The sequence below is a fragment of the Papio anubis genome, chromosome 4 (assembly GCF_008728515.1).
Source record: "Papio anubis isolate 15944 chromosome 4, Panubis1.0, whole genome shotgun sequence".
NCBI classification, from domain to species: Eukaryota; Metazoa; Chordata; class Mammalia; order Primates; family Cercopithecidae; genus Papio; species Papio anubis.
In genome coordinates this window covers 95,835,939-95,980,117 of record NC_044979.1, presented here as the reverse complement: position 1 = coordinate 95,980,117, position 144,179 = coordinate 95,835,939, and the positions used below count along the sequence as shown (strand labels likewise).

The following is a 144,179-nucleotide window of genomic DNA, read 5'->3' as shown; positions in this document are numbered from 1 at the left end:
TTTTTCAAAAAACCAACTCCTGGATTTGTTGATCTTTTAAATGGTGTTTTTTAAATGTCTCAGTCTCCTTCACTTCAGCTCTGTTTTTGGTTATTTCATTTCTGCTAGCTCTGGTATTGGTTTGCTCTTGGCTCTCTAGTTCTTTTAGTTGTGATGTTAGAAAAAAATTGAGATTTTTTTCTAATTTTTTATGTGGGTGTTTAGTGCTATAAATTTTCCCCTTGACACTGCTTTAGCTGTGTCCCAGAGATTCTGGTATGTTGTCTGGTATGTTCTCGTTAGTTTCAAAGAACTTCTTGATTATATCTTAATTTCATTATTTACCTAAAAGTCATTCAAGAGAAGGTTATCCAATTTCTATATAATTGTATGGTTTTGAGTGATTTTCTCAGTCTTGATTTCTGATTTTATTGTGCTGTAGTCTGAGAGAGTGGTTGTTATGATTTCAGTTCTTTTTCATTTGCTGAGGTGTGTTTTATGTTGGATTATGTGGTTGATTTTAGAGTATGTGCCATGTGGCAATGCAAAGAATGTATATGATGTTGTTTTTGGGTGGAGAGTTCTGTAGATGTCTATCCAGTTCCTTTGATCCAGTGCTGAGTTTATGTTCTGAATATCTTTGTTTATTTTCTGCCTCTGAGATCTGTCTAATACTGTCAGTGGGATGTTAAAGTCTCCCACTATTATTGTGTGGGAGTCTAAGTTTCTTTGAAGGTCTCTAAGAACTTGATTTATGAATGTGGGTGCTCCTGTGTTGGATGCATATATATTTAGGATAGTTAAGTCTTCTTGTTAAACCCTTTACCATTACATAATGCCCTTCTTTGTGTTTTTTGATTTTTTGTTGGTTTAGTCTGTTTTGTCAGAAGCTATGATTGTAACCCCTGCTTTTTTCTGTTTTCCATTTACTTGTTGGATTTTTCTCCATTCCTTTATTTTGAGCCCAGGGGTGTCATTGCATGTGTGATGGGTCTCTTGAAGACAGCATATCATTGGGTCTTGGTTCTCTATCCAGCTTGCCACTCTGTGCCTTTTAATTGGGGCATTTAGCCCATTTACATTCAAGATTAATATTGATATGTGTAGATTTGACCCTGTCATCATGATATTAGCTGGTTATTATGTAGACTTGTTTGTGTGGTTGCTTTATAGTGTCAATGGTCTGTGTACATGTGAAGCTTAGTTTCGCTGGATATGAAATTCTTGGCTGGAGTTTTTTTCTTCAAGAATATTGAATACTGGCCCCCAATCTCTTCTGGCTTGTAAGGTTTCTGTTGAGACATCCACTGTTAGTCTGATGGGCTTCCCTCTGTAGGTGACCCTGACCTTTTTGTCTAGCTGCCTTTAACATTTTTTCTTTCATTTTGACCTTGGAGACTCTGATGATTATATGTCTTAGGGATGATCTTCTTGTGAAGTATCTTACTGGGGTTCTCTGCATTTCCTGAATGTTGACCTCTCTAGCTAGGGTTGGAATTTCTCACAGATGATATGCTGAATTATATTTTCCAAGTTGGTTATACTCTCCCCATCTCTTTGAGGGACAGCAGTGGGTTGTAGATTTGGTTTCTTTACATAATCCCATGTTTCTGAGAGATTTTGTTCATTCCTTTTCATTCTTTTTTTCTCTATTCTTGTCTGACTCTCTTATTTCAGAAAGCCAGTCTTCAAGCTCTTAGATTCTTTTCTCAGTCTGGTCTATTCTGCTATTAATACTTATGATTGCATTATGAAATTCTTATAGTGTGTTTTTCAGCTGTATCAAGTCAGTTATATTCTTTTGCATACTGGCTATTTTGTCTGTCAGCTGCTGTATCATTTTATTGTGATTCTTTACTTCCTTGGATTGGGTTTCAATGTACTCCTGAATCTCAATGATCTTTGTTCCTATCTTTATTCTGAATTCTATTTCTGACACTTCAGCCAAATTGGCCTGGTTCAGAACCCTTGCTTGAGTGGTAGTGTGGTCATTTGGAGGAAAGAGGCACTCTGGTTTTTTGAGTTGTCAGAGTTCTTGCACTGGTTCTTTCCTCATCTTTGTGGCCTGGTGTTCCTTCAGTCTTTGAAGTTGCTGTCTCTTGGGTGGGTTTTAATTTTTTTTGGCCTTGCTCCACTACAGACACTCCCCCACCAAACCCTCTGGGCTTTCATCAACTGGTGTGCTTCCCCTACCACTACTCTAAGAAGCTCTTCCTGCCAACTCAATTGTCTGTAGTGGATGAGGGTTCTCCTCCTGCTGGGATTCTAGAGGCCCAGAGTGAGAGTGAGTTGCTCCTCACCTATTCAACTCAGCCATTCCCCTGGAGTCACTGGGGGCCAGGGATGAGTCAAGTGCACAGCAGCCCCATGCAGGGTTCCCAGCTCCCTTACCTTCAGCCCAACTTCTGTTCAATGTTTTCAATTACCAGAAATAATATCCTTTACAACTATTTAGACTTATGAAAAATATTAAGTATCTACTTAAGTATGTGCTGGGGGCACATAGTTTTTCACAGTTCTTATGGGAAAAGGGAGTAGCTATGTAAACAAACAGTTGAAATCCAAACTACACATTAGATTTCAAAGGAAGGCGATAGATGGTGTGACATAATAAATATATGACAATATTGCCTGGCTGTAACTGACATTCAGCAGAATCATACTGAAGCTTTTTCTGGAGAGATAGAAAAAAAAAAGTGTGAAGATCATTTATGAAATATTGACTAAATAATCACTGCTTTTTAAATGATCAATATGTAAATATTAATGTGATAATGAAAATTTGCAATTATTTTGGATTGTCAACAATAGAGGCCAGGAAGTCATGCTACCATAATAAGATACAGTTACAGGTTTATGAACCACTCTGTAGCTGTAATCCTGAAACAATTCATACTCAGGCACTAGCATAGATAACTGTGACAGCTTCATCATAGGGAGTTTGTAGGAACACAGCTAAAGTTTGGTAGAACCTTGCTCTAGGAACAGCCTAGAGCACCACATATACTGCATCCTAAGTTATGCAACATGGCAGCCCTGTTGTACTTCATGTCTGCAACAAATATTTGTTGAGCACCTACTATATGCCAGCTGGGTTTGGGCAAAATTCTGAAAGACACAATCCCAAATGCCATCATCCTGAATGTTGAAATCTTGAAAAATCAAATCCCAAAAATATAGTTCTGGAAAAAATATTTTTAAATCATTTAAAATATATTTATTTACATTTTAAAAGGAGATTTGTTTGAGTAGCATAAAAACATGACAGAACACTTCATAAGCCACTTTCCACAATGAAATAGGCAATAATAACATATATATTTTTACAAGAGTAGACACTCAGCTGTACCAAGACAGGTATAACAGTTATGGGCAGACAAACGATATTCATAAAAAAGTAGGTCAAAAAGCAAAATGTATTGATGCACAACACTATGGTTGGTAATTGTGTGCACTCATTTTTATAACTGTGGTCACCTGAAATATTGTGACAGACAACCTAAGTTTTGACAAGATTGAGCAAAAACTGTGAGGGGTCACCAACACCCACGTAGCCACCCAAAGAGCTAAGATCTCAAGAAATTTTATCTTTCACAAATGCAGATGTACAAAAAGGACATCTTGTCATTTATTGAGGAAGTTTTTACACTTTTATGTGCACACATAATACTTCCACATAAAGTCAATGTTGTGATAATGCCCTTTCATGGTGTCAAATTTGCAAAAAATGCATAAAATGAACTAGAACTCTCTCGACAATTCCAGTGTTGAAAATAATGTGAAGATGAAATACATAGCTTATCAAATTTGAAAAAATAATGCTGACAATTGTGGGAAAAAAATGAAAAAAAATCATAAAAAGTCAAAAAAAATTTGACATGTGAAAAGGTATATTACAGGGCTAGGTTATGGGCAATTGCAAAGAGGTAGTCCATAAAAGCTGGCCAGTTTTCATGATCATTCACTATATTTTTGAAGTCTTGAGTCATAAATGAATCGCTGCTTCTTTTCTTGAAGGACATGGCTCTCCTCAAAGAATATTTTCATCTTCGTTTTCTATGCGACACTGCTCTTCAAATTCTATGATTTGATATACACTGACATGAGCATTCCCTATTACATTTTCTCATTTTCTGTGCAATGCTTCTGTGTTGCTTTGGGTAGATGGAAATCCATTCTGCATGCACTCATATGTAAACCACACATTTGGCAGAAACAATACTGGTGATCAAAGGCAACACTGTTGCATGTCTTCTTACCTTGCTTTGCACATAATTATTTTCAAACCAGTCAAAAATTGCTGGCTTCTTCAGACAAATGAAGCTTTAATTTATTCAAAGCTCAGAATTTCATCGACTGGAAGTAATGCCAATGCAGGCAAATTACACATTTTTAAACTGAAGTTTTCCCTAATGCCTTATTGAATGGCCCATCCACTCATCTGAATTTTCTGCCAAATGCAAATACAGACAATACCAAGGTAATAGTTCCACCCAACACGATGCAACTAACATGATGCAACTATCCTGCATATGACTAAAGATGCACTAATCCCTTCCCCAGAATTCTGCTTTTGGGATTTCAATATTTGGGATTTAAATTTTTCAGGATTGTGATTGTTTTGGGATTTTAGATGTTAGGGATTTTGATTTTTTTAGATTTCGATATTATGGACTGTGTTTTTTGGGATTATGACCAGCCTGATGCTAAGCATTGTGTGAAAGGATATATACACACTACTAAATCAAAAGACATGACCAGCCCTTGGCTGGGTCCAGTGTCAGCCTCATGGGGAAAATCAGGTGAGCTTTGTGGGAGTCGGGGAGGGAGACAGGTAAGGAGAAGCTTCCACATATGCTTGTGTGCGGCATAGAATATGCATGCAATATATGGAAGCCATTACTAATTGATAAAGTGATGCTGCTGCTTACTAGTACTATTAGTATTAACTCTAACCCTAGTTACTGCTGCCACTATATCTGCCAACATACCCAGATCCTGTATATCTTATTCAAAGACACATTGGAAAGTGCACCGATCAGGAGGCTCCCTTTTTAAATGTGCCAGGTACTGTTGTAAGCACTTTATATACCTCATCTCAGTTGTTCCTCACAATAACCTAGTATTAGCTTTGTTTTATAGATGAGGTAACTGGGGCATTGAGAAACTAAATAATTTGTTCAAGGACACACAGCTGGGAAATGATGGAGCCAGGATTCAATCCCAGGGAGTCTGGGTCCATAATACTGACTCTTTTCTTAATCACAATAGAATTAATCTTTAACATTTATGGAGCACTTAATTGAGATCGGGCTTTGTGTTAGCCACTTTACATAAATTATCTAATTTAATTTTCACAATCAAGTAACTGGGGTACTTCTCCAATTTACAAGGAAATGGAGGCATAAAGCAGCCAGGTGACTCTTCAAGCATTACAAAGCTGGCAGATGGCAAAACCAGGACGTGGAACTAGGATCCCAATCTGGATCCCTCCCCGACACCCAACTGCCCCAGCAAAGACCATTTTGCAGAGTTCTGCAGCAAGCTTGGGAGCCGGGCCCCACCTGATGGTGTTATCACAAGCAGGGACCCTTTTTTAGGGTCTCCTGGGCCACCTTTTATTCCGTGGTTCACTTGCCATCAGAAGCTGCCACAGCATCTCAATTCACTATTTAAGTTACTTCAAACTGCCTTGTGCTAAAAATCTCTAGCGTAACGGTCACTGAATGGATTAAAAAAGTGCCAAAGATGCTTTAATGAGTGGGGTAGAGGTTGCAGAATCTGCATAGAATCTGAATCTTAACAACAGACAGTGCAAACTTTGGTGGGTTGATGTCTTCACAATGGTGCATTTTAGGATATGGTCACCATCAAAGTATACTGTAAAAATTAAGACTGGTTCTGTCATCCACAAGGATCTTAATTTGACTTTGAAATATTTGATACACAATGGTGGCTTTTGGCCTGCTTGTTTTACAAACACTCACTCACAAGTACATGGACGTGCCTCCAAACAGCTGTGACTGGAATGGCCCCTGGCCAAGTGGTGCATAGCACAGTTCACAGTTGAGATTCTGGCCAGTGACACCAGCCACTGCCACTGAAGAGCGAAGGGACATGCAACTGTGGACATGCCAATGTGCTGTAAGAGCTCCAAGCTCAGACAGCATCTCCCCGTCAGCAAAGGTTCTGTTTATTTAATGAACATTTACTAGGGACCTGTTTCTCAACAGATACTGTTGAGTATTAGTTATACAAAGATGAGTAAGATGCAGTTTTTATCTTGCAGAAACTCAGAACTCGATATGATAAATAAGTGTGTAAATAAATTACTGCACCATATTGTGGCCAGTGGGTATATATAAGGCTTGGGGGTTGGCACCCAGGAAGCAGTACGTGTCTGGTGCCAGGAGTGGGGATCAATGAATACTTCCCAAAGATGGATAAGCTAGGCCTGAGGGAGACCCAGAAATCCCTGGATGGAAAGATCAGAGAAGACCATTCCAAATAACACAGCATGCACACATGGATGGAGTCTTTAAATTGCATGGAGGGTTTGAGATCTTGTAGGGCTGTTATAGTATGTGCAGGAGTCAGAGGATGAAGTGAGAGAGACAGATGGGGACCACACATCATGGAGGGTCTCATATGCAATGCCAGTGGATTTGAATTTTAAGTCGAAGGCCACGAGGCACCCCTGCAGGACTCTAGGCAGGAAGAAACATGCCTATGTTTTGACTGGGAATAGGAATCGGAATGGTCCGGTGAGCATTCTGAAAGTGGCTCCTGCTGTAGAGCACAACATGATCTGGAATGGGTGTGGGGGTATCAGGCAGGGTGAAGGGGCAGTAAGTCTGGAGGATGGTGAACCAGTTAGGAGGTGACAGCAAGACCCTCTTGTGAAATTGCTCAAAAGAGCCTTGGAAGTCGAAAAGTCAGACTTCGTTTTGACCTGAGTGTAGAGAGAGAGAAAAAGTGAAGTTTAAGGGCAGATTTCTGATTTGAAGACTGTCTAGCCAACCACTCTTGGAGGTGTTGGGGGTGGCATCAAAGAGAAGAGAATATAGAAGGGAAGGGATGGAAACTCAAAACAGAATGCTGTGACAGGGACCATTAGTTGTCTCCCAAATTCAATCATAAGATTCTTTGATTTTTAGTTGAGCTATATAACAAATATGTTTTTCAAGTATTTTTTGCATCTAAGTATGACCATGTGACTAAGTTCTGGCTAATGGGAGAAAACTAAAATGTCATGTGATAATTCTGGGAACCACAAAAGACGCTGGTATATGCCTTTTACTCTCTTATCCTTTGTTTCTTCCTCCATCCTGTTGCCTGGAACGTAATTGCCTCCATCTTGGATCATGGGGACCAAAAGAGAATCTGGGGGGGCTTGGCCCCAACTCATAGGAGCCTGGATCCCTGAGGACTTAGTGGAACAGAATGCTATACCTACCCTTGACTGCCTGCTTCCAGACTTTATTTACATGAAAAAGACAACGATTTATATGGTTTTAGCCACTGTTACAAATTTGATTTTCAGTCACATGTAGCTGAAACTAACTCTAATTGACGACATTACTTACGGGCTTGATACATATTCTAAGTTGAGGACTTCCTAGTATTATCAGCTTGAAAAACTGGTTTTATGGTTATTCAATGAAAAGTCTTAGAAAACCTATTTCCATAACTCAAATTTGTATTGCTACCACATTCTCAGAAAGAGTCTTCCTGAGAAAACTCCTGGTCAGAAGTGAGGGGTGTGGTAAAGTGCATGTTTGGATCTAATCCCTGACTTCCTGTATCATTTCAGAGAGTTACAGTGGGTATGTCTATTAATCATGTCTTTTCATTCTGTATTTCAGATGTTTTGACATCTTGGGGCCTTGATAACCCTGGAGAGACTGCCCTTCCAGAGATAGCTCATTCCTGGAGACAGCAAACAACTCACCTCCAAGCACACCTTTCATATGCAAACCAACCAATCCAGAGCCCCTACTCCCAACCACAACCTCTACTGGGTTATTGCACTGTGGGCCACTATTTACCTTCCCTAATCATCCCAGGGCTAAACACCAGACAGCTAGGGATAACCCTTAAGCCCCAGAGCCTGATGAAATTATTCAAACTAACCTAAGCCTGCTTACTCTGCCTTGCCCATTTCTTCCTGTGGAAACCACAGTGAAGGCTCTTACTCATGTTTCCCCTTCACTCTGTCTATCTCCTGACCAGCCCTGGTGCTTCCCGGTGTGGCCCTGCACAGCATGCCATGCCTCCAGTTTCCAGGGACCTGTAAGTACAAAATAGACTTTTTTCATTATGACAGTCATTTCTACATTTGCATACCTTAACATCTCTGATTAAAACAATCCCAGGTACTCTTAAAACAGTGTGTTCCTCAATTTTTCTGGCTGAAAGACCAGTGTACAACTCATTAGCAAGACATGCTGAGAAAGTATTCTGGAAGAGAGAAAGATGCAAGAGGGAGAGGACCCAACGATATTCATTCATATTCATGGCATTTGAATTACCAAAGTGATGACTCAGGATTGCTGAGATTCCTGTTTTAGGTTCGATGCATGATTAGTTATTAAAAAAGGAATGTTATTTAATCCTTAGAGTAAGTACCTAATCCTCTAGGTGCTTACTGTTTCTTTTCTCTGAATATTTGTTTTATTAATTCATGTTTAGGTAGCACTTACAAACTGCATGTGGTACTTTTACACAGGTAAATTATATGCTTAATAAGAAATAAAATATCTGCCCCTAGGAGCTTGTAGTTAAGAAAACTATATTGTCGAGAGTTAATACAATATGCTAGCTAGTTATGACTAAGACTGCCTTTCATTGAGAAGAGGAGAAATCCTCTTCCTGAATGCCACAATAGCGTGCGTTTGAGTTCTGAATGAGTCATCCCCACGCACGGTGCTGGAGACCTGATCCATCACCTTCTTTCTTGTTTCCCAGTGCTGCTGCTGAAGCAATCATGCACTGAGAACAGCAATTTGTTAGTTGAAGTTGAGAAATAAATGACTCCTGGGGCCCATTCAGCTCAAGTGTATATATAGTTCAAGCAAACCCAGGATATAAAAATCTGTATTTATACAGCAGATAGATTGAGAATAATTCACGTTTCAATGGATTCACCACTGCATGCCCTTTCAAAGTGAACTAACCTCATATATTTAAAATACAATTTGATTTTAAAAACATCCCCTTCATAGGCATTTTTAAGGGAGGGGGAATCTATGGTAAAAATGAAATCAGAAGAGATAAAGTTCATAGACATGGAATGTGGCAGTTTATTTTTTAGTTCATTTGTGATTTTACCTCCACATTCTCTCAACTTCTAAGTCCAGACGTTCTTTAGAAGGTGTCATGGTGTACAGGGATGGAGGGTTGATTGCAAGAGATTAAAGGATTAATTGAATATATAAAGCTCTAGTATTCCTTAATGTAATTTAAATGCTAACAGCCTTTGCAAGGGTCTAAATAACTTTGCCTTTGATAGAGAAGTTTATGGCTTTCTGAGCACATTAAATGCATTACTGCATTTGCTTTTCATAACAATTGTATGGAGTAGGAGGCAAGGCAACGTTTTCATTTCTGTTTTACTGATCAGAGTCAAAGCTACATGGATTAGAAGAGGTAGAGCTAGGGTTAGAACACAAGCCCCCTCTCCCAGGCCTTCACATGTGACATTACCTTGAGAGTGCCCATTCTAGCTGCAGCTGGTTTTAGAGTGTACCAGTGACCCCAGATTTATAATTTTGACTCCCTAAATTTCATGTATTATTCATATCTCTACAAGAAACCAGTCTTCCTTACAACTTGATTGGTGTGTTTTAATCAGCTTTGGCATGAGGATTTAGCGATTCCTGGATTTCAGCTGTGACTGTAGATCTTGACATTGGAAAATATTTACACTTGAAGCCCTAAGGGACAGTAACATGAGTTGTGTTGCATCCCTGCCAAGTACACATTAACTTATTCAGAATAAGTAGGAGAAAATATTGAAGGATGCATTTATTTATTTGTGGTGATGAATGTTTACATAGAAAGGGAATTTTAAAAATACTTGGATAATAATTTAAAACTTTACAGAAATTGTATTAATAGTGCCCTCTTTAGTAGTACATAACAAATACTGTTTTAGGAATTGAAAATACAATGAAGCATTATAAAATAATTCTGCCATAATAAAACATATCTTTAAAAGAAATACTTGAAAAAGACAGGTACAGTTTTTGTCCAACAAACACAAGTTAGGATAGATACTTTGGGATAGTCAACTTTTGCCTAGAGTGAGACCTCAGGGAGGAACCATTTTCATGTTCTCCACCCAGAGCGGAATTCTCCCCTGAGTAATGTACAGGCACTGAACCCAAATCAAGTTGATTCAAGTATAGGTAATAGCAATTACCCTTGGGTAGCAAGAGCCTTCTGTGGTTTCTCTTTTTAGACAAGAGGTCCTGTGGGATGAACTGAAATGCTGTTGAATGCCTAATGCTAGAAAAAGCATCATGTCCTACTTGCCCGGTACAGAGGGAAAAAAAATGTGGAAAATGGCGAATGCCTGATTCTTAGAGCAAGATAACTTTTCTGAACCTATCTTAAGCTTTCAAGACCAATGATTAAGTGTCGTGTGAGACCTTCATACTGACTAAACTTTGTTCAGTTTTATGCATAGTTTTCTTAGAATTTGTGGCCAATATCCCTTTGACCTTTATTTTTTGACTTAGTGAATATTCTTCATTTTTGAGTAATTTCTTGACTTCTCAACAATATCCATGCTAAATTGCAAAATGTGACAATAAAAATAATACCTAAAATGTAATTAATTAGCACAATATGGTGGCAATGTGGTACAGTTGGTCATAGGTGTTCAAATCTTCACTTTGCTTCTTTCTAATCTTGTTTTCTTAGATAGATTACTTAGATATTTGTGTCACACTTTTCTCATCTTCAACAGGAATAAAGATGCCTGATTTGCTAGGCTGCTGTGAATAGTCCATGTGATAAAATACATATGGTATGTACTAGGTCCTTGGCACAGGGAAGATATGAGTTTGCAAAAGCTGGAAGTAAGCTTCAGCATGAGAAGATTCCTCCTTGATCTATCCATGTATTCTAACTTTCAACCATAAATTCCTTACTGCTGACAAGTGGTCAAGGTTTTGTTTGTTGTATATTCAACATGGGTCAGCCAAAGCATGCTACTCCTTGGGATATGGATGTTAAACAGGTTTTATCTCCTGTGCCATCCTGATTCATTGGTTCTGCCTGCCTGAGCTCTGTGTTGAGGTTACAAGACTGTGTGTAGCCTTGAAGAGAAAGAGCACAATTATTTATTAGTCATGTCTGCTGTGGAGTTGGGAGATAAGTCATTACTCGTGCCTGCTGTGGAATTGGGAGAAGGGAGTGGCGGTGGCATGTGTGCAGGCATTTGCCTTCCTTGACCTAAGATACTCATCCTTGCTTTTTTCCCCAGGACCACAGAGACTTACAGATACCTAATTCTGCTACCATTGGAACTCTTTGGAGGTAACTCTTTATGATTGGAAAGGCAGCTTATGTGAAAAGAAGGCAGGGCAGAGCTGGAAACTTGTTCTCCCTGGCTTCATGCCTCCACTCATGCCTTCTTGTCTCCCATTTCCTAGGATGGACCTTCCCCTTTCACAATTACATGCCTTTGCACATGCCCTTTCAGCTTCTGAGAATGCAGTTCCCTATGTTTTGCCACTTGGCAAATTCTATTTATCCTGCAAGATCTAGCTCAAGTGTAGATTCTCAACATAAGGAGGCCTGACAGATTCAAGCCCAGGACTTCCTAGTATTCTTGGTGCCTAGCTCACAGTAGGCCCTCAATAAATGTTGGTTGAACAAAGTACATAGATATAAAGAGGGAGATATTGATGAGTTGAAGGTGAAAATTTTCCTGAGAAAATAATCCAGATGTGAATACTATATTGCTTCTCTGTGGAGTTTGTAAAACATCTTGTTTGCGGTTCTTTATATCTTAAAGGGGTGGCAGCCCTGATTACATGTTAAGATAAAAATCAAAGTTTTAATACTATATTTGAAATGGACTTCTTGAGTTATGATGATTGAGTCTCATGGGCACTAAGACAAGCAAGAATTGAACTTTTAAAAAATTGTGGTAAAATACGTGTGACACAAAATTTACTGTTTTCACCATTTTAAAGTGTATAATTTAGTAGCATTAAGTATATTCACATTGTTGTGCAATCATGACTACACCATCCATCTACAGAACTCTTTTTATCTTGCAGAACTGAAGCTCTGTACCTATTAAACAGTAACTCCCTGATCTCTCACCCTGCTGCCTTGGACAACCACCATTCCACTTTCTGTCTCTGTGAATTTGACTACTCTAAGAACCTCATATATGTGGGATCATATAGCATCCTTTCTGGCTGCTTTATTTCTCTTAACATCATAGTGTCCTCAAGGTTCATTCATGTTGTAGCATGAATCAGAATTTCCTTATTTTTAAGACTGAATAATATGCCATTATTTACATACAGCACAATTTGTTTATCCATTCATCTGCTGATGAACATAGGTTGCTTCCACCCTTTGGCTATTGTGAATAATGCTGCTATGAACATGGGTATACACATATCTCTTCAAGTCCCAGCTTTTGATTCTTTTGGGTATATAACCAGATATGGAATTGCTGGGTTATATGGTAATTCTATTTTTAATTTTTTTGAGAAACTACCATAATGTTCCATAGTGGCTGCATCATTTTACATTCCCACCAACAGTGCACAAGGGTTCCAATTTCTCCATATTTTTTGCCACTTGTTATTTTCTTATCTTTTGATAGTAGCCACTTGAATGGGTGTGAGGTGGTATTTTATTGTGGTTTTGATTTGCATATTTCCTAATGATTAGTGTCTTAGTCCATTTGGGCTACTATAACAAAATACTGTACACTGGGTAGCTTATAACCCAGAGAAATTTGTTTCTCACAGTTCTGGAGGCTGGGAAGTCCAAGATCAAGCAGCCATGTTTGGTATCGGATGAAGGCACACTTTCTCATGGATAGCGCCTTTCACTGTGTCCTCACATGATGGGAGGGATTTAAGAGCTGCCTTGGGCCTATTTTATAAGGGGCACTGATTTTATTCATGAGGGCTCTGCCTTTATGACCTAATCAACTCCCCCAAAAGGCCCACCTCCTAATATAATTACCATGGGGATTCAAATTTTAACATATGAATTTTGGGAAGACACAAACATCACTAGCAATTAGTGACGTTGAGCATCTTTTCATTGTTTATTGGCCATTTGTATATCTTCTTTGGAGAAATATCTATTCAAGTCCTTCACTCATTTTTAAATCAGGTTGTTGGGCTTTTTGTTGTTGAGTTGTGAGTTGTAGGAATTCTTTATGTATTCAGAATATTAGCCCTTTATTAGATGTATGATTTGCAAATATTTTTTCCCATTCCCTGTGGTGTCTTTTCACTCTTTTGATTCTTTCCTTTAATACACAGAAGTTTTTTAATTTGATGAAGTTTGATTTGTCTATTATTTTCTTTTCTTTGCCTGTCTTTTTTGCATCATATTCAAGAAATCATTGACAAATCCAATGTCATGATGCTTCTTCCCTGTGTTTTATTCTAAGAGTTTTATAGTTTTAGTTCTTACATTTAGATATTTGATCCATTTTTAGTTAATTTTTGTTTATGGTGTAAGGTAAGAGTCCAACTTCATTCTTTTGCATGTGATTATCCAGTTTTACCAACACTGTTTGTTGAAAAGACTTTCCTTTTCCCATTGAATGATCTTAGGGCCCTTGTCAAAAATTATTCAACTATATATGTGAAGGTTTATTTCTGGTCCATTTGTCCTGTTCCATTGGTCTATATGTCTGTTGCTATGCCGGTACCTCACTCATAATATAGTTGTTATTACTGTAATTCTGTATTACATTTTGAAATCAGGAAGTGTGAGAACTCCAGCTTTGTTCTTCATTTTCAAAATTGTTTTGGCTATTTGGTGTCCCTTGAAATTCCATATAAATTTTAGGAGGGATTTTTCTATTTCTAAAAAGAAAGTCATTAGGATTTTGATAGGGATTGTATTGAATCTATAGATTACTTTTAATAGTACTTATATCTTAATAGTATTAACTCTTCTAATCTGTGAACCCAGGATGCCTTTCCATTTATTTGTGTCTTCTTTTCAGCAATGTTTTGTAGTTTTCAGTGTACAAGTATTTTGCCTCTTGGATAAGCTTATTCCTAAGTATTTTATTCTTTTTAATACTATCATAAATTGAATTATTTTCTTAATTTCCTTTTCTAATTGTTCATTGTTAGTGTATAGAAATCTAGCTGAGTTTTGTTTGTTGATTTTGTATCCTAAAACTTCACTTTTCTAACTGACATTTTTGGTGGAATCTTTAGGGTTTTCTAAATATCAGAGTATGTCATCTATAAACAGAGATAACTTCACTTCTTCCTTTCTAATTTAGATGCTTTTTATTTGTTTTTTCTTGCTTAATTTATCTGGTTAAGGCTTCCAGTATAGAATAGAAGTGGCAATAGTGGGCATCCTTGTCTTCTTTCTGATCTTAAAGAAAGAGCTTTAGTCTTTTACCATTGAGTACAATTTTAGCTGTGTGATTTTCATATGTAGTTTTTATTATGTTGCAGTAGTTATTTTTTATTTGTAGTTGGTTGACTGTTTCTATCATTAAAAAGTATTGAAATGTGCCAAATGCTTTTACTGCATCAGTTGAGATAATGAGGTTTTTTTTTTTTTTTACTTTTATTCTGTTAATGCAATATATTATATTGATTGACTTTTATACATTGAGCCATCCTTGCATTGCAGGAATAAATCCCACATAGTCATGTTAGTATAAACGTTTTATGTGCTATTGAATTCTGTTTGCTGGTATTTTGTTGAAGATTTTTTTGTACCAGTGTTTATTAGGGGTAATGGTTTGCAGTTTTTGTTTGGTTTTGTTTTGTTTTTGGAGTGTCTTTGTTTAGCTTTGGTGTCAAGGTAATACTGGCCTCACAGAATGAGTTTGGATGTTTTCTCTCCTATTCAATTTTTTTGGAAGAGTTTAGAATGACCAGTGTTACTTCTTTTTGAAATATTTGGTAGAAATTCCCCAGTGAAGCCATCTGGGCCTGGACTTTTCTTTGTTGGGAGGTTTTTGATTACTCATTCAATTGCCTTAGTAGTTATGGGTTTATTGAGATTTTCTGTTTCTTCATGATTCAGTACAATAAGTTGTGTACTTCTGGGAATTTATTCATTTAATATAAGTTATCCAACTTGTTGCTGCACAATTGTTTGTAATACTCCCTTATAATCCTTTTTATTTCTGTAAAATCAGCTATAATGTTCCCTCTTTCATTTCTGATTTTGGTTATGAATATTACTTCCTTTTTTTCTTAGTCAAACTAGCTAAAGCTTTGTCAGTTTCGTTGAATTTTTCAAAGCACCAACTTGGTTTTGTTGATTTTCTATACTGGCTTTCTATTGTTTATTTTGTTTATCTCTGCTCTAATCTTTATTATTATCTTCCTTCTGCTAACTTTGAGGTTAGTCCTTTATCTAGTTCCTTAGGGTATAAATTTGGGTTGTTGATTTGAGATTGTTCTTCGTTGTTAATGTAAGTGCTTTAGACATTTCTAAATAGGGCCATCTACATGCATTTATCCTGGTAACTTTATAGGAAGAATCAGAGAGCAGTTGGCAACATTCTACCCCAGGTAAGGGACCCTAATTAGATACTTGCCCACTGCTCATATTTCAGTTTCAGAGTTCCATGCAGTTCCCACCTCTGAGATTTTGGGGAGGCTTTTCCTGTTTATATAACCACATCAAGTTTGCACTGACTGTATTTTGGACTCAAATAATTTTGTTTTATTGTGATGAGGTCTATATCCAAGGATGGACTCATTTTGTTTGAAACACAGTGCTTAAAGGAAATCAGTCTACTCTTGCTTCTAAAATATTTAATATAAAGTACTGCCTTAACTTTGTTAAGAATAGATCCACTGCCACAGGATTTAAACAAAAGTGAAGATAGTAGTAACTGTTCAAGGAAATAGGAGACTTAGAGTTTCACTAGTTCTCTCAATTTGTAGCCTGGTTGAAAAACGTGTTTGACTGATGTCTGCTTATTTGATAGGACAAGAAAACTCATCACAAGGGCTAGATATACTCCTTTATACAATATGGATGGGAGGGATATGTAGATTAGCATATTTTCTGATGCATTTAACAGAAAGTCAGACTCAAAATGGCTTAAACTATAGAGAAATGAATCATGTCTTATCACTGGGAGTTCAGAGGCAGGCAGACTCTGGAGTAGCAAAGCTTAGTTATGTGATCAAGGACACAGGATCCAGTCTGGATCACTTCATGGTCATAAGATGGCTGCAAGAAGCCATAGGCAATATGCTTCCTCATTCATAGCTTAAAAAAACAGGGGAAAGAGAATGAATGCTCTTTTCCTCACTCTACTCTAAAATATAGAATTAAAGTCCTACACTGTCAGTTATGGCTATATGTGGTTATCAAGCACTTGAAATGTGCCTATTTCAAATAGAGGTGTTCTGTAAGTATAAACAACACACTAAATTTTGAAGACTTGGTATGAAAAAAGGAATGTGAAATATCTCGATAATTTTTATATTGATTCTGTATTTACATAATGTTTTGGGTATATGGTATTGAGTTACATAAATATATTTCTAAAAATAATTTTACCTGTTTCTTTGTACTTTTTAAAATGTGGTTACTAGAAAAGTTTAAATTGCATATGTGGCTTGCATTATATTTCTACTGGGGCCGGGCGTTGGACACAGTTTGGACAGTGACCAGACAGGTCCCATGTGCTGATTGGCCTCAGCCAATCATGGGGGTGAGTGAATGTTGGAGGGTCAATTACAACATTCATCACAAAGCAAGAGGAGTGGAGGAGAGCTGTGCATCACTGGACTCATTCAGGAATGATTGAGATAAAAAACAATTTCAGTACATTTAATCTACTCTGGGATTTGAAATAACGCAAATCCTCCCAAACCCACTCCTTTTTTCCTTCTCTCAGGCCTGTTTTCTAAAGCCCATTCCTTACTCTAGGAGTGGACAAGATAGATTGAAGAGTGCCAGGAAGAGGAGGGTGAGGTGAGGGTGTGGCAGTGGAGGGCTAGTGGCACAAATAGCTAAGGTTCTATCACAAGGTGAAAAGACGTATAGAAATGCCAGGTCCGAGCTGCTTGGTATTAAACTGGTTATTTCCCCCTTCACAGGATGGAGCATCCCAATAGATACTACTTTTCTGCTTGCCGTATTTGGGCAGCTTGGTGAATTAAGAACATGGTGAATGGGAAAAGGTAACTGGTGGATTCTTTCCTGGAGCCCCTATCTTTGGGTGGAAAGAGGCTAAGAGGACTGGTGTAGTGTTAATTTCCTGTGCAGTCCCTAGGTTGTGATTCCTCACCAGGGTTGCTATTCTAATGTTTTACATGCTATTCCTATTCTCTTAGCCACCTATGTACTAGCCATTTTTTACTGGCCACGTTTTTTATTATGGAGTTTCCCCAAATGTTCGCTGGCTCCTCTCTTTACAAAACCGAATGTGTGTTTCTCCTCATCGTGTGGTCTTTTCCCACTTTTCTCAAGGTGTCATCCAGACTACCTGCTTCAGAATCATCTGAGGAACTTGTTTCAAAGCAGATTCCCTGGCCCCTCATCAGAGCTGCTGAATCAGGATCTCTAGGGGTGGGATGTAGGGATCTCCTTTTCTAACGAACTCCCAGGCCACTCCCATCCTCACTAAAGTCCCAGGGCTTCAGAGACTTGTATAGAGATAGTGGGTGCAGGAAGATGTGGAAGGGGTCATTTCTCAATGTGGATCCTTGCAAGGGGTAAGTCCTAAGTGGGAGAAGCGGACATCTCTTGGTTTCTGCAAGGAAAGCAGGGATAGTATTTCAGCGTCTGGTGGACTGAAGAGTGATGGTGGTGCCCACCATGCCTGATAGCATGGCAGAGAGAGTGTTCTTATCAGGGCCACAGCAGCTGAGGCCAAGACGTGGCACCTCTCTCCAGGAGCTCACAGTCTCCCACAAGGAGGCCACACCTAGGAGAATGCAGTTGGATTTGTTCTAGCAAATGTGGCACTCATAAGAGATTTCCAGAAATAACCATGGAGACGGGAGGATACGAGGTCCTTTGGTGGGCAGGTGAAACCTAGTAGGTCTCCTGGGCTCAGTATTAATGTTAACCTGCAGTTAAGCTGCTGAGGTTTGAGGGCAGTTAAATTCCAAAAAAATTGCAAAACCCAAGAAAGCATCACTTCTGACTAAGCAACTTGAAGGCATCAGGCCTCTACCCCAGCACTTCTGTGGCTTTGATTGACACATTTGGAGCCACATCTGTCTGGTAGACATGGGTAGAGACATTCTTGCTTGTTTTTCTAATGCAGTCCAGATTTGTGTGTCTCCACTGTACATTCAAGAACCCACCCTTTTCCCTTTATGGAAGAGCCAGAGCTTCTTCAGACTGGCAGAGTAGTTGGTGTTGACCCAAAGTAGGGATGCCCTGGTGTTTTCTACCACCCAGGTAGTGCTGAAGATGTGGAGTGGGCATCTGAGTCAACTCCGTGTCACAGGCCAAATAACTCTCCTCTTCTCCACTGCAGCATTGCAGAATGGGGAGGGTGGGTATGTGTTTGAAGGAGACCCAGAAGGAGTGGGGAGCCATAGGCCACATTGTGAAACTTCCACCATTTCCAGAGAGCCCAAGATCTGAGTCTGTTTCTTGGGGTGGAATTGAACAGTGAAAGACTGGACCAACAATTTCCTCTCCATGTACAGAAAGCAACCTCTTCCACTTCAGCAGGATTCTGCTTCTTTCCTGCAGGTTTCCTCCCTCCAGTTCCCTCCACTGAAGAATCCTTTGAGATTGGCCATAGTACCTTGCAGAAAACTGGAGTGTTAAAGCTTCAGACTTCTAGAAAGGTGGAAGTTCCTGATGGCGGTGGAAGTCCACAGATGGCAGGGAGAAGGGCGAATGGAAGGTGTTTGTGGAGCAGGGAGCACCATGAGCTCTGGAGCTCTGAATGACCCAGAACAGGTCTTCTCCTTTGAAGAAACATCTCTCTCTAATCTAGATGGTCAGCTCTCTCTGGATACATACACTTATTTTGGCCTGTGACAACATGAATTGTTAGACATATCCCTGCGTACCCTTTTTTGTTGTTACCTATGAATAACACTTTTTTATTATACTAACATTCAATTGTCAGGGAACACCTTGCTATTCTCTAAATATAAATGCAGGAGCAGCTTCTGTTAGGGCATTTAAGGCAGTTTGGGGTTTCCATTATATGCAGGCTGTGTCCGATGGAAGGGATTTATTCTGCAGCTGAAATGTCTAAGAGTTATTATTTTTCCCAAGGAGCATATTTATTTCTTTTTGACAGTGTTTGAGGTTATGGACTCTATTTCTAGCTGACAAAAGAAAACAGCATACAATACAATCTGTGACATTAGACTGGGTAAAACCAGATGCACTCATTTGCTTTCAGACAAGGACACCCATTTCAATAACTGAAAGAATTGAGAATGTTTAATGTTCTGAGAACATGCTAAGCTGAATTTAAGTGAAAGATGATCCCTGGTTCTTTCATTCTTGCTTTAAAAATAAACTACGTAATTAAATGGCTACAGATACTTCTTTTGTGGGAAGGAAAACAGCAGTCGGATTCTTTGCAATTGTGCCAACAGGGCAGTAGGTTTCCTAACCCTTTGGCAAAATTGAGAATCAATACCAATCAGAAAAAAAAAAAAAAAAAAAAAAAACGGTAACAAAAGGAGAAATCTCACAGGAGTCACAGGCGATAAAAGATTTACAATGTGAATAAAACATTACAGGTCAGCATTAAAACAGATGATACGTTTCTGTGACAAGACAAAGCGGCCAGCCCCTAACCAGAGGTGCAAAGCCGCACCCAGGGGCCAATGAGAAAGCCCCAGACCAGCCACTTCCCTTCCCCTCAAGGAAAGGAGCCTCCTTCCTGGGGAGACATTCACTCCACAAGCTACATTCACAGTTTGACAGTTCACCTTGTTTGAAAGTAAAATTCTCTGGAAATACAAATCTTGCCTATGCATAATTTCTAGGATTAGTATATTTGGAATTTGTGAACAGAGACCAGACTTGCTTTCGAAAAGGAAAAGATGATTATCTGTTGGTTCATTTTGTAGGTAAATAAGACTCTTTAAAATACAACCTGAGGCCGGGCGCGGTGGCTCAAGCCTGTAATCCCAGCACTTTGGGAGGCCGAGGCAGGCGGATCACAAGGTCAGGAGTTCGAGACCAGCCTGGCCAATACGGTGAAACCCTGTCTCTACTAAAAATATAAAAATTAGCCGGGAGTGGTGGTGGACGCCTGTAGTCCCAGCTGCTCGGGAGGCTGAGGCAGGAGAATCGCTTGAACCTGGGAGACAGAGGTTGTAGTGAGCCGAGATTGCGCCACTGCACTCCAGCCTTGGCGACAGAGCGAGACTCGGTCTCAAAAAAAAAAAATAAAAAAATAAAAATAATAATAATAAAATAAAATACAACCTGGAGAAATTATGAAGTCAAAAAATTTCCATAAAGACAGACTGAATTCTGACTAAAAGGCAGTGGAACCCATCGCCAATTGGAGGGGTTTTACGGACATGGTGGAGGGGAATTCTTGGAGGGTGATCATTATTCAGGGCTCATTAGTTCTTGCTGAGTGGACTCTCAATCATGGGAATTTCCATATTCCAAAGCCAAATTCTTGAAAAGAAAACTCAGAAAACGATATTTTGGCACTAAGCCATTATCAAGGGAATGCATTTGACAAATATAAATCAATTTTATTATTTTTTGCCAAATCATGTAGAGTAGGTCTACACGCTCACCACTCGAAAGAATGCAGTTCACCTCCAATCAGAGACAGCATAACTGGGTGCCCAGGCAACCTAATCTCACACCCCTTAAAGTTGCCGGTGGACACACAGCCATGGCCAATAGTCTCAGCTTGGCAATACGTCTTGTCATGATAAATTAAATATCTGTTTTAGTAACTAGACTCTATACTGGAAACTTGCACACTGATTTTATAACATTTTACATTTAAAATTTAGAGCATTATATCTTATTTATTATTATTATTATTTTGAGACAAAGTCTCACTCTGTCACCCAGGCTGGCATGCAGTGGCATAATCACAGCTCACTGTAGCCTAGACCTCCTGGGCTCAGGTGATTCTCTCACCTCAGCCTCCCAAGTAGCTGAGACTACAGGTGCACACCACCATGCCCGGCTAATTTTTGTATTTTTTGTAGATGGGATTTCACCATGTTGCCCAGACTGGTCTTGAACTCCTGGGCTCAAGTCATCTGCCTGCCTCAGCCTCCCAAAGTGCTGGGATTTTAGGCATGAGCAACCACGCCTGGCCTAGAGCCTTTTAAAAATGGTTCATAGAAGCAAATTTTTGTTTTTGTGTTAACATGAACTACAGAGTTTATCACAGGGGATTAGTAACAATATCTAGTTCCTGTTCCTGTTTCTCAACTGGCCGTCTGGCTTTTCTTAATCTTTTGAAGTTTATGTACTGTTGCTAACACTTAATGAGCATATGCAAATGTACTAGACACTGGGCTCAGCCCTTTATTTACACTTTTTTTTTTGCATTTCATCCTCATAGCATCCTTATGGGATAGAAGCTATCTACCTTAGAGATAAGAAAATCAGGGCTTGGAAAATTTCACCAGGCCACCCACTGCTACCACCAAAATCCAGCCAAGGCAGTTTGAAGCCAGTCAGAGCTCTTAACAGGCACTCCCTGTGGCCTACCTCAGAGTGCAGACAATGTAGACTTGTGTCAATTTCTCTCACCTTATTGCTCAGCTAATACCTCTACCCTGAAACCGCCAATATTTTTAGTCCTGATGAATTTCATCCAATTTTCTTCCTTTTAGTTTGCCTCACCCATTTATTTCCCGTTTCTAGAATTGTTTGTCCTGCACGATATGTAGTTATCTAGAAACACTTGTTTTCTCAGTGTTAAATGAACTCATTTCATTGTTTGATTTATAATCTGTGTTGTTCTAGCTTGCCTGGCTGTGGTAATAAAGTTTTTACTTCAATTTTGAGGCAACCTGCGGAGGAACTAGCTTGGCCTCTGTTATTTACATATTGATGTGTGAGATCGACAGATTATAATGGTGGCATCTGATAATGCAGGATCTGTGCTGCCCTTTCCTTTATTCTTTTTGAAATGGTGGCACAAACCTTTATCACCTGCTTTAGTCTTTTCCTGGAGCAACCTGCTATTTGTAGGAAGATCTAAAATGCAGGGTTTCTTCTTATTTTTTTTCTCCTTTTATGCCTCTTCTTCCTTTAGAATGAAGTGTTGTGCAACTGTTTTCCAATTGGGAACATTCCAATTAAGAAACAACTTAATGGTGTAAAATACATTTGTGTACAATGAAGTAAAAATATTAATGTTTCTTTCTTTTTTTTTTTTTGAGATGGAGTCTTGCTCTTGTCGCCCAGGCTGCAGTGCAGTGGTGTGATCTTGGCTCATTGCAACCTCCACCTCCCAGGTTCAAGTGATTCTCCTGCCTCGGCTGCCTGAGTAGCTGGGATTACAGGCGTGTGCCACCACGCCTGGCTAATTTTTGTACTTTTGGTAGAAACGGGGTTTCATCATGTTGACCAGGCTGGTCTGGAACTCCTGACCTCAGGTGATCCATCTGCCTTGGCCCCCGAGAGTGCTGGGATTACAGGCGTGAGCCACCGTGCCTGGCCCGTATCATTTATTCTTTACACAGCTTCTGGCTGCTTAATCACTCAGATTTTTTGAGAAGCATATTAGAATCTCCCAGTCCTGCTGTAGATTTGTCAATTTCTCCTGGTAAATCTATTTTCATTTTATATGTTTCAAATACATTTACTAAGTAAATGAAGGTAATTGTTGGTAGAATTTTTTTGATGGGTTGCTCCTTTCAGTGATGTCTCTTCATTCCTATTTATTTTCACCTTGAATTATATTTTTATTAATATTAATATTCCACACTAGTTTTCTATTGGTTATTATTTGCCTAGAATTTCTTTTCTTTTTTTTTTTTTTTAACCTTTCTGGGTCATTTTAGGAGTATCTTTCTTATAAATAGCACATGGCCAAATTTTGGGTTTAAATGAAATCTGAGAATCTTTGTGTTCTAATAGTGAACAAATATAGTTATTTAATCTATCCTTCATGTCGTTTAATTTTTGTTTTATATTTTCCACGTCTTCATCTCTCTGGGCTGCACTCAAGGTAATTTCTTCAGATTTCTCTCCCAATTCAGTAAGTTTATCTTTAATATGATCTAACCTGCTATTTTAACTCATCTATTGAAATTTCTTATTTCAATGACCATTGTTAAATGGTAGAATCTTTGTTTTTCAAATATCCCTATTCTGATTTCATAATACCATGTTATTTTTATAATATAGGTTTTTTTAATCTCTGTAAACACTTTAAAATGCTTAATTTTTTTTTTTTTTTTTTTTTTTTTGAGACGGAGTCTTGCTCTGTGCCCCAGGCTGGAGTGCAGTAGCGCGATCTCGGCTCACTGCAAGCTCCGCCCCCCTGGGTTCACGCCATTCTCCTGCCTCAGCCTCCAGAGTAGCTGGGACTACAGGCGCCCGCCACCTCGCCCGGCTAATTTTCTTGTATTTTTAGTAGAGACGGGGTTTCACCGTGTTAGCCAGGATGGTCTCGATCTGCTGACCTCATGATCCGCCCGTCTCGGCCTCCCAAAGTGCTGGGATTACAGGCTTGAGCCACCGCGCCCGGCCTAATTTTTTTTAAAGTTATAAACATTGTTCTTTTAGCTTTAGTTCCTTAGATTTGAATTTTCCTATTTGTTGAGGCTATAGAGTGTCTTTCGTGGCATTGCCTACCTCAGATGTTTTAAAAATGCAGTCTTATCTTGCATAGGACTTAGCCTCTGTAGAACCTCCATGTGTGCTCTGTGCTGGGGAGCTCTCCCTGTGGTAAAGTTCCAGAAGTGTCTCTGTTCAGGCCTTAGGGGGCAGCCAATTTTTATACCGGTATAAATTGGGATACCAGCTTGGTATCCCAATCTTTGTCAGAAATCTCTCAACTTAAGGTATGTGGTATTAGTCTTAGTGCAAAATTCTCTTCTGGATTTTGGAATGTAAAGAACACATCTTTGGCTAGTTCTAGTATGCAGTTTAGTATCAGATACTATGGGATTAACCATTTTTCTTTTATTAATTTGATGTTTTATGATGTAAATATCAATAAACAAATGATGATCTATTGGTGGACCTTGTCTGTATAGATCAGGATTTCTCAAGATTACCACCACTGGCATTTTGAGCTGGATACTTTTTTGTTGGGGTTGGGTAGGAGAGCTGTCCTGGACATTGTAGAATGTTTAGCAGCATCCTTGGCTTTTACTGACTAGATGCCAGTAGCAAAAACTCCCCAAGTTGTCATAATGAAAAATGACTCTAGAGATTGCCAAATGTCTTGCAGGGAGCTGGTGGTGGGTAAAATTACCCCCAGTTCTGCTATATAGGGAAATGGCATATCTTCTTTTAAAACGAGTGAATAAATGTGAGTTTCACTGAGTCAATAAGCACATTTATTTAGCCTTTAATGTGTATAAGACACCATTCTTTTGTGGAAGCAGTTTTATTTAGGCACAGGGAAAGAAAGTTGTAGTCTACTGCATTCTCATGAAGCCATTTGTGGCACATGACAACATTATAATGTAGTGTAAGCATTTTAACAATCAAACAACAGTGGGCTTCAATCTGTAAAATAGAGACAATCACTCTGTCCTTTTAGAGCTCTTGGGAGAATGTGTGCAAAAAGGTCAAACACTGCTGAAACGTAGCTGGCGCTCAATACATTGTAGCTTTTACTATTATTATCCAATCAGAGCTCATGCATATAAACCAGAGCCCACCAACCAGCTTGACTTGTCTGCCTCTGGCTACATGATACATGTCACACCCACACATCTCCCTGAAATGTTTTTATCAGAACAACCTCAGAGTCCATGACCAAACAAGCCAACAAATGAGTTAAAGAAAATCACATACAGCAAACCAGTGCTTGGCCAATGGTTAAAGTTCATGTTCTATGGTCTCTCCATGTGTCTGGGGAGCAGTGACCTCTGCATCTGTGTATGGCCCACACATGCTATTTATATCTTGGGTGGCACATAGATTCTACTGCTAGAGGAATGAATGATTGTTCGATTTCTTCAGCCTGGTTCATAATCTGTTTTAACATACCAGGGCTCCATCTGAGCAGGCCAACAGGAAGCCTGCTTTTGATTTAACAGTGCTCTGAACAAGCTCCTTCTATGACTTTCCAAGAATTAATTACAGAGCTTAGTAAAGGCGCCTGCCACAAAGTCCCATGGATAGCTTTATGAGCAATAACAGCAGCCACATTGATGCCAGCAGAATTAGAATTTCCTTGGAGGACTGCTTAGAAAGAGAGGACTGGCTTGTGGAAGTGTAGGGCACATGGGTCTCCTATCTATACTTACAGGGGAATTTAAAGTCCGGAAGCAAGAAGAGATTGGTTCACTGTCACACAACATCTGTATTATTGAGTCTCACACACCTAGGCTTGTGTGATTTGGCTGCAAAAGGAGAGATCATTCTGATACGAAGCAACTGAAGCACTCTGGAGGGAAGGAAGCAACCGAGTGCCCGCTGGGGAAGGGTGCAAAGCCGAAGATCATAGGGATCTAATTGCCCGGCCGTGCAGCGTAGCATCCTTCACACTGCAGTGCCTGTGACTTGGGGGGATGAAGCAAATGCAGACAGTAGCTGTCCCCAACTGCAGCAACAGAGAGAGTTCCTGAGTGCACGTTTCATGTCTTGCCAGAAAGTTTCAATTGGTTGTGTGGGCAGGATGCAGAGGTGGCCAGTGGGAGGCAAAAAAGAGAAGGTGACTCCCTGCTGAGCAAAGATGCGGGAGCCTTCCCGGAAACAGACAACCACTGCCTCTTGCAGGGCAGGCTCTCTACCCACTTTGTGTGTGGATGGAGCTGCAATGGCTTTCCATAGCTACTCACTGAAAGAATAAAGTAATCAATGACACAGCACTGGTAACCTCACAATCCAAACATTTTTACAATTTTGAGATTGTAGTAGCAGGAGGGCCTCTGCCTCCCAATTCCTGATGGTAAAGATGGTAGATTCCAAAAGGATAGCCGTTTTTATGTAAATATCTGCCAGTGCAATTGAGCTTACACAAGGATTACCTGGGAGTCTCTTTCACCAAGGAGCCCTGTAACTCCCTCTGTCCTTGTGTCCAGGGCTGCTGGAGGCTGGGCCAGCTCTGTGGGCATGAACTACTCTTCCAGGGGTTGGAATAAGGAGCATGGCCTCTGGGTTTCTGCTGCACCTTCTGGTTTTGTCTGTGTGCATATTTTCATGCACATGAGAAATTCCATTCTTGCTTTTTACCCAAACATTTGTGAGTTTTCTGTACAGAGGTCTGGGGCCGCTGGTCAAAAGCTGTAACTATGGTAGAGAAAAATTAATTTAAAAATGGAAGTTTCTACCCTGATTTTTTTTTCTTTCTGGGGTCCTTCAAAAATAAATATGGTTGTCCCTCTGTATCCGTGGTTCTGCATCTGTGAACTCAACGAAATCCACAATCTGTGGATTGAAAATATTCAGAATAGGATTCCATAGAATTCCAAAAAGCAAAATGTGTATTTGGCCCACACCGAGTACTACCTTTAATCTACGTGAATGAAGTGAAATCTAGGCCTTGTATTAGGTAATATAAGTAATCCAGAATTTATTTAAAGTGTACATGAGTGTGTGTGTAGGTGACATGCAAATACTACACCATTTACATCAGGGACTTGAGCATCCATGGATCTTGATATCACTGGGCATCCTGGAACCCCTACAGGTTCTGAGGGATGACTATAATTGTCACACAGTCTTTTGCTCTTAGTCATTTCATGTGTTTGGGAAAATGAAATTCTCCAACTGAATGAGCAGTTGGTTTTCACCAGCTTTTGCCAGACATCATGAGCTCCATTGTGGTTTCGTTCAGCCTCATGGCTTTCAGAGGGAGCTAACTCCCAAATTCACACCTCCAGTTCAGGCCCTCCTCCTAGCCTCCAGGCCCACATCTCTACCTACTCAACCCCTCCACTTGAAGGGCTAATTAGACATCTCAAATTAAATCTGACCGCACCCGAACTCCTGAATACAGCACTGCAAATTAGCTGCAACCACATTCTCCCTGTCTCAGTAACTGGCAACTTCAGCCTTCTAGCTGCTCTGACTAAAAACCTTGGCATCCTCCAGGCCTTTTCTCTTTTGTTGTGTTTCCCCCATTCAATCTGCCAGGAAAACCCATGGTATCCAGAATCCAGTCATTTTCCTACCCCCTTGCTCCCACACTGGTCTGGGTTAGCATGGTCTCTCAACTGGATGACTTCAGTCAGATGCTTTAATGTCTCCTACTTGGTCTCTCGGCCTCTACTCTTGCCCCCTGAAGTATGTTCTCAACACAGCAACCTGAGGGCTCCTTTGAAAATCCAAGCCTCATTATATCACTTCTCTGTGCACAAGCCTCCAGGCACTCTCCATTTCACACTGAGTAAAGCCAGAGTTTTTACAGTGGACTCCCAGGCCCTACGTGATCTGCACACCCTGCCCCTACTTCCCTGCTTCTCTCTCTGACTCGTTTCCTCCTGTTTTCCCTTTTGTTCACTCTGCTCAGCAACAGTGGCCTCCTTTCTGCTCCCAACTTAGGGCTGTACACCAGCTGTCCACTCTGCTGAAAGGTTCTTCTACCTGAAAAAATGCTCACAGATCCTCAGTGAGGCCTGCTCTGCCCATCCTATTTAAAATGACAACCTGTCCCTCTTCCCTTCTGAACTCCAAATCCCACTTACCCTTGGCTATTTCATTTTTCTCTAACCCATATTACCTTTTAACATAATATGTAATTTACTAGCTGATTATGGTTATTGTTTACTGCCTGCCTCCACCAGTTAAGAATGTAATCTCCATGAAGGTAGAAATTTTTGTCCATTTTGTTCAGAGATGCATACCATGTGCCCAGAAGCTTCCTTGTACATAGTTGCTGTGCAACAAGAATTTGCAATGAATAAAACACTTTCCCTCAGCATAACAAAAAGGGTTTTGGGTATTACGGAAATGGGTAAAAGATTTGAATATAGAAAGGATACTATTGAAAGAATCATTTTGGATCACCTTCACTTTTTTTTTTTTCCTCTTGACGGGTGGCATATGCTAGAAGAGTCAATTTCTTCCTTTTTTTTTTTTTTTGAGACGGAGTTTCACTCTTGTCACCCAGGCTAGAGTGTAAGGGTGTGAACTTGGCTCACGGCAACCTCAGCTTCCTGGGTTCAAGCGATTCTGCTGCCTTAGCTTCCAGAGAAGCTGGGATTACAGGTGCCTGCCACCATGCCTGGCTAATTTTTTGTATTTTTAGTAGAAACGGATTTTCACCATGTTGGTCAGGCTGGTCTGGAACTCCTGACTTCAGGTGATCCACCTGCCACGGCCTCTCAAAGTCCTGGGATTACAGGCGTGTGCTACCGTGCCTGACCAAGAGTCAGTTTCATTAAACCATTAGATTAATTTGTCTGGAAACTCCTCAATGCAGGGAGAGACCAATCAGACAATTTGGACACTATATGCTGACCCTTGACACAGAGCCCTGCACAAGGTAGATACTCTGAAATGTTAGTTGAAGGAACAATGAAGAAATTTAAGGGTTGGTCTTACCATTCATACAGACTGCTATTCTAGGCCACTAAAACAATTGAAATTATTTACATATTCTTAATACGATGTAAATTCACTCGCAGAAGTTATTTTAAAAATTAGGGGTGGAGGTAGGTGGGAGGTCTATGGTGGAAAGAGTATATATGGGAGTTGGAAATCTTGGATGCTGATTCTGGACCCAACATACTGTGTAGAAATCTGGGATTTTTTTGTTTGTTTCTTTGTTTTTTCTCTAAAAACCATAGAAATAGCTGGAAAATCTGCAATTGTTTCCAGTTCTAAGCATTCTTTCTAAGAAAAAAAGCCACAGTAACCTTTGTTTCCTTCTCTTCCCTTCCCTTCCTTGCCCCATCTTCCCCATTCCCTTCCTCAAACATGTGGGGCTCAGGCTACGTGAAAAGGCACGTTAGTGTTGAGGTTAATAGCTCAGACTGGGGAGGCAGCTAGCCTGGGTTTGAATTCAGGGTCTACATCTTACTAGCTGTATGACTTAAGATAAATTACTGAACTTCACTGTGTATCATTTCCTCATCTGATAAATGGGTTAAAAAAATTCCTACCCTACAGGACTATGGTATGAACTACCTAAGATCATGTTAATTGCATGTTAAAAGTCTGGCATAAGGTAAGCATTAGGTAAATGGGAGCTATTATGAGAAGATGAGTGGGAAGGGGAGAGGCCACATCTAACATCTGAGAGATGGAATAATTCAGAGGTGGAACATCTATGTGAATAGAGTTGTCTCTATTCATATTTCCAAGAGGTTTGCAAATGGACCAGTAGGGTGGAACTTCTCAACTCATTGATATTTAGGATACACATAGAAAATAATACATGATTATATAACTGCATTTTTGAAACAGAAAAAAATCAAAGACCATTACCTCCAAAGAATTGTCCCTGCCTGTTCCCTTCTTATTCTTTATAGAGAAGAATGGGGCCTCTTCATGGATACCATTGACCAAATGCTCTCATTCATGCTCTAGAGAATAAAATGCCCACGTTCATTAGAAAGTAAATGTCTGCCTCTTGAGACTGATTTGGGCTCTGTATAATATAAGGCTATGATTTTCTAAAAAGAGTAAATTAAGAAAAAAAAAGGCCAACTGAGTGTTTTCATTCAGAGCAGAATTAATGAACAAAACTGACGGCCTTAAGACTGTATCATTCATGGCAGCCGACAAGCTCCCCTCTCTTTATATGGACCATCATTAGCCTACTCTGAGATCTGAGTCTTGCATGTGTTTAATTAGGTAATTTTTGGAGATGAAGGAAAAATGATTAAATTATCTGGACTCCAGAAAAAAGCAAAAGATCCTTATTTCAACCATCCATCAGGCCTTGACATCTAGAGTATTACATGCTATAACTCAAATGAAAATATTTCACTTAAAAGTACAGTGCCCCTGTCCATGATATCATTAAAGGAAATCATTAAGCATTTATGCAGCACTTTGTGCCGGAAAAGTGCTTTATCGTTATTTTTATTGCTCACCAAAACCCTGTGAAGCAGGTCCTTCTCTACATCTTAAAACCAAAACAGAGAAGAGAGATGAAATTACTTAGAATCTCAGAGAAAATAAATGACTGGATCAGAATGAGAACTTTGAGTGCCAAAGCCAACTGTTTTAATCCACTGAGCCATTAGGTTAGATGTTTATTCACTGTATACGGTGTTATCTGATTTGGAATTGACTTTTTAAAACTACCTAGATTATTGATTATATAGACCTGGTACAGAAGCTGCACCATTTACAATCACTTCCATTCATCGTGAGCATCTCCAAAGAGCACTAAGTTCCTAAAGAAATTTAATTAAAAAGAAAAAGTCAATGTACTTTAAAGATAGGCTTTATTGCGCTATGGTATTCAATAAACACTGAAATCTCTGTTTTGTGCCTTCATATTGCGCTTTCCATTCTAAGTAGGAGGGCACTTCTCCATCCAGTGACCCAGGAATGCAGGTTCCTGCCATCTCAGTATGTGGTTTCCAGGATCACTGAAGCAGAAGTGAGCAAGTGTGGAGGGCCCATTCCTGTTACTGCATACTCTGGACCAAAGTGATACATAGTCCATCAGCCCTTTTTCTCATGGTCTTTTGGCCAGAGGTAGTCACATGGCCCCCAGCCCAACTGTAACCAAGGCTGGAAATGTTGCCAAGCATAGGGCCCAGTTGGAGAATATTTTTGCCTCTTCCACAGACTGATTTTAGCTTGATTTCGATTTGAACTTTTTTTTTTTTTGATGGAGACTCACTCTGTCACCCAGACCAGAGTGCAGTGGCGCAATCTCGGCTCGCTGCAACCTCTGCCTCCCAGGTTCCAGGGATTTTCCTGTCTCAGCCTCCCAAGTAGCTGGGACTACAGGCATGTGCCACCACGCTGGACTAATTTGTGTATTTTTTAGTAGAGACAGGGTTTCACCATGTTGGCCAGGCTGGTTTCAAACTCCTGGCCTCAAGTGATCTGCCCACCTTGGCCTCCCAAAATGTTTGGATTACAGGCATGAGCCACTATGCCCAGCCTCAGATTTGAACTTTGAATTCAAAATGGTAACGAGAGTATTTATTCAACTTCTGCCTGAAATAGGTGACATGATATCCCTTATAATATTTCTTTTATGGGCTCCCATTTCCTTAGTGCTTTATTATTTTCAGCACCCTTCCACATGGCTCATCTCATCTGATACTAGCAGAAAGAGAAATTCTGATAGTCCAGAAGACTGCTGTAGTTCCCTTTTGTTCCCTCTGGTTCAGCAGCTGTGGTACCTATGAAGCAAGGTCTACAGCTTATAGAAGGTATATCTTACTAGCTCAACCCCTGGAACTGGTCTTTTACAAAAGAATAAAATCAGAAGTAGTATTTATTTCATCATTGGAACTAAATCTTGGTAGACTATGACCACATCTTTTGTTCACAATTAACAACATCAGTGACAGGCTCAGCTTCATTGTGATTGAGTTTGTGGAAGCTGAGAAGATTCTAGGTTGAAAGGAGATAGGTAGAAGAGGCCTGGAATGACTGAGTTTGGGGTCCAGGGCAAAGCTAGATCATTCCCGAAACTGCTGGAAGACTGGTGTTGGAGGCTTTACCTGCTAGCTTTTTAAAATTAGCTGTGAGATGATTCTAAAATTAAAAAGAAGCTAAGATGGAAGTGAAATGTGAAATGGCATGGAAAGAAATGGGTGGTTCAAAGTTCTGGATCATGGAATCATTTCCTTTGGTAGTGGTGAGCACAAACTTAGATTTCAACTTTCCCCCCTAGTATATGTTCTTAAAACATGATTGCCAATAGGGCAGATAAATCCCATGGAGTGGTTTCCAAAGGAGGCCAATGATGAATTTGTTTACAGATTAATTGGTCAGGGCTCTGACTTTAGCCTTGATGTCCTCAGCAACTGCTGACAACTTTGGCCTAATTTTGGGAGGAGATTGTATTTGGCTGGGTTGCTGAGCTCTTTCTCAGAACCTCTTCTCAGGACAGTTGCCAAATGCTCTTTTTGAAACTGTGTTCTGAAATCCGAGGAAAGTTGTTTTGGGTCATCGCCTGGGGCCTGATGCCCCAATTGGAGACACACATGTTACAATCTTTATATTCCATTAGAGTTGAAAGCAGATATCATCAACCTTTTTCCGCAGCACCCAATAACTAGAAAGGTTCTCTGAACCTTACTAGCTGCCTGATGAGAAGCAAGGAATTTTACCTCTCTATTGTTGTAGCAATTTCTTAGTCCAACACAGTCCTTCTCAATGCTTTTAAAACCAGGGCTCCCTTTGAGAAATCATGAAATATCTCAAGCCTAGTGTGCTGGAAAGACTGGTATACCTCCCTGAAGCTTGATTCTATTCCTTGACTTGAATAATTTGGGTAGGTTTCTGTTTCTTGCAATCACACACGCCCTGATTAAGCCTCTAGAAATGGGAACATATCTAGAATGGTCACTAAAATATAGCTGAGTTTCAGCCCTCCAAAATGTCAATAAGACATTGTTGCCCTCATAACTTTAATGTTTCTCTAGGAATCATAATGATGATACGAAAATACAACCTCGTCATTTTGTTTTAAAAAACAGTGCCGTTTATAAGAAAAAAGATATATATCTAGCCAAGGAGTGGGAGGGTGACACAAAAGGAGTAGGGTGAGGAAATAAAAGGAGAAAATAACAAAATTGTCCACGTCAGCCTTTGCCGCTGGCTTTTGAGCTATTCTTAATCCTGTCAGCACAATTAATGAGGGGAAAATAATTCCCAGAAGAAATGTAGCTGGAGGCACTGACCTGCCCTCCAAACCCCTCACGCCAAGAGGGGCAAAGTCTAGAGAAAGTTTCCCCAGTGAGAGTTACTGGGAAAATGACTCTTGGTCCTGGGTAAAACTTTCTTTCTTTGTCAACCTCAGGCAAGTTAGTTTATGGCCAAGAATATACACGGTGCTTCAAATGCAAAGGAAGAAACTGTCTCTTCAAATGGTTTACGACTTAGATGGGGAAGAAATGTCTACACTCTAGAAATGAAATGATGAAAGGACCTTACAGAGCAGGGGTACTCTGGAGCAAGCCAGGGGATTCATAGGTAAGCATTCTTGGAAAGTAAAGCTTTCACACTGGAGTAGTTGGGAAAGATTTCAGGAGAAGGTGGATCCTGGTAAACCTTAGAGGAAATATGGCTCCATGTGGATGAGGAGAAGCAGGAAAAAATGTGGATAGAGTATCCTGTGTTGGAATGGCAGGAACAGAGTGGCCTGATTCTAAGGAAGCCTTTGTATTCAGTTGCAACAGTTAAAATAGAAAAATGTCTTGAGTTAATGTTGCCTCCATCTAAATGCCAATTACACTCAAATCCACCCTTCATAAGCGTGTTAATGACTGAGTGCAGTGGCTCATGCCTGTTATCCCAGCACTTTGTGAGATCAAGGTGGGAGGATCGCTTGAGCCTAGGAGTTGTAGACCAGCTGGGGCAACATAATAAGATCCTGTCTCTACAAAAAATAAAAGATTAGCCAGATTTTGTGGTGCCTGCTTGTAGTCCCAGCTATTCGGGAGGCTGAGGCAGAAGGATGATGCTAGCCCAGGAGGTTGAGGCAGCAGTGAGTCATGATCATGCAGCTGCACTCCAGCCTGAGTGACAGAGCAAGACCCTGTCTCTAAAAAACAAAAATAAAAAAAACCACTTTTCATTACCAGCTTAGTTTGCATAATCCAAGACAATATACAACTTTATTTCACACATTAAAGTTAGGCAGGCTCACCTGGGATTCAGATACTACAGAATTTTTTTTGGGTGAGCTCAGAAAGAGATGGGAGAAAGTGTGCTAGTAAGAAAGTCACCTATCTCTTATTTTTAAAAAAGAAACCTTAAATCAATATTTCCATAAAATTTTATTTTTGTTTCTAATTTACATTATAAACCCAGTTTCTAATTTTAGCACTGAAATTTAGGTACCAGCAGCAACAGATAGGTGCCTTGCCATAATAAGGCCTCACATTTTGCATTCACAGAGCATTTTCACATTCATTACCTTATTTGGGTAGTCTGTTCCCAATTTTTATTCTTGCTGCTAAGGGTTTTCTACAACGTCACAGAGCTATGTAATAGGAGAATCCAAATTGAAGGCCAGGTCTCCTGACCTGAGTCTAAGCCCTTCCCAAACCTGGGCCACACCACCTGTTTCAGTGGAGGTGTCTATTGTGTAGGCCCAGAGGCAAACACAGCAATCCTCGATGTGGATGAGGGCACAGCAAGCCAGCCAGTCTCACTGTGGTGGGAGCACAAATTGATATGCATCCTTTGGAAAAAGCAATTTGGCAAAATGTATTGAGAACATTCATACTGTTTGTACACTTTGACCCAGATACTTATAGGAATCTGTCCTAAGAAATTAATGTGATATGTGGCTGAAGATTTTCATAGAAATATGTTTACTGGAACGCTACTTATAATTCCAACAATAAAAGGTTAGTTAAAAACATATGGTGCTGGGTGCAGTGGCTCACACCTGTAATCCCAGCACTTTGGGAGGCTGAGATGGGTGGATTGCTTGAGCCCAGGAGTTTGAGAACAACCTGGGCAACATGGCAAAACCCTGTCTCTACCAAATAATACAAAAATTAGCTGCCGTGGTGGCGCGCATCTCTGGTCTCAGCTACTCAGCAGGCTGAGGTGAGAGGATCACCTCAAGGGTATAGTGAGCCATGATCATGCCACCGCACTCTAGCCTGGGTGATAGAGTGAGACCCTGTCTAAAAAAAAAAAACAAACATTATGGAAAGAATGTGAAAATATTTATAATATAAGACCAAGTGAAAAAAGTCGTCATCCAGATAGAATAACTAGCAGAGAAACAAGATGTATACCAAAATGTTAACAAGGCTTAACTGTGAGTAATGAGACTACAAATAAAATTTTTTACATTTAATACCCATTTCCCATGTTTTCTATAAATAAGATGTTGTAATTTTATTATCAGAAAAAAGATTATATTTAACAACTTTTAAATTGTAAAAGCAGCCAGTGAGAATAAACGCTAAAAATAAGGAGTGATTTGGGGATTAAAAGTGATCATTTTATCTAGATTGGTTCATAAACTATACGGCTCATGTTCAGGAAAAACTAACAAACAAAAATATAGTGCTAATTTGTTACATTTCCAAGGAGAAGATTAAGGATGTATGATTTAAAGATGAAAACCACAATTGCAATAGAGCATGTGGCAAATATTTCAAGCTAGCAAAGTTTGACTAGGTAGTGGAATCACTTTCATGACTCAAGAAAGCTATACTGAATCTGCAGGAGTGAGGCTCTAGGAAGCCTAACTAGGAGAAGCTCTCGCAAGATCCCTGCACCATGTGGTCAGCTGGTTTCTTCCTCCGTGGTCTTTGGCCCTGGCTTGTTTTGCGTGATAAAAAGGAAGAGTCATCGGAGAGCTTCACATACAGCAAACACAACCTCAGAGATATTTTGGAGCTTTCCGGGTGGGAAAGAAAGACGTGGCAAAAGCAGCCGAAGGATTCAGGGTTAACACTTTGCCTTTTGAAGATATTTCAGTTCTTGGAGGGCTTCCAGTCTGAATTTGGGGAATTCATCAACAGGAAAACAAATAGCTGGCAGGCTCTGTATTTACTCTGCCCTTCTCAAGGTTGCAACATAAATCTCCCAACTTGGAAAGCATTAAGGCCGAGGAGACATTTTGTGAGTTCAGGGACTCTCCTCCAGTCTGCAGGAACCACATCTACCCTCATTTCGGGAAAACACAGGCACCAGCCCTCAAGGTGCTGCTGGAGACAGTACTGACACTGTTTGACTCGCTTGGGGCAGACTGGGGAAATGAGAGCTGGAAAACTTGAGTTCTCCAAGTGAGAGCTGTTGGTCTGCTTTGGAAAAAACCCACTTACGCCAGGAGAATGAAAGCCCTGAGAAGTTCTCATTGGGTGAGTTTATAGCAGGCTTGCCACGAAAAATACCCAATGGTTCTTTTATGGTGTCCGAATTGTAATATAGCTAGATCAATTCTGGAAGCAACCTTCTTCAACACCACTGGAATATATATGCTCCCATTCCCAACGTTTCCAATTAGCAGAGAAGCTAATGCTGGAAACCATTACATATAATCCAGAAAAACTATCTATGTAACATTATAAAAATTGAATATGTGTCAGAAGTGGATTTAGATTCTTTAGGTTAATATTATTTTTGCAATTAAGTAAGGAACTGACATTAATTTACTTGTGATATGTGATTAGGTTAATTTACTCCAGAATAATCTTGCATTTTAAAAATTAAAAATGGTAGCTGTATCTTCTCATTATCAATCAAACTAGCAGTGGCACTACAGAAACATCGTCATTTTGTACTCAATTTTGCTCTTATAGACAGTCAAATAAGCACTAAAAATGACAAATTACCATGCTCTGATAGATCTTCATGTTTAAGTACCTACAAATAACTGTCCATTTGTGAATGGTTAAGCTTAATCCATTATTTTTCCTATAAGCAAGATAACCTCTTTCATAAATAGAAATCTACAAATAATACTTAGAGCAGTTTGACTCTTAGATGTAATAATGCCACAGTATCTAGAAAACAAAATAGGCTTACAAAAATAAAGCTAAATAGTTTATCCTTTTTTTGACCTTCACAAATGTAAGTGTTCTATCTATGGCTCTATAAATTGTTTAAATCCTTTAATGATGCAAATGTGCTGATAATGTTCTTATACTTGCTGGAACTATGGTTCTGTTAATATTTTGAAAATTACTTTAATTAACCTTATTTCATTTTGTAGTAGTCATAGAACACTTTCATATTTTTAAACTGTGCATTAATTTGTTTCATCATTAACCTTGGGTTTTACTCTTGGTAATTATGGTAATTCACAATTTGGGTTGTGTCAGGTGCTAGTGGATTCAAACAATACATATTGTGGGAACCATCAATAGCTTTGGTGGTTAGTTTGCAGGGGACAGAAAAAGGGCTTGGCAGGCTGGAGGGTAGAGGGGCAGGGTTCCGCAGAAGATTCCCAGGAATGGTTTTTAGTTGGCCAAGGACTCTGGTGGAGGAAGGGGGATGCTGAGTGGCCTAGATCAGGCACTCACCGACCTCCCTAACTCCTCCTTCTGAAATCAGAGAGAGAGGAATCTGTGATAGAAGAAGGAGGGGAAGGAATGGATAGCCCCAAACACTGTGCACTATAATAGTTAATCATATTGATAGTGAGCGCGCGCTCTCTCTCTCTCTGTCTCTCTCTCTCTCTTTCTCTCCAGGCAGGCAAAGACTGCCACCATATGCAACTGACTCCTGCATTTTTCATCTGCGTCCCCAATTTGTCACTCGAAAACCCAGGTCTCAATCCTCCCTGATTTTTCTAGAAACACCACTAGTATCCAATTCAGTAGGTCCCTATCATGGGCAGTGCGGGGGCACCGGGCATGGGCGATGCTCGTGTGTGACTCGCAGCTGGGCAGCCATCCCCGCGGGCGTCCTGGTTTCCCTTCCCTCTGAAAGCGCCGCGGCGGGCCAGCAGGGGGCGAGTTTCACTTCCTCACGGGAGACCCAGCCGGAATCACAAATGCCGCGAACGACACCCTCCTTTCCTGATCTGGCTAGGAGTCTGTGTCATTAAAACTCTCAGTTCTGCTTTTCCTTACATTAACATTATCTTCATTTTGAGCCTATCACATTCAGTGACAGAAAAGGAGATCCCGTGAGTCACTGGAGGTAGACTTACAAGAGATTAAGTATGGTATTTCATAGATGTTAGTGACATCACTCGAAGAAGCAGTGCTTTCAAAGAGCAGGATTCCTCATATTCACTCTTCGGATACCTAGCAGTTTTCAAGGTCTGGGTCTATACTCAGCCCTTTTCTTGGAGGAAGGTGCTCATCTTCCCACACAGGCTACACAGGGAGCACAGAAGGTTGTGACAGGTGGTGCCGGGCCATGTGAAGCCCTCCCCCTCGTCCTCCTGCCGGGGGCATCTTACATATTGCTGCCACTGCCGAGGGGCATATCTGTGTATAGCTGCCCAGCAGAGTGGAGGGAAGGTGTTATGTAGGAGGGAAGACTCCTGGATGGGTAAGAGTTTGGGCTAAGTCCCTCCTGGTCCAGGTAACTTAGCTGGCACCTGCAGATATGAGTGGTGGGAGATGGGCTCCCGCGGGTGAAAGAGGGGCACCACAGAACCACAGGCTTTTCTCAGGTCGGGGAAAGACCTTAGAGATCACCTAACTCAATGTCTTCTTTCCTGATGCCCAGGGAAATTGTGAACAAATCACTACCACAGAACTAGGCACGTCCCCTGGTGAGCAAATGGACACCTTCAGAGAAGCCATTATCTTTCCTTGTGTATTATGTATCAAAAGCTAACTGTTTAACAAGCAACCCCGTGTCACAGTGGCTTAACACAAAACACGTTATCTCTTGCTCCTGGAACCACTGAAAGTCAGTGTTTCTTGGGCAGCTTCCATGCAGTGATTCAGTGACCCAGGCACCTTTCATTCTGTGGCCCCACCGTCCCTAGGGGCCTTAATGTTTGCTGCTGAGTACTCTACATCTGGCTGTGACAGGTAGAGAGGGAAAATGAAGGACTGTGCAGGAGGTGGGCAGGCCTCACTGCCACTCACATTCCACTAGCTAGACGCCACTCACAGGGCCAACCTTCCCCCAAGGCGAACTGGGAAATGTACTCCAGCTGTGTGCACAGGAAGAAGATGGCATGGCTCAGGGCAAGCACACAGCAGTGTCTGCCCCATCTATCTTCAAAAGAAACAGTATTTGAGTTCTTTTGGGTTATTTATACTGGGTAGCAGAAGGCACATAATCTTTGGAGGTGGACAGACTTGGGTTTGGGTAGTGGCTGTGTGACCTTGGGCAAATAATTAACCTTTAGCCTCAGTTTGCTCAGCTGGGAAATGGGGCTATCTTGTGGGTATTACTTGAGGTAAGGAATGTAACTTGTCTATGTTAGCACGTGGTCTCACATACTTGTTTGTACAAACCAATGGGGCTGGGAGTATTGTTGGGGGAGGAGGAAACAGGCTTCCTGTGTCCCATTTCCCCAACCCTGGATGGTAGCACTGCTTAACAGCTCTGTTAGACACCAAGAGTGGTGGCACTTTCTTCTGTCACTTGTGAAATTTCAGTGTAATTCATTCTAATCAATATGGGACTTTGGAAGGAAAGAAAGCATTCCCCAAACCCACAAGCAACCATTTTATTTGATTCATAAAAATTCAGTCACTGAGAAGGCAGTTCCAACAAGAGAGTTTTGATCCTTCTTGCTCAGGCTGAGATGGTCACATCTAGAAAGTAGTGATTTTACTATTTTCTTCTGAAAAAAAAAAATTCTGAAGAGCAGTGAAAAGAGAAATAATCTAAGCTGAAGTGTCACTTTTCACTTATGGATATTGATGCTCTAAGACTAAATCTGGCTCACAGGAGTAAAGAGAACTGCCTTTTCATCATGGGTGAGACACCGCGGGGTGGGATGTGACTCAGGTATCATGGTGTGCCCAGGACCTGGCACATGAGTACTGGCACATTAGAGGCTTCAATAAATATTTGCTGATCGAATTAATAGATGATTGAAGACAGTTACACAAGCAATAACAATGAAAACAATTTTTTGACCTGAAACATCACTTTTTTTTTGCGGGGACTGGGAGGCAGTGGAATCCTGCATTTTAGTTTTTGGATTCCCTGAATGGTTTCTTCAATCATAAATGTTTGCTAACCACCCCTCCCCCCCAACACACACGCTCACCCACATGCCGACATTCTATAGGAAGGTAAAATAAAGAGAAAGCCGAATAGTGTCTGCCTTTTTAGAGCATTGTCCTTTAAAATAACCTTCCAAGCCTAGCTAATTAAGCTTAGTGGCGATAAGATATTGAAAGCAATAAATAAATCCACATCCAGAGCTCAGAAGGTTAACAGTTTTTTGAGAAATTATTGTTCAAATCCAAGGGTAAAATGGCGTCCGAAATTACAAAACGTGGTCCTGTAGTGCCCTCTGGTGTCTTTTGCCTGGAATTGTCAAAGCCTGCCATTGCGCCCAGCTCTAGTCATTAGCATAATCTTGATTTATTTATACATCCAGGACTTTGGGGCCCTGACTTATTTGGAGGGGAAGTGGGGGACACAGGAAGTGGGGACTCCTTTCTTTCAGGCTCTTTTTCAAAAGGGTTACCAGCACAATGTCAAAATAATTTTATATTAAACCTGGTATAAGATTTAAAAATTGAAACCAATCATTATCTTGAAAAGATGCCTTTACCTCCAAAAAATTATTGACTTTTTTTTCCAGAAGGCATATTATGCAGTTTCTTTTGTCCATTAAGCTATTCTTTGCAAATCAATTGGACAGACGACAGTTTTTAATTTCAGAAAATTAATTATCACCTGTAATAATTGAGCCATTCTTTATTTTTTTCTTGATACCCATTCAGTTAAATAAAAGACATGCAGAGCTAGTCTATGAAATAGAATACAGATTATGAATAAAATTAAAATATTCCAAAAGACAGCATTTTTTATGTTAAAAAAAAAGTGTTGTTGAAATTTATTCCATAAGGATATTCATATTTTGAGGAAAGGGAAACTAGTCAAATTATACATATTAGGCAAGTGAAAATGGTGAAAGGCAATCACTGAGTTTTAGATTGTTAGTATTTGTTGATGAATCTGGCTTAACTCTAAATGCTGCAGCCAACAAGGTAAAGTGCTATGAAAAAAAAAGGGTCTTCTTTCACCACCTTCTATGAAGATGAAAGTCAATTTAATTTTCAATTTGTAGGTATTTAATGGGTGGCTTTGAGCACCAGGGACTGGGCTTAGGCCTGGCCTGGGTGGAATCTCTGACCCTCAGGAGCTCCAGGCCCAGGAGCGGGACATGTTGGCAACACCCGCCATTTGCAGTCCAGGGGATGCAGACTGTGCTGGAAAGACAGCATGCAGGAAGGAGCCTGTGAGATTGAAGGAATCAGGGGAGGCCTCCCTGGAGGACATGACCTTGGAAGATAGGAGTCAGCCAGGTGGGCAAGAGAGGCGGGGCATCACAGACACAGGAAGGGCCAGCAGAGCGCTTCTTTGGAGCAGAGATATGGAGGGGAGGAGAGGTCAACCTAGAGAGGGTCCCCACCATGCTCTACTGAGCCGAACAGTTTTATAACAAGAGCCTGGAGTGCTCTGCAGGGTTTAGACCAGAGAGGGATACGTGCAGCCCAGTAGCCCAGAGAACATAGGTTGGAGGGGAGCCAGCTGAGGTTGACCACAGATTCTCAGTGGAAGGACAGTACACGTCTCAAATTCTTCTCGCTTTGTGATAATAGTCACCAACGTTTTGAAGACCCTTGCAAGGCAGGAGCGCAGAGCAGAGAAGGGTCTGGAGCTTTGGCGCTTGGCAAGACCTCCCTGAAAGCCTGGCTTGCCCACTGCCAACCTTGGGCAGGTTTCCTGAGCTCTTGAAGCCTCGGTGTTTTCCCTGGTGGACTGGGCATGAGGAAACTACCTTCCAGGATTGGAGAAGGTGTATAGGATGTGATTGGCAGAGGGGCTGGCACATTGTAAGTGCCCTGTAAATGATACTTTACTTTTATTAAAGGGAAAATGATTCACATCATAAAAGCTCCAGACCACGCCAGGCCCCTGCATATAATCTCATGGCAACTCCAGACCATCTTATAGCGTCTGGTTATGTATATTTTTGTATGATTATATGATTAATGTCTGCTCCTTCTTCTAGCTCCACAAAGGCGGGACTGTGTCCCGCTGACGGCCCATGTGAACCTTGTCACTATGGGTCATGTGCGTGGAAGGTGCTAGAAAATAGCCATCAAATGAAGGACAAGGAGAATGGCTGGGGACTGCTCTGCCAACATCTTCTTGCTTTGGTGATGATAAAACTAAAAAACGGTAAAGGAGCCCAAATATTTCCCATAATACTGTGATTCTGGGACTGAAAACTTGTTTTGTAATGTACAGTTGAATTAGGGGCATTAGTGTCCTCATTCTAGCCAATTGGGAGGACAAAGTTGTGGTTGAGAGAACTGGCCTCTGAGTCGGAAAGACCTGGATTAGAGTTCCAGATTCATCACCAACTTCTCTGCGCCTCCATTTGCTCATCTGCGAAATAGGGATGAGGTGCTTTGTTTGCAGAGTCCTGAGGACTAAACAAGGCAACCTACTTAACACCCTTAGCACAAACTCAACTCCTGTTTTTAGGTGGTATTGATTGTTGACTTTATGGATGAAAAATGTCTTTCAGATTCTGGTTCGCTGTTCTGTAGGACAGGAAAGACATACAGTGGTTTCCATATTTATTCTCTGCAGTAAAGAAAAATTATCCTGTATTCAGCATTAAAGGTTTAAAAATCTCAAAAACAACAACTTCTCTGCATCTCTAAATTCACATTAAAATTTTTCAGTGTATAGACAGAAATTGTATATAGCTGTAATTAGTTAATACTATGTGCTGTTTTCAGGTTTTAGCACTGTTTGAATATGTGTGTGTGTATGTGTTTATGTATTTTTAGGAAGTAAATTAATTCATTCCTCTTTATATATAAATATAAAAATATTCATTTCTATACAAACATGAAAACAAGGAGAGACTGAATGAGTTTGACTTCATTCCCATGCCAACCTAGTATTATTGGGTGCTGAGACTAAAATCCTGGTCTCTGGAGGGTGTTCTGAGTAAGTTTGGTGTCATTTAATTCTTTGTATGACGTCTTCTTGTTGCTTGTTTGTTCCTTCCCCCACTCATCAGCGTGGGTGGAGGGCTTACCACCTGCAGGCAGAGGACTGCGTCAGGGCTGTAGATACAAAGAGGTCCATGCACCGAAGGAGCTCGTGGCACGGGCAGAGCTTCTCAGAGGGGTGTGGGTGTCAACCCTATGGTGTTTTGGAAATTTGGACTGACGTTTTTGTCATCATAAAATTGAGTGGACAATGAAGATATTCCATGGGCAGAGGCCAGTGTTGGCTGGAGATCCCAGAATGCCTCAAAGTAATGCCTGGAGTAATGCCAGTGTGCTCCTCTCCACACTGTCCTCTGACAGCCAAAGGCTGTCCTGCCTCCTGCACATCTGTTAGATGTCCCACCAGACAGTCACTGATAAGTAAAGAACCTGGTTAAAATTATCTAAGCCTAGTTCCTGAGTCTGTTTTATAATTAAACAAAAAGGCACGTGTACGTGTGTGTTTATATGTTTCATTTTATATTCATATAAATACATAAATGTTTAGTTTTTGGCTCTGAATTCTCCACCATGCAAATCAAGAGAAGATTATACTTCATTGTGTTCAGGGTTTCATTAAGAGTTTTTCTTCCATATGGGATGAATATCACCCATGGTATCTGAGTCACCTGCACAGCATGCTCTGTGGGGCCACACTGTGGGGTCCCCTGCAGCACCCATGGGGTTCCACACAGGGGGCAAATGCTGGCTGTGGCTGTATGCCTTCTGGAAGTCAGCTGGAACATTTACATGTTGAAGTATGTATATATATATATATTTTTTTTATCACAAATTACTTTTGCTTTTCCTTTCTGTTACAGATAGGGCATTGTATTGATTGTGTTGTCATTGTTGAAATTATGTGCTTAGTTAGATTATCTCTGAATTTCATTTCTGGGAAGAAAAAAGAGGCATTTCAGAATATCTGTTATAAGAAGGGGCTGGAGGATAAGGCATAGGGACCACTGATCTAGGGCACAGAGACAGGAAAACAGATGCGTATCGTGCTGGAGAGATGGGTTGGAAGGCCCCTGGCTGGGACTGGAAGCAGAGACCCTGAATACAAGACTAAAGCACATTTAATTTATTATTTTATTTTAGTTTTGAGACAGGATCTTCTGGTGTCACCCAGGCTGGCATATACTGGCATGATCTCAGCCCACCAGTGACTTTCACCTCCTGGGCTCAAGGGATCCTCCTATCTCAGCCTCCCTAGTAGATGGGACTATAAACACATATTGTGACGCCTGGCTAATTTTTACCTTTTTTTTTTTTTTGGTTTCACCACGTTGCCCAGGCTAGTCTCAAACTTCTCAACTCAAGCGATCCTCCTGCCTTGGCCTCACAAAGTGCTGGGATTAAGGTGTGAGCCTCCGTGCCTAGCCAAAAGCACACTTAATTTAAAATGCTATTAGCATACCTATTAACTAGAAAGAAAAATATCATAAGCGTTCAAATAAAAATATCTTCCAGCTTGCATCAGGAAGTGGAAAGAGTCGTGTGTTCTGAACCTGATGGTTCCTTAACTTCTACCCTGACTCTGAACCATAGTTTCCACACCTGTAAAATAACTGGGTTGGGTTCAATCTTCTCTGGTGTCTTTCTTTGCTAAAATTTTATGAGTCATCGACAGCAGCTGTCTGATAGTAAATCTGTCTCATTTTTCTTATCATGAACTTCATAAAGTGGCATGGATTTTTTTATATTATTTTCCAGTAAAAAATTTAAACACTACTTTTAAAATAAAAATTGGGCAGAAGGTGAAACAAAACCCTGTAATTCTATAAATCTGCACATTTGCGGAAATTTTACTCACCGTACAACTGCTAGGTAGAGTTTAATAAAGATGTATGAGTTTCAAATCCATGTCTACCAATCATTAGTTGCATGACCTTGCTTAACTTCTTATCTCAAAATGGGAAAAATAATTATCCCTACCTCTAGTACTATGAGATTTAAATGAGATAATGCTTCCAAAACACTTAAAACCTACCATGCCATTCAGTTTTGCAAGATGAAAAAGTTTTAGAGATCGAATGCGTAACAATGGGAATATACTTAGCACTAGTCAACTGTACACTTAAAAATGCTTAAGATGGTACATTTTATGCTATTTGTGTTTTACTACAATTAAAACAAATGAATTGACCAGTCATGGTGGCTCATGCCTGAAATCCCAGTACTTTGGGAGGCCAAGGCAGGAGGATCGCTTGAACCCAGGAGTCAAATGCCAGTCTGGGCAACATAGTGAGACCTCATCTCTGCAAAAAACTTAAAAGTTAGCTGGGTATGGTGGTGCTTGCCTGTGGTCCCAGCTACTTGGGAAGCTGAGTTAGGAGGATCGCTGAAGCCTGGGAGGCCAAGGCTGCAGTGAGCTGTTATGATGACACTGCACTCCAGGCTGGGTGACAGAGTGAGACCCTGTCTCAAAAATAAATAAATAAAATAAATTTTAAAATGGGATTGCAAAATTTATATACAAATATATGTACTAAGTGCTTCATAAATATACTGCACCTATGATTTTAATATTTATTTTTGTTTTCTGGTGGGCTCTCATGCCGCCCATACATTCCACAGACAAGGGCCAAGTCCTGGGCTAGGCTGTGGAAGTCCAGAGAAGAACATCATTGCTGACCTCAAGAAGCTAAGGCTCTGCAAGGGGAGACAGGGGAGTAAACAGCTGCCATGGAAGGTGCCAAGTGCTATGGCAGGCATGTGACCGGCAGGATATGAGGATTCACCTTCAACTCTGTGTGCTTGTTGTGGGGAGAGCCCAACGTGAAGGGTAAAGACAAAGTGGGGAAACTGCCAGAAGAGGCTTCCTACAGTGCCTGGGGCCTGAGCTCAGGCGTGGAGGACACAGTGGAGCTGGCCAGGCTGAGATGGCACAATCTGGATTCTCTGACTTGATGACTGGGGAATGCTGGTTCCACATCTGCACTGAGATACTTACGATAAGGGTAAACAAAAATCCCCTAAACAGGGCATGAGATGGTACCAGGAGTGAAAAGGCACCACCCTGTTTGCCCAAGAAAGACCAAACCCCAATAATTGGGAAACACCGCCATTCCTTCCCCTAAAGCCAAGGCTCCTCCATGCGAAGGGGAGGATGGTAAGGCCCCCTGTGTGTGCTACACATGGTCCTGGCAGAGAGTGCTGTGTCCATCGCTCACCCATCCCCTGGGCCTGGCCTTCACACTGTCCGGGTTCTGTTTAGCGGGGCAGCCCCATCTACTTGCAGTTCACCAGTCACACGCAGCAGCACAGACCAGTTCCCCTCCACCTGCCTGCCACCCACACCGACAGGAGATGAGATGGGAAATAATGGGCCTTCCTCTCGCCTCCCACATGAGCGTTTGAGTTAATTCGTATCTGGGCCTCATGACTCAACATATTATTTTGTGCATTTGCTTTATCACAGACTAGTGGTTCTAATAAAATTAGTACTAGTCCACATTATCGGTTCAAAATTAGAATTACATGCACAAAACAGATACAATCTCACCCAGTCTTCTAGGGCTAAACCATGGAACTGACTGTAAAATTTATTCTTTTTTTCATCTCTGTAGTTTCATTTTCAGATTGTTTTCAGCCCTTAAAAGAACAAGACCTATTTCAACTGGATTTTCCTACAGTTCTTAGGTAAGGTGAGCATCTAATTCAGTACCCAAACTGGGACACTCATGAAAGTGAAAGGCAGGCTATTAATAGTTAAGCAAGGACAATAGCATATGCCAGAGCTGCCACAGGCAAACTGTGACAGGTGGTCACCCTATTTTTAGGGGCAGGCTGACCCTCTTCAATAGTCATGAATTAGTCTTACTAAGCAATGCTACTTTTTCTGATGGCTTTAAAAAAAACCATTAATTTGGGGCAATCATCTCAACAAATTTGAGAAATTAAAAGGAGAAGCAAAGATATATTTACATCCAGATATATGTGATTGCTTGGGACTTCCTTTGACATGAAACTTGCAAAGTATAAGGGGAAATCTGGGCTGGCATTTCTCTATGCTTGTGACCTGGACCAAAGTATGAAAATGTACTTATTTTAACCCAAGGCACTGGAAACGTTGTACAAGTAGCACTAGAGTCTCTCTTCATTCCACAAAAGTCAGATTTGAGCAAATGGAAAGTTCACCCTTTGGCTTGAAGACGGAGTGTACATCAGTAAATATGAGACTGTTTTTCTAGGAAATAACGCTTATTTAGAAACATCCAGGTGTTATCCAGAGAGCCTGACCTTGACTCCAGGTTGATTCAGGTGAAACTGGCTGTCTAGTATTCCTGCCTTCAACTCTGCCACCTGCCATCCATTCTGCACTCTCCTCTAGCCAAGGAATAATTTTCCATATGAAAGCATGAGATATTTTGCTTTCAGTTTTGCTGGTGATCCTGAAACACGTGAACCTGAGGCAAAAAAAGGAAAGTGCTGTACCTTTGGTCCTTAAAGCAGCAGTGATTTCTCCAAATGCGAGGGCTGCATCTAAAAGCATGCCACGGTCTCCCCGCTACCATGGCACAGGTTTGCGTGAAGACCCACTGTGATAATATACAGGATGGGCTAGACTTTGCTAACTGTAAAACACCACAACAATGTGAGTTATTTTTCTTGTTTGAGTGTTTCCTGGATGGAGTTGAAATATTTTGACAATCACAGATTGAACTGTAGATATCTCGCCCCGTGGATGATGAATTGTGTTTTAACAAGGCGATGCTCCACTGAGTTGTAGGTTACATATTTCTCTGTCAGAAGCAGCCCACACTGAGCAAGGTAGACAGTGGTCTCGAGTTAGGACATGTGTGGAGTCCTGGTGAGCTCTAGAGAATAAATGACTGCTAAGAAGGAAGAAAACGAGATGGTGGGAAGGAAAAAAAGAAGGAGGGAGAGAGTGGTGGGGGAAGAAGGGAGGTACAGGGAGGGAGGGGAAAAAGAAAGGAAGAAAAAGGAAAAAAAAAGAAAAAGAAATGAAAGGTTCGGCAAGAACTCATGATGGTTTCAACAGCACAATTTGCAATTCATCCTAAGGGAGCTGGGGTACACACCCGCCCGTGACCATCCAAGGGAAAATCTCACTAGAATGAGGTCATCTTTCCCCTCCAAACAACCAAGACAGAAAATGGCAGGTGAATTGGAATTGCACTCCCACCTTGCAATGTGTGGATGAGATTTGATTTCTCTCCATCATGTGTGTGGTGGACCTCGGGCACCCAAGGCTGGCGTCCACACTGACGTAGACTGAAGACCCCAATAGGAAGATGGCTGAGACCTGGGAGCTGGGCGCCTCCCGCAAGGAACTGCTGATAAAAAAAAAAAACCTTTGTCAGGGCACAGGTGATCATCTTTTATCAAAATTGTTGTCCCTCCTATCTCATAACAAGGCTGCCCGTGTTGTGTGTGCGTGCGTGTGGAGGGTGCGTGCGTGCTGCTGAGCGGGTGCATGCCTCCGTGTGTGTTTGATGTCTCATCTGGTGTGATTAAGGGAGAAAAGGGGTGGGGGGACTGTTCTTTGTTTATTTTGCAGATAAATCTCATCTTTAATCCGGATGCACAGCAATGTCTTGTGCAAAGGAAAGGAAGCCCCCTACGCCACCCCCTGACATCCATATAAATCACAGGTTTTATTCCTCTGCTGTGAGGGGGCACTGCAGAATGGAGCAACGTTGCAGACTCTCATTGGGTGATGCTTCATTACTTGGTGGAAAATCCCCAGGGCCAAAACGTTATTTAAATGTGCTATGAAAATAAATGTGATTTATATATGTGTCGTCTGCTGAGACGTTCTTCTCTGTTACTGCAGGTGCTGTCGTGCATCAGGATTAGCGCCTCAATTTATCGCCGGTTCAAGCTGCACACATGCTCCATGACAGGGTGTCGTCTGCATCCCCGAAAGTTCCAGGAAGGAGGTGGTGTTTGCTGAGTGGTGGGCTTTAGATATTTAGCAGTGTGGTTGGCTTTTATGGGCTGAGAATGTGTGTGTGTGTGAGCGTGTGCGTGCTCATGCATGCTGGTGTTGAGCCTGGGCCATGGTTTTGTTTGAAAGGTGCAGGGAACAGACACTTTGTACTCAGATGCATCAATTTCCAATGGCAGCAGAATGCTGTTTCTGGTTGAAAGAGAAAGAAGAAAGCGAAATCTTCATTTCAGCTTAGGACTGGGGCCCACATGTTTAGCTCAAAGTGAGTGGAAATCTCTGAAAAGCAGGTTTGGGCTAATGAATGTCAGCAGGCCTTCAATGTAAATGGGATTTGAGTAGCGGAAAGGAGTGTTGTTGCGATGTTTCCAATACCAAAGAAAGATATAGAGGGGCAAGCCTTGTCTTAAGGGGATGAAGAAGGTCCCTCCAGCTGCCCAAGTAGAGCCTTTTCCAGTGGGCTTTCAGACACTTAGAAAACATGGCTCCTACCACATGCCACGGGGCACGAGACCATTGCTCCAGACAAGTAAACCTGAGGCGGGGGGAGGTGGCAAAGCTGCAACCAGACACCACGAATGCGATATTCTACAATACAGAACATGCCACATCAGTCCTCACCACAGACTTGCCTCTGTGCCCCTCATTTTAAGGATGACAAAACTGAGGACCACAGAGGTCAGTATCTCAGAGTCTGGAACTCTTCATCCCTGGAGAATCCAGGCCTTCTGCTTCTGGAATCCTTCTTTGGGCATTCTTTAAACTGGTAGCAACTCGTGTCTTGCCAGTCTTGTCTCTGGCTCCCCTACTCTGTTTTTCTTCAAGATTAAGGGTTTAAATGATATCTAAAGTAGGACCTACCTAGAAAAAAGACCTACATACAATTACTTTCAGATTAATGTGGGGAAGCAAACAAAGGAACTTACGAATATATTCTATTAGGCTGTTATTTTAAATAAGCAACGGTCACTCTGGAGCCCTAATGGGAAACCTTAAGAAAAACCTTTTTATTTTGAAATAATTTCAAATCCATATAAAAATTTCAAAAATAGTGCCAGGAGTTCTAGTACATTTTTCTTCAGCTTCCGTGTTTGCTTTATCATTCTGTGTGTGTGTATGTGTGTGTGTATTTCTTTTCTGAATGGCTTCGGGATACACTATACACATTCTACCCCTTTACCCCTAAATACATCAGTACACATTTCCTAAATTCATTTACACAACCACAGTACAGTTATCAAATCCAAGAAATCAACATTGCTATAGTATTATTATCTAATTTATAGACCTTGTTTGAACTTCAGTAAATGTCCTACTAATGTCCTTTCTAGCAAAAAAAAAAAAAAAAAAAAAAAAAAGAAAAGAAAAAAAAAAGGAGAAAAAGAAAAAGTTTGTTTTCCACTTACTTTGGGATTGTGTGAAACTCGTGTCTCATATATGGGGACTTATGTGAGAGGGTTGAGTGTGCTAAAGTTTTAGGTTGTTAAACTAAAAACTAAACCTTACCTTAAAAATATACATATGTTATATCTATAGTATCTTCACCTTGATAATTCTTCTTTGATAATTATGATTAAATGTCCATAATGGGAAAATTCAGAATCTTTATATCTGTGAACCAAAAAATAAAACCAGATTCTGCATTCCTCGTGCATTTCAATTCGGTGTAAGTCTCTTCAATATCTGCTTGGTTGGGAGCTGTGCCTTTCTACTTGCCTGCTCACAAGATTTCTGAAAGTCTTGGTGATAGCTTTGGCTCTGAATCCAGACTGAGTGAAACAAAAGTCCAAAGCGTGTTTTGGCAAAGGGTGGTGAGCAAGGGTGATTGGTCTATAAATGTGTTTCAGTGATGCTCAGTTCCTGGAGGAACGTGATGCTGGAGGCGCCCCTCGCTATAGCTGCGAGGAGGTCATCGGCTCCTGTGATCACATTGTATGTCCCAAGACCCAGGGAGAGGCAAGTCACGAAATGAGAAGACAACATTGCTGGAGGAGTTGGTGTTTTCCACCGAGGAGGATTAGTGAAACACCTTTATAATGCTGGTGTTGACAGACGGGACTAACGTGGCTTTTATAGGCTATCAACTGAGTTATATCAGACTTCTCGTGTGGGTAGCAGTTATGTTTCAGCCGACATGATTTGACTTGTAGTTTATCCAAATCGGTGTAATAATAAGCTAGGTTATAAGGGCCTTTACTTTGCCATATATGCTCAAATATAGTAAACTTGTTATAAAACCAAGCAAATAAGGGCTTCTGTTTCTCCCACTGGAGCCCACTGAGGGTGTGAGAGTAATCGACTTGTTTCCCTCCAAGACCTATCCATCCAGAAGGTCTGTAAAAGCTCTTTATTCCTCATAGGGAAATAATTTTAGTCTTAGGAAGGAAACACATGGCTTGCTTCTTACAGCTTCAAGCTCCGTCTTGCCAGCTGCATTTATTTCTCTTGGCCTGGCACTAATGAAAGGAGACTTTGATGAGCTGTTTGAGTGGTCACTCCAGAGAGAGGGATGCAGAAAGTCTCGACTTTTTGGAAGGTGCTCCTTTCGAGAACATTTCTGCCTTATCTCTAACACACATCCCAGAGAGATATCCTTGGCTTTTGATGAAAAGCTCACAGGGCCCGATTTACCTTCAGAATCATTTTCTGTGGGTTGGGCTTCTTGGAAAAATGATCTTGGGAAGGTAAAGTAGCTTCCACCTTCGGCCGCCTTGTGTATCTCCCAGTTCCTGCTGGGCCTGGTGTACTTTAAAGAAAATTCCTGCCTTTTTTATTTAAACTTTTTTTTTTGAGGTGTTAGCAATCTGTCTTACGTTCTCCTGCCCCTGCTGGGATTTATGACCCAGTTCGTATTTTACTACACGATCTTGGCAGGCTCCCCTCGTTGAAATTCAAACCGAAGCAACTCGATGGGGGAACAGACATAAAAATATTAATTTGGTAGATATTAAAAAAAATCACACTGGTTATAAATCAGGGGCTGTCCACTGGTTCCTTTCATCATCTAAATGGTCCTTCTAACCAGACTACAAATCTTACTGGAAAGGAGGAGGGGGTTTGGAAGGCGGGGGTCCCCTTCCTGAGGCTTTGGAGACAGCTTACATCCAACACTTCCTCAAACCTGGCTTTGTTTTCTAAAGGTAATAAAAAGTGAGTACTTCTGGTACAGGCAGGCTAATTAGCTGGCCTCACAGAACAGACTTGGGGCTTATAAGAAAGTTGGCTTGGTCTGAAAGAAGTCAGGTTGTGGAAATGTCTAAATGTTGATTTAAAATAAGGCTGGGGAGACATAAGATGTGTGCTCTGCTGTGGAGGAGGACTCATCTGCACTCACCGGCAGTGGAGCACTCAGTGATGCTCTGCAGTGGAGCACTAAAGAGGCAGGGGGCCCACTTTGTTAGGAGGTGGTGTATGGAGAAGGGATGATGCAAGGTTGAGCTGGTAAAGGCCAGGGGTAGCAGACCATGGCTCGTATGTACCCATGACCGAACCTGAGGATGGGACAGCGTGCCTATGTCTCTACTGACACCTCCCATGCCAGCCTCAGATTTTCATAGGGACCCATAACTAGATAGAACCAGGGGAGGGAGGTCAGTTACATTCCTGTTGGGTAGAATTAAGAAAAAGTGGCAGAGAGTTTCTCTTCCTGTAATGATATTTTAATGGACTCTTTCATTTCCATCTTATGGCTGATCTTTACCATTAAAAGACTCTTGATAGGTACTTTAAAATTTCATGAAAACTCCAGGAATTGGTTTTAAAAAACTGTGGATGGTTGGAAGGCTAAATACTTCTATAAAGAGATGCTAATTAAAAATAGAAAGCTGTCCTCATTATATTTTGCATATAGCCTTATATGCAAAAAAGTATGTAGCCATGATGGAAAATTCGTTAGTATTCTAGAAGTCCAAAGCTCTATTTAGCGGCAAACATTTTAATAAAGCAAATGAACCCCAAAGCCAACCCCACTAGGCCTATTGTTAAAGTGCATGATATCATGAAGCTCCAAGCACATCTACATCTTGAGATTTAAGGAGAAAGAAAATTCAGTAACTGGAAAAGGGGCAACAAGTTTTCCATAAAAATCAAAGCAAGTTCTTGATTCAGAATATTAGCTTGACAGCAGGAAGAGAAAAGGTTGTAAACCAATGCTTTTTTTTTAAAGGGAAAATATTTCTAACTAACAATTGGTTCATATTACTTATCTGCCATCTTTATAACAGCATTAAAGCAGGGGTCTCATTTCTGCCTGAACAGTATAATGATGAAAATTATTTCATCTTAAACAGAGATTTTTCTACTTGGTTACCATGCAATCTAATACTGACAGTGCCTTGGACTTGAAAAATGATATTCTCATCTTCAAGAAATAGAAGGCGGAAGAAGGCACAGTTATTCCGAGCTTTACTCTAAAGCAATTATGAGCTCTTCACAACTCTCAGACAAGAATTGATTTCTATTTTTAGATTATTAAGCTGTGGGTGCAAGGAAGTCAGAATATGTGACCTAGTTTTGACCTTCTAGATTGAATTCCTCTTGAATTGATTCAATATTGAAAAGGAAAACTTTTAAAATGCATTTCTGCCTTATATTCTCCCCAAATTCTCTTTATTTATTTCCCATCTTTACCAAAACCTTCATGTTCATAAAGACAGATGAATAGGTAGGATAGTGAGGATAGTGAGTGTGGGGTACTGGAATAGAACACAAACACATCTGAATTAATGAATTAGTTGTCATGTCCTAAAGAAACTCAGAAATAAGGAAAACCTCCAAAAGGTGATGATGTTATGTTTGATGCTTTTGTTGCCATCATCAATGTGCTCCCTCTCATGCATGCAGAGGGGTCTAGCAACTCGCACTGTGGGCAGTCATATCACTAGTCATTTTGGGAAATAGTGTTTACATATACATTTATGTCCTAAACTGGATTGCCCCAGGAAGCCTAGAAGGGTCCTCTGGCTAGATTAAGGGCCCTTCCGAAGAGGCAGAAAGACCACTGCTTCCCTCTCTGACACCTTCAAATAGCTCAGACGTGGTCAGATTGGGCCAGCTTCCAATTTTAGTACTGTCTGGAGTGTAGACTTTGGAGCCCACCAGCTTTCTCCCACCCCAACGTGGGCCATTGATGAGGCCAACACCCTCACTGTTCCTCAAGAACATGTGTTCATCCCTGCCTTCCTTCACCTGGATTCTTCTATAGGATGTTCTCTACTGCTGCTCCAGCTCTCAACTCTTTCCAGAATCTTCCATGTGCTTCCCCTGACCATCCACCTCAGCTTTTGCTCATGCTGCTCTCTTTGCAATCTCTGTTGTGTTTCTGGAAGGGCCTTTCTGGTTTGGCACTCAATAATCATAAGGCACTCTCTTCAAATGTGCCCTTTTCAACCAGAGATAACCTCACTTCTTTGAGTCTCAGGTTTGCCCTTTCAAAATGATCACATATGCAGGGTTGTTGTGAAGATGAAATGGGACAGAGCACAAGGCCTGGCCCACAGGATGTGCTTAATAAACACCCCTGGCTTCTCCTTTCTTCCCAGGGGACCATGTCATGTTTCTCCTGTCTTTCTTTGAATTTAACAGGTTTGTTATTGTTGAGTGGTTAAGCAAAAATTGAGCCACTCTGCGTTATTATACTTTATAATATGCAGATGATACTTTTCATTAGCTTTTTAGAATGGGATGGTCAAAATGCTTGGGTAGGGACAAGCCTGGTCTGATGTAGGCTAAGAGAAGCCATGCCTGAAAGGGAAGTAATGAAAAGTTAGCGACTCATGGCAGAACACTTCACAGTCCTGAATGCCAGGGTTAGAGGAATCTTGGAGATGAGCCGATCCAAACTTCTCCTCTTCCTGGGTACCTCCATTCTCTGGGATGAAATGTGGCAGGGATCCGCCTCAGTAGTTGGAATGAAGCAATCACATACTCAGTAAGTAGAGAAATGAGATTAAGATAAGAACAAGGCCCCCCTGGAGATGTTAATGCCTCCTCCTGGCAAAAATGAGGGGACCCTGGAACAGATTAATTGGAAATACTGAGCTAATTATTAACCCTAAACAAGAGCGGTAACTCCTCCCTGTGCAACGCTGGTCCCGAAGGGGTCTTCTGGGAGAGCAAAGCTTTAGAAAGAGATATCCCTACCAGCCTGTGAAGTGGGCACACAGCCAGCCCTGTGATGACGCAAGAAAGAACCATCTCAGCTAAACAGACCTCTTGCCAAAAGCAAAGACCAGAAACTTCAACTCATATTTAACTTTTGTTGTATTTGGTTTTAAGTGAAAGCAGACTGAAGTACAATGTGTGTGCATACATAAAGCCTAGAACATTAGTACAGACAGCTGGCAAATCGTTAATTAACAGCAGTGATGATCTTCAAATAGCCCTCTGGGGAGGCCAGAAAAAGAGGAAGTTCCCTGGACCTGGTTGCAGTTTTGCCCATGACCTGAATTCATCCTCATTAAAAAGAAAAAAAAAAAAAAAAAAAAAGACGGGATGGAGAAAGGAGAAAAAGCCACAGAGATGCCACCTTAACACCTTCTACCCCCTTCTCTCCTCACCCAGAGAGAACAAACAGTGAACGAGCCATACTACCCCTCTGTCTGCAAGGCGTCCCCCAAACCAGACAGACGCCAAATGAGCTGTGGGCACGTGAGACTGTGCCCAGCACAGGATAATTGTGCCATAAATATAATTAAAGTCAGCAGGAGGACCATTATGGAGAAAACCAAACTTAAAAAAAAAATTAGTACTACTGAAGAAAATATCATACATTCTTTTTATTTCAGTCTAATTTTGTTTACATGATTCATACAGTTTCCAAGAGTATCCCTGGAGAACATTAGGCTGGCACCACATGCATAAACATTCATATATAACATGTAAATTAGAAACAATCTCAGGATTTATATAGAAATTACAGCCACTTCTAGCAAATTAATTCAATGACAGAAAAAGGGTTACTGTCTCTCTTCAAATCAAGAGGGGGAAATATTGGGCAAAGCAGATTTATTTATTCCAGAGGCTTGTTCCTTGCCAGGAGCTGATGTCCCCTTGGCCTGGAGATTTCCATTTTTTTTATTGGATATGTATTGGTGATTGAATTTACTTTGAATACAGGAGCAGTCAATGAGGACCATAATGGGCTGTTTTAAGTTATAGCATAGCTAATACAGTCATAAAGTCAATTAGGCTAGAAGAGTTTGCAATAGGGAAATGATGGAAGAAGGCAAGTTAAAATATTCAAGATTATTGAATCTTAAAGCTGCAAAGCCCCAAGAGTACAAACTTACCATTTCATAGATGAAAAAACTGAGCCCCAGAGAAGATGTAGTCCGCCCAAGAAAACAAAGAAAATGATTTATAAAGTCAAACCAGAAACTGAGTTTTCTCCTCTGTAGTTAGGTGCCCTGAACACTTCATGAAGTCCCTCATCTTCGATATTAAAATAGAATGGGCGAGTGACATTTTCTTGGAGAATTTTGTGCTGAGCTCTTTTGTTGGTGATGTTGCTACTAGGAACTGTGGCAGACTGTCAAAAGGCCCCAATTCTTCAACTTCCCTGTGTGTCCTTCTCAAGGTGACTTTGTAGTCCTTGAATCTGGGCTGGGCAAAGACACAAACTTGCTTTGGCCAACAGAAGGCAATGAAGTGTCAGCTGAGTCTAGACTCCAAAGAACCAAGCAAGTTCCACTGTGCTTTCCCCTGCTGGCCATGGCTCTGTGCCTGGGCTAACCTGCTAGAGGGATGGGAAGACTCACAGGTAGGCTTGCCAGATTTAGTAAATATTTGGGATATACTTACACTAAAAAAGTATTTATTGTTTATCTGTAATTCCAATGTAACTGGGTGTACTGTATTTTATCTGTCAACTATACACATAGAAGATCTCCTGGACACATAGTTCTGTATTAGTCAGCCAAGCCTAACCCCTAAACATATGAGTGAGCTTGGCCAAAATTAGCAATATATCTTCCCAATCCCTGGTTGATGACAAGTGCACAAGTGAGCCCAAATGACATCATCAGAACTGGCCTTAGACTCAGTAACAAAAATCAGTATTGATGGACATATGACACTGAGGTTTGGTGGCTGTTTGTTACACAGTATTATTGTGGCAGTAGCTGACTAATACAAGCACCGTCAGTATAAAAAATGTTCTAGGAAAATAAATTAGATTGGGCTTCAGATGAGGGTGATCTAATTGTTGTGATATCTCCTATGTATTCTATACAGAAATAGCAGGAAAGCAATATCTTGACATGCATTCCAATACTACAAGATCCAGCATAAATACACATTAATAGATGTATCGTGTGCGTATTTCTGCCTTTCTGGGGCCTTGCAATTGTTCTGGCATTTTGTTTTAAATGACCCAGTTTGAGGTTTTACATCTTTGTTAGAGAAGAAAATGCCAGAATGACACAATGTAGCCTTTTCAACTTCCTCTAGCCCTTTGATACATTCTCTCTGGATTAGTGTTTCTTCTACTGTTTCTTTTCTGCTTTTATATATCCCCTTTCTCACCCTTCAGGGAGATGGATGATTTAAGTGAAGGCTGGTTCTCCCTGCCCTGTAATTGTGCTTTATCTCCACTCATGGTTACATTTCCAAAGCTCAGATTCATCTATCAGAGGCCCTGAACTGTGTATCTTGTCGTTGTATTATGTTGGTGCAAAAGTAATAGCAAAAACACAATTTCTTTTGCACCGAGGTTGGTGCAAAGCCAATTATATAAACCTATTATATAGGTTTATAATACTTTGTACTTTTCAAAGCACATTCACATTTATTACTTCACTGATTCCCCAAAATCTCCCCATGAGAACAATCGGGCCAGGCATTGGTATCTCCCTTTGCAGATGAGGAAACTGAGTCTCAGAGAGTTCAAATGATTTTCCCAAGGTCACACAGCCTATCTAATGGAAGAATTAAAACTAGAACCCAGATTCTTGTCTCCTAAACTGGGACTCTATCCGGTATCCTCTGCTGACTCCTTCATTCTGGGGCTTTGGCTAACTGATGTCATCGCCAGGTGTTTGATGAGTACCTGAATAATATTTCTGTCTAGGAGTGATTCGAGTGGAAACAGGGCATTCTTAAAGAGGCCATTAGAAATCCCCAGACCTCCACTAACAGGTTTTGGTGCAGATGACTGACGACTGTATAAATGCCTTCACCTTGTAACAGCCGGTCTCAGCCTCCAGAACAGAGTCCTACATTGTGGATTAATCACTCCATATCTGTTTTAAAATCATGTTATGGTCTTTTAAAGGTATGTTTTAAGATGTAATGTTCTGCACAGAGGCATGGTCCATTTAAAAGCAGTGCTGCTTGAAGGTTGCTGGTTGAGGAGAACAATTGAATGCAGGTGAAGGGAAAAGTACCAGGAAACGTCTTTTTCTCTGAATCTATAAAGCAAAGGCATAAGCCACCCACCAAAATGTTATACTTGCCTTGATTCTTGTTTTTCTTTTTAGAGATGTCATCTTGCTAGGTTGCCCAGGCTGGACTCGAACTCACGGGCTCAAGTGGTCGATCTGTTTCAGCCTCCTAAGTAGCTGGGAGTACAGGTGCATATCACCATGGCTGGCAACTTGCCTTGATTCTTTGCTTCATCTGAATTATGGAAGATTGGCGATATTATCATTGGTCTCAGTGGAACAACTATCCTGATTTGCCTCAGACTGAGAGATTTCTTAGCATGTGGGGCATTGAGTGCTAAAACGGAGTCAGTCCCAGGTAATGCTTGGTCACCCTATCCCATCCTTTGCACAGCCCTTTGAGGCAAGCTGATGAACACGCCTTTCTCCTCCACCAAGAGGCAACTCCTGTCTCCCACCCTATCCATCCTAAACAAAAGGATCCTTGTACAGGGGAAATACACAATATGGATGTGCTGAAGTAATACAAGAAAGAATGACATGCCCTGGTCGCCCAGAACTGGTCTGTAACCAACCAGAAAAGAGGACTGGCTTGGGAATTAGCAGAAAAGCTCAATTATTAACTTTTGTGTTAACTTCTGCCAAGCGACTAATTTACTGCCACTTGCTTTTCCTGTCTGTAAAGAGGAGCAGTAACTAGAGGTCTCTAAGCTTTCTTCTCCATTATACACTCCAAAGCTTCATTGTAGAGGAACCAGTACAGTGCCTCCACCCTGCCCGAACTCATTGTATCCTAAAGTCCCAGGAATTGCTCACCAAGCCATCTTGGAGGCCTCTCTTTTAGCTCAGCCCAAATAACGAACCCCAGCTCAGGGTAAGACGTGGGACAGAGTCTCAGGGCTTTTGTTCAAGGGTAGACCCTTTAGTTTAGTGCTGTCTGATAACATTTTCTGCAGTGATGAAAATGCTCTGCATTTGCACTGTCCAATATGGTAGCCATTACTCACATGACTCTATTTTAAATTTTTTAAAATGAAATTTAAATTTTAGTTCCTGAGTCAGAATAATCACATTTCAAGGGCTAACTAGCTACATATAGCTAATGGCTACAATATTGGACAGTGCCAACTGAGAACACTTCCATCATTGCGAGTTGTTCTATTGAGCACCACAGTTTTAGAGGACCATTTTGAGCATTTTCTCGGTAGCTGGGGAAATATCCAGAGTAGAAAAATGAGGAGAAAGACGGGAAATGGAAGGGAAAGTGGCCATTATCACCAATGAACTTTATCTATTGGCATGGAATTGTGGGAACAATGTAGCCAGCTTATTAGAGATGGGACATCTTAAATCTTATTATAGGCAACAATCTTCCAAAAGTCAATTAAAAAGCATGAAAATGTATCCTTCGGTGACACCAAGGTAGAAGTTCAGACATGGAAACTTCCTTTTCACAAACACCCCTAACTGGGCTAACTCTTTGTTTAACAATAGAAAGCACCAGGCAGTAACATTAATCAGCTAAATGTAAATGTGGAAAATTACTTTTTTTGCAAGAATCATGATAGGAGATTTTTTTCCCCCAACCATTTTGTAGAATTAAAAAAAAAAAAAAACATGGAAAATGTTTTGTTTATTATTGAAATAAAGCAAAAATCAAAATTCATGGTTAAGTGTTCAACTCTTGAAAGCAGCATTACTGTCCTTGCTTAGGGGGTAAATAAAGAATGTTTTGTGGAACTGGAGCCCCAGTAAGGATGTTGGCAACAAAGCATTGAAATTTCAGCAGTAGATTCTTAGTTCCAACTCTGTCACTGGAATCTGTGTGACCTAGGGCAACTGACTTAATCTCCCTGGCCTCAGTTTTCATTTTGAGTTGGAGAAAGATGGCATTGGACTGAGTCCCTGGCATCATTAACATTCTGGGATCACTTTTGTGACCATATTCCTGACTTCTGCCATAGACATAAATGCTTACATCTTTTATCATAGCCATAAATATTGTTTCTTTTAACACTCACAGATGATCAGTGTTGTCAGTTGCCCTCACTGAAGGCTCCCATAATCAAACCTCTAAGCACTGTAGGTCTGGCAAACCTTCAGGTTTTCTGAAACTCTCATACAGGGGGATACTCAGCATTTAACTACTCTGCTCAGAGTGAGGAGTGAAAACCTCTCAGGGAAATAGGAGCCCCAGCAACTGTAGATTTACCCAGAGGTGAGAGCAGAGGCTCCACCCTACTTGTAAATGCAGCTGTAGTGTCACAGACAAGAGAGGACTGGGAGCCATTTCCAACTTGGCCACTCATCAGTGACATGACTTGGAACAAGTCCTTTCACAGAAACCCCAGTTTCCTAATCTGTAAAGGAATCATAATACTGTAGTTGTAGGGAAGGTAAGTTAGGAAGCTAATGAAGCTTAGATTTCAGGGTCTCTCACTTGCATGAGCCCCTTTCAAGGCCCTGTGCATTGTTATTATTACGTTTTTTAGAGACAGAGGTTTGCTCTGTCACCCAGGCTGGAATGCATCCATGCAATCATAGCTCACTGCAGCCTGTTAACTCCTGGGCTCAAGTGATCCTCCTGCTTCAGCCTCCTGAGTAGCCAGGACTACAGGCGTGAGCCACAGTGCCTGGCCTTTTTGGCATTTTTGTAATTTCGTAATCTTTTCCTCAAAGAAGGGCCCCCAAATTATATACGATTCAGGCCCTACAAAACCTTGTAGCAAGACGGCACTTGGATACACTGCTGTCCTCTGAAAGAGATTACTCAACAAACAAGATCTGGCGAAGCCAGCCTGGTCTGCAGCTTTTCTGTTTCTTCCAGATGCCATCCTCTCTCACATCTCAGCACACCTGTGAGCCGTGCTGGCCTGTGCCTCTGGACACCACAGGAAAGGTGACACTTATCAGTCACCAGCCCTTCTTGGGCGCTACAGTGTGTGTTCTTAGAGGCCACAGAATTATGGAATCTGAGAGCCAAAAAGAACCTCTAGGGAGCTTTTACTTTACTCACTTCTTCCAACAGATGTTCTTTCCTCCCCTTTCTCTCAAATTCTCCCCAAATAGAGATTTCACAGTCTCCTTTAAAAGCCTGGTCTGGTATTACATCATCAATATTCTTAGGGATATTTTCCTTAGGACTAACCCTATTTTCTCTTCTAATTCAGATATGACAATGCTTTGAACCTTCTTTTTAGTTCTGTTTTATGCAGATTGCTGGACACTTTCACAGACATACTTATGTGTTTTCCTGAACCTACTGAATTAACATCCTTCTTTTAGAAAGAGGTAACTGAGGTTCAAGGTGATACTAGATTTGGCCAACGTGATAGATGGTGGGGTCAAGACCCCGGGAGGAAAGTTCTATTTATTATCGCCGTTGTCTCCAGAGGGGGATTCTGGACCTTGGAGATGTCACACAATCTTTGAGAGAGCCAAAGCTTATAAACAGCTTGCTTGATTCCCAGGGTTGTTGTTTCTGTTATAGGATGGCTGTCTCCATTTCCGTCAGCTGCCACTGGCTTTGTCACTAAAGTCTCTTTCCTGGGTCACTGGGCTCAGAATTCTGTTTTTCTCCTTGGTGAAAATCCAAACTTTCAGCAGGGTGCTAAAGGAGGTACTTGTGCCTCAACTCTTCACACACACTACCCCCTCTCCCACCACCATCCCCATTCTTTATTTATAATGAAATCACAGTCTATTCTTTCTTCATTCATTCATTCCAAAATTATTTATTGGGTGCCTGTTATGGGCATGACAGTAATCCCATAACTTCCCCCAGAATGCAAGAAAGTAAGCATTTAAAGAGGCCTAGATATGGCAAGCGACATCAGCAAGGTGGCAGAAGAGGAAACCCCAGGCCCTCGTGTCCCTACAGAGACACTGACTTATCTATCAATAACATATGGACCAAATTGCTTTTGTGAGAATGCCTCAAGAGGCCTAAATAGTCCGCTTTCTAGAAAAAAGGATTTTCTAGTTATTTAGTCAAATAGTGCACTTAGTAAAAAAAATTTTGATTGCTTTCTGTGTGTCAGGCACTAAGACCTTTATGAATATTAATGTAATTTTCACCCAATTCCCATGAGGTGGTGGATTCTATAATTATTTATTATTGTCCTGATGAGGGAAGTAGAGACACAGAAAGGTTACAAACTTGCCTCAGGCAACACAGGTGGCCAGTGCCTGCCACAGAAAATCTGGCAGCGCTGTTCCTGGGGCCACGCCCCACACCGTATTTAAAATTGGAAGCTGGCACAGTCTTGGGATGTTTCTGAGCTGTTCAGATGAACAGATGCTTGAGTTATGCTGGTTTTAGGGATCTGTCTTTCAAAATAAAAATGTGTTCCTCAAAGGAGTAATTGAATTCACCCGGTCTCAACTCTTGATTCAATAAACAGAAGATGGAGGAAAGGAGCTGGTTTAGGTTTTAGATCTCTATCTTTGATCCTAACTCTTGATGGATTTTACCAGACAAAAGAAGAGAATGACCAATTAAAGAGTGGAAAAGGCGATGATTGGGTGAGATCTTTAAGAATAAATGTTTATCACAAATGCAACTGAATAGGACTTGAATTTCACCATACTTAACACATGGAAGCAGAAACTACCACTCCAAACATTTCCGTATCAGTAATCCACACACTCTGACACACAAATAAACATTCTATAGATAGACATAGGTATAGATACAATTATAACTTCTTAGATTTCTCTACGGCTCAGAAAAAAGGAAGGTTTGGAAAATATTGTGTTGGTGTGAAACGAATTGCGATTTTTGCTATTATTTTTACAAAAACGGCAAAAACCACAATTACTTTTGCATCAACCTAGTAGTTAACGCATAAAATTGGGGAAGATATTAGAAAACCTGGGTGGCTTTTTGTTGAGAGGAGGGATTTCTCTGATTCAGCACACTGCTGCTCACATTAACCGGAAAGATGACAAATGTCTGCCTTCTCCTGTGCCATGGAGGTAGACCTGGAGAAGAATGCACGTGTGAAGGTTTAGTTTGCTTGGAAATAGTGTGGCATCAATTCTGATGCCAGAGCCTAGAAGTTCTTTTATGGACTTTTTTTTTTCAAATGACTTGATGCCTTTGCAAAAGAGGCTACATAAAGAAGAGTCAGACGTTTTTGAAAGATCAAATGTGTGTCAGCACTTCTAGTAAAGCAATAATAATTAATTTCCCCACTGCAATAAAATCGTATAATTAGAATGGGTTGGGTGTGGTTAAAAATTTCTCAAACATGGGATGAGCCAATGGAAATGTTTTCTTTTTTTCCAGGCTCTTCCTTTATTTTTGGAGTTTGTGTGAAATACAGAAAGGAAGGGAGCCCATCTGTTTCTGATACTCCTGGGTTTGATGTATCAGAATGTTTTGAAGCAGTAATTTGATGTCTACTAAGTATGCTTCTAAAGTATTTTCCATAAGTTTGAAGCCTATTCCTTTATTGACAGGAAGTTTGTTTTTGTGGCATTTTAGGGTTAGTTTGACACTCAGAAATGAAAAAAAAAAAAAAGAGTAACTGATCAATTTCTAAGTTGCACTATGTTTTAGACAGGTTTACTTTTGTGGATTAATCTACTGGGAGAAAATTTGAGAAGAAACAAAAATGAATGGAGTTGTAAATTATTATTTTTTGCATTTTGCAGTTAATCTTCCCCTCTTCTTAATCCTCCATTGCCACAGTCAATCCCCTACAACATCCCTCCTTTATATTAGGAAAGTGTTACCCCTGGGGAGATGGAAAACAGTTCACAATGTTTTCTATATGGAAACATTTCACAATGAAAGGCAGAGAGTTAGAGGCTCATCCCTGGTACAAGGGTCAGGAGGAAGAAGAACCAGATGCCACCAGGATGACACCACTGTCTCCTGTACTATCCTCATGACACATTGCTTCTTGTTGGGAATATATGTGTGGGCAGGGTGAGGGAGTTCTGGGAAGGAGAGGCAGCGCTAAGGGGATCATGCTATACCTGCAAGAAGCACTTCAGCGTGGTAAGCCCTTTTCCCTGAGTGCTTCAACTGCAACTTACCTGCTTCACAAGTCTCACACTCCTGATTCTCTCTGCCATTCCTGAAACTAGGAAAAGGGAGTAGAAAATTTGAAATTCAGTTCTGTCACTTCTTTCTGAGCACTTTGGTACTTTTTGAGGGAATTCTATTCTACTTAGCTGTAAAATTGCTTACCAATACAGAAAAAGCTCCAGCTTGGTGTACATTTTCTACAAATCTTTTGGACATTTCCTAAGGTAATTTTTGAAGGTGCTGAATGGTATACACAACTGCACAGTAGGACTAAGGGGTTTGATTCCAGAAGGAGAAATGACTGCTTGGCAGTCCAGGGGGCTTCTCATCACCTCTGTCTGTGGAATGAACTGTGGGCTGACATCACAGTAGGGTCACGATTTTTGGATCATGATTTTTAATTTTTTTTTTTTAATGCTAAGCAGGCTTCTCCAGGCATGGAAGAAGACATTACCTTCTTTAGCTTAGCTCATATCATCATTTCACTTTATCACGGCTTTAATTTCTCTCTCACTTTCCTTGAGCTCAATTGTATGCCTATCACTGAGAATAAATGGAATTTGAAATATTATAACAGTATTTAAGACTATACAGCCATATGATGTATTTTCTATATATACATGTACGTTACCTGTAAATGGATAGAGAGAGGATTCAAAAGCTATGCAGCAAACTGAGGAGGAGGAAGTGGGAATGTGGGAACTTGAGCCTTTTAAATGTTTTAATATTTTGGCTTCTAAAAGCAAGATTGCACTTTTGGATCACTTTTATTTGGTTAAAAAACAAGCAACCAATCTGAAGACAAAACAAAATAAAACAACACAGACATACCAAAGAAAAGGGGGGGGGGGGGGTGGAAAGCAGAAAGAAAAGAAAAAATGAGGAAAGAAATGAACAAAAAAACCCCATCTCTCATAGACGTTTGTCCTACAAAGATAGTTACAGCTGCTGACAGAGCTGTAAGAATATATGCATTGCAGCACTGTTTCTAATGCTGAAAAATTAGGCACAATTTAAACATCTCATATTATGGAATTTATTGAATGAATCCAGTTATGATCATTGAAAGTAGTCCTGTTGGCCAATCTAAATTACCTTATAGAAGAATCCTGGACCACGGGAAGATTTCCATCATCTACTAAGACTAATAAAACACCCCAACAGTTTACGAAACAGAATGTGTAATATTTAACTTTTTGAAATGCAAATACATACACAGAAAATGATCTCAAGAATATATATCATTAAATATATATCAAATATATATCAAGATCTGAGTAGTGGTTTTCTTTAGTAGGGAGTGAATTTTTCTTCCGTTTTCTTTGTGCTTTTACGTTTTACTACAATGCACATATATTATTTTAATATTTAAAAATATGTATACAGTTTGGAAAATGTACTAGCCCATAGATGACAATTTTTAATATTGATGACTCTTTTGAAAATCAGGACAAGCTGATACCAGATGTGGTGAATTCTCTGACAAATTTATATTAGAATTTGGTCATCAATATATGGTTCATTTACCTCTAATATCCCTTGGAATATTCTCAATAATACTGACATTTTGCATATCCTGTGGAAGGCAAACTAAAAAGGGAGAGAAAAACTATAATTATTAAATATATTTTTTCCAGGAGTGATTTTTTTTTCTTCAAAAATATGTCCCAAACCACCTCTGGAAGTCAGAGTACTATTTCAAATTGGCAATTTTATAAAGAAATGTAATTTTGCGTGGCATACGGTTGCTCACCATCATGGTAAATACAAATAACACTGAGACGCTGAGGTATCAAGGACTCTGGAGCCTGTGAACTTATGTAGTAAATATTTTATAATTTTTTTCTACACAAAATTCATTTTACAATCAAACTTAAATATATAAGATTGTTTAGCTTTTTGGGGGGTTGAATATGACTTTAAAACGTCACTTGAACCTTCTTTATCCGTATGATGTGAAGAGAAAAAATTGAGGCAATTTTCAACATAATCCAAGCTTAAAGAAAAAAAAAAAACCAACTTGTTCATTTTACATTTTGGAGACAGACTGTTTCTTTCTTCCTTTAGATACATTTTTGTGTTTGTATGGGAAGCTGGTATTCTGGCACTATTTTGTTTTTATTTTTGTACATTACGTTTTTATAGCGAATGAAAGTTAAAGTTTTTCATAACTGCTTTGCACCTTTTAGAAACAGCCACAGAATATAACATCCCTAAATATGGTAACTGTTAATAAAGCTGCCACTTATTTTTTCAAGTCTGTTTTCATTACTTGATTATGGCACTCTGGGTACAAAACATCTCTTGTTTTCATGAAAAAAGTTACAGAAGTATAATTATATATATATATATCTGCATATATATATATCTTGAATAGTGAATTCATGGTTTTTTTTTTTCTTTTTTCTTTTTTTTTGAGACAGAGTCTCGCTCTGTCACTAGGCTGGAGTGCAGTCATGCTATTTCTGCTCCCTGCAACCTCCGCCTTCAGGGTTCAAGCGATTCTCTTGCCTCAGCCTCCCGAGTAGTTTAACTTCTGCTACTACAGGCATGCACCACCATGCCCAGCTAATTTTTGCATTTTTAGTAGAGACGGGGTTTCACCATGTTGGCCAGGGTGGTCTCGATCTCTTGACCTCGTGATCTGCCCTCCTTGGCCTCCCAAAGTGTTGGGATTATAGGCGTGAGCCACCACGCCCGGCCCACAGTATTAACTTTTTAAAAAATATCCATAATGAAAGAAACCTGAAACAAACAAAACACCTCTTTCATGTTCTTAATTTCCTTTCTTGCGGCTAGTGTTTGTTCACAAAGGCAAATGCAATCTTTTGAAAAGTATATGGAAACAAACACCTTCCAGCTGTGAGCATGTAATTGGTAATTGGTCAATCAGTTCTTATTCAGAGATGTTTTTAAATGCCATTGTGTATTCTTATTTAATTCTTGGATCCCTGCATCCATAAAAATAGTGGCTAAACTGTTGCTGTTCTACGGAGGATATCAATTTCCATGTCTTTTTCTTATAAAATCATACTGGAAAAATGGATGGAATTACCCATTTCACATAATTCATAAATTTAAATAAAATAACATGGAACACAGATTTTGACTTTCTCACAGTTGGCAATTTAATTTATATATTCGGAACGTGGTTCATTTCTATTATTTGAACCCTCATTTAAATATGTTAGAGTTAGTTATTACTGTAAGCTAAGAGAACTAACATGTAAAAACAGATTTCTTGCCACAACCATTTGCCACCACAAAGAAAACATTTGGTTTAGAAACTTACAGGATATGTGATATATTATAAACAGTGTATTGTTATGAGTTTACAATTTAATGATAAACTGGGCTATTTGTTTTGTTACTGGAACCATAATATCAAGATAGGGAAGAAGTAAATAGAGACTGTAAAATGCAATGGTGAGATATGTACTTTTGCTCAATTTAGAGGCCACAAACATAGCTAATCATACATTTTGTTAAATACTTGTTTGGTGATATTCTTAATTACATGTCCTTTGTGGCTTGCTGGTATTTTCAGGTGCTATTAATAAAAATCAGTATTCCTAAAAGTGCAAATAGATTGGAAGCAGATGCTTTTAGTAAAACATAATTGGGCTAAAGAAAAAATGTTGCAATTTGAAAACAGACCAATGTCTTTTATGTATTGGTTTGTTGTGATTGCGCATTCATGCAGGATTTGAAAGAGGAGCAATCAACAAATGCATCTTAAGAAGAATAGAAAATATAAAGAAGCGTTTTTGTAAAGCTCAGATAAAATGTTTATTTTATGTGAACAACATTGGAATTGCTGGCATAGGTTACAGAAGTTAAGCTACACAAGAAAACTTAAATTAGTCTTTGCTACATTAGAAAGTTAAAATGCAACTTTTAAATCTTTCCAACATATGCAAAAAGGTAAATTCCTTTTGAATATATTGTTTTAACCCACAAGATTTATGATTTATATTTATAAATGATAACACTGTGTTTTTTAAAAATGCAAACTGTAGGATTTTTTATGGACAGATCATTATTATATTTTATTTCTACTTTTCAGTAGTTCTGAGTGGTTACTTTATGAATGTGTATTTCTTATAATAAAAAGAAGTTAAAAACACGAATGTAATAAAGCTGTAAATTCTTACAAAGTCAAATTATAGTCCAAGCAGAAAATAAGAACAAAATAAATCTGAGCTTTGAGAAGTGAGTTCTTAATATAGAACCCAATTGGAATTTTGTACTAAAGCAAAACAAAAAAGTGATCTCACTACTAACACATAGAAAAAGATAGGAAGAAAATATAGGAAACAGATTTATTTACTGATTGTGAGAATACATATGAACATTTTGCGTTTTTCTTCTTATGCCTTTCAGCATTTCTCAGACTTTTTTCAGGAACATATATATACATCATAACCAGAAAAAACTTATTCATAAAAGAAAAATGAAAAATAAAATAATAGTTTGGATTAAATAATAGTTTGGGTTTTTCAGTTATATTACTTAAATTATAATAGTACTTTATTCATTATCCCAAAGCTTGTTAAAACAGCACTAACACAGTCATATAAAGCTAACTCCTAAAATTAACACTAAAATGTAATTATTTGCCATTAGATTGTAAAATTTACTTTTTATAATTACTAAGAACCAAGTGTATAAAAGTGTTAATGTTTTATTACTCTACCTTACCTAGAGTTCAATTTCAAGTAACAATTTGACAAATTATCAACTGACATAAGTTTTTTGGCTTTAAGATGGATATACATTATTGTAATTGCTTGGAATATCATAGGAATTAACATTTCTTTTTAACACTGAATCACTTCTTAGCAATGGAATAATGTCTCTGGATATACTTTCATGGAGGAGGCATAAAATAATGCCTCAAGTTATTTACTATTAAGACTACAAAATTAAATATGAATTGAGTTAAATGTAATCAACATACTGACGTAAATTTAAAAAGACACTAATTAAGCAAATTTTCCTACCTTTGTTACGTGTTGAAAAGTATTTAGAAGAATAAACGTTACACCATACTGACCTAAAAAGAAAACTTTTCCCTTCCCTTTGATCTTATAATTTTCCACAAACCATTATTCTCCATTGAGAGCACTCTTAACTTCTTACTAATACAGAAATTCTTTGGAATCCTCTATCATTTCTGTGCTGGAGGAACAGAAATTGCAGAATCGGAAAGGTGTAAATTGTTTTTCAGTGGAGAGACAGAATTTTGGCTGTGAATTTTAATTTCTGTTTAAATAAGGGACCATAGCCTGCCAAAAGAAGTAATTCTTTCTTGCTTTTTTTTTTTTTTCTCCGTGAAACGGCCTTGTTGACAACTCGATTTTAAAATGTAATTCAAATTAAGGAACAAAAACTCCCAAATTTAATTTGGAGCAAACAAACTACCATAATTACTTTTCTGAAAACTGTAAAAATGTTATCCAGTATAAACGTGCAGATAATATGTTTTAAAACTTAGGTTCCTGAAGATCGTGTTCATCCTTTCATTTTCCAGTTATTTGTCACTTGACATCTTATTTCATAAATCGTGAAAAGGTACGTCTATGTTCAGTTCGACCTAAAACAGAGGTAAAATTTTTGTAAAAAATAAAAAGAGAGAGAGAAAAGATCAAATCAATCACAAGAAGAATTCTCTTATTAAAAAACTGTCAACCGAGTATCCCTGGGGCATTTTACTGTTGGAAACAATTTTAACACTTGCATCATTCATAAGCAATTCATAAATGCTTAGCCTGAAAGAATTTTCCGTCCTTTCTCTGCTTCAGCGCAACTCGGATCTCTCTAGCTCTGCTAGTGGAAAATTAGGAAGACAGGGAACTTATAGTAAAGGAAAAAATGAATTCTAGTGAAGGAATAATTTTTATTGCACAAAAATTTTCCTTCACACACGGCCAGCCAGGAGCAGTGGCCCTTACACAGATTAAAAGAACATTAATTTTGGGGCGGATAGATTGGTAATCTCTACTTATTTCATGATACAATTCTTAACGGCTTGTAAGAACCAACGAAAAAAATGCGTTTAGAAACAGAATTCTCTTTAAAGGGCTAATTAAGACGAATCTTTTCAGAAAACCATTTGTTTCCTTCAGGCCCTTGGCTCAGTCTGGCGAGGCTGGCGGGGACCCACCCCCGACCCACCCCCGACCCGCCCATACCCCCCGGGAGACAGGCGGGACACCCGGTTCTCGAGTTACAAAGCAGCCCTGGGCGCCCGCCCACTATTTATGCAAAATAATCCGCCCTCTTTATTAATCCAGCCAATGATCAAACGGCATCCCGCCCGGCGGGAGGTGGGGCCGAGGAAGGAAGCAAGCCGCAAACCTAGTTCCACGCTCCACGGCACGCTCCGCCTCTTCCTCGTGCCCTTCCTCCTCTGCGCTCCGCCCGCAACCAGGCCCCTCCCACTCAGCTGGAGTCTGTACTCGCCGGGAAGAGGCGGGAAACTGGGCGGAGCCGGGGCCGGGGGAAGAGAAGCTCGCGGTTTCTCATTTACATGCAGCCACCCTATTGGCTTAGGCTGGCTGTGATAGGCGAAATTAGGGGCGGGGAGCTTGTCAAAGTGAGCTTCACGGATTGGCTTAGCCTTACAATGACGTAAAGAAGGCAGTTTAAGCAAATGAGGGCGCAGGGCTAACGCACCTCCTCCCTCTCGCCCCACCTCTGTGTGAGCGACCCAGTGAAAGATGAGCCCTTGAGGCACATTCCCTAGTAGATTTAAATGACAAATCTAGAAAGAAGAGGTTTAAATATTTATGAAGAGGCGGAGAGGTGTAGAGTGTCTTCCGGTAACGCTTCTGATTGGCTGGTGTTTTCAAGCAAGTGTTAGTTTTATGAAATGTGTGAGTACCCACAGATCAATTCAATGATTATATTTCCTGCTTCGGTTTTTCTTCTTCCAAAAGCGGCACACCATATACCTCTATTTATTTTCTCAGTAATTGGTTGCATGTGTGGTCCGAGGGGCTCAGCTTTGTCACATTTTCACTCTCAATGTATTTTCTTTTTTGTAACTCATGTCTTATTTTCATCAATTTTTAAAATGCGAAGATCTGGGACAGATGGAAACAATTAGAACCTCCGCTCTGCTGATGTGTATAATCTTATTAGTTTAATGGGTCACAGGGCGCAGGACCTATTTCCTATGGATCAAAGTGAAAACAAACACGGTTAATATCCCATTTTGTTTTAGAACCACATCGGATCGAGTTCCCTCTCTGGGCCGTGGTTAATGACAATATTAAGAGAGCTTGGGTTGCCTTGAAGTTTAGAGGGAAAATTGAGTCATGAAACATTTTGGTTTAAAAACGCATTGATATTAACACCAGGTAGCCGGTTGCCTTGTCCCTGAGCTCCCTTGAGTTTATCACAATAGCATGGCTTTTTAAAGGATTTCAGTAATGCTCGTTTTGATATATTGCCTTAAAGCAAGTGAAAAATCGTGCCTATTGCGTTGTTAATTACACCAGCTTCTCAGGTTTCCTCTATTCAGGCTCAATGCAAAACTTCCGAGCCCTTGGTGTAATTTTCAACTATGACTTTTTAATGATTTTTTTTTTCTTCATCTGTGGATGGTAGTCACAGAATCTTTTCAGAATTTAATTGAAAAAAAAAAAAAGTTAAGGAACTACATGACCGCCACCCAAAATTCAGCATTTCATTTCGGGGAGTTCCTGACCGCCTAAGGCCAGACCATAGACTCCTAAATATCTGTGAACTCCGGTATCAGAACCCACACCTTCAGGAAACGTCTTTCATATTTTGAGTTGTGTTTGGTTGTGTTATTCCTAGGCCAAAATATAATCTTCTAAGCACCTACGAGGTTGGACCAGAGCCTCCCTCTTCGTGACAAAGACCCCCTTTGGAAACCTCCCGCAGCAACTTCTCACCCCAATAAATTAAATGCAGCCGCAGTGTGGTCCATTACCCTGGAGTGTGAGGTGATGGCCCCTGTCAAAGGTGGCCGGCCCAGTACAGCCCCTTAAATATTCCTACAGATAATAAATATCTGTGCAAGGAACGGATGTAAAAGGTTCCTATTCGTTTGGAAAGCTCGGTACTACAACAATGAATAAACATTACAGACTTGATGAATGCCCCCAAGTCCTTCCACAGAGGAGGCGGAGAGAGAACCAGATCTTTAAAAAATTTTCACTCTGGGACTGGAGGCCGGGTTCAAGGCTCGCAGCTCTGCGAACAGCCGTGCCTCGACGTGTTCCTCCGCAGGGCCTCTAGGAATGTAAATACCACGAGTTGAGACAGGCCTGGGCCCCGGAAAGAGCAGGCAGTGGTTTTAGCAATTCATTTTAATTCCGAAGCGGTCCAATGCATTTGCTTTCACTTGGTTGTGCGGGGCTGGAATTGATATGAGAGAAAACCATGTACTTGTCCTTGTGGGTTGGGAAACAGGGTCACTGAATCCTGGGCTGGCTCTCACAGCTTCCTGGCAGAGTTCACACACGCACTCAGAGGCTGCACCAGCCCTGTACCGCAGGACTGCGGGCGCTTCCTTCCCGGCACTTCTCCTTCGGTTCAGAAACCAAAGTGGAAACGCGTGGATTAAGTTGCAGGGAAGTCTGACATCTGGGACAAGATGTGGCTCCTCTGCCCGTGGCGGTTCTTCAGATAAATCCTCATTGCTTTCTTTTAATTTGCCTTTGAATTTCATTATTTTTTGCCTCAATGCAACACATAGTCTTTTCTTTGTTGTTGTTCTGCTGTATTTAATTCTCAAGGTCCTCTGCGCTATTTTTACCAATGGTATAACTTTATTTTGGGAAAGGGATTATTTCCCCTTCAGAAATGGGGGAAAATAATCAAATTCCCAGTCAATTGTGTCTTGATTTAACTCTTCTTTTAACTGGTCCATCATAAAATATTTAAACCGTTAAGAACATGTCCATCACCGATCAACTTTAGTTGTTTTGTGTTTTAAAACGTGGAAATATAACCCCAGGGTGTGTGTGTCATATTACGGATAGACCATATTAATCTCTTTTTCACGGAAAAAACATCTGCGTGTGTGAGTCTTAGTAATTATTCATCTAGGGTAACAAATTCTAGAAGACTTGACCTCTTTCTCTCTTTCTCTCTCTCTCTTTCTTTTTCTTTTTCTTTTTTTGTGCTTCTTTGTACCTAATACCCAGGGGCATTAACATCTCTCCCTCATCTTCCCGTGTGTGGAGGGACCCGACTGACGTCCAACAATAGATACCCCCTTTTATTATATATTTTTTCTTTTGTTTTTCTTGACCAACAATTTCCCTTCAGTTATTCATTTTAGCCGGGTGGCCCCAAGCTATATGCTCCGTGTAAACCAGAATGGTGTGGTCAGTTTTGTGACAGATAGTGGCTTCCTGCGCTGGCTCTGATGCGCACCTCTGGGGCGAGCCAAGGCGGAAACTGTCATTCCTAGAGGAAAGCAATGCCCGTCTGGGGAGAATCTGGGAAACCCTGCATTCCTATGAACTGCGGCCCACTGAGCGCCCCTGACCACAGTGATCACTGTCTCCTAGATTTTTGACAATGTTGTTTTGCTTTGTTTTAAAACATTATCGTTGCTGTTGAGAAACGTGAACCCTTATGATGAAGGCCTGTGTGGCCTTCCCCAGCCATTTCACTCCCTGGCCTCATCCAGGTTGGCTTTCATTTAGGGAGGGTCAGACTTATCTAGGTAACATTTCGCCCCGCCTTTCAGTCCAGTTGGTTTACAAATTTACGAAATTAGTGCTTGGTCTACATGTAGGGCTTTCTGCACGGAAAGGCCAATAGAAAGGTCCACGACTTGGCTTTTACGCTACGTCACTCCAGCCAAAAAACGGGGACCTCCTCGGGACTGGAGGCTGATCCTCCACAGGTCCCCGGCCCGGCCCATCCTCCTCGCAGCGCGCCTGGTGGGGCCGTACCAATTCCGCGCCGTGAAGCCTGGAGTTACAGGCCCCTATCGAGCCAAGATCTGAGGCTGCCGGACCCGCCCGGTTTACTGAAGGCTCTGCTACCGGAAGTCATTTGACAAATCTCAGGCAGGCCTTTCTAATCTTTACTGCTCGGCAGAGCTTTGCAAATCTCTAAACACGCTGTAACCTTCTTCAAACAGCACGCCAGACACACTTGAAGGTTTTTTTTTTTTTTTTTTAAAGGTCGGACGGAATGGAAACTGCATCTGCACGGGACCTCTCCACAGTCTGGCCCGCACCACTCCCAGCACCTTCCCTAGACCCTCGCCTCCCCCCTTCCCCCGCACGCGGATTCTCGCGCATCCTTGCGCCCACCCAGTCCCAGGCGCCCTCCTGCCCCGGGAGGCCGCAGATGGTCTTGGGCTGGAGACTCACCCTCCGCCCCTGCAGCGGGCTGCGGGGAGAGAACCTTGGGGAACTAGGCAGGACCGGCAAGGGTAGACCGAGTGATTTATGACGCTGATCAAACTTTTTAGGAAGCAGAAATTAACCTGAGGGGGATTAGGCCTGAGCTTTGAAGTTCACGGTTTTGTTTTCCCTCAGCCTAGTCCTGCGATCAAACTGTTCTTGGTTCCTTCTACCCCCCTCCTCCTCCTTTGGTCTCTCGTCACCCCCACTTTATCCTCCAGCAACCCCTCCTGCGCTGATTTTCTTAATTTCAAGTAAAAATATCTGGACACCAGAGACTGAAGTTCCTGACAGTGACCTATTGAACAGAGGCATCGCATACTCCCTACATCCCAGTCTTCTTGAAACTGTGTTTTACGTTTGAAAGTGCGTTTTGGTTTGGAGGTCGAGGGTAGAAAATTTGTTTCCGTTCTTTTCTTTGGCTGTTTCCTACTTCCCTTTCAATACCCATACTTATTGCACCCTCGGAGACTGGCCCTTCCTGGCCGAGCAGAAGCGCATGAGGGTTGAGTAACTCTGCAGGTGAGAGCTAACTTTTCAGCGCATCCACCAGGTACTGCAGGTTTGTGGATTTCCCCCCTAGTTGGTCAGAAATCTTACACCCAAACATGAAAGTCCTCTCTGGCCGCTCTGTACTCTTACCTTGGCCCTCTTTATTTCCATATCCCCCTCCTTCCCATGCAGGTCTCTAAAGGGAATCTGTCTCCTGCGGTTCTTTCCCGCAGGCGCCTGCTGAAAAGGCAATTTCCTTGGGGGTGTGGCTGGGGAGAGAGGAAAACAGAAACCAGGATTGTTTGGGGGCCTGAAACCATCCAAATTTTATTGCATCCGCTACAAAGTCAACTAACTCTTAATGAGCATCCAAGCGGAAAAAGGCCGAAGTTTACTCCGTGTTAAGGCGAGGAATGGGGGGTGGGGGTGATGGGAGTTTGCTTATTTCCTTCTGGTACAATAAAAAGTTGCAACACCTTCCTGAGAGGCTCTTCCCAACGCCAAGAATACGGACACAAAACTCAGAAGGCATCAGGTTTCAGCTACCTGAATGATCCAAGATCACTCAGCCACGAAGACCTTCGAAGTTGGCCCTGTCTACAGCTTGTAATGAAAAGGATAATGTGTCTTGTAATAAAACACAGTACCCACACAAACAAACCCAGCTTCCAACGGCCCTCCACCTCGCCACACTCTTCCCTATTAAGGGCCAGTGACAAATATTGCCATCCAGTTCCACCCCAAAAGGAGGAAGCAGTAGATCTTCCTTTTAATAACTTCCCAAAGTGTTACAAATAATAAAAAGGACGCGTAAATCATCGCGGGGCGGCCGAACGCAGACGACAGAAGGATTTACTCCTCCCTAGCCCTGGCTTCCAACCGCGCTCTCATTGGCTACTTCCTTGTGGCCCGCCCCCGAATTCGCTCTCTTATTGGTCCGCCTGGACCCAGACGTAGAGACAGGGCGTAGGGTCGGTGGGGGCCGGAGTCCACCAGTGCGCATGCGCCATATGGCGCGCATGTATGATTGACAGCAGGGAGAGGTGTTTGCGCGCGCGTGCGCGCGTACGTGTGTGTGTGTGTGTGTGTGCGCGCGCGCGCGCGTGTGTGTCGCAGGGTTGAGGGAGCGAAGGTGGTGGTGGCAGGGCAACGGTGACGGTGGTGGCTGTAAGTGCTGGAGCTGAGGCAGCTCTTGCCCGCGCGGTGAGGTGTAGTCCTCTTTGCCGGCGTTTTCCGCTGAGTCAGAAGCGCGGGTAGTCACAGACTGCGCTCTCACCCACACTGAAGTCGATCTGGAAGGAATTTACTGAGGGGGCTCTCCAGCAGCTGGCTAACTGGGGAGGAAGTAGAACTAGAAGGCATGCTTTACTCTTCCTGAGGAAAATACTTAAGCCCCTCAAGAAGAGATTTAATTTGAGCGCTGTGTTGATTTGTGTATTCCTTGTAAAGCACACACTAAATCCGCTTCGCATCCCAGCCGTACCTTCATCTGCAGCACACACCTCTCCCCCACCTCCTCTCAGCACTCACTTAGCCCTGTTCAGTTCCCCTGTAGGCACAGGTACACATATATCAGCCTCTTGTAATCATGCAGACCAGGGACGAACTTACAAAGACACCCGGCACACTGTGACAATCCTTAACTGGGAGAAAAAAAGAGAGAGAGAGAGAGAAAAAAAAAAAAAAAAAGCAAAGAAAGGCAGAATAAGAGCAGGAAAAAAAGAAAAAGAAAGAGAACTAGGAATATGCAGCAACCAGTAAAACGATGGTGGCAAAGATAAAATGCCGATGGAAAAAATTCGTTAAATGCAAAGTTTGATAAAAACTTCCTAACCCGGTTAATGCTGTGGAAATAATTCCAGTTTATCTCAGTGCTAGTGAACGCCTAGTACAAAATTCTAAAGAGGCGAGGGCTGGTTTAGTGCAGAGGAGAAACGTCGCTCCGTTGCCCTGTTGCATCCAAATTCTCCTTTCAGACAAGTTGCCGCGGCGTGATGGAGATGGGCAGAAGGCTGGAGAGTGCTTTCCTATTATAAGCTGTTAACTCGTTGGTTTGTACTCACACATATTTTAAGGAAATAATAAACATCTTATAGTTCTGCACATATTCTAAATTACAGTGGTTCTAGAAGAATTTTGTAGCTGACAAATTAGAGCTTCGGTTTTACGAATTCTGAATTTTAAAACCGGTAATGACTTCTCAAGCCCTGAGATTCTCTTCTTTGTTTTTTTATTTTGGTGTGTGTGGGTATGTGTAAGATGAGAAATGTACGAACACAAGTATTTCAGACACTCCAAGTAATATCCTGTCTGTGAGTTCACGGTAAATAAATAAAAAGGGCAAAGTGACAGAAATACAGGATTATTCAAAGCAAAATAATGTTCTTTGAAATCCCCCCCTTGGTGTATTATTTATCTTAGGATGCAGCACTTTCAGCATGCCCAAGTATTGAAAGCAGTGTTTTTACGCTACCACGGTAGTTTTATTTAGAAACCCCAGGTTCATTTTTAGTTTTAAAATGGTCATTTATGACATAAAATTATCAGCAGTCATATTTTTGTGTTTTATTATTGCTTTGACTACTTATTGAAACCAGCAAACATTATGAAAATTAGTAAACATCTTTGATAGTTGCTTATTTTTGTTTAATTGAGTATCTTTATTTTATTAGGTAAATATACAATTAAATTTATTTAAAAATAATGAGGAAAAGAATACTTTTCTTTCGCTTTGCTAAAGCAAAGTGATTTTTCATTCTTCTCCGTCCGATTCCTTCTCTTCCAGCTGCCACAGCCGACTGACAAGCTCCCGGCGGCCTGAGAAGTAGTATGCAAATTTTGGATGATTGACACCTACAGTAGAAACCAATCATGCCAAAGTAGGATGCTGATTGGTTGACAACAATTTGACGTAAACCTTGGCGTTTTAAAAACCTGACACCCAATCCAGGCGATTCATGCAAATAAAGGAAGGGAGTCACATTACCGGGGGCCGGAGAGACTTGAGTACGACCCCACGTGTTCAGTGGTGGATATTGCACAGACGTCGGCAAGGTCTAAGTAAACGCTACATACTGTTCAACTCAATTGCTTGCCTTGGCCTTTCCCAAACTTGTCACTGGAATATAAATTATCCCTCTTTTAAAAGTAAAAAAATAAGAATTATGTAGTGCACACATATGACAGTTCATGTAGAAATCTAAATGGACTTCCAACGCACGCAATTTCCCTATTTCCCGCTTTCTTTAAATTAATCCTCAACGAAGGCGCTGTTTTCCCCTAGATTTAAAAAGGACGAGATTTACAGAGCCTTTCCCTGGAGAAACCCGCTCTAGGCACAGATGGCCAGTAAATCTGGCTTCTTCAGCGAAGTTCCACATGGCACCGCCAGATGGCATAAGGATCCCCTTCTCACCATCTCCACCCCCACCTTGTACCCTGCAAGTAATTTAGAAAAATTGAAAACCAAACACTTTTATATTTTATAACTAAATGAAGTGAGAACATACTGGCACTGTTAAAGAGCCACATATTACAAAAATAAGCTTTGTTGGTTGTTGCCTTAATGTGAAACTTCCTCTGGAGATTTTGCCCAGGAAAGTTTGCGAGTAAAAGACTCATCTAGTGAAAGTGTTTGCAAAAATATTTCCTTAAGCGAAGTGCGCACCTTAAGTACGCTTTAAAAAGGTAAGGGTTAAGAGGCCGCTGCGTTTCTGAGCATGTTGTTTGCAGGGCCGGGTGAACTTCTTAGGGATTAAACTGAAATCGAGAGGGAAACTCAGTTTCCCAGAGAGTGGTCTTACTGGGAGCAGAGCCTGGCCGGAGCCACAGGGCCGAGGTTGCCTCTCTGCTTTCTGATTCAGTTGCTGTTAGAGCAGCGTTGCTTTTTTAGGAATTCATTTTGGGGTCCCTATGACAGATAGGCAAGACTTTCTTTCCACTCACAAGTCACTGTAGTAGGGGGCAGCATCTTTGTTTTGCCAATCTCGGCGGGGGATTTGAGGGTGAAACCCTGGAAAGTGTAGACCTCCACTTCTTATCTGCCTTTCCGTTTATATCTGCTTTTCTGTTTGGGTTTATCAGAAAGAGAAGAGTTCGTGCTGTCCTCACATCAAGGCCAGAATAAGAACTTACGGTATTTGCAGAGGGAAGAAGGGAGGAAAGAAGAAAATACTGTACTCAAGTGAGAAGTTTCACAGCTTTACATGTACATTTTTACATTTTACAGGTCGACAGCCCTCTAGCTGGGAAAGTTCATGATTTCTTCAACCATTTATACAAGCAGAATAATTGCACACTCACTTTTGATTACTCTGCCCTGTAATCATGCATTTTAAAATTGCATTCAGCCTTTAAAAATAAATCTACTTAAGAAAACTTTCAGAATATAGCCATTAGACCTCATTTTACAAGAAGGCGGGTTCATTAGGTCTGTTGCTTTGTGCTCTGTCGGTTGACTTTTGTTTAGCCAGAAACTAATGATTAGGATGCCAACGTTTACTTACATCTCCCTCTGACATCCTAACTGTGGGTGAATTTTCTAGCCCAGCACCAGATCCCTAGTGTCTGCAGGGCAAGAATCTGCACCTTTTCACCAGTCCCGGTTTCCAGTGACCAACTTCGTAGGCTGTAGGAAAACTCATCCTACCCAGTCACATATAAGCAAAAAAAGTAGTAACACTTTTTAGTTTAGAATCAACACTTCGGATTCTTAGTTCAAGTTGAAACCATACGTTTCATATTTTATTTCACCATCTGCACATCTTTTTCCTCTCGAAAAAGATCGGAGGGTATCAATAGTAAAAGTAAAGCAAGAATTGCTAAAAGTAAAGCAAGAATGTTAGGGGGCACTTATTTCCCTTAGGTGGTAAGAAGGGAGACCTGAAGGAATGAGCCTTTTAAAAGAGAACCTTAAGTTTCTAAGCACAATCTTGCTCTCTTAATGTGTGTCTTCTGCCCTGCAGAAAACGGGGCAAAAAGTGTTTAAACAAATGGAGATGGGGCCCGTGGGATGTCCAAGCGTGGCCTAGGACTCGGGAGCTAGCAGCTCCCCTCCCGAATCTCTGCTTCTAAATTTCTTTTGCAATCCCCCCAGTAAAGGCAGGCCCCAGGTGGGAATTTGGCGATCTCTGCGCGTGGTGACGACCGCGCTGGGGCGCGGGGCCCTCCGGGTGCAAAGGCCCAGGCACTGGGCTGCCGGAGCAGGGGCAGCGGTGCCGGCGCGAGGGATGCCGCTGTCCTCAGCTCTCCCGAAAACCCACTCCCGGGCGAAAACGTGGGCAGAAGGCGGGAAACGCTGCGACGGGCCCTCAGAGCAAGTTGCCAGTAGACGCGGGAAGTTGAGGCTCGGCGCCCCCCGCGCCCAGTCCCTGCTCCCCTTCAGGGCCTCTTCCGGGCTGAGTCCTGGGAATGGGTTTCCCCGGCCGCAGTGATTTTGCAAGAGTGCGGCCGGCCGGCCGGCTGTAAATCAGCCTTTCTCCACTCCGGGGGGGCAGCCCTCCCGAGCCTGGGCGGGGGCGCGGAGGACGCGGAGGCCGGGCCCGTGGCCACCCTAGGCCCTGGGCCGCAGCTGGATCGGCCGCCTCCGGCGAGGCGGCGGGGGTTAAACGCCGTGAATCCATCAATCAAGAGCACTGCCGCCCTCGCGAAACTCGGAGCACCGCCCGCGGGGCCTGCTTTGTGTCTCGCCCGCCCGCCTGCCCGGGGCCTGGGAAGTAAGGTCGGGCCGCTCCGGGGTCCGGGGGGCGCAGCGCATTCCCACGAGGGGCCGGGTGGCCTGAAGGCTGCTCCACCCATTTCCACCCTGTAACGTGTTCGCTGGGGCCTGGAACACAAATCTCCCGTGCTGCTGGTTTCCTTATTTGATCACTCCTTTGCGTCTTCAACAGAATAAGGCCAACTTATTACCCTTTCCCGGCCGCGTGGAGCCCCAAACCCTGTCATCCCCCAAAAGCAGCGTGACCAGGGTTGGTAAGATTAGCCATAAACAACCAGATAATGTGACTGGGCAAGTCACATCATCTCTCTGTGCCTCAGTTTCTCGTCTGTAGAAAGAGGGGGCTGTTTTAGGATCTATGCATTTTTTGTACAACTCTAATGTTCTTTTGTTTTAGGTGGAGAAGCCTGAACCCTTTTTGCTGGACAAATGTCCCCAAGTTCCCTTTTCTTCCACGTCTATTTTCGTACTGCCAGTCCCTTCCCTCCCCACCCCCCAGTCCGCCCAGCTGAGTCCCAGAGAGCAGCTCCAGCCCCCAGGGCAGGACACCTGAGCTTCGGAGCTGAGCCCTGGCCGCATTTGTCTCGGAGAAGCCACCAGGGGGCAATAGAGCCCAAGGATAGAGGAGCAAGGCTCCACGAGGCCTTTCCAAAAGTTTGTGCAACTTGGCGTGAATTCCTTTTTCCAGTTTGTGTGATTTGCAAATCGCGCAGTGATTTCAAGATCCCCCGTTTGATCATCAGCGCTAAGGTAGATGGATGCAGCTCGGGATTCATAAAGAATGAGGCACAAAAGCACTAATGAAGAGCGGGCTAGCGCACCCCCAAGACCTACTGGCAGAACAAAACGGGGCGAAGGTGCACGAAGCTCATTTGAAGTGCAAAGCTTTGGTTCTGAGGCCATACACACAGTGGATTCTCAGGCCGTGGGGCAAAAGGCAGGGAAACAGTGGGTCGCACGCTGGTGTGTTTTTTCCTAAGTTTCGCAAATATCGGGTTCGTTTTGCGATGGTGAAGTGGGAGGTAGCCCGGGAGGAGACAGAATGCAGAGGAAATCAATTAAGAGAGAGATTCTCCTGATAGGAAGAGGAGGTGGCCAAGATTTAGGTTAGACAACCCCAGTTCTTCGTGCAGCAGCCACCTTCACCCATCCTGGGAAGTTTCTGTCTGTGTGTAGAGCAGAGCCGCATCCCCGCCGCTGTCTCTGAGGGCAGTGTCGGATTATTCTTTCATTTGTTTCCTGAGAATGGTTTACAATATGGATTAGCGGGGCCCCAGAGGAAACTGGGGTTTGCTCACTACAAACAGCCAAAAGATCTTCAAGAGAGAACGTGTTAGGCTGAAATATCATCTTTTCCCACTTGTGCAAGGCTCTTGGATTGTGTTTGCTTTCAAAATCCATAAATGTTTTTATTAAACTATATCTTTCTTGTGGTCCCTGCGCACACAAAGTACTTGCAGCGTATGTAAACGCTTCCATTTTGGTTCTCCTTCAGGACAACTTTGTAACTCCGCAGTAAATATTTGCTCTGGGGTGAACCTTGGCAAGTGATAAACTCCGAAATCTGGTTTCACTGTACGTGTTTGTGTGCACATATGTATGTTTTAACAGTATGTATATATATTGGAAAATTTGCGGGAGAGCTTGATATTTTTACTTCTTTGCTGCGCCACAAGGAGGTATTTACTGTAATTACTTGGATAACATTTTAAAATTAACCAAATTCTCTTTCAAATTCGATTCTTCCTTGTGTGCTGCCAGCCTTCCTCCCAAATCATGTCAATTAAATATTCTTACAATGTCACCCGTTAGAATGCCCTTTAGCGTAGTGATTTTGGGGCTATATTTTAAAGTGGTAAAGTGCAGTTTTGCTTCCTAAATTCTGTCTTAATAATAAGAATGTAAACATTAAACAAATCATGATCTTTATTGTTCTTTTATGTTTATAGTTTCATTTCCTCTAATGCTTTAATCTATAAGCCAAAAAATTTCAGAGAGATATATGGAGACAGCTCAGGAGTATGGCAGGCAGAGTCAGGATTTTGGATTCTCATCCCTGAAGAAAAACTTGAAGTTATTCCTCTGGGATGAAAAATACTTTATTTTTATGAAGAAATGGAATCTGTTGAGGTTGAATAAATTAGAGAACTCTATGGAAGATTATTAAAATATGAAAACTGTTAGCATTGGGCTGTGTGTTAGTCATCTTTAAGAGAATAATCGGGAATTATTAACTCACTTTGACCTCATGAGCCTTGACATAATAACTGTGGCGTTCGTAGTGTCCCTGGTATTTTAAAAACCACCCTCCTCCCCCCATGCATTACAAAAATATGTCATCTCCCTCTCGTGTTGATTTTATGGGTTTTATTTATTCTAATGACTGCCGTTGAGAGAGAATGCAGCTCTGAGCAGGGAGAAACAATAAGCCTTGTACACGTTTGCTGTGGGGTGGGCTGGCCACATAAGTTGAGTAGCCTTTGGCCAGATAGCCAAATAAATGCACAGTTCACCTCCCGGTGAAAACATCATCCCCAACAAACATCATGTGGGCCTGAGTCACTCTCTGGAGAATCTGCTTCTCAGAGTCTGGTTTGGCAGTTCAGGCAGACATAATCCTTCCTTTCATTTTCCCCTGCCCTTTTGAAGAGCAATAATTTTCAGTCCCCTCACACCAAGGGCACTTTGAGAGATGGCCTACAACTACACGGAGGAAGTTTCTTTGGCACAGCCTTTGGGGAGCTGTGAATATTTGAGGCTGTCTCAAATGGGGACTGTGTCCTTTGAATGAAGTGTTACACAGATGTGTGAGTGAATCCATGGGAACAGAGGCAGATGTTAGGGAGTTAGAGAATTCTGAGCTCTGTGGGCCGTGTCAGTCTGAAGAAAGGCAAGATGGCTGTTAGGTGCAGCCTGTAAGTTCTGTTCATCGAACTGGCCTCAATTCGTCTGTGCTTGGAAATAACTGAAATTGTCTGACCACTAAAAGTGTAATACAACTTGGAAGAGGGGCAGGAGAATACATTTTATTGGGGGCCATAGATGTGGCTTGGGTGAACAATCTGTGTATATTCAGATTCTGCATGTTTCTGAAAGATGATAGATGGATAATCGAAGCACACTTCTGAAGAATTTTTTTCTGGAACATTTCAGTCCAAAAGAGCTCTAATGTGAGCTACATAGCTTATTTTACATATTACATTACATTACACATTAAAAAAAAAAGAAATAGGTGAAATTATTTTAATAGTATTTTTCATTTAATGTAATATCTCAAAAATGTCACTTCAACATGTAATCTATATAAAGTTATTATTGAGATATTTTACATATTTTTTTTTTCCATTCCCATGTATTCAATAGCTGGTGTGTATTTCATTCTCAGAGCTCATCTCGGTTTGGACCAGTCACACTTCGAGTGCTTGGTAGCCACAGTGGCCAGCGGCTGCTTCACTGGAGAGTACCGGTTCCAGATCGTCCGTGCGTGTACATAGTCACTAACAGATTTCCTCCCACATTTCTGTGAAGGTCTATGAAATTTTAAGTATCATAGGAAAGACTGAAGAAAATAGGTTCTAAAGCAGATATATATTTTGAACAGTGCCATTTTAGCTCTGAAGCTTCAAACCATGATTAAGGAATATATGGCCTTTGAAAGAAGTAGTGATGCCTTTTAGAGATTTTATTCCATTAAAAATATATATTTTTTATTATAAAAATGAATCCCTACTTATTATAGAACACTTGATACAAGGCATAGAAAATAACAAAAATCATCTAGAATCCCACCATCTATAGATAATCACCTTTTGAAATTTTGGAGTGTTGCTGTTCTCATATGTGGATTGGTTTCATGGTTGTCATTATACTGCAAATGCCCTTGTATAGCTTGCTTTTGTTCACAGTAATATATTACGAGCATCTGTATTTGTTGTTAAAAGCTCTTCATAAGAATAATTTTGAGCACCTGGATGATTCATCATATGGCTGAGCCATGGTTTACTGAAGTCAGTGACTTTTGGTAGGGTAGTAGTTGCAGTAAGCTCACTAAATGTGACAAGAACAATAAAGGTTATTTTATGGAAAAGTCACCCTACCGAGTGACCATCCTCATCTCTCATATTGGCAGCCTTCCTTCCATGACTGTAGACAACTCCAGGCAACCAGGACCCCTTCTACTCTTAAGCTTATTTTTTAGAGAAAATATCTTAGAAAATAATCTCCCTTTTCCCCCACCCAATCAATCCAGATGTTTGACTACCATGTTGACACAATTGGATTATGACTTAATGGTAAAAAGCAACTTTTCTAAAGAGATTTTGAATGGAAAACAAGAGCATTTTAAAGATCCTCATATGGCAGTTTATTTCTCTTGTTAAATTCATGTCCCCCAAGATATCACAGCACCCACTAGGTACAGGTACTGGGCCACCCTTCGTTAAATCATAGTTGGATTTATTTTTGCTTCCCTTTTTGGCCCTCTTTCCCACCATTTGTCATTTTCACAGGCGTTAGTGACATAAATCTTGTGGAATGTTGGCTATGCACATAGCATGAAGGATTCAACCTCTCCCATTTCAGGCTGGTTGGCCAATGTAAGCAACTGAGGGTGGCAGAGATCGGGACAGATAAGACAGGGAGAAGAAGGGGTAGAGGGACTCTGGAAAGAATACCTGAAGTACAAAAATGACACCTTTAAGATTGAGGGTGATGGCAGTTGACTGATGATTACCAGGTAACAATGAAGTCCATTGGAAGCTAAACAACGATGAACTGTTATGATTATTTTTCCCTATCTATATGGAAAGACCTGGTTTGCATCTCTGCACACAGTCCTGATTCAGTGTGGTGCCCACATATTGTAAATGTCTTATCCAGCAATCCAGGGACCTGGCCCTGAAGGAAAAACTGAGGACAGAGTATTTCTGCAATAGGACTAGGCTCTTGCAAACTTGCCTTCCCAAAGCTCCGAGCCCAGCTGGCCTGCAGGGGAGGCGGTCTTGCTGACAACCTGCTGTTTGGCCTTATACTTTCTGTCACAGAAGAGTCATTTTTCCTGACTTGAAGAATTTGATGGCCCACGAGTGCTGGGCGGATTTTATTAAGCTGATAAATATGACTACAAGTTTACTTAAAACCAGTGGCTCTTCTCACTGTCAATGCTGTGGTGTTTATGCCTTTTTCTCTCAAGCTCTCTTTGGCCCAAGCAATTCAGGGCAGGGAGTTTGAAGGGTATTTTGTGTCTGACATGGGCAGTCTGAAAAATAGTGGACCTTCTAACATTGCACTGACAGACACTCTCAGGGCTAATATAATTGATGTATTCATAGGAGCTTAAGCAAAATAGCTTTCCAAAAGGGAGAAAAACTTGTCCTTTCACCTAAGCACTGACCGATTTGTGGTTTGGATGCTTACACGAGATATTAAACAGACCCGATGGAAAAGGCTTGTTCGCCTCAAGTCTGACTTTCCCTCATCTTGTAATTTTTGGCCTTGAGTCAAATTTTTGTCCGTTCCCCTGCACTCCTTGGGTTGAGGCCAGCGCCACGGGCTTGCACTCTCCATGGTGTTGACAGAGTGTTTTTCAGCTGTACCAAAGGCCACAGATTTTATGTCAGACTTCAAGATACACAGCTTGATAAACATGTCTGCCTCTGGCGATTGGCAGCATTCTTTCTGGAAAAGAAAACAAAAATTGTTTTACATCAATAAGGAAAGTGGTATGAATAGCATAGAATAACACAACTTGGAAGGTGTGCCTGAGGCCTGAACTTTTTTGCAGTATGTTTTGCTCTTCAGTTCAATTTAGTTTTGAGCTGTGTCTTCACCCCACCAGCATCTGATTACTTTGATCAGCCATATGTGTCTGGTTGTGTAACAAATAAACAAATCAACAACTGATTTGTTTGGAAGGTTTGTATGGTGGTAAATAACTCCAGAATGGTGTTTGGAAAAAGTATTTTGGCTTTCTGTAGATATTTTATTTTATTTTTCTTATGGGATGAAATGGCTGATTATCGTTAACTCTCTCGTTCACTGTAATTTAAAGAAACTGCGTGATGCTACTTCTCTCTGATATTTTCTAGTTGAGTTTTTTCCCATCACTTTTTTCTCTTGGCCACGTGTCAGGTCACTAAATTGGGAAATCAGCCCATGTGGATGACACAACTCAACTCTGCGTTACCTGGAAATCTCACCTTTGTAGAGCTGTAGCCAGCTTGGTACAGATTCCCACAATCAGAGGACTGGATAACTTCTTCTGACCATTTCTTGCAACCAGAAGGGGTTCTTGCATTGCCATCTGGACTTCAGCGTTGACTGTTGGGAAGGAAGAGCGAGGAACATGTCCTGAGAGTCAGCACCCTCTTTCTGAAACTGCTTTGCCATTGAGCACGTGCGCCGGAAGCCTGAAGGGAAGGCTGACTTCTTCAGGTTAAACCTCCCTTTGGAAGATTGATTAAATGCTGATGATCTCTTCAGCAAGCCCGTGTGGACCCAATGGCTCAAGTCAGCCCGGGAACCTCTCCAGTGCAGCCTGCCGGCCAGATTGTACCACCTCACCTGGATGCCGGTTGCTCAAAGGCCGATGAGACTCATGGTGCCTGCTCTCGGGAATTCCTCAGTGGCACTCAACATTAATTACCTCTCCCCCAGGCCCTTCTGCAAAGTCCGGTGCCAGATCTCTGATGTCACTGCAGGACTATGATTAAACACCAGCTCCAGATCAGCCCAGTGACAGGGAGGGTCATCAGTAATGGATTTGAAAGGGGCTTCAAGGCCCAGGGTAATATGTTATTCATTACCAATGTCGGCTGAGGAGCTGTGAATCTGTCTGTTGGTTGGTAGCACTTTATATGACACCTCCCCAGGGTCAGTGCTAGAGATCGTAGTTTCTGTTTGATGAGTGGGGGTGTGGTGTAAACATGTGATGTTAGTATCTTATCAGGTAGCAGAGCTGAGTAGAGATGAAATAGTTCAGCAGTCTTAAGCAGCGTTAGAGAGCTGCCTCAGAAATAAAAATGGTTCATTCATAGACATAGTAATTCATACATACATACATATACACACATATATGCATGTGTATACATACATATGCATATTGTTTTTTGATGTTTGGGGATGAGCTCTGAATTTAGGACATTTTGACAAGCTCTTCTGTGCACCTATTCTGTTTGCAGAGGGCAGGGTTCCTAATCTGGGGTGCGTGTTTGATGGCCCATGGATGGGCCTCGACAAGGTCTGAGTACCTCTATGATTGTAAGTAAGTTTTTGCATGGAAGGCTAAGTTACTTACCCTCTCCAAGCTTTTTCAGTCATCTATAAGATGGGGAAAATAATATCTGCCACATTGGGTTAGGGTGAGGACTAAATAAGAAAATGCACTTAAAGCACTTAACACAACCTGTGGCCCCAAATGCTCTCTCAGTATTAGATGTTATTATTACACTTGTTGTGTTAATAAGATATACCTTTGTGAATTTTAATTGGATCTGGGAGCCACAGATTTTTACCAGATTTGCAGAGGAAACTTTGAACCAAACAGGTTAGGAACCTCTGTCTTTGATAGCTAGAACCACTGGAGAATAAATCTTTTACAGAGTCAAACTCACTTTGTCAGAAATGGAAGATGAAGACGTGTGATTTGTGAGGTTGACCAATCTGGGGAAATTCCTATGGTCCCCAGGAAGCTGGAAGACCCTGCCAAGTTTTATGTCACTGCTGTTTTTCTTCTACCTTCTATTAGTTGAAAAAAAATCTATTCTCACTCTCTCCACATTGTTTTTCTCTGAATAAAGCCTATGGGGTATAGCCATCTCATCTGTACACACAAAAAGCCTGCTTTCCCACGTTTTGCCTCCTTTTGGCATTTTGGCTATTGTTATAATAACAACAGCCTGTTACCACTCAGTCTCAGTTTATAATAATGAGATAAAAATTTCAACTGAAAGCTGCAGCTATTCGCGTGACATAAGTAAACGTTGCTATTTCCATTTTACAGATTTGTAAACTGATCCAGAGAAGGGTAAACTTTTAATACACATACCAATTCAGAAATAATAACTCTCAATTCAGGTTATGCCAAACCCATGCACCGCAGAAAACATCACAAAGACTTCCTGCAGTCCAGCGGCCCCTGGAATCGATTTACCACAAACTCTGTTGGGAAGGAAGTATCTTCCTCCTGTCATAAATCCTCAGACCCTGTAGATATGAATGGCTGAAACTACATGCCTGATAATCGCCATGATTTTTCACATAGCAATGAAGAGCAATAGCTGTGAAAGTTACAGAACACCGAATTACATGTAGTAAAAATAGACAGTCAAGCCCTTCATCTAAAAATTAACTTAACTGCTTGAGGAAAGAGATGGCTATAAAGTTAAATGGTGTAATTTCATGTATGGAAATGGCTGTCCTTTGTTATATTTAAAATTTACCTTAGGAAATAATTACCTCTACACAAAGCCAATTTCTAAATGGGAAACATTCCTCCAGCAGGATGTTCTTTCCATCTCTTGGGGGCCCCCATGGAATAGTGCTACTCAGCGATCCGGGGGAGAAAGTGTTAGTCCTCAGAAGCAAACTTCCTCAATGAAAGTCTTACTGGAAACTGGCCTCATCCATCATTATCTGTTCTTATCCCAAGGCAGCACGCCGGCTTTCCATCCTACGGAATTTGGTGGGAATTCTCCTCTGAGAGGATGCTGTAGGGGGTAAGAAAATGACCCAGTGTGCAGAGGGCCCTCTGCTGGAGCTGCGGAGGAGACCAGAGGAACCATTGTTTGGCCATCTTCTAGCTGACTTTAGAGCCACCGCTGCTCTGACCGTAGGAACCTATTGTGTACAAGCAAGATGATAATCGAATTGTGCAAATGGCGTTCTGTTTTCCTATCTGCAGTAACATTGTTTCTCCTGGGAATTCAGCTCATCAAGACGTTCTTTGATCCACTGCTGTTCATAAACTGCATAGAAAAGTCTGACATTGAATTTTTGTCTGAATTTTTCTTTTTATCAAGGAAGCCAAGGCCTTTTGCATTCTTTTAATTTTAATTACAGGGCAAGCCCATGCAATAATGTCATGACTTATAATGCCAAATATTTTTGCTTTTGATGGTCCCCTGAGTCTCAGAGACAGAAGCAGGAACCACTTTGTTTATTCATGATGCATTTATTGAGCCCTTACATCATTTGAGGCACTGTCCTGGACCCTGTGGAGACTGAAGATGAACGAGACCTGGATCCTGCTCTCAAGGGGTGGTGATGAAGTGGTGAGGCTGAGGCATGTGCACATCAAGGCATGAAGGCATGTCTGAAAATGTGGGCGTTGCAAAGGTGCAGGAAATTCCTACGGAAGGTCAGAGTCAAGAGAGATTGTATTTACCTCGTACATGGGAGGAGGCTTCTTGGAGGAGGTGGCGTTTAACTGGGTGAATAGTACGGGCAAATCCAGAAAAGGTGATATCAAGTGGGAATGGGATTTTTACTCCATTTTCCTTGAAAAAATGACTCTAGGTACATGTATTTTTTATGGAAATTAGGGTCAGAAAATTATCCAAGTGGATTTTACTTCAACTTCCAGCTCTAGATTTTTTTGTACGTGGCATGTGACTTTAAAGCAAGAAAAGTGAAAAATTAAAAATGCAAGGCAGAAGAGCAAGTCAATATGTGCGTCGCGTGTCACAAAGGGCATTTATTCCACATTGGAGTAATTCATCAGGTCATTGTGCCAGATAAATATAATCTCTGAAATCAAAAAGCATGAGCAAAGTTTGAAAACCCTCCATTTCCACATGTGACTTTTACCTATTTATAGAAGGAATCACAGTGGAATAAGGCAATCACCCTTTCTCGGAAAGCAAGAAGGATGCATTTCCTGGCACCGTAAATAGAATGTCTGTGAGTCTCTGGCCACCCCCTCTCCTTAGCAGACAGCAGACAGGGGACGATAACAGCCCCTGTCTTTGGGGTAGGAATAATTAATGGGGCAAGCGTATGTCTGTGGCTTTTGAGCAGCTAGGGTGAAACTGCTTGTCCATTTCAGCTTTCACCTAAACCACTGGGACACTTACTTCCTGAGTCAATGGTGAGTCTGCAGTGTTAACAAAAGACTTCCATTGATTATTGCCCTGTAGTAATTGCTGCCAGTGTTAGGCTGTCCCTCACAACTTGTTGACATCTCTTGACAATTTAAATATGGCCCATGCTAAAGGCCTGAAGCCCTCAGAATGCAGGGTGAGGAATGAAAAGGCAAATATGAACTTTTCCAGCAAACTCAAGTGCAGGGTGCAAAAAAGCATCTCCAGTGATGACATTTTAATTGTACATTAGGAGCCTTTTCAGTGGAGCCTCCCGGCTCTGCTTGTGCTGAGAGGTTGCTGGTAAGCTAAATCCCTGTAGTCCCCACAATGCTTTGTAAATAAGAGGAGGCAGTGATGTACCCATTAGTACATGAACAGCCCCTCGAATTTTAAAACAAAGGCATGTTAGGAATCACCAGAAGGAAAGGTTTCATATCATGGGTGGGGTGGAAGTTGGCAACTGCATCTGGAAAACCAGTTTGCAACTCAGCTGTGCTTGATGCTCAGCAAACTGACCAGGGTTCAGCAAACTGTGGCCGTGGCCCAAATCCAGCTCCATGCCTGCTTGCTGTAAATAAAGTTTTATTGGAACACAGCCATGTTCACTTGTTTATATATTGTATATGGCTGCTTTCCTTCTACAACAGCGGAGTTGCTGTTGGACAGACTGTGTGGCCTGCAAAGCTGAAAATAATCTACTATCTGGCCCTTTACAGAAAGAGTTTGCAGATCCCTACCCTAGATTAATGTATGCTGAAGGATGATTTTTCATATTAAGCCGCCAAATTAAACGTTTTGTAGGAGATTCTGTAGTCCTAGAGAAGCTATGCAAATATGTGTGGGCTTTGAGGCCTAGAAAGCTGGGCTTGAGAGAAACAAGGCTATACCCTACCCTTATTATAAAAACTTTAAAACTTTTCTGCATCATTCTCATTCTACTTCTCTAAGATACTCATATTCTTAGCTAAAAGTTCCCGCCTCCTGTGACTTTAGGGATCATGGGAAAACTGGTGGAATTTTATTTCCCTTGGAGCCCTCACAATCTAAACTGCTAATTCTTAAATGGAGGTGTAAACGCTTTTGATTGACATTTGGTTTAAGTATGACCATAAAAACTCCCAGTGCCACAGGTAGATTTAGTAAAAGTTAGGCATGCTTGTTCTGGCATTCCATAGTTAAATTTAAGTTTTATGGACTGCTTAGAGAAAGAATTCTTTATAGCTGGGAAGGAATTAACCTTTAAGGCACCAGTTTGCTGTAATTGTTAAAATTAGCATAGTTACTTGGGTGGAAAACTCTAAAATGTTCTATACTCTTGCTTGCTTTGGCAGCACATATGCCAAAATATTCTCTACTCTTTTATTGTAAAGGTCCCTTGTTTAGGTCTGTCACCAACATGGATGCTGAATTGAGACCCAGCACTAGAGGCCACTTCCTACCCTCAACCTTATAAAACTCTTATATATATGGAGAAGACGTCCTTTGTTCTGGATGAAAAGCCAGTGGATCGTCATGTTGAGAAAGATCCTGAGGATGCATCCAAGAGCAGTAGGGAAAAAGTCCACGATTGATATCAATGATATCAATGATATCTGTGATGCTTCAAGACAGAAAGTGATGGCAACTCATGCTGCATAATTATTATTCTTGCTCTGTGGTTTCAAGGGCTGTGGAATTGCAGAACTGTCTTCTGTTTCTTTGTTATGAGCTCCCTGCTCTGTTGTCAGCAGGTCTGGGACTCCATGTTCCTGTCACTGGGAACTATCACCACTTCTTATTCTGTTACTCCATTGCTCTATTTTTATGTCTTTCTATATTTATTTATTTATTTTTGGCTCCTCTAACTGGAAAAACGTCTCTTGAGAAGTCTTTCTTTTTTAGACACTTCTGGTTGATAAGCGTACTTCTTTCCACTCTCCAGGGCCAGTGCATACAAGTGTGCAGACTGTGACCTGGACAAAGTGGCCTGGAGAAGAGGTGTGAGGGAGGCTTAGATCCAGAGTGCATCCATTCCTTTCAGCTTTATTAGTCTGCATCCATTTTTAAGGATGGATTTTCTTTTTTTCTCCTTTTCTTTGTTTTAAAATAATTCACTCATAGATTATTTTATTAAATTTATTTTAACCCATTTGCTTTTTATTTATTTATTTTTTGAGCCAGTGTCTCGCTCTGTTTCCCAGGCTGGAGTACAGTGGTGCAATCTTGGCTCACTGCAACCTCTGCCTCCCAGGTTCAGGCGATTCTTGTGTCTTAGCTTCCCTAGTAGCTGGGATTACAGGCGTGCGCCACCATGCCCAGCTACTTTTTGTATTTTTAGCAGAGACGTGGTTTCGCCATGTTGGCCAGGCTGGTCTTGAACTCCTGATCTCAGGTGATCTGCCAGCCTCAGCCTCCCAAAGTGCTGGGATTACAGGCGTGAGCCACCATGCCTGGCCTAATTCTTTTGTTTTGATGCTAAATTGCCCCAAATTTGGCCAGTGGGAACCCTTTCAGGTTGGCTTCTGTGCTCTATTGACATATTGCTATCATTTTTGTGGGCACCTTATTAACTTTCTGGCAAGGCAAAATGTTCCAGACTCATCTTTACCTTCCCCACCCCAGCTCTGGAATCAACCATTTCTCCAAAGATCCTTGGCTCCTTTCAGTTAGCAATGGTATTTATAAACTAAGACTGGGGTTCCAGGTGTGCTCACAGCTAAATAGAAAGTCATTGCTTTTAAGATGCAAAAAAATAAAAAATTTTTAATGACGTCATGAGTTTATATTGACATTTCCAAGTCCAATCTAATCACATAAGGCCCTCCCTTGCTGTCCCCACTCCCTTTTTAATTCTTGTCTTTATATTTAGAACCAACTCTGGCTCCTAACAATATCAGTCCACCTATTATGTCAGAACTATAACATTTGCATACTTATTCATGTTCTCATCCTTAGTTTAATCCTAGCTCTACAAGCATATATATTAAATACTCACCATCAGTCCTTTTGCCAGTTTCCCCACTTCTCTCTAGGTTGGATGGTTGGATGAGTCTCATCCTCTAGTGGACTCCTCAGGAATAGCAGGTGTTTCATTATCTTTCAGATGGGAAAGCTTCTCCTGACATTACTTCTGGCTTCCAGTTCTGTAGGTCAGCTCTGGCTTGCTTTGGCTCTGCTGAGCTCCACATTTCTTTCCATCCCAGGATGTAGGCTGAAGGAGCAGCCCCTCTCTGGAACACTCTTCTCATGGCAGAGGGTGGGAACAAAGAAGTTGACGCAAATGATTCAAGTACATTTAAAGCTTCTGCTTAGATGTGGTGTACATAATATTTGCTCTCATTCCATTGGCTAAGGCAAGTCCCTTGGCCAAGTTTTCCAATGGGCCAGGAAGTACACTCCTCCTACATGGAAGCATGGCAAAGGTGAGGAGTGGCTGATACTTTCACAGAAAAGGGAGATGTTAAAATACTCAAGGGTAAAGTACATCTTCAAGTGGGCAATTTTGTTTAGCGGAATTTCCCAACTTAATTGATCACAGAACTTTTTTTTTTGTTTTTTGAGGTACATCTTTTAGCACTCAAATTCCCTGGAGGACACTTTGGGAAATGCTGCTCTGGTCCATCTGGAGGTGTTAGAATTGACCTTAGAAAAGACATTCCTTTGGAGGTCTGGGTAAATGGAATATATGGAGTTCGAAACTCATGTTTCATTGAGTGAGAACCAGACGTTAAAACCTTCCCACATCAGCAAGTCCAGTGTTACTTTATTAGCTAACACTTCTTCAGCCTTAAAGAGTTGTCAAAAATAGATTTGGACAATAAACCTTAAATTCACCTGCTTTCTGATCTTTGTGGATCATCAACGATCTCTTTAGGAATCATCCATGCCCCTAATCATCTTTTTTTTTCTTCTAATAATCCATTGCTAAGGAATGATCATTTTCTATGTATTTCATCAAATAACAAAATCAAGAATCTCCATCTGGTTGTTTTTATGTCTCTCTCTAGATGATTACTGTCTTTCTTGGTAGCAGATATGTGAGTAATAAATTGCTTTTAATGATGATAAAAAATTGCTTACTGAGCATTTGATATGTGCATGGCAGGGTGCCTTCATTCTGTGGACTTTGGCTACATGGAAAGCAGAGAAATAAAATTTAAATTAGGAACACATATTCTTTCTTTATAGCATAAGGTAAGTGTCTTATAACCTTGAAGTTAGGAGATACAAGTCATTGGCTAAAAGGATGGAAACCAGGGCATCCACATTCTAGTGCCAATTTGGGGGTACACTTGAACAATTTATTACGAGTCCTTAGTCTTCTTATTTGCAAAATAAGAGATACTGTGTGGAATCTTGAAGAAGTTCTGCTAATGAAGACAGAAAAGATGAGGAAAGTATTGCAGAAGGATAGAAATGTGCCACACAGTGTAGTTTAAGTTGCAGTTCTTTTTATCCGAAATATTTGATCTTTCAAGCCTTATTTTTCTCATTTTTAATTATAAAATATATATAACATAAAATTAACCATTTTAGCCATTTTTAAGTGTACATTCATAATGTTGTACAACCAACAGCACTATAAATTTCCAGAATTTTTTATTATTTCAAACAGGAGCTCTGTGCCCATTAGTAAAAACTCTCCATTCCCCTTTACCCTCAGACCCTGGTAGCCTTTATTCTACTTTCTGTCTTTATGAATTTGCCTAGTCTAGGTATCTTATATAAACAGAATCATGCAATTTTGTTCTTTTGTGTCTTGTTTATTTCTCTTAACCTAATGTCTTCAAGCTTCATCCATGTTATTGCACTCAAAAAGGTGGGAATGTGATTTTTGGCCCTGTACTTACCTTAGATCTGAATCAAATTAAGCCTCATCCAGGAGGCTTCAACAATATATAATTTAGTGAGGTTAGAATTGTCTCGGGCTCATAGGTGGTTTAAATTGGGCTTAAAAAGATTTATGCAAAATTCCAGTGCAATATTAGTAAGATCCAAAGAAATCAGAACTTCATTCCTTTTTAAGGCTGAATAATATTTCACTGGGATAGTATTCCATTGTATGAACATGCCAGGTTTCGCTTATCCATTTGTCTGTTGATCGATGTCCACTTGGATTGTTTTCACTTTTTGGCTATTGTGAGTAGTGCTGCTGTGGACATGGTGAAGGGTTCCAGTCTCATATTGAAGGGTTCCAGTTCACCTCTGCAGTCTTAAAGACTTGACACTCAACTGGGCAGAGGTACAGTATCTGGCGAGTAAAAGAAGGCAATTGGCAAATGGTTACACTTCTGGCTTGAAATGTTATAGGTTTAGTTTCTTTCTCCTTATTTTCAGGGCAGACCTTTTCCTGGAATCAAGTTTGGCTCCTAAAACCACCTTGGTGTGGTGGTGGAGCCCCAGGCGGATAAGAGCAGAAAGCCATTTGAATCCTGCTGCTTTACTTATTAATGGAGTCATTTGCTGTTGCAGAATTGAAAGTATTACAACTGAGTGACAGTTGTTTAATATTCTGATTACATGAACTTTCTGTGTTATGGTTTTGCCATTTGACATATTAGATTTCATGATGCGATTGAATTTGTGTGCTGGAACCATATTTATTAACAGAGACTGACATGGTTCTCCTAAGAATTTATGTTAAGCTGACTGCAGTGATGTGGGAAGTCTATGGTGATGGTTGGGGGAGGCTGGGGCCCGTATAGACTAGAATCTTTTCTGTTTAAGTTTCACAAGAAAACTTCTTGGAGATGAAATCCATGTTTTCACTCATTTTGGCATATTTTACAATGATGGATGTGAGATGGGGGAAGACTGGCTCAAAAATAGGAGATTGCAGAGGTCAAAAGTCAAAGGAATTGCTGTTTTTAAAGAGATTGTCCAAGGGGGAGCCACAGGAAAGCACTCAAACTGTCTGATTTTATTATTGTTTTCTCTCATAATGCCTTCCTGGCTGTGGGTAGAAATACATACTAGTTAACAAAAGTTTTGGTCATATACAGCATTTTTTTCAGGAGAATAACTAAGGTCTGCTCATTCCAAGATAAGTAACTGGATCTAGAGCTATTTCTCAGCGTAGCTATGGCCTAAAAAGGTGGCAACATGATTTTTGCCTCTGCCCTCAGCTTAGATTTGAATCAAACAAGGCCTCACCCATGAGGCTTTAATAATTACTAATTTAGTGAAATTGGGCAGGTCCTGGTCTTATAAAATAGTTTAAATAGATTCTAAACAGATTTATGTAAAATTCCAGGGTAATATTAGTAAGATCCAAATAAATAAAAACTTCATTTCATATTCTGGGAAATTATGGTTTTAAACTAGCAGAGAGAGTCTGTATGGTTAAAAGTTATACAAAAAACAGATGGGCTATACCTGTATCCAGGTTTTACTTTTTAAAATTATTATATATTAATTTTTTAAACTTATGAATATAATTAACTATGAAGGTAATATTACAGCAAATATATAAAAGAAAATACTACTTACCCATAATCTAACATCCTAAAGCAGCTGCTAATGTGTTTTGGCACAATTCTTCATAGTCTTTTTCCTCGGTGTAACTATTTAGCTATTTTTCTTTACATATTTATAATAATAATTTAAGGACAGTGTTTTATCTTGTTCTTTTCATTTAATATTGCATTAAAATATTCCCCATGTTTCTACATTGTCTTCACAGCCATAATTTTAAGTGGCTTAATGGAAGGGAAGTGTGTAATGTAGAGCATTCTGCCTATTTCCAGTTTTAAACTAAACCAGGCTATGGGCCTATGCAGATTTATCGTTCAAGATTTCAGGTATTCTCAGGCAATCCAGAGATCCATGGAATGTGGTAATTAGTAATTTTACTGAAGCATTAGGGGAATCTGAGTCGCAAGACTGGAACGCAGGAGCTTGCCAGCTAGAACACCAACTACTTACTCAATATAAAGATATTAACATAGTTTGTCTATTCTCAGTTTGTCCCACAAGCATTTTACAGGGGAAAATTATTGTATTAGTTAATTTTTGCTGCATAACAAACCTTTCACATTTTAGAGCTTAAAACCATAAACGTTTATTCTTTAGCTCACCGTTCTGTGGCTGACTGAGATGTCTGGGAAAGTTCTGGCCTGGGTGGACTCGCCTGGGGCTAGATGGTCTAGCGTGGACTCCATCACATGGTTGGGTTGGCAGGCTGTTGGCCATAGTGCCTTGGCTTTTCAGTATGTTTCCTCTTCAGCATCATAGCCCTAGCTTGGGCTCATTTGCCTGAGGGTCTCATGGTTTCAAGTGCAGAAAGAGAAAACACGATTTGTGTGCGAGCATTTTTCAAGCCTTTTTTGCTTGCATCATATCTGTTAATATTCTGTAGGCCAAAGCAAGTCATATGGCCAAACCCAGATCAAAGAATGAAAAAAGAGACTCTATTTCTTGATGGGTGGGGCAGCAATATCACAGGGCAGAGGGGCATGCAGGCAGGAATGGAAAGAATTATTGGAACTATTTTTGCAAATAAACCAACACAATTTCATATATAGATGTATGGTCAAATTTGGGAATCTTTAAAAATCCCTGGCAGATTCCTCCACAAACCCAAGGCCCATACAACTTGTAATTCATGGGAAGCGGGGAGCTTCCAGTTATGGGCAAGTATTGTAAATAATACTTTAATGTACTTCTTTGTGTATACAGTTTTTAAAATATTTTGAGTTATTTGGTTAGGATAGAGTCCCAGAAGAATTCTTGGGGTAATGGAAACAAGTATTTTTATGTCTTTTAATATTTGCTTTCCAAAAAGTTGTGTTGAATCATGTCCCAACAGCAGTGTATGTTTGATTACCTGTTTCACTATACTTCAGTTAGCACTGAATGTTAACATTAACAAAATTTTCTAGTGAGAAGTTAAAAAATGGTATCTGATTTCTAGGGGTACGGATTCTGCCAGAAGAGAATTCTACAGACTGGGTGGCTTAAACAATAGAAATTGATTGTCTTCCAGTTCGGGAGGCTTGAAGTCCGAGATTGAGGTGTAGACAGGTTTAATTTCTTCTGAGACCTCACTTCTCAGCTTGCAGATGGCAGCTTTTCTCTGTGTACATGAAGCCCTAGTGTCTCTTCCTCTTTTTATAAGGATAACAGTCATATTGGATGAGGGTTCCACCCTTATGACCTCATTTAACCTCTATTAACTCTTTAAAGGCCTTATTTTTCCAAATATAGTTACATTGGTAGTTAAGTCTTCAACGTATGAATTTCTGGGGAACACAATTCAGTTCCTACCAGGGTGGATCTAAAAGTTGTATGGGGCCTGAAGCTTATACAATTTCGGGGCCTTCTTTAAAAAGAATGTAAAATTATGAATACAAAATTGCTAGGTCCCCTGCCTAGGGTTTGGGAAGGGGCCTGTGCAGGCAAAGGCCCTGAGGCTTAAGGTTCGTGGCTTACAATGAACCCGCCTCTGCTCATTGTTGCTTTTGCACTTTACTTAACAGTGGGCATGATTGCTACTTACTTATATTTGCCAGGTATAAAGTTAAGGCTATTGGTTTGATTATAGAGCAACAGGAGAGCAGTGTTATCATTTAGGGTGGAAGGGTCTCAGGTTTAAAGTTCTGAGTTTAAACAGACACCTAGGGTTTTTAGGAGGTCTTATTTGTTCTAGTGGTGCAGAAAAGCACTTGCGTGGTATGTTTTCGTGACAATAAAGTCATGAAAGAAAGAGTGTGTCTTATTGCCCAAAGTGCTACCTCTCCCGTCTGAGCACCGATGGCTAAAACATGATCAAGAGGGGACACATCTTCATTCTTTAGTTAGATACCGGCCTTAGAATTTAGCTACCCTTGGGAGAAGGAACACATCAACTTAAATTTGCATTAAGTTATACATGCCTGACGCTAGATTTTCTGGGAGCAGATTTTCATATGGGGAAGCAAGATGGTATTAAGTATATAAACACGTGTGTTTGAAGAGAAGGTACTGAAAAATGGAGATTGAAGTGCAAATGACAAGCTTCACTTTAAAAAATTTTAGATAGGGCAGTGCTGCTTACAGAGGACTTGGTTGATGTGCCTTAGTAGAGACCTTGTTTGCATGGGGAATCTGTTGTTTTAGAAATGTGTTTCTGCTGCTGTTTCTGCTTCCAAGAATGTCAGATAAAGGGGCCTGAACACAACTGGGGACGTGGGAAGGGGGAACCTCTAGTCATGGGCAGAGGTGGGGCTGTGATGTAACAGGCATTGGCTTAGACCAATGGGAATGCAGAAACGGATGGGGCAGAGATCCTTGGGTGTAATGACTAATGAAGCATGATCTTTAAGTAGAGGTTGCAGGAAGTTTGGGGAGTTGATTGGTAGGACTGGGTAGAAAGCAGAAGTAATATAGGAGGTGGAGGTAAAGAGAAGAGAAATTAAGAAGGAAAAGTCTCATCAAATGACATATTTAAAGATAAATTAAACACAGAAAAGGTAAATATAATATTTTTTCTTCTGGCTAAGTAACATAGACAATTCACATAGCTATGGAGATGATTATTCAAAATCACCGTGAACCTCTTGGCTTCTGGAAGATAGCCAATGTGATTCCCAGAGCTTAGAGGGGCCTGTCTTAACCACCAAACTGAGTTTCCACTGACACCGATACGAAACATGTAGAAAAATATTAGCATTTCCTATTCAAACAAATACGATATAGTCTGGGGACATAAGGTTATCTAATTTTCTTTCAAAAAGATAGCAGTTAAGAAAGCACATAGTTTAAACAGGAAAAACGCTTTGCACAATGTGACCCACTGATCCAAGCCCGGGTAGTTCTCATTGCCCGGGGAGAACAAGCAGAGCATTGTTTCAGCGATGAAAGGAAAAACATCCTCTGATTTTCCAAGTTTGTTCTGAACTAAATTTTTGGTTGAAATAGAAAGATGTATTTTTTTTCCTTCTCTTGCCACACTTCTTAATTTTTTAACCCATTTTTTCATGAAGCTATCTAAGTGGATGTTGAAACAGTGAATGTTAAGAAAGAGTACATTTCCTATGTAAACAAACACAACCCGGCTTAGAGAGAAAGGAAAGCAGTCCTGTCAACCCGAAAGGACCCAGCACATGGTAATTTTTGTAATTGAAGTATCCCAGGGATTCCAGGGTACATGAACAATCCATAAAACAGGAATGAGACCACACAAAAACACGCCCGTGGCTCCAGGCGGGCACGGCTGAAAAGAAGCAGAGCTTTAACAGTAGGAAGCAGGGGCCTTGCATCAGAGGATCTTTGTAAATGCGCCTCTAAAATGAAAGTCCTCTCTAAGCTCCTTCCAGGTAAAAATGCTGTTTAGTGGGGCTGAAGGCTGTGAAACACGAGCAATACAGCGAGAAAGACAAAAAGACTGGTGAGGTCACGACCTTGAGCCTTATTGTTTTCTTTCTCAAGGTCTTTTACATGCATCGTTGGATTGCAGTTTCAAGCCTGGGATTCCAACGGAATTAACGTCCACTGAAAACTTACTGTGCTCAAGGCGCAGAATGGGGTGCTTTTATACACATTCTCCCATTTGGATTTTTCAAAGACAACATCTAATCATCCCCAGAGAAACTGCAACTGAGAAGATAGGATGGGTGAGATGGTCCCTAAGTCTGTCCTAGACACAGTTGTCTTTGCAAGTCCTCTGCCATAGTCAAAGGTGCTTTCTTGCCTACCTGCTGGTAAATCCTTGACTGTCTGATTTCTCTAAATAACTATAATTGGAGCAATCAGATAATTAAAAAAAAAAAAGCTGCAGGAGAGATGTTAATGTTCTAAACTATAGTTGCAGATGAAGTGCCCTGGGGGCCAGAGTCCAGACAAGTATTTTGGCACCTCCAAGGCCTGGCAGAACACAGAGAGGAAAAGAGAGACCCTGTTATCCTTCCGCAGGGGTGGCCATTCAGCCTCTCAGAGATGGAAGTTAAGATTTCCTTTGGTGTAAGTGGGCAGTTTGACTGGCTGCAAGGAGAGCCTCAGTTTGTTTAATTTGGAGTAAAATTTTATGAGTTAATCTCTAGTGAGGGAAAGCAGCAGTAAACACAGAACATACTGGTCATTATTCTAAGTATTTCTACATTCTTTCTCATGCATGAAACGAGAAAAAAATGTCACAAAAACGAGGAGGCATGGTACTCAAACGTGTGTGTGTGTGTCTGTGTGTGTGTGTATGATTTTGTTTTGATCAAACCATCTGGTGTGCAACATACCCCAGGAGTGTGAAGGCAAACATTTACCAAGAGATTCACATGATTTCTGCTGTGTATACTCATATTTGTAGAAGATGCTTATGTTTTCAGAAAGTGGAGATAAACAGATCTCTCTGCATTTATTAATGCAGCCCAGTTCTTTGCAGACCAAACTGTTATTTATTTTAGTGGGCCTTAGAAACTCAGGTGTGTTAAAAAGCCAGACAGACATACACAATCTGGAAATGATCACTGTCATGTCTGAGGAAAACGTTACCGTGCTCCTCAAGTTTAATAATATGGGCAAAAAATTCAGGGATATTGCGATACGATGGTGTGCTGAAAAGTGGATTAAATCTCGATTAAATCACAACATAAATAATGCCTTAACTAAAAATGTTAAAGGCAACCTTGAAATGGTCTTAAAAACAAAAGAGGTAATTTACCTGATTTATTAGGGGAGAGAAAAAGTAGCTTGGTGTGTGTTCTGTGGATTTCATGTTTAATGGGATGGACTTTTAGGGAAATGGCTGGGGATTTGAGGAAGCTAAATGAAAAACCCCTATATGCTGGCTGGAGTTTTAAGAGGATAGAGGGAGGGAAAAATCACCCATCAACCAACCAACCAAACCAAACCAACAGAGTCCGAGTGCCCCAGCACTGGAAGCAAGACAATTGTTTCCTAGGGCACTCCTGGCTACCAGGAGGCTGCTCAATAAGGGAGCACTTAAACTTCAAAAAGGAAAAAGCAGATTTATTAGGAGGCACACATGAGGCTTTAAGGGAATGCTCCTGGTAACTAGGACTCCTGCTGTTCTCATTCCTGTGCCTTTGTATTGCTGAAAACCCTTCTGCAAGATCCAAATATGCCTTTGGTTTTTTTTTTTTTTTCCACACGTGTTGCCACTTGAACATTTTGCAACACCAATCTCTCTGAAAAGTTCAGGATGTAGGGTACTTCCTCTTGAAGATCTCTCAGTTCTTCATAAGGAATTGGCCATATTCAGCTTCACTATGTGGGGGGGCAGTGCTGGGGTGGGGTGGGGTTGCTGGGAGACATGTTCCTTGTGGGTCATGTGTCCCCGTGGGCAAAGGATATCACCTCTTGGGGTTCAGTTTCCTCATCAGTAAATAGAGAATCTGCTCTTTAAGGGCCTTGCCAGGTCTAAGATCCTGTGATTCTCAGTGGGCCAGAAAACTCAACTTCTGAGCGATCAAACCTCAGAGTGACAGGATGGAATAGTTTGCCAAAGGTCATGCAGCAAATGCTTGTCAGTCCTAAAAAGAACTTGAGACTGTACCTGTCTTGTGACAACTGGACTCTGACATCTGACAAGGCAGCGGACTTTGCAGGGCAATGGGCACTCCTGTCTTGCTCACCATTGTCTGCCTAGAGCACGTGCCACATAGTGGGCAGAAGATATTTGTGAAATCAATGAATGACAGTTTAAAGAGAGAAATAAGGGACTTCCTAGGAGCAACTCAGTTTTGAGAGTCAAATTCTCTCAGCTGTCTGGCAGGGCACCCCACGCAAGCAGTTAGTGTGAATTTGGTGTGGAGGAGGGTGGACGCCCCAGCATGCTAGAAAAAGATCTGGCAGAATGATGGTTTGAGAGATTAAAACATTTATATCTGTCATTGAGACTGATGGCAGAGCCTGGACTACTGTGTCACTGATCCAGACACAAAGTGTGATAATTCTGGAGGCAATACAAGGAAAATTGGATGATAACTTTGACTCTGGACACTGATGAGTAAATTGGCAAACCTTGAACTGTCTAGGGTTGTGCAAGAGTCACCCAGACTGATCAGACACATGAAGAAAGTACGTTGCTTGCTTGAGACTCTTCATAAAACAAGTCACATGTCTTTGAATTAGCACATTGTGACCCGGTAGACACACACCAACAGGAAATGAAAGCTTTGGGAGATGATACTTATCTTTATTCTGTGCAATACACTCTGATATTTTATGTTCTATTTTGATTTTATTTTAGTTTTTTTCTTTATGAAAAAAAGCTTAATTTTTAATTTTTATGGGTATATAATAGGTGTATACATTTATGGAGCACATGACATACTTTGTTACAGGCATAAAATGTTTAATCACATCAGGGTAAATGGGGATATTCATCACCTCAAGCATCCATCATTTCTTTGTGTTATGAACATTCCAGTTGTACTCCCTTAGTTATTCTAAAGTGTACAGCAAATATTGCTGACTGTAGTCACCCTGTTATGCTATCAAGTATTAGATCTTATTCATTACATATAACCATATTTTTGTGCCCATTAACCACCCCCATTTTCTGTCTCCCCACACTACCCTTCCCAGGCTCTGGTAACTATCATTCTAGTCTCTATTTTGATGGGTTCAATTGTTTTAACTCCCACAAATGAGTGAGAACATGCAAAGTTTTTCTTTCTGTGTCTGGCTTATTTCACTTAACATAATGCCCTCCAGTTCCATCCATGTCACAAGTGGCGGGATCTTATTATTTTTATGGCTGAATAGTACTCCGTTGTGTATATGGACCACAGTTTCTTTATTCATTCGTCTGTTGGTGGACACTTAGGTTGCTTCCAAATCTTGGCTATTGTGAATAACATAAGAATGCAGATATCTTTTTGATATCCTGATTTCCTTCTTTTTGGGTATATACCTAGCAATGGGATTGCTGGATCATGTGGTAGCTCTATTTTTAGTTTTTGAGGAACCTCCATACGGGTCTCCATAGTGGCTGTACTAATTTACATTCCCACCAACAGTGTACGAGGGTTCCCCTTACTCCACATCCTTGCCTGTCTTTTGTATAAAAGCCGTTTTAACTGGGATGAGATGATATCTCATTGTAGTTTTGATTTGCATTTCTCTCTCAGATGATCAACGATGTTGAGCATATGCCTGTTTGCTATTTGTATGTCTATGTCCTATTTTGGGAAATGCCTATTTAGACTTTTTGCACATTTAAAAATCAGATTGTTAGATTTTTTTTTTCCTGTAGACTTGTTTATTATCCATATATATATATATCCTTATATATTCTGGTTACTAATCCGTTGTCAGATGGATAGTCTGCAAATATTCTCTCCCATTCTGTGGGCTGTCTCTTCACTTTGTTGATTGTTTCTTTTGTTATGCAGAAGCTTCTGAACTTGATGTGATTTCATTTGTCCATTTTTGCTTTGGTTGCCTATGCTTTGGTTGCCTATGTAGTATTACTTAAGAAATGTTTGTCCAGACCAATGTCCTGGAGAGTTTCCCCAGTGTTTTCTTGTAGTAGTTTTATAGTTTGAGGTCTTATAGTTAAGTGTTTAATCCATTTTGATATGATTTTTGCATATGATTTTTGCATTTGATTTTGCATATAGTTTGAGGTCTTTTAGTTAAGTATTTAATCCATTTTGATTTGATTTTTGCATATGATGAGAAATAAGGGTCTAGTTTCATTCTTCTGCATATGGATAGCCAGTTTTCCCATGACCATTTATTGAAGAGACTGTCCTTTCTCCAGTGTGTTTCTGGCACCTTTGTCAAAAATGAGTTCACTGTAGATGTATAGATTTGTATCTGGGTTCTCTCTTCTGTTCTCCTGGTGTATGTGTCTGTTTTAATGCCAGCACTATGCTGTTTTGGTTACTATAGCTTTGTAGTATGATTTGAAGTCAGGTAATGTGATTTCTCTGTTTTGTTCTTTTTGCTCAGTATGGCTTTGGCAATTTTAGGTCTTTTGTGATTCTACATAAATTTTAGGATATTTTTTCTGTTTCTGTGAAGAATGTCATTGGTATTTTGATAGGGATTGCATTGACTCTGTGCATTGCTTTGGATAGTATGGACCTTTTAACAATATTGATTCTTCCAATGCATGAACATGGAATATCTTTCCATTTTTGGGTGTACTCTTCAACTTCTTACATCAGTGTTTTATAGTTTTTATCGCAGAGGTCTTTTACTTCCTCGGTTAAGTTTATTCCTGGGTATTTTATTTTATCTGTGGTTATTGTACATGTGATTTCTTTCCTTCCTTCCTTCTTTCCTTTCCTTTCCTTTCCTTTATTTCCTTTTCTTTTCTCTTCTTTCCTTTTTTTTTTTTTTTTGAGACAGAGTCTTGCTCTGTTGCCCAGCCTGGAATGCAATGGTGTGATCTCGGCTCACTGCAATCTCCACCTCCTGGGTTCAAGCAATTCTCCTGCCTCAGCCTCCTGAGTGGCTGAGATTACAGGCGCATGCCACCGCACCTGGCTAATTTTTTTTTTTTTTTTTTTTGTATTTTTAGTAGAAATGGGGTTTCACCATGTTGGTCAGGCTTGTCTCGAACTCCTGACCTCGTGATCTGCCCACCTCGGCCTCCCAAAGTGCTGAGATTACAGGCGTGAGCCACCGTGCCTGGCTGATTTCTTTTTAGATTGTTCACTGTTGGCATATAGGAATGTTACTGATTTTTTACGTTGATTTTATATCCTGCAACTTAACTGAATTCATTTATCAGTTCTAACAGTTTTTTGGTAGAGTCTTTAGGTTTTCCAAACATAAGATCGTGTCATTTGCAAACAAGGATAATTTGACTTCTTCCTTTCCAATTTGGATGCCCTTTATTTCTTTATTTTGTCTGATTGCTCTAGGTAGGACTTCCAGCACTACATTGAATGACAGTAGTGAAAGTGGGCATCCTTGTCTTGTTTCAGATCTTAGAGGAAAGGCTTTCAGTTTTTTTTCCCATTCAGTAGGATACTAGCTGTAGGTCTGTCTATTTTAGTTTTAAAAAATGTTTGATACAGTGCACTAAGTTGATTCCATGACCAATGCACAATTTGAAAACAATACCTTGAGATGCATTTTAAGATTGATTATGGCAGGTGCAGACTAGGCATTTCATCTTGTTTCGCTTTAAAAAAGAGCTTTATTGAGATATAGTTTGTATACCATAGAATTCACCCATTTAAAGCATACAGTTTGGGCTGGGCACTGTGGCTCATGGCTGTAATCCCAGTACTTTGGGGGGCCAAGGAGGGTGGATAACTTGAGGTCAGGAGTTCGAGACCAGCCTGACCAACATGGCAAAATCCTGTCTCCACTAAAAATACAAAAAATTAGCCAAGTGTGGTGGTACATGCCTGTAATCCCAGCTACTGTGGAGGCTGAGGCAGGAGAATCGCCTGAACCTGCGAGGCGGAGGTTGTTGTGAGCCAAGATTGCGCCACTGCACTCCAGTATGGGTGACAGAGCGAGGCTCCATCTAAAAAAAAAAATTAATTAATAAAGTGTACAATTTAATGGTTTTTAGTGCATTCACAAATCTGTGCAACAATCCTCACAGTCAATTTTAGAATGTTTCATACCCCAGAAAGAAACCCCTTATCCTTTACTTGTCACACCTCATCCCTTCATCTTCTTGGCCCCCAAGCCACAAGCAACCACTAATCTATTTTCTGTCTCTATAGATTTGCCTATTCTGGACATTTCATATAAATGAAATCATACAATAGGCTGTCTTTTGTGACTGTCTTCTTTCACCTAGCATAGTATTTTCACCACATTGCAGTGTGTATCAGTACTTCACTCCTTTTTGTGGCTGAATAATACTCCACTGAATGGGATATACCACGTTTTATTTATTCATTCATATAGGCATTTTACTTTCATTTATAATTTAGGCTATCAAATCTCCCTAAACTTACTAATTCTTAATATCCAAGAAGATGTGTGCATGGTGGGAACCTGGGACACCTATCTTGGTGAGAACGTTTCCTAGCCCCTTCTATAACCTCATGGTTCACTCTCTGAAAAGTCTGCCTGTTTTCTCTTTGTTCTCACCATTGGCAGGAATCACAGGAAGGATCAGGTGTGCAGGAAAAAACTAGTTCTGATGGAAATGAGGGCCACAGAGCACTTGCTTCTCCCTTCATTGGCAGATGGACAATTGCAGAAGCAGTGAACATATTGATTCATTGGTCAGGACCATGAAAAGTGCTCTTTGGAAACCCTGTTCTGTCCTTAGAAGAACACACAATGCACAGAGCCTCCTGGCGTGAAGAAGACCTTAATCTGTCTCACAACGATTTCAGATGAAACTCCTTACTCAGAAGAAAGTTACTCCCAACTGAATTTCATCACCCCGAATTCTTTACATTTGCTACTTTAAGGCTCTTTAGACTCACCAAAATCACTCTGGCTGCCCTTAAGATATTTTCCTTCATTTCAACTTTGGTGAATCTGGCAATTATGTGTCTTGGAGTTGCTCTTCTCGAGGAGTATCTTTGTGGCGTTCTCTGTATTTCCTGAATTTGAATGTTGGCCTGCCCTACTAGGTTGGGGAAGTTCTCCTGGATGATATCCTGAAGAGTGTTTTCCAACTTGGTTCCATTTTCCCCCTCACTTTCAGGCACCCCAATCAGATGTAGATTTGGTCTTTTTACATAATCCCATACTTCTTGCAGGCTTTGTTCATTTCTTTTTCTTCTTTTTTCTTTAGGTTTCTCTTCTTGCTTCATTTCATTCATTTGATCCTCAATCACTGATACTCTTTCTTCCAGTTGATCGAGTCGGTTACTGAAGCTTGTGCATTTGTCACGTATTTCTCGTGTCATGGTTTTCATCTCTGTCCGTTCGTTTATGGCCTTCTCTGCATTAATTATTCTAGTTATCAATTCTTCCACTCTTTTCTCAAGATTTTTAGTTTCTTTGCGCTGGGTACGTAATTCCTCCTTTAGCTCTGAGAAGTTTGATGGACTGGAGCCTTCTTCTCTCATCTCGTCAAAGTCATTCTCCGTCCAGCTTTGATCCGTTGTGGCGATGAGCTGCGTTCCTTTGCAGGGGGAGATGCACTCTTATTTTTTGAATTTCCAGCTTTTCTGCCCTGCTTTTCCCCCATCTTTGTGGTTTTATCTGCCTCTGGTCTTTGATGATGGTGACGTACTGATGGGATTTTGGTGTGGGTGTCCTTCCTGTTTGTTAGTTTTCCTTCTAACAGTCAGGACCCTCAGCTGTAGGTCTGTTGGAGATTGCTTGAGGTCCACTCCAGACCCTGTTTGCCTGGGTAGCAGCAGCAGAGGCTGCAGAAGATAGAATATTGCTGAACAGCGAGTGTACCTGTCTGATTCTTGCTTTGGAAGCTTCCTCTCAGGGGTGTACTCCACCCTGTGAGGTGTGGGGTGTCAGTCTGCCCCTAGTGGGGGATGTCTCCCAGTTAGGCTACTCAGGGGTCAGGGACCCACTTGAGCAGGCAGTCTGTCCATTCTCAGATCTCAACCTCCGTGTTGGGAGATCCACTGCTCTCTTCAAAGCTGTCAGACAGAGTCGTTTGCGTCTGCAGAGGTTTCAGCTGCTTTTTGTTGTTGTTGCTGTTGTTTAGCTGTGCCCTGTCCCCAGAGGTGGAGTCTACAGAGACAGGCAGGACTCCTTGAGCTGCTGTGAGCTCCACCCAGTTCAAGCTTCCCAGCCGCTTTATCTACTTAAGCCTCAGCAATGGCGGGCGCCCCTCCTCCAGCCTCGCTGCTGCCTTGCTGGGAGATCGCAGACTGCTGTGCTAGCAATGAGGGAGGCTCCGTGGGCGTGGGACCCTCCCGGCCAGGTGTGGGATATAGTCTCCTGGTGTGCCCGTTTGCTAAGATCCTTGGTAGCGCGCAGTATTGGGGTGGGAGTTACCCGATTTTCCAGGTGTTGTAGACTCACCAAAATCACAAGGCAAACTACTAAACTGCAATTTCAGTTACTTGTAGGGTCAATGTTATTATTTTTCTAAAGTCTCATTTCATGCTTTTAAATGAAAACGTAAGTGATATGTATACCGATCCCCAGAGGAGACAGTGGGTATACCATGTCCTCCAAGGACCTTACAGCACTTGATAGAGGATTTGATTTAATGTTCACTGAAAAGCCACCTTTGGCTTGACCTGATTTCTGGAATTTTCTCGGTTATTGAAACTGTGCAGTTTTTCTTGGCCTTGTCTCTGACATTCCATGCTGAAATGGCTGTGTCTGCCTCCACCATGTCTGAAATGTTCTTTGCATTTTCCTTGGATTTTTGCTAATCCATTGTCCTGCGTGATGGATTCAGAGAAGAAATGCTGGAATGCAGAGCCAGGGCAGCGGGGAGATGTTGCCCCTTGGAGGGAACTCTCAGGCTTCCATACAGTGAGAGGTAACCGGAGCCAGATGACAGTGGTGCCATGCAGCCTCAGCTGACGTCTCAGCCTCACCCGGAAGTGGCAGATGGCAGTTCCGGACAGTGGCTTTATATGTGTGTATTGAGGTGCTGGGTGGCGGGGGCAGAGAAAGAGGACTCTCTTTCTCATGCAGCAGGCTCTGAGAATAAGTCATATGGATTGTTCCCATGAAGGGAGAATAGAGTAGGAGTTTTATACTCAGAGGGACTTGTGTTTGGACTACACTCTTCGTGAAATTTATTCAACAGATACTTACTGAATGCTCAATATGTACCAGGCACCATTCTAGGCATTGAGGATGTGTTGCGGGACAAACTAGAGAATGTTTCTGTCTTTATGGAGTTTTCCTTCTTTTGTCAGGGGAGACATCAATATAGAAAATATCTATGTATAATTTTGTATTGCATAGAGATAAAGCTTTTGAAGAAAAATAGAGCAGGTGATGGATGCAGAGTGAGGTGCTATGATAGATGAAGGGGCAAGGGAAGGTGCGTTTTAAGGAGGTGATGCTTAAGCAGAGGTCTGAGTGAAGCAAGAGACTGAGCAGGTGACTTTCTGGGAAATCTATTCCTGGCTGAGGGGGCAGCATATACAACGGCCCTGTGGATGGTGCTTGCTTGGCACATTAGAGGGGCAGCAGGAGGGACAGTGACTGCCACAAGGTGACTAAGGCTGGTCACTAAGGGAGAGTGGTAGGAAGTAGGGTCACAGGGTAACCAGGGGCCCAAACAGGTGGGCCTCACAGAGGCAGGCCTCACACAGTGGGGTCTGATGTGATGAGCCCCACTCTGTGCCTCACTCTCCCCATTTTCTGCAGCCTAGAGGTGATAGGATATGAGGAATGTGAAATGCACTTGGTAAAATGTGAGTCCTCTTCCTCCTCTCCTAAGAGATGACAACAGGCCCATTTTTCATGCGCTCATCCTCACTCGACTTGCTCAGTCCACTAGGATTGACACATAGTGAGGTTTGTCTGGGTTGGGGCATTTGGAAAGTCTAGATCATCTCTACTTTTAAATATCACTATGCCCCCTGGGCACTGACTTCAATGTGGTGGAGAAAGGGAGGGCAAAACTTGCACCATGAGAATGTTTTCCCTGGAGGGCCAGTGGGGACGGCATTTAGAGTTTGTCATCGTGTTTGGTGCCCATTTCCTCTTTGCCTGGCATGAAGCTGGCAATGGCCCCAGGGTGCTAGACACCCCCTTGGCTCGCACGTGGATCTTCCGTGATTCTAAGACTATATTGTGAATGGTCACTTTAGTCCTCAGCACTTTTTTTTTTTAAATCTCTTTGTTTTCCTGACAACACAGGACAAAGCTCTTCAGAGAATAAATAATAATATGAATGTAAGCAAAGTATAATGGTGCCCAGAAATGTAGCCAGAAGATGGTGAGAACATTGGTTCACACCTAGACAAGCCGTTATCACATGGAAACTTATTTATGCCATCAAAGGTCCTGAATCACCCTGATTACACTGAATACTAGGGATCAGCTGCAGAATCTGTAGCTCTCAAGCCCTCCCAGAGGGTTTTCTACCAGCTTCCAAGGAAGCAACATTTAGGTTAATGGTTTCCATCCTGGTGTGGGGAGGAGGTAGGAGCCTCTGGGAGTGTGCAAGATGATACATTTTGGGGGCTGGAAGAAGAAGAAAATTTAAAAGAAAATTTTCTAATTTTCTTTAAAAAAAAATCTCATCAGTTGGTGATTTTTTTCACTCCTTTTCCTTCCTTTTTCCCCTTTCCCTTCTCTTTCACCTTCTTTCTCTTTCTGTTCTATCATGTATTAATCTACTACTTAAGAGATAGACTCTGGAACGAAATGGCCAGGGTTTGAATTTTGACTCTGTCACTTCCTAATGGCATTCCCATTCCTTTGGGTTAGTAACTAACCCTCTGTGTGCACTAGCTTCTTCATTGGCAAAATGAAAAAATAACATTACCCATCTGATAGAGTTATTATAAAGACAGAAACATTCATATATGTAAAGTGCTTAGAAGAGGGCATAGCACACTATTATATATTTTGACACTATTTTCCTATTATTTCAATAGGGCTATAATTTATAAGTAAATAATTGAATAATTTATATTCAATTAAATTATTTAAATACATTAAATTATTCAAATAAGTATGAAAACATGAGGTGTGGCTAGCCAGTTTTCCCAGCATAATTTATCAAATAGGGTTTCCTTTTCCCAACTTCTGTGCTTGTATACATTGTTAAAGATCAAGTGTATGTGTATGTGTATACAGTTCCTACAATTTTTCACTGATGGGGTGGATGATTTAAAAAATCTGGAGATCTCTCTTTGAGGCGATGAGAATCATTTTTATCTAACAACCATGACATTGGGTTGTGTAAGGACACCGTTTGTTGATGGCTCTGATTTTATAAAAATGGAGCAGGTTTTAGTATCAACACTACAGAGAAAACATTCAAGATACAAAGAAACAAAGCCTCAGACAGGCACCCAGCTCCTTTCTAATTATTAACATTTTCTGAGGCTGGTCTAATGGAGAGCTGAGCTGCAATGAGAACACAGAGACTTTCCAGTCTTCAGAGCCCTGAAAAAGCACATGATTCTGGAATAATTGCACTCTCTGCATTCTAGTAACGGATCCAGAGAGAGATTAATTTTGAAAATCAAGAAAACCTTGGAGATCCTTCAACTAAAGAGTTGTTTTTCCAGGGGAAAGGGAAGGAATAAAGTGAGATTCATTTTAATTCAGGATATATTTGCCAGATACTATCATTCTCTTGGGCCTCCAATTCTCAGTGTTTCAAATTAGAACAGTCTCAGTTAACCCACTGTTTGTCAGGCTGATGACTGACACCCAGTGTGGTCTCAGCCTTCCACTTTTGAGTTAAGTTTCCTTGGGAACCAGGTGTCTCTTGTGCCACTTCCCTTTCATCCCCCTTCTCCCCATGGACTTGAAGTGCCTCTTCTTCTCTGCCTAAGTGACTAGCAGGTTTGGGGTAGGGAGAGCCAAGGGTGGCCCATCTTCTTTCCAACCAGCCTTTCATGAACAGCAGATGGAATTCTACCTATAAGGGAATTCCACGTGTGGGTTTTATAAAACTCAGCATTGGCTCTGGCTCATGGATCAGTAGCAGTCTCTGTGTAGAATAAAATGAAGTGTCTGTATCCTGACTCTTAGCAAACGGCCACCCTCCTACAGCCACCCAGAGTAAACCAGATCATTAATTAGCCTGGCTGTCCAGGAGAAAGATACATGTAAATTCTCCAAAACAAAAGAGAAAAAAACCCAAACCCCCCAAACCAGAATGATAACACTTCTTAACAACAATATTTACATAAATTGTATTGGAAAATAGATTTAAACATGTACAGAAGTAGAGAGAGAGGCATAATGAACCCTTTTTGTACTCATCACCCAGGTTCGAAGATGACCAGTCATGGCCAACCTTGTTTCAATTACAGGTCCCTCTGGCATGTTTTGAGGCAAGTCCCAGACATGGTATTATTTTATTTATACATATTAAAAACGGCCATTTAGGATATTGAAGCACATGGTGAATGGTAAGAGGCAGAGGAAATCAAACTAAGCCGAACGAAAAACATTAAGTGCACCTGTGAGATTATGTGAGACCTTTATAAAAGAATTGGGTAAAAAAAATGGCCAAACGGTAATCAGTCTCCCTATCCTGAGGCAGCCACTAGGGGCGCCTCTGATCATGAGTCTCAGCAATCGACCAAGAAGTAAATTTAAAAAAAAAAAAAATTTTTTTAGTGCTCTTTTGCACTCCAGTAATATTACAACCATGACTAAGGACACATTAAAGGAGGAGTAAGCTAGATCCTGGAATCTGGTTGTAGTCTCAGAGGGGATTCTGATGTTCCCATGAGCTTAAAGTGTGTAATTCACTCTTGGAATGATGGAATTACTAATTTAGATACATCAACCAGAAATTTTGAAATTTCTGGGAAATAGTAGCAGGGTTGGTATAGAAAAAAAAAATAATGGCCAGTTTGCCTTCTAAAAAAGAATCTGCAGCCAGGCGCGGTGGCTCAAACCTGTAATCCTAGCACTTTGGGAGGCCAAGGCAGAAGAATCTCTTGAGCCCATGAGTTCGAGAAAAGCCTGGCCAACATGGTGTATTTTCTCTACAGAAAATACACAAAATTAGCCAGACATGGTGTGCGTGCCTGTAGTCCCAGCTACCTGGAAGGCTGAGGTGGGAGGATCACTTGAGCTGGGGAGGTTGAGGGTGCAGTGAGCTATGATCGCACCACTGCTCTCCAGCTTGGGTGACGGAGTGAGAATCTATCACTAAAATAAATACATAAATAAACAAACAAACCAACCTGGGGAAGTTTCCAGTGGCCATTAAGTTACTCTCAATTGTCACCCTGCTTGAGAGAGTAGACATCAATTCCCTTTTCTTCCTAGAGGTACAGTCTAAACAAGAAATGGTAAGCGAGTGACTTTGTTTTTCTTTTTGTTAGAAGCCTGAAATTACAGAATGGTTTATCCTGCACGTCTACACATTTGTTTTCTTCTTGCAGATCCTAAATAATTTCTTTATTTTATGCGTTTCACTCAAACAATTCTATTTTTCTCTATTGCCATTATCCTAACACATCATGTTCGACTTCCTTCTGCTTTTTAAAAATTCTAATAATTTCAATTTGATGATTAGTGCCACAGGAAAAGATACAGTTTTAACATTAAAACAATTTTTCTTTCACCTAAGTAAACCATTAAAGACAACGGAAAGGAGAACAAATGTGTTTTTTGAAAGCCAGGATTTTTTTTTCCCATTGTATCAGCTCATCGCAGACAGCATGTGTACAATTCACTTTTGACTGAATCATAATAAATATGAGACAATATGGTATAAACTACTTTTTTATAATACAATGCTCAACAATAAATTCCACTTATAACCTTAAATCAAATTGGTGCAGATGCAAAAATTATGTAAAACTGGTGGTACCTGCTCCTGACCTTGTGGCGGCCCTCCCAGATCTTGACTCAATAAACTTTTTCTTCCCTAATGATCTGGCAGTTATTCCTATCAAGAGAATACAATGGGGGTGCTGAGAAGTGGGGAAGTGAAGCAGTGATTCAGAGACCACCAGGGCCCTTAAGAAGATTAATTTGTATGAGGTACCTGAAAAGTTGGAAAAATCTCAATGCATTTCTGAATACACATATTCATTTTGAGCTGATTTCTGTTCCTCTTGTGCCCTGTAAAATTTCAAGGAATGTAGTTGAGGTCTGGAGATTTCCACAAAGAGATTAAGAGGGGCTATAAACCGAAGAAATAGTGGTTTTGTGTAACTGTTGGGCATGAAATATTTTCAGTACCAAGATGTCCTGACTTTCAGTATAGAAACTGAGTAAACACCTTGTAAACATTCAGGGAACATTTCTATTAATGCTTTTAATAATAGGGCACATGATTTAAATCTAAAAAGAACCTGTGTCTGTTATCTCAGAATCATGTGTGAGTCTGTTTTTATATTTATTTCATAAAGTAGCTGCTGACATGGCTTAGTTTTCTGTTAGACAGCAAGGTCTGATTTTGCATTTTGTTTGGGAGTCAACCCATTTTGGGCTGCCAATAAGCATGTTTATTTACTATTCATTGGATTTTATTATCCTAAACAAACACTTACACTTGCTTCTCTACTTTTAGAAGAGGTTGGGTCCTTTATATTGGGTCCATATGAAGCCCTGAAATCTTCTCTTGCAATGTGTCAGTCATTCCCAGGTGGAGACAGAAAGACTATTTCTTGTCTCTTTCCTGTAGTGTAGACACTGGGCTCATTCTGTAAGAGCTTGGATGGCGATAGGGAGCTTATTCCTCTTGGGATGGTGAGGGTCTGGAATTTCATGGAGTCTTACCCAAGATTTTGCTTACTTCTAGCTCAGAGCAGCCCCAGGGTGTGTGAGGAGCAGAGAGTGACTGAAGCAGACATACAGTCAGGTGGCCTGTGATGCAGCCTCATAACTGCTGCCTTAAGCTTCGTGGACTCGGGCAACCACCCTTACCCTCCTTGAGCCTGTGTTCCTCTCTGTAAAATAGGGATCATACTATTTACCTTCAGGGTAGACGTTAGGGTTAAACAAAAGGCCTTCCAAAGTGCTATGTAAAATATAAACAGTTATTTTACTATCATCATCTAGTTATATATAGAGTGGGCCGGTATTGCTGAGGGATACTGAGCTGCAGACTTACTTGAGAGAGAAAGAAAGGACTGGAATTACAGAGAGATGGTTGGGACCTGGTCTTGATCCCAGGCATACCCGTTGCCTTTTGTTGGGTGTGGCAGCTGAATCCAAACTCTGTTCCCAGAGGAAAACTTTGTTTTATTGTTCTGCTGGAGTCTGAGGAATCCAAAGCGAATAAGACCCAATCCCTCATTTCTTGGTTTGCAGATGCCCTACAGAGAGAGATTCACAAGTTTGCAGGCACTGTGAGATGCCTGCTGAACTGCCATTCTTCCCTTTCTCCTTACCTTACCTTCAGCACCTTGATTGGCGTGTGTGTGTGTGTGTGAATATGGCCAGCCATAAAGTATAAAATACTTTGTGGCTAAGCCAATCATAGTATCATACTATCCCTTAATGCAGTCTCACTTTCTCACTCAGCCTCTTTGGGGCATGTTCTTGTGGAACAGTTGTGGCTAATGAGACACAGGGAGATGTCTGTGAGTGCAGATTTACTTCCCAGATGAAAAAAACATGTTTCTTCTGATAATCTCTTTCCTGCTTAACTGGAACAGTGGTGTGAGGGCATGATGTTAGAGTTCTGGCAGCCACCTTGCAACCATGAGTCAATTAGCCAAAGGATGAAAAGCCAATATACTGATGATGGTTGATTGAAGGAAGGAAAAGGCATGAGTTTTGAATAATAAAATTGAGCTACTGAAACAGTATTGAATTGATTCCCTTTTAGACTTATTTGTCTTTTGGTTGAAAGCCATTGTTATTCAGGTTTTGAGTTATTTGTATATAAACTCATTGGCTAATGAAATGCAATATTCAAAGCTGGGCATGGGAGATGTGGCATGAGGAGAATGGGGAAAGCCTTTACGAAGTTAGAAAGGGTGAATAATAATTCAATAGACAAAGAAGAAAGGTCAGATGAACATTTCAATTACAAGAAACAGAATATGTAATGAGTCCAGAGGCACAGCATTGCATGGAATGTTTTGGATACTATAAGTGGTCTAGCTTGGTTAGATGCAGTCGTCCTCAGGAGGACTACATCCCAGGGATAATTAGTAAATGTCATAATGCTCAGACAGTGATTCCAGTGTTTACTGGGAGGCGTACTAAGTATCTTGCAGTATAGCTTGTGAAACTAACACAGATATCATGCAGGAAACCCATGTGGAAACACGATCTGGGCTGTCTTCCTTGTGGACATAACATCACCTTTTGGGGAAATAAGACTTCATTCTTCAAATGCTGAGGAAGAAAAGGGGTGAGTTCATTATTTAGGGGAGAGAGACTGTAACCATGCTTAAAGAGTGGCTGGGGTCCTCCTGACAGCCACTCCTTTGAATGCCATTAGAATGGTCTTTGTAAACATTTTCAATTTCTCATTTAGAAATTTGTCATTTTTGACATTTTTTTAAAAAGTGAACTCTGGAACAAGAAATAAACTATCCACATGAATGAAAAAAGTTGTTTTTATGTTTAGTACAGATACATCTCTTCATGCAATAGTTTAATTCCAACAGGAAAAACCACAGGCAAAACTAGTGTAGTTGATTTTTTTCTTTTTTTTTAGGATTTTAAGGACTAAAGAGTGGGCATATTTACAAACTAAAAGAGGTTGAAAGCTTGCTTTTTGATTACAAAATAATACATGCACATGATAAAACTATACAATCTATACAATGAACGCTTCCTACAATTTTCTTCTCCCCAGATAAACACTATTAATAGATTGATAAATTAAAATATATTTATATTGATAAAGCAACATGTTACTTCCATGCAGGAATGGATAGGACCTATTTTTACATTATTTTGGGCAATGCACTATGTAGGAGCCATCTTTTATTTATTTTTTAAATTATTATTATTATTATTATTATTATTATTTTTTTTTTTTTGAGACAGAATCTCACTTTGTCGCCCAGGCTGGAGTGTAGTGGGGCCATCTCAGCTCACTGCAACCTAAGCCTCCTGGGTTGAAGTGAATCTCCTGCCTCAGCCCCCACAAATAGCTGGACTTACAGGTGTCTGCCACCACACCCAGCTAATTTTTTAAAATGTTTTTAGTAGGGACAGGGTTTCACCATGTTGGCCAGGCTGGTCCCAAACTCCCAATCTCAAGTGATTCGCCCTCCTCAGCCTCCCAAAGTGCTGGGATTACAGTTGTGAGCCACTACACCTGGCCAGAGCCATCTTTTAAATACACAGTGGAGACTTTTCCAGGAGGAGGTCAAAAGGAAAACTGCTTTTTTTTTTTGTTTTCCAGGTTCATAGGGCAGAGCTAATACTCAGCTTGCATGAACCAGTCCAGCTGGCAGATGTGGTAAGCATCTCTTCTGATTGGTTGGGGCCTGTATCAGTGGTTAAATATTTTGAATATTACCCCTCTACCATGGACTGAACTTTGTTCTTCCCACCAAATTAATAGATTGAAGCTCCAACCACTAAGTATGTGACTGTATTTGGTGACAAGGCCATTACAGAAGTAATTCAGGCTAGATGAGGTCATGCGGGTGGGGCTCTGATGGATAGAATTAGTGTCCTTATTAGTAGAGACATCAGAGCAGTCATTCTCTCCTTTTTTCCTCTTGCTCTCTCTCTTCACCATGTGAAGAAACAGTGAGAAAGTGGCCATCTGCAACCCAAGAAGAGAGTTCTTATCAGACACCAACTCTGCTGGCATCTTGATCTTGGACTTCCCAGCCTTCAGATCAGTGGAAAAACGAATTTCTATTGTTCAAGCCCCCAAGTCCGTGGTACTTGGTTATGGCAGCCTGAGCAGACTAAGATACCTCCCATTAAATATTAATTCTCCCTGAAAATTCCAGCAGTTCATTTAGTCATCTTTAGGATATGGTAACTTGAAAGAGATGTTTTTGGTGGCCATTTGTAGCTTATCTGTTATCTGTAATTACATAAAAGCAGATTGCAAGTTTAAATTTCGATTGCATCAAGCCTCTAGGTTCAATGTATGTCACCTCTGTCCCCTCGGAACACCCTCTGGAAGAAGGCGTTCCTACTAAAGAGGAATTCTTCATCCAACTCCCAGCCAGGGGATAACCTCAGCCCACAGCCCACAGCCCACAGACATCTTCCTTCCCCCCAGGCCCTAGAAAATCTTAAAGCATGGGTAAAGAAAAAAGGAAAATCTTCCCATTGGACATATCATGCCTCGCACGCCTTGCTATATGAAGATAAACCAAACAATCATTTGGGATAAATGTATCCTGGGGTGGGCCATAGGAAGGAGAGGAGAGACAGAAAAACAATTTGAGCCAAATTATAGTTGTTGCAAAAATTTGCATTTGTCCTTAATTTTCCATTAACAAACATTTGGTCTGGCTGTCCATGAAGGATATTTTCCTTTTGTGTGTTCAGAAATAGGTGAATGTGTTATGTAATAAGTGTTGACAGGACACACATAAGCCAAGTGATGTTAGAACTTCCATTTTGTTTTGTTTTCAGTTTGGATTTATTTGAAATCTCTTGGCTTGATGAAAATATTCTGAAAGAGAAATTCGCTTATCTTTCTTGGGGCTTTCTTGTATTAACCTAAAGATGACTTTATTTTACAACCTATTAGATATTTTTCTTGATAGGGTTCTTCAATATTTCTTATAAAAATAGTTTATTATTATTCATTTTTACCTCCTTTTGAATAGCTTTTGAGAGATTCCTTATATACATATGAGATCTCTTTGGTTAGACTGAAATTTATTTCAATACATGATGCAAAGCTATTTTTAAAAACTTATTATTGGAAAAGTCCAAAGAATAGTTTATCACATTGACATCCTTTGAAATGTGGGACAGATCCAAGCCTTCCTAAATAGTTGAATAGTTGTTTAATTTCTCCATCCCAGTATTCTTACCCAGTAGGATTTGCCTAGAGTGCCCTTATGACACCTGTGCACCTTGGTCTCAAAAATGACCGGACCACATCTGGAAGTGAAGGAGCCTTTCTTTGCCATGCATGGCAGTCATTGTTGGAACGAACTACTGAAGGAATAAGGTTGTTCACTCTCATTTCCTGAGCCACAGGGCAAGGTTAATGTGGAAGCTGAATAATGTTTCATGGTCATGTGGTTTCACTGTAATAGTTAGGTGCTGATGTACCCCTTCTCAGCACGAAGCCAAGATCATCAATGGGAAGGACTCTCATTCTCCATCAGTGAAGGGAACACTGTTTCCACATCCCATTCAGATTGAACAGATTTCATGTGCTCTCTTTTCTCATTAAAAAAAATCAATGAATGCTCACTTTATTTATAGGCCATTTATTCTCTTGGAGAAAACAAAACTGCAGAATCTTGATGCTGTGAGGATGTGGCTTCAGATGATGGTGGGTTTTTTGGGAAAGAGCCAGGAGGATTGTTTCTGGAGGAGAAACGTCAGCATTTTTCTTGTGGGACTTTAATTGGAAATAGGATGGTGGTTCGGCCTAGAGAAGAGATCAAAATGAAACAAGCTGGTGTTTTCATCCTCGTCCCTTAATGGACCATAATCCTGGTCATAAAAACCCACCACTTAAACTTTGGCAGTCTTCCTTTCCCAGGAAGCTTTATTACTAAGTATTAGCTTGAGTCAAGACATAGCTTCTCCGAGCCACACTTGAACCAAGTCTACTGATGAAGAGAATGCGTTTGTGGGCAAGTCAGTACTTCCCTACGTTCCTGCAATAAGCTATGCGTGGTCTTCTGAGACTGCCTGACGTTTATCTGGGTTCAGAAAATATGCTTCAGCCCATTCCATACAAACCATATCTCTGGCTAACGACACAAAGGGAGTTGTGGAGAATTCTGAGCCACAGGTTTTTCCAAGAGTGGCAAGCCAATACATAATCATAAACTACTTTAGGGACTTTGACCATGCGTCGAGTGAATTCAGTGTGCTCTGGATAATCTCATGCAGAGGAGTCAGGACCTGCAGGCCTATGGGGAATGATGTTCCTAACCAGCCCTCACTCACTTATGCCTTGTGCTTGATCTGTTTGCCTTGTGCCAATCAGGTCCACCCTGGGTGTTCTTGACCTTGGCATTTGGCCCTGGACATATCATAGTCAACCTGATCAGTTCCATCCAGTCTGCCAATCAGTTCTTCCTCTATGCAAGCAGCAGCATGCTGAGCATGCATCCACGGTTCTTGTTATATCCCCCAACTTCTCTCCGTAGTAATAAGTAATGGGATTTGCTCCAGTGAAGACCCATGCCACGACTACTTTACGTAGCTTGAATGTCAAAGCGGATCCATTCCAGGGACTACCTAGACTGAGAATTAGCCATTATTTCTATGATTTTAACAAAAACAATTCATGTCCAAATTAAACCCTCCCCCTTTTTTTGTAGGTGCAATAAACTTCTGGTCACTCTTGTAGCTTAAAACACTTAAAAATGCACTAGAAGATGAAGTGTTTTCATTCAAGTTAACTAAGTCTTATTTTTCCAAATATATGATTAAAGCCTTAGATTTACGATTGCCCTACTTGCCCCAGAGCACTTCATGGACCCCCCAGATGAATGCTGCAGTGCTAGCCTGCATCCATGCAACAGTGATGGGGGGAGAAGCCAGCCTGGCCCTGCCTGGCGAGCTTTCTGAGGATGAAGCAAAAATCATTTCTGTGTCTGAAATGAGACGGGGGATATTGTGTAGTCAGGAGGAAATTATCCAGGTTGGATTTGGGCCAGGCTAGTAGGGTTCATTTGCTCCTCTTGTAAAAATTACCATCTGGTCTTTAATGACCCGGAGTGGTCAGGCTGGCATTAAGTTACACCTCATCCCAGGGAAGCACCTCTGAGAATAAGCATGCCTGTTAATGTAATACGGTTCCTTGGCTCCAAGGGAAGGAAGGGTGTGGATGCTAAGTGGAGATGGGAACTGTTTGCTCAGAAGAGAATGTATTCTAGAACGAGGGCAGGAGTTCACAAAAAGGCCACCCTTCAAAATAGAAGCCAGTGAGAAGCAACACAAAGGGATGAGCCCAGACACTAGTCATGTGCTGAGTACATTGGCAACATTTACCTGTTCATTTGGCAAAGGCATGTGGAAGGCTCACCAGGCAGCAGGCACAGAGCTAGTGGCGTGATGGCATACAGAGATGAATGGGCTGTGGTCTCTGCTCACAGCTTAGGGAGAGTGTGGATGCCAGCATGTGCTTTCATAGAGGCATATTCAAGATGCTATCACAGCACTGGTAGGGCAGAAATACTTTTCCTGGTGGTAGAAAATGCAGAGGGAATCAAAATAAGGGGTTTTCCAAATTCATTGAAGGTAACTGAAGTGTCAGGAAGAAATGCTTCAATATGACATTTTTAAAAAGCTATAATAATGGTTTATATTCATTTGGTCCTTCCTACAGGTCAGTTGCTGTTCTAAGCACTTTACGTATGTAATAAACAACATTAATCCTCCCAACAGCTCTGCAGAGTAACTGCTAGTAGTATTCACATTTTCCAGTGGAGGGAAATAAGGCACAGAGAGATGAAGCAACTTAGCCAGGGCCGACCAGATGTGGCAGAGTCTTGATTTGAACTTGGAACAGGACAGAAACTTATATAAAAAGATATGAGAAAGAAATAATACAAAATAAAAAATTATCTTGTAAAACAATACAATTTTGGTTATTAACAAAGAACTATATATTTTTTCTTTTTCATTGCTTTAAGTTCCTAGAATTTTGATGGGTTTGTTACATATGTATGCTTGTGCCACATTGGTGTGCTGCACCCATCAGGCAAGTGTACCCATCCGCTCCGTCATTTACATCGGGTGTAACTCCCAATGCCATCCCTTCCCCCACACCCTCCCATAATAGGCCCGGTGTGTGATGTTCCCCTTCCAGGTCAAGTAATCTCATTGTTCAATTCCCATCTATGAGTGAGAACATGTGGTGTTTGGTTTTGTCATTCTCAACTGCATCCGTGTCTCTACAAGGACCGCGAACTCATCTTTTGTAACATAGTGCATGTGGTGTATATGTGCCACAATAATCCAGTCTGTGGCTGGTGGACATTTGAGTTGATTCCAAGTCTTTGCTGTTGTGAATAGTGCCTTAATAAACATATGTGTGCATGTGTCTTTATATCAGCATGATTTATAATCCTTTGGATATATACCAGTAATGGGATGGCTGGGTCATACGGTATTCTAGTTCTAGATCCTTGAGGAATCACCATACTGTTTTGCAATGGTTGAACCAGTTTACAGTCCGCAACAGTGTAAAAGTGTTCTATTTCTCCACATCTTCTCTCCAGCACCTGTTGTTTCCTGACTTTTTAATGATGTCGCCATTCTAGCACTGGTGTGAGATGGTATCTCATTGGTTTTGATTTTGCATTTCCCTGATGACCAGTGATGACAAGCATTTTTTCATGTATCTGTTGGCTGTATGCATGTCTTCTTTTGAGAAATATCTGTTCCTTATCCTTGCCCACTTTTGATGGGGTTATTTGTTTTATTCTTGTAAATTTGTTTGAGTTCTTTGTAGGTCCTGGATAGCCCTTTGTCAGATGAGTAGATTGCAAAAATTTTCTCCCATTCTGTAGGCTGTCAGTTCACTCTGATGGTAGTTTCTTTTGCTGTGCAGAAGCTCTTTAGTTTAGTGAATCATTTATTAATTTTGGCTTTTGTTGCCGTTGCTTTTGAGGTGTTTTTGGAGCCTTGAAGTCCCTTGCCCATGCCTATGTCCTGAATGGTATTACCTAGAGTTTTTCTTATAGGGTTCTTTTTTATGGTTTTAGGTCCTAACATTTAAGTCTCTAATCCATCTTGAATTAATTTTCGTATAAGGAGAAAGAGAAGGGTTCAGTTCCAACTTTTCTACTTATAGCTATGTTTTGCTTACTATTTGTAAGCTGAGGAATCATTTCCCCATTTCTTGTTTTTTGTCGGTTAAGTCAAAAGATCAGATGGCTGTAGATGTGGCATTATTATTTCACAGGGACTTGTTCTGTTCCATTGGTCTATATCTCTGTTTTGGTACCAATACCATGCTGTTTTTGGTTACTGTAGCCTTGTGGTATAGTTTGAAGTCAGGTAGCATGATGCCTCCAGCTTTGTTCTTTTGACTTGGGATTGTCTTGGCAATGCGGGCTCTTTTTGGTTCCATATAGACTTTAAAGCAGTTTTTCCAATTCTGTGAAGACAGTCATTAGTAGCTTGATGGGAATGGCATTGAATCTATAAATTACCTTGGGCGGTATGGCCATTTCATGATATTGATTCTTCCCATCCATGAGCATGGTATGTTCTTCCATTTGTTTGTGTCCTCTTTTATTTCACTGAGCAGTGGTTTGTAGTTCTTCTTGAAGAAGTCTTTACATCCCTTGTAGTTAGTTCTAGGTATTTTATTCTCTTTGAAGCTGTCGTGAATGGGAGTTCATTCCTTGATTTGGCTCTCTGTTGTCTGTTACTGGTGTATAAGAATGCTTGTGATTTTTGCACATTGATTTTGTATCCTGAGACTTTGCTACAAGTTGCTTATCAGCTTAAGGAGATTTTTGGGCTGAAACAATGGGGTTTCTAAATATACAATCATGTCATCTGCAAACAGGCAATTGACTTCTTCTTTTCTAACTGAATACCCTTTATTTCTTTCTCTTGCCTGATTGCCCTAGCCAGAACTTCCAACACTATGTTGAATAGGAGTGGTGAGAGAGGGCATCCTGTCTTAATGCCAGTTTTCAAAGGAATGCTTTTGGTTTTTGCCCATTCAGTATGATATTGGCTGTGGGTTTGTCATAAATAAGCTCTTATTATTTTGAGATGTGTTCCATCAATACCAGCGAATTTATTGAGAGTTTTAGCATGAAGGGCTGTTGAATTTTTGTCAAAGGCTTTTTCTGCATCTATTGAGATAATCATGTGGTTTTGTCTTTGGTTCTGTTTGCCAATAACTGGATTATGTTTATTGATTTGCATATGTTGAACCAACCTTGCATCCAGGATGAAGCCCTTGATCATGGTGGATAAGCTTTTGATGTGCTATGGATTTGGTTTGCCAGTATTTTATTGAGGATTTTGCATCGATGTTCATCAGGGATATTGGTCTAAAATTCTCTTTTTATTCTGTATCTCTGCCAGGCTTTGGTATCAGGATGATGTTGGCCTCATAAAGGGTTAGAGAGGTCCTCTTTTTCTATTGATTGTAATAGTTTCAGAAGGAATGGTAACAGCTCCTCCTTGTACCTCCAGTGGGTGGCTGTGAATCCATCTGGTCCTGGACTTTTGGTTGGTAGGCTATTAATTGCTCATTTAAGAGCCTGCTGTTGGTCTATTCAGAGGTTCAACTCCTTCTGGTTTAGTCTTGGGAGAGTGTAAGTGTCAGGAAATTATCCATTTCTTCTAGGTTTTCCTAGTTTATTTAAGTAGAGGTGTTTATAGTATTCTCTGATGGTGGTTGTATTTCTGTGGGGTCAGTGATGATACCCACTTTATCATTTTATTAAAATCTGTTGATTCTTCTCTCTTTTTCTTCTTTATTAGTCTTCGCTGGCGGTCTATCAATTTTGTTGATCTTTCAAAAAACCAGCTCCTGGATTCAGTGATTTTTGGAGGATTTTGTGTCTCTATCTTCTTCAGTTCTGCTCTGATCTTAGTTATTTCTTGCCTTCTGCTGCTTTTGAATGTGTTTGCTCTTGTTTCTCTAGTTCTTTTAATTGTGATGTTAGGGTGTCAATTTTAGATCTTTGCAGCTTTCTCTTGTGGGCATTTAGTGCTATAAATTTCCCTCTACACTCTGCTTTAAATGTGTCCCAGAGATTCTGGTATGTTGTATCTTTGTTCTCATTGGTTTCAAAGAACATCTTTATTTCTGCCTTCATTTCGTTATGTACCCAGTAGTCATTCAGGAGCAGGTTGTTCAGTTTCCATGTAGTTGAGTGGTTTTGATTGAGTTTCTTAGTCCTGAGTTCCAGTTTAATGCACTGTGGTCTTAGAGACAGTTTGTTATAATTTCTGTTCTTTTACATTTGCTGAGGAGTGCTTTACTTCCAACTATGTGGTCAGTTTTGGAATAAGTGCGACGTGGTGCTAGAAGAATGTATATTCTGTTGCTTTGGGATGGAGAGTTCTGTACGTGTGTATTAGGTCCACTTGGTGCAGAGTTGAGTTCAATTCCTGGATATCCTTGTTAACTCTCTGTCTCGTTGATCTGTTTAATGTTGACAGTGGGGTGTTGAAGTCTCCCATTATTATTGTATGGGAGTCTAAATCTCTTTGTAAGTCTCTAAGGACGTGCTTTATGAATCTGGGTGCTCCTGTATTGGGTGCATATATATTTAGGATAGTTAGCTCTTCCTGATGAATTGATCCCTTTACCATTATGTAATGGCCTTCTTTGTCTCTTTTGATCTTTGATGGTTTAAAGTCTGTTTTATCAGAGACTAGGATTACAACCCCTGCTTTTTTTTGTTTTCCATTTGCTTGGTAGATCTTCCTCCATCCCTTTATTTTGAGCCTATGTGTGTCTCTGCATGTGAGATGGGTCTCCTGAATACAGCAAACTGATGGGTGTTGACTCTTTATCCAATTTGCCAGTCTGTGTCTTTTAATTGGACCATTTAGTCCATTTACATTTAAGGTTAATAGTGTTATGTGTGAACTTGATCCTGTCATTGTGATATCAGCTGATTATTTTGCTCGTTAGTTGATGCAGTTTCTTCCTAGCATCAATGGACTTTTCATTTTGGCATGTTTTTGCAATGTCTGGTACTGGTTGTTGCTTTCCATGTTAGTGCTTCCTTCAGGTCTCTTGTAGGGCAGGCCTGATGGTGACAAAATCTCTAAGCATTTGCTTGTCTGTAAAGGATTTTATTTCTCCTTCACTGATGAAACTTAGTTTGGCTGGATATGAAATTTTAGGTTGAAAATTCTTTTCTTTAAGAATGTTGAATATTGGCCCCCACTCTCTTTTGGCTTGGAGCGTTTCTGCCGAGAGATCTGCTGTTAGTCTGATGGGCTTCCCTTTTTGTGTAACCCGACCTTTCTCTCTGGCTGCCCTTAACACTTTTTCCTTTGTTTCAACTTTGGTGAATCTGACAATTATGTGTCTTGGAGTTGCTCTTCTCGAGGAGTATCTTTGTGGTGTTCTCTGTATTTCCCGAATTTGAATGTTGGCCTGCCTTACTAGGTTGGGGAAGTTCTCCTGGATGATATCCTGCAGTGTTTTCCAACCTGGTTCCATTTTTCCTGTCACTTTCAGACACACCAATCAGACGTAGATTTGGTCTTTTCACATAATCCCATATTTCTTGGAGGCTTTGTTCATTTCTTTTTCCTTTTTTTCCTCTAGACTTCTCTTCTCACTTCATTTCATTCATTTGATCTTCAATCATTGATACTCTTTCTTCCAGTTGATCGAGTCAGTTACTGAAGCTTGTGCACTTGTCACGTATTTCTTGTGTCATGATTTTTATCTCTGTCAGTTCGTTTATGGCCTTCTCTGCATTGATTATTCTAGTTATCCATTCGTCCATTCTTTTTTCAAGATTTTTAGTTTCTTTGCGCTGGGTACGTAGTTCCTCCTTAGCTCTGAGAAGTTTGATCAACTGAAGCCTTCTCCTCTCAACTTGTCAAAGTCATTCTCCGTCCAGCTTTGATCCATTGCTGGCGATGAGCTGCATTCCTTTGGAGGGGGAGATGCGCTCTGATTTTTTGAATTTCCAGCTTTTCTGCCCTGCTTTTCCCCCATCTTTGTGGTTTTATCTGCCTTTGGTCTTTGATGCTGGTGATGTACTGATGGGGTTTTGGTGTGGGTGTCCTTTCTGTCTATTAGTTTCCTTCTAACAGTCAGAACCCTCAGCTGTAGGTCTGTTGGAGATTGCTTGAGGTCCACTCTGACCCTGTTTGCCTGGGTATCAGCAGCAGAGGCTGCAGAAGATAGAATATTGCTGAACAGCGAGTGTTGCTCTCTGATTCTTGCTCTGGAAGCTTCATCTCAGGGGTGTACCCCACCGTGTGAGGTGTGAGGTGTCAGTCTGTACCTAGTTGGGGATGTCTCCCAGTTAGGCTAATCAGGGGTCAGGGACCCACTTGAGCAGTCAGTCTGTCCATTCTCAGATCTCAACCTCCGTGCTGGGAGATCCACTGCTCTCTTCAAAGCTGTCAGACAGCTGTCAGACTCCATCCAAAGGTGGAGTCTACAGAGACAGGCAGGCCTCCTTGAGCTGTGATGGGCTTCCCCCAGTTTGAGCTTCCTGGAGGCTTTGCTTACCTACTGAAGCCTCATTAATGGCGGGCGCCCCTCCCCCAGCCTTGCTGCCACCTTGCAGTTAGATCTCAGACTGCTGTGCTAGCAATGAGGGAGGCTCCGTGGGCGTGGGACCCTCCGGGCCAGGTTTGGGATATAATCTCCTGGTGTGCCATTTGCTAAGACCCTTGGTAAAGCGCAGTAGTAGGGTGGGAGTTACCTGATTTTCCAGGTGTTGTGTGTCTCAGTTTCCCTTGGCTAGGAAAAGGGATTCTCTTCCCCCTTGCGCTTCCCAGGCGAGGCAATGCCTCGCCCTGCTTCAGCTCTTGCTGGTCGTGCTGCACCAGCTGACCAGCACCGATTGTCCGGCACTCCCTAGTGAGATGAACAGGGTACCTCAGTTGAAAATGCAGAAATCACCCGTCTTTTGTGTCGCTGGCGCTGGGAGCTGGAGGCTGGAGCTGTTCCTATTAGGCCATCTTGCTCCCGACTAGAACTATATTTTTTGGAGACAGGATCTCGCTCTATCAGTCACCCAGGCTGGAGTGCAGTGATGTGATCATAGCTCACTGCATGCTTGACCTTCTGGGCTCAAGTCATCCTTCAGCCTCAGCCTCCTGTGTAGCTGGGACCACAGGCACATGCCACCATGCCCATCTAATTTTTAATTTTTTTGTAGGGACAGGGTCTTGCCATGTTGTCCGTGCTGGACTTGAATTCCTGGTTTCAAATGATCCTCCTGCCTCAGTCCCCCAAAGTGCTGGGATTACAGGCTTGAGCCACTGTGCCTGGCCTGTATATTTTCTTAATATTAAATACATTAAAAAAGAGACCAAATCACCTTGTGATTCTTTTCTTTTGACCAATGGGATATTTCTTGTGCTGTTATGAGGAGAAAATGAAGCACAGTTAATTATAACTTTGAAGCAGTCTTATTTCAATAGCTGTTAAAACCATTCTGTCCAATACAAATTTCTGTAAACTTTATAAATAGTTGAAATAAACTAGTTTTTAATAAATCAGTAAATTTGAAAAAAATTCAATGAATTAGGAATTTAGATAAATGGATTATTCAGCAATTGACTTTTAAGTAAATTAGATTCTGATGAACTGTTTTTCTGTTATTGCTTTAGAGCCAATTCTCACACCTGGGAGACAATAGGTAAGGCTCAGCAAATGCTTCCTCTCCTACCTGTAGTCTGCAGACTGGGAAGACAATTTCTTTCTAAGTACAATGACACTGTAAGTGGCAACCAAAGAGATCTACCAATAGGATGTGATAAAGAAGCAGGAAGGTGGGTCTGGAAAAGAGAGTTTAGTGCTAAAATTTATGAATGAGCAAATTCAGTATTCAAACCCAGCTCTAACTCCAAATTCCGTGGCCTTGCTATGGAATACCTCACAAAAACATTGTTATATGAGTGTCAAGATTCCAGTAAATACCTTGCACGGAGGCAGAAGAATAGACCGAGCTCTAAAATGTCCTAAGGGCCCCTTCTTGTACTAGCTTTGTAGAAGTATACCCATGGTGTCTTATCTCTTAAAAACACCATGCAAAGGGGGCCAGAGAGAAATGTGAAGGAGACAAAACAAAACAAAACAAAGCAATGAACCTACCCATAGCTCTGAAGTCAGTAATCAATGATTGTATTAGGCCATTTTTTTGCATTGCTATAAAGAAATGCTTGAGGCTGGGTAATTTATAAAGAAAAGAGGCTTAATTGCCTAATGGTTCTGCAGACTGTACGTGAAGCATAGTACCCACAGCTGCTTTTGGTGAGGCCTCAGGAAGCTTACAATCATGGTGGAAGGCAAAGGGGGAGCCAACGTATCCATGGTGAGAAGGGGATTGGGGGCGAGGTGCCACACACTTTTAAACAACCACATCTCCTGTGAATTGAGTGAGAACTCACTTATAACCAAGGGAATGGTGTTAAGCCATTCAAGAGGGATCTGCCTCCATAATCCAATCACCTCCCACCAGGCCCTACTTCCAACACTGTGAATCACATTTTAACATGACATTTGCCGGGGACAAACATCCAAACCAGATCAATGATGTTAAAAAAATGATACTGGCTGGGCATGGTGGCTCATACTTGTAGTTCCAGCACTTTGGGATGCTGAGCTGGGCGGGTCACTTGCAGTCAGGAGTTGGGGATCAACCTGGCCAACATGGTGAAGCCCTGTCTCTACCAAAATACAAAAAAAAAAAAAAAAATTAGCTGGGCATGGTGGTGGGTGCATGTAATCCCAGCTACCTAGGAAGCTGAGGCAGGGGGATCACTTGAACCTGGGAGATGGAGGTTGCAGTGAGCTGAGATCGCGTCACTGCACTGGAGGCTGGGTGACAGAGTGAGACTCTATCTCAAAAAAAAAAAAAAAAAAAGAATACTAACTCCTCTGACATCCTGCTGGAGGAGGCAAGAGATGGGCTGTGACCTTCTCCAGCCCCTTCCACTCTTGTAAGGCTGACAGCTGCTGGATTTTCTGGGACCAATTTGTTGTACCAATGACTTGGCCATACTGTCTGTAAGCACTGCTAGGGGAATGGCTTCCCTGAAATGTTTCCATAGATGGTTCCATCTTAGCATTTTCATACCCACCCTCTGTAGAGTTTCCTAAGGAAATTCTTTGGAATCTGTTCTACCAGTTTTCAGGCACACCATTCCAATGTGCTCAAATTGTGTCTGGCATCACTACCCATCAAGTAGGTGGCAATGCACAAACTCAGCACTGCTCTGCCCAGACTGCATGCATCTGGTTTGCAATCAGAACAACACTGAGATTTTGTTACGGTATAAGGCAAGTTCTAAAACGTACTCCTGCCAGAATGCCTTGATGATAATAAATTTGAGGCACTAACATCATGCTGGTTAGACTCTCTTGAAGACAAGCCCTCCTTCCAAGAATGTGGTAATGTGTGGGCCTCTCTTTTGGATATTTCTGCATTTCATACCTATTACATGTGCCCTGTTGTGGATCTCTACTTTTCTTTCCTGTAAAACCTTTTAATAAAGGATGACATTTTTAAAACAGAGAGTATTTTCTCCAAAATCCTCTTTGGTGGCTGTCTAATGAAATTTTTTTATTAAGCATAAAAATAGGCTGTTAACACTGGAGACATTCTTTAAACAGGGCTACCACTCACTAGAGGCCCAAGAGGCTGTGCTCAAAATGCAGTCTTGTAAGAGACAAAGCTTTTGTGGCCGTAAGAGCTATTCTGCTTCAGAGTTGTGACAATTTGTTTTTGAAACTGTTTTTTATGGATTTACAGTACTGTATCGGCCTGACAACAAGGAGCTTATGCAGTTTGGCAAGAATTTTTTCTCTACCCTTCTCCAAAAATCATCTTCATCACAGATCACAGAAGCCTCAGAGATCTCCACTTCCACTGACTGGCAAAGTATGGTACAAATTAAACAGCTCTGATGGGGTACAGAGAACTGCCAACATTTTCTTTTTGGGTGCTTTTATCTTCAAAAGGGCAAAACTGGCCCTAACCATATGTATTTTATACATCTTTTATGTATCTGTACAAGAATAGTTAATCCAAACTAAGCAATATAACATTTTTCCCACCACAAATTTGGTAATATATACAAAGATTGCAGCTGCCCATGGGTCTGTTTTGGTTTGCGAGCTGTCTTGATGGACAAGGGTCTATTTTTAAGCTAACACTTTATTTTCATCTGTCAATGCGGTTTTAACCTTGAAATAATACTTATAAAATGGAAGCATTTTTATATTGCTCCAAATAGAACTTTCAAGAAAAAAATTGCAACTGTTAAAAAGCATCTTGGTCTCTCAGTTCCAAGATAGTAATTAATTTAGAAACATTATCAACTTATTTTTTAATGCCAAAACTTTCAGTTTGGCTGCTTGACTGTGCATTTGCTATTTGAAAATAGAAAATGGAAATAATTTGTGCATAGGTTATGGAGTATTTTGGAAAAAGACCTATGATCTGGGAAATGGTATGTTGGTTTGCATTGCAAAGCAATAAGTGAGTGAATACAAAAGTGTTTTTTCTATGTGCCTCTGAAGTAATTGAACTTGAGGAAAATGTCATATTGAGGTTTTGAGAGGCTAGGGAGGTGAGAAGAAGAATCTTTCAAAACAAGGGGAAATCTCAGGGGAAACAGTATGGAAACGATTTCATCTCAGGAATTCACACAGTGACAGACACGTCACCGAGGAATGGTGGTGTGGATGGCGCAGTAAGAAGAAATAGTTGGGATGTAGATAAATGTTTTAAAAGCCATGATTGGATTTGTCAATACACCAAGAATATGAAATGCTTTGTGCACAGTAATAAATATAAAGTACGGTTTATTTGCAAAAGTCAGCTGTGTATAAGCCATAGCCTTCTGCTAAAAAGTTAGGTCTAGAAAGCAAAAGGGGGAATTCCTGTCATTTCTTATGATCTCAAAGGGATGTTGGAGAGAAGAGCACAGCATTTGTCACTTGCTTTGAGCATCGTGTGCTACAGTCGTGTTGAGAAGTGAGAGAAGCACTCTGGAGACATAATTTCCAGTGAGGTTCTTTTCCCGCGTCCACTAACATCTCTAACCACAGACACACATGCCTATGCTTTAAAATATTCTCGAAAGGATGCTCCATTTTCACAGCAGAAACCCTTTGCTGAATTCAAAAATAGGTTTTATTAATTAATGAATCATCACTTTGAATTGCCCTACTGACCTGGATATATTCTTTACAAAATGCTCTTCCCTTTAAGTTAGAAGATGGGTGTGCATCTTTTTGTTAATATTTTTTAGAGAAAATTAGAATTTTAATTCTAGTTTTCTAGTGGCAAATCTTTAAAAAAATTATAATGTAAAATTTCAAACCCAAAACAAAAGGAGAAAATAGACTATAAAGAAACCGTGTGTATTCATTATCCTGCTTTAGCAATTACTGTATTTTGCCAATCTTGGCCAAATCTTTATAAAGAACAAGTGTCAGGTTATGCTTTCTATATTGAGACATATTCCTGTAAAGAGGCATGTAAATTGAACTATTGTAAATTTATTGGGAAATCTTGCTCTTAAAAATTATCTTAAGTCCATTGGCTAAAGTGAATAATCATTCCCTTTTCTGTTTTTTAGAGTAAATGCTTTTTGTCCCCCTTCCCTATCTCTTCTCCTCCCTCTCCCCACTCCTCGCTCTTCCCTCCCTTCGTTTTGTTTCAGCAGGGAGTACTTTTTGCAATATCTGGACTGGGAAGTTGTCCTTTTCCATAGGATTAAGCATGCTGATAGTTTCAGTGGGAAAGAGGTAAAGAGTGTTATGAAGAGGATTTAAAAAATATATATCTGTGTGTGTGGTTCATGTTTTATGGTCATTCTGGTGAAGCCACTTACTTCCAGCATTAGTAGTAATCACATTTTGATTCCATAATTGCCCACTTTACATTTAACTCAAGATTTCACCAGGTAGGAAGTCAGGTCAAAGTTGTCCCTCTTAGGGAGTGAATGCCTCTGGTGCTTACCAGGGTTTTGGAGAACACGACCTGTTTCACTGAAGTCTGGGTGTGGCTCTCTCCTCGGGATAGAAATATATGACTTCTTAAGCACTGTGGTGGACCCTGCTAGAAACCTTCCTAACATCCATTCTTTCCATAGTGACAGAATTATAATCCTGTTTGGGGTGGCAACGTCCCCACCTAAACCACTGTATGTCCCAGCCTTCCCAATGAGACATGAATAGAGGTTTGCTGGGGATTTGGGGGAAAAATTGTCGTGTAGGCTGGTGTCCTGTCCCCTTCTTCCTTTCCCCTTTTCCTTCTGTGTGGATGGGGTACCACAGGAGGACCGCTATCTTGTGACCATGAGGTAAGAAGCGTGAGGAGTAGATGAGAGAGGGAGGAGGCTGGAACCCAGCTCCTGCTGAGGAATTGCTACACCTGGCTGCACCAGCCACCTCAGGATTTCTTGCTATATTTGAGAAATAAATCCTCTTTGATTAGAGTCAGCTTTCTGTTACCTGTGTAGAAAGGCAATTTCAGATGGACTCATGCATAATATATAGGAAATCATGCCGTTTCTTCACCTCAACCTTGGGTAACATCATTGTGCATGTCTTGAGTTAGGGAAACTGTCTGAGAGAAACGTGAGCAGGACTCAGCCCTCCAAGTAGTGAATGTCTTTCTTGAAAACAGCCCATATTTTCTTGACTTCCTGAACACTTTCACAGGAACTAGTCATATCATTGAGTCACAGATGATTTTTAGACATGTTACGGGGATCGTTTTCCTTGGTGGTGTGAATTTGCTTTCAATGTTTACATGCACTGCATAAATAAAATAATCTAGGAAATTCAGGTTTGAGTAGCTCTACACTTAAAAATGCTATCATTGTTTAGCAGAGACGGTGCCAAATAGGGTGGCTTCTTCTAAGGTGAATAAATCAGGCATGGGATGGTATCACTACAAGGCCTTCAAATGCTCTGAGAGCAATGTGTAAAGGCCATTAAAGTTTTTTTTTTTTTTTTTTTTTTTTTTGAGAAGTGACAGATTACCTAACACAATAATCCATGCTATTGGACAAATTGGTTTGAAAAGAATACAGCTGGCTTCGTTTCAACACCACTAATGCTACGAACGGCAGCAACCAAATGATACCTGGAGGGCAGGGGCCCTTGTGTGACAAACCTGGCTCTGGGCCAGCTCAGGGGAATAAGCTCAAAGAACGTTTTCTTCTTGTTTTTCTGTCTACATTTGGCACCTGGCAGCCACATAAGGGCTGTTAACATCAGATGTTGTGTAAATCTAAACAGGTAAAAAAATCAGGATCAATTTTTTAAGATAGAAAACTTTCCAGCAATTCATCTTGAACACAGAGCTCTGGCATTCCTCAGTCTCTGTGAGGCCTCCTGTTGCAGCAGATAATTTATGACTCCCACATCTTGGCATTTCGTTAAAACCCAAAGCATTTGACAAACTGTATTTTCAGAAAGTTTTTTCCATGAGTTGGTTTCTAGCAGGAGGAATTTATGATGAGTTGACTTAATCCTTGCTTTTCGGAGGCATCTAAAAAAAGTTCTTTCTATAAACAGTAGAACTGCGTGTAGGGGATGGCAGACCAAGCAATGGCTAGGATGTCCTTGTGAAAGAAATCTCACCCAATGCCGTTGTAAAGGCTCCTGTGTGCTGCCCAGCTTTCGTGTCTACCTCCTGAGCTAATTGTGCTGTCTGGAGGTTGGCAGGCTTCCAACCTTACCTGGACCAGTTTTGCTCCCAAACCCAGGTTGCCTGTGTATTCACTTATTACATCTAACCACTGTGAAATCATTCACAGACTTTGGAAATCACATATGTAAGGTGATTTATTTATATATTTTGACTAATAATCTTAACTTGTCATTTCATTTTTAAAATTTGATAAACGGACTTGGAGTTGGAAGAGGGAGCTGTTCATGTTAAATTTATAACCCTGCTTCCTGGCATTTCTGGGTCGGTTATTGCTATTGGATTTCTTTTCTTTTTCTTTTTTTTGGTCAGAAACGTGTGTGTGTGTGCTTGTGTGTGTGTGTATTGGGGTCTCTTGCTTGTTCCTTCGGGTTTCCCTCAATATGTCAATATTGTGTTACACAGAAAATTTTTGAGAGGTGCAGCCTTCAGAGAATTTTTATTCACTGAGAAAGAGGAAAACTGAAAAATGTGAATATAGCATTTTGTCAGTGTAATTTTTGCCTTTCCTTGCTGTATATACACAATGTAAAGTTAAATGGCGTTTCAGCAGTGATTCAGTTATTTTGATAGGCAAAATGGAAAATTCAGACTCTTAAATATATTTTCTTGTCTGTTTCCCCAATTATTGTCATCTATGTGGAATTCAATGATGGTCACAATTCCACTTCACTTTGAGCTGAATACACATCGCTTCTTCTTAAATCTTTCTTGTGTGTTTCTATGACCAAGAGAAATGAGCAGGGAGGTGTGGGGCAAGTGTGTAGATATTTCATATTACTGTTCCAATTGCTTGAGGGATAATATGAGTAATACTGGTTACTTATGTTGACTGAATGCACAGTTGACTGATTGTTCTCCTGCAAGTCTTGGCCTGTACAGACATAAGTCCATGTAGCTTGGGTTAAACAGCAAGTACAGGCAAAGAAAATTAGTGGTGTGGCAATTATCTGGATCATTCAGATTTAAAACACTACTTATCCTTGAAATGGTTTCAGGGGAAAAATGGTTTTGTGGGGACTTATTTAGATCAGGGTTTGGGAAACTTTCTGTAAAGGGCCAGTACATATTTCAGACTTTGCAGACCTGAATGTCTCTATTGCAACTAGTCAACTTTGCAGCACAGAAACAGCCATAGAGAATACTTAAAGAGGTGGGTATGGCTGCATTTCAATAAAATCTTATTAATAAAAACAGGCAGTGGATCAGATTTGGACAGCTTTCTTTAGATGTTCTATACGGGTCTTTATTCTCTAAGTTGTGTAATCACTAGATCACCAGTGATTATTCTGCCTCATGGGAGTGGAAAGGGCACATGTGTGTGTTAAGTGTGTGTGCATATAGATCTGATCAATGCTATTTATGGATGTTAAGATGAATCAGACTTAAATAAACCCTGAAGCATCTCAAACTACTCGGTTTCAAAATTCAAAATGTTTTACATAGTCCTTTCTCCTGTCAATCTTTTCAATTGTTCCAAGCCTTCCCGTCTACGTGCTGTAGAGAGCAAGGCTGAGAGTGCTGACAGACAGTGGGCAGGGCTGTCTCAGAGGCAGAGAATGAAGGATGGAAAACTGACACCTTCTAGAAATTGAAGACAACGACATGGTCTGGACTGTCTGGAGAAGCGAGTAAATGAGATGTTTAAGCTGAATTAGGGTGTGCAGGTTTTTTGAGGTGTATTTATCTGTCAGGGATGATTACTGCTTTTGTCTGCCCCATTCTTGCTCCATGATCCATAATGACTGAGTGGGCACACAGCACTGGCCAGAAGAATCAGGGACCTTCCCACGTGTTCGAGGTGGTTCTGGTGGTGAGGATGTCTTTCTGTTCAGACTGGAAAGTCTGAGTTGTGAAAGTCAGAGTTGTCTCTGGCCACGCTCCCTGAAGTGTAGAAAGCCCTTTGGCAGTAGACAGTGTGGCACCAATGGCCTGCAGAGCGATGACATGAACAGAAAGTGTCACCTCTGATCTCTGAAGCTCTCCTTTGACTCTGTGAACCACCCAGTACCTTTCTGATCACCCCCTTTATTTTGATTTAGCTATTTTTAGTTGGGAATTTTACAGCCACAATCAAACAGTCCTGGCTGTTTTTTACCATCTCATTGGTAGAGTATCTGTCTTCAAATGTCAAGTTGTATATAAAATCTATATTTTCATAGAAAATATGTTTCTTTTTAACAAAACTGATGTGTCTATCTTCCTGTTACATTCACTATGTTCCTAAGAGAGGCAAAAGATACCTCCCAATATCTTTTTAGGAGGAAATACATAATTCTATCTAGAACGTTGTGACTTTATACGCACATACTCACAAGACACATACACAACCACACCTACCTCCTCTTTCTTTGGAGTAAAAGTTGCTGTTTGGAGGCAACTACCTTTTACAGACTTCAGGATGAACAAATAATAAAAATAACAAAGAAAATTTCCAGAGAGGTTGAAGCCACTGTGGCAGAACCCAGCAGTTGTTTAAAAATGTTTTCATTGCTCTAAGGGAATTTCTTCTACTTTGGATCCACAAAACCATATGACTGGTCTCCTCTGACAAAGTGAAACAGAAGCTATGACAGACTTCACAACAGAAAGTCAAGTGGAGAGCTGGAAATGAATATAATCAGTGTTCACAAACAAGCTATAAATTTCCAGGAAGAAAGATTCCATTTGACATATTAATTTTTTGCATGAGGCAGTCCACAAAAATCTTGATAAACAGTGTATTTCCCAGTGTCCACTGGACTCTGTGCAATATGGTCCAAGCCAAAATGGACACAAATTTATGAAAGAAAACTAATCTTTTTGATTCTCAATAGTCAAGATATTCTTTTGACTTTTTATAACTCAATTACAGTAAAGTTTACAAATCTTAAGTGTGTAGCTTACTGAATGAATTTTCATCTGTGTAGATATCCATGAAACCACTACTCACATCAAGAGTTACAGTATTTCCAGCATTCTAGAAAGTTCCCCCATGCCCTTTGTATATCCTCACCAAAGGCAACCACTATTCTGAACACCGTAGATTACTTTGGCCTGTTCTTAGGCCTCATATAAATGGAACTGTAGGCTATGCATTATTTTAGATTTGACTTTTTTTACTGTACAGTAGGTTGGTGAGAATCACCCACACTGTTGAGTATAGCAGGATACTTTATTTTTATTGCTGTGTAATAGTCCACTGCACCAATATACCGCAAAGTATTTAATTATTTTGTTGCTGATAGAAATTTGGATTGTTTCCTGTTTGGGGCGATTATACATTAATGTGCTAAGAATTTTCTTGTACATATCTTTGAGTACACACATGTACTCTTTTCTTTTCATTAATATACCTGGGAATGGAATTTCTGGATCATAAAGTATGTGTGTGTTTAGCTCTAGTAGATACTGGTAAGCAGTTTCCAAAGTGATTGTTCTAATTTACTGTCCCACCAAAAGTGCATGAAAGTTCCATTTGGTCCATATCCTCATCAACATTTGGCACTGTAAGTCCTTTTAATTTTAGTTCTTTTGATGATTGTATTAGTCTGCTCAATCTGCCATAACACAGTACCATAGACTGGGTGGCTTAAACAACAGAAATTTATTTTCTGACAGTCTGGGAGGATTGAAATCCAAGATTAAGGTGCTAGCAAATTCGGTTTCTGGTGAGGGCTCTCTTTCTGGCTTATAGATAGCTGCTTTCTCTCTGTGTCATCTCGTGGCCCTTTCTCTGTGCATGAGCATGAGAAAGAGCCCTCTAGTATCTCCTCCTCTTATAAGGATGCCAGTCCTACCAGATTAAGACCCTGCCATTATGACCTCATTTAACCCTAATTTCTTATGTAATTTCCCAAGCAAAGCCTCATCTCTAAGTACCATCACATTGGGAGCTGGGGCTTCAATATATGAATTTTGAAGGCCATCTGGATGGCCAGTAAGCATATAAACCTTAAGTGACTGCTTAAGGTTTAAGCCCATTAAAACATTGGTTGTCATTCTCCTTATTGATTTGTAGGAGCTCTTTATATATTCTAGATGCAAGTTGTTTGACAGATACATTAATCACAAATACCTTCTCCCAATCTAAAGCTGGTTGTTACTTATCTTCATCTTGTGTTATGATGAACAGAAGTTCTTAATATTAAGGAAGTCTAGTTTTTCAAACTTTTATAGTTTGTGTTTTTTGTGTTTAAGAAGTTTTTGCCCACACCAAGTTTGTGATAAATTCTCTTCAGCTTTCTTCTAGAAGCTTGGTTGTTTTAACTTTTGCATTTGAGTCTATGTGGTACCTTAAATTAATTTTCTCCTACAATGTGAGGTAGAGACTCAAATTTTATTTTTTTTCTTTGTCTAGTTGAAGGTCCATTTGACCCAGAACCATTTGTTTTTAAAACTCCCCACTGAATTACAGTGTGTTTTTATTGTAAATCAGATGATGACTCTATATGGGTCTATTTTTGGGTTCTCTATTTTGTCCCATTGGTCCATTTATCTTTGTGCCTCCATCCCTGTCTTTACTACTATAGCATCTTACATCTTGTTATCTGATTGTGTAAATCCTCCAGATGTGATTTTTAAGATTGCTATGGCCAGGTCCTTTGCATTTTCATATACATCTTAGAATCAGCTTGTCAGGTTCCACAAAAATCCTGCTGGAATTTTTATTAGGATGACATTGAATTTTTAAGTTAATTTAGGGAGAATTTATACCCTAACAATGTTGAGTCTTCTAATACATGAAAATGACTTATTCCTTAATATTTTAAGTCTTTCAAAATTTTGCTCAGCAATGCCTTGTAGTTTCTGGTATATAGATTTTGCACATTTTTGTTAGGCTTGTTCCTAAGTATTTTATGATTTTTGATACTTTTATATTTGGTGTTTTTAAAATTTCATTTTCTAACTGTTTTCAGTAATTATGCAATTACTTTTTGTATCCAACAATCTTAAGTTACCTTAACAAATTGAATAGTCTATAGTTTCATTTGGATTCTCTATGTGCACTTAATCATCTCCTCTATGAATAACGTTTTACTTTTTTCTTTCAAATCTTTTTTTTTTTTTTTTTGAGACGGAGTCTCGCTCTGTCACCCAGGCTGGAGTGCAGTGGCCGGATCTCAGCTCACTGCAAGCTCTGCCTCCCGGGTTTACGCCATTCTCCTGCCTCAGCCTCCCGAGTAGTTGGGATTACAGGTGCCCACCACCTCACCCGGCTGGTTTTTTGTATTTTTTTAGTAGAGACGGGGTTTCACCGTGTTAGCCAGGATGGTCTCGATCTCCTGACCTCGTGATTCGCCCGTCTCGGCCTCCCAAAGTGCTGGGATTACAGGCTTGAGCCACCACGCCCGGCCTTTTCTTTCAAATCTTTTATTTCTTTTTCTTGCCTTATTGTGTGAGTGAGAGCTCTGCTATAATAGTGAATAGAAGAGATTCAAGAGTATTTTCTTGTGTTGTTTTCAGTCTCGGGGAGAGTGTTAGATGAGTTTTATAGGCATCTTTTATTGAATTAAGAAGTTTTTTTGCTATTCTTAATTTGCTAAAAGTTTAAGTCATGAACAGTTGTTGAATTTTATTGAATGCATTGTCTGTGTCTATTCAGATGAATGAACATAGTTCCTCTTTTATTATGTTATGTGGTGAATTACTTTAATTTATTTAGTATATTAAGCCAACTTTGCATTCCTGGAATAAATCCCATTTGTTCGTAATGTGTTAATTTTTGGCTGTATTATTGGATTCAATGCATTACTATCTTGCTTAGGATGTTTGCATCTATAATCTTCCTTTCTTATATCACATTTTGATATCAATGTTATGCTCCTCAGAAAGAAAGCTAGGAAGGGTTTCTTCTTTCTCTATTCTTTGGGAAAATTTGCACAAAAGTTCACAAATGAAGTCATTTGGGTACACGGCTTTCTTTGTGGATGTCTTTAAATTATGAATCCAATTTCTTGAATAGATTTAAGAGTATTCATGTTTCTTATCTCTGAGTCAGTTGTAAATAGTTTTCTTCCAGAATTCATTCATTTGATTTCAAATTTCAAATTTAATGTTGTAAAGTTCTTTATAACCTCCTCTTATTATGTTTTCAGTGTCTGTAAGATGTGTAGTGAGGTCCTGTTTTCCATCTTTGGAATTAGTTACCTATGTTTTCTCTTTTTCTAAATTTACCTTGCTGGGAATTTATAAACCTTACTAATTTTTTCAAACTACCAAACATTTGTGTTTGTTGATTTTTCTCCATTGCGTATGTATTTTATATTTCATTAGTGTCTGTGTTTAACTTTATCATAGCTATTTTAACATTTTTACTTGTGCTTAATTCTCTACTTTTTCCATAAGCTTTTTGAGACAGCAACGTATTAATCTTCAGCCTTTAAAAACTTTAACAATATATGTATTTACTTAATTTAAAAAATATTTTTAACACATGCATTTAGTTCTATGAATATTCCTGTAGGCACTGTTTAGCAGCATTCCACAAGCCTTGATATGTTGCATTTTCACTTGGTTCAGAATATTTTCTAATTTCTATTTCTATTCCTTTGATGACCCATGGAATATTTAAATGTGTGTTGCTTAATGTCTAAATGTTTGGTGATTTCTTATCTATCTTTCTTGTATTGATTTCTCATTCAATGCTACTATGATCAAAGAACATAGTTTAATTTAAATCTTTTGAAGTTTGTTGAGACTTATTTTATGGACAAGTTTATGGTTTATTTTGGTAATTGCTTTATAAGCACTTGGAAAGCATGTGGGTTCTCCAGATGTTGGGTGGGGTGTTCTAAATATGCCAGTTAGGTCAAGTTGACTAATCATGTTGTTCCAGCCATCTTTATTTTTTGCTGACCTTTTATCTGCATGTTCTATCAGTACTGAGAGAGGTGTATTAAGGTTGGTGCTACTCTGTCCAGCTGCAGAGGCCGGCCTGACTTTAGGGAATATGTGCATGACACTTCCTGGAGTCATAATCAAAACTCATGCTGAGTATGAATGTCAACCCTAAGACTTGGGCCTCATTGGACTGGACATTTCCAAGGTGAGTCAGAGGCCTGTGTTGAAGATTCAGTGCCACGTATGAATGACAAGTCAACCTCTGTCAATTATATAATTGTAATTGTAGGATTATAATGGTAATTTGGGTAGGGTTTTTGATTTATTTGGCTGGCTATTTCTCCTTCTTTAAGTCAGACCACAAAAATGCTCACTCTTCCCAGGCTACAGAGAATACACGAAGGCCCTGGCCATGGTCTATGTGAAGACAGCGAGGAATGGAAATGTGACTGGACAGAAGGCAGATGCTGGGAGTTACCTAGGAATTACCTTCTACCTGTAGAGAGCTGTTTCCTCAGCAAATTCTGATTTTGGAAGTGGAAACTGACAATGCCTGAAGCATGGGTTCAAGCATTTCCCCAAGTCCCTTTCTTCATGGTGAACGCTTTCTAGATGGGCATATATGCTGGCTCCAAATTGTCCAATGCTGTGGGCTTGGTACTTGCGAGGGACCAACAAGTGTGCATAGACTTCTTTGGAGCATCAGGCTGGGGAAGAACAAAGGTTTTTGAATTCAGAGGACCTAAAATTAAATCCTACTCTGGCACTTTCTGGTTATCTGACCATGGGCAAAACTACAACCTCTTTAAGCCTCACTGTTTTTATTTTTAAAATTGGATTCACAGGATTTATGGGCAGGATGAAATAAACAGGAAGCTCCTAGATCTATGTCTGGTCAAAGAGATAATCAATATATGTTACTTCCTCCCCCTTGCTTCCTAGTCTCTCAAGTGAAAGAACTGAAGAATGTCCCTACCTTTGGGGTTAGTGTTGAAGACTAAGAATGGGATTGGCTGAGGAACCTAGCCCTGGGATAAGGCTGGGAATATAAGTGGTCTGGGTTGACAGGTCCAAGGCCTACGGAACATTGAAGTTTTCCCACAAAAGGAATGGGGACCAGTTCTCAGCTGTATTAGACCCTGCTCATTCCCCTCATCTTACGCTGATGCAGTTAAGCCTCCCGGGAGAATTATAAACCAGCCCATCCAGGAAAGACGTGACTGGCACTTCACTTCTGTCCAAATGTGGAAAAGCCCCTCACACATCAGAAGTCCATCCAAATATAATTCTAACACTTTCCTTTTGCACAGGACTGGGATCTGTTAGCACTCATCGCTGTCTGAGATCTGCTGTAAAG

General features: G+C 40.8%; 3 long non-coding RNA genes across 5 annotated transcripts; all 3 read left to right on the top strand.

The window, feature by feature from the left end:
- The first annotated feature begins 35,080 nt into the window (after window positions 1-35,080).
- Window positions 35,081-50,342, top strand: LOC103882959. 2 transcript variants are annotated; one of them, XR_001900856.3, is made up of 3 exons: window positions 35,081-36,260; window positions 45,648-46,030; window positions 46,640-50,342. It is a non-coding gene; the product is annotated as an uncharacterized LOC103882959 (long non-coding RNA). The 2 variants fall into 2 exon arrangements; XR_004183236.1 differs by having other exon boundaries at window positions 45,648-50,342.
- A 20,546-nt stretch (window positions 50,343-70,888) lies between these two features.
- Window positions 70,889-79,679, top strand: LOC103882960. 2 transcript variants are annotated; one of them, XR_002521006.2, is made up of 3 exons: window positions 70,889-71,279; window positions 78,079-79,428; window positions 79,522-79,679. It is a non-coding gene; the product is annotated as an uncharacterized LOC103882960 (long non-coding RNA). The 2 variants fall into 2 exon arrangements; XR_002521005.2 differs by having other exon boundaries at window positions 70,935-71,279; window positions 78,079-79,679.
- A 20,752-nt stretch (window positions 79,680-100,431) lies between these two features.
- LOC103882961 lies at window positions 100,432-135,288 on the top strand. Its single transcript, XR_644974.3, has 5 exons — window positions 100,432-101,724; window positions 101,857-102,005; window positions 117,783-117,885; window positions 118,891-118,947; window positions 132,086-135,288. It is a non-coding gene; the product is annotated as an uncharacterized LOC103882961 (long non-coding RNA).
- Window positions 135,289-144,179: the final 8,891 nt, after the last annotated feature.